Raw genomic sequence first — 144,179 nt, 5'->3', positions numbered from 1 at the left:
ATTTATTTTGGATTTGTGTACCACACTCAGCGTTACTCATTACTTATTATTGGCTATGCACCCAGAGATAATTCTTGACTAGTTTGGGGATTATAGGAGTTGCTGGGGATCAAACCTGGGTCAGCCATATAAAAGGTAAGTGCCCTCCCCACTGTAATATCACTCTGACACTTAGGGTCTACCTTAATCATGAAAATGACAGCTTCTCACTGACCCACTGTTCAGTGTACTTCCCTTTCAGTTGCTTTTTGCTGTTGTTTGAATTTTATTTAATTGCACTCAGGGATTACTCCTGGCTGTGTGCTTAGAAATTCTGCCTGGCAGGCTCGGGGGACCATATGGGATGCTTAGAATTGAACCACATGTCGGCCACATGCAAGACAATTCCCTACCACTATGCTATCTCTCAGGCCTTAAACTAATCATTTTTAATATCTGTAGGGTCACAGACATTTTTTTCACCTCAAGTCAGAGGGAGGGAGGAAGGAATACATATATCCAAATGCATATATACTTACAATTTGACTTAAAATTTTATGTAGAGGGGCAAGAAAGATAGGACCGCTGAAGGTAGGGCACTTGCCTTGCATGCAGATGAGCTGGGTTCTATTCCCAGCACCTCATATGTTCTCCTGAGCACCACCAGGAGTGTATCCCTGAGTGTAGAGCCAAGAATTAGCCCTGATCACATCTTGAGGTGGTCACTAAATAAAAATAAATAAATTTAATTAAATAAAATAATTTAGGTAACTTATGGAACCCTATAAATTTTACTACTATAATTTTTCTGTAAAGGAATATTGTTTTACTCTCTTCTGTACCTTCAACACCTAGCAGGAAATTAATTAATTAATTAATTAGATAAATCTCATCTGGCCCCCACTGCAGTTCCCAACACCACACTGTCTCCCATGGGACCTAGAAACCTTCCCCTCACCTTCTGTAGTCCTAGTCTCTGCCATGTTGGGTACTAGTGAAGAGTTTTCCTCTCTGCTCATAGTATGTTAACTGGGAGAGATAAACCCCAGCATTTACAGAAATTGATTAGAAGCACCCACTGATTTCTGGGCAATCTGGTAGCTACCTATAAAACAGCATGCCTCATGGGAATAGATAGGATAAAACCAGAAATTCTCCCCTTTATTTAAACCTATAATGAATGGCTTTCTACCCCCATTACAGCAAGGTACAAATCCCCAACTGTTATTTTTCCCTTTTCATAAGAGAATTCAACACTTCAAGGTTTAAAATACCTTTCCAAAGAAAACAACTCAAGGGTTTGCCTGCACCACAAGAGTATCAGGGAAATAAGTTAACCCTGCTTCTCAATTCTCTAATCAAGCAGCCGAGGAAAAATTTGGGTAAAGGCCAAACATTCCTTCTTTGAAGGAAACACAAAGATGGTTCAGAACACACTCTGTGAGCAACTCAGCCCTCTGGAAGAAATCATTGTACCTGCAAGTACAAACACTTCTGTGATTATCATTTGCAGTTCATTGGACTCATGCCACCAAGGAGATTATTAAGAATAAGGAGGGCAAACAAAGCAGATACAGCTAAGAGATCCTAAGAAATAATAATGCCACTTTCTGCACTCCATTTCCCCTTTCTTTCCCTCCCCTTTGAAATGGAGTGGTTTATCCTTTTTATTCCTTCCATCAACATCCACTAGTCCTTTGATCATTATTTTTCCTTGTGATCTATACTTGCGATCAAATTCTAGGATCCTCACTTTGTTCATGGATTACAGCTTCATGAGAAAATCATCTTCATTTCTTTTGTTGCTGTGTGTTAAAAGTTGTGCAGAGTTGTAGTGCTCACACACCTGGAGTGCTGAGGATCACCCAGGGTGATGCATGCAAAGTGCTGAGGATAGAGCTGATGGCATTTTACAAACCTCAGGTTAACACACTATCACTGAGCTTGACCCCCAGAATCCCCATTTTGTTTCTCATTAGTGACCTCTGTGTCTTTGTATGAAAGCATATAGTATGAAAGCATACAATAACTATTCAATACAAGTCCCCATTGTAAGTATAGTAACAGACCTATAAATCACATATATGTAAAATAGTACTAATGCAGGCCAAAAGGATATCTCAAGTGGTAAACCACATGCCTAGTATGCCTAAGGCCCTGGTTTTCATTCATGGCATGTCACAACCTCAGAAAGTATAACCCTAGTGGTCCCCTAAAATGGTTAGGTCTGAGTTACACTGCATGACTGGGCCGACATATTAAACCATAAGTTTTCCCAACCACCTCTGAACCAAGTATCAGGCTGGGAGTGACACTTACATGGAAATATTCATTAATATGATCCATAGGTCAAAAATAAAATTAACATAAATCAAAAAAATGTGAAATGAGGAGTGAAAGGAATATTATGGCAGATAGGGCAACTTGCTTTACTTGTGATTGTTCTTCATTCAAACTCCAGCACCACATATGGTCCTTGAGGACCATCAGGAATGACCCCTGAGTGTAGAGCTAGGGAGCAACCCTGAGCACTGCTCTGTATAGCCTCCAAAATATATATAAGTAAATAAATTATTATAAATAGAATTATGATATTTTTACTCTTCCATAATAGATTGTCCACTCCCTTTGGGATTTAAGTATCCTGCTTTGAAACAAAGGCCTCATGTTATCAACAGTGAGCAAAAATATCAGAGCACAATCTTCCAACAAATTTTAAACCAGCAGCAATGATCTCATTCATGATTTGTCATTTTTTCCTTAATATCCCCATCTATATTGCTTATGAATTCTTAAGTAAATATGATTTCATAGGTGGAATGTTCCCTAGATTCATAGATTAAATTTAACCTCCCGAGTGACTACATTGGGACTTTTAAGGTTAAGTGGTTGGTTATAAGGGTAAGGTTCTCATCCAATTAATATTCTTTAGTTTAAATTCTGAAACCCAAAGAACTATTCTGTTTGCTATCTTTTTCTTCCTATCATCTCACCCTAATCCCATATAGTCATACAGAGGAAAGAACACAAAACATGGAAAGATAGTGGCAGTCTCCAAACCAGAGAGCTTTCACCAGGAACAAACCCTGAAGGAGCTTCCAATCTCTAAAACTTTGAGAAAATAAAAGTTTACTGTTTAAGTTCATTTTAGTTTTTGGGTCACATCCAATGATGCTCAGGGGCTACTCCCGATTATGCACTCAGAAATTACTCCTGGCTCGGGGGACCATATGGGAAGCCAGGGGATTGAACTGTGGTCTATCCTGGGTCAGACATTTGCAAGGCAAACTACTGTGCTATCGCCCAGGCCACATTTTAAGCTCATTTTAAATGACAGCACACAGGTGTTAAAGGAGACCAAAACCGTTGATTTAAATCGCCCAATCTTCAGTATTTTATTATGGCTATGCAAATCATCTAAGAAGACTCAGCAGATAATCTATGTATCCTGAGCTCTGCAAAGAGATCACCCCATTCTTTCAGTTTAATACTGACTTCAAAATTAGTCATAAAATTTATATAAGGTCATCATTTCCAACAGTGGCAGAAATGTTTAAAGACAGAAGAATGCATACAACATTCTAATTTGGGCAGCAGAGGTACAAGTCCTTCCCCACTGTGTAGTGACTGCTGTGTCGTTCCTAATATTCTGACTCTAGTATGTGCCTTGGAGGTAACATTAATGTAGGAAATAATTAGAAACTGAAGCTAATCTCCTGAAAATTGTATGGGCTGCTATTTCTTGACATAATTTTAAAAAGGTAGCTTAATCTTCTCTTTCATTGAAAAAAACAAAGGTGCTACTTTTATTATTGCTTTTAAATAAGCTTTTTTCCAAATGTGTTCATGAACAAACAAGACAGGAAAAAAATCAATGAGGGATGAAAGTCAATTAAGAAATACTTAGTGGCAACAAAGCTCTTGAACTGTCTCTGAGAGGAGGATGCACTAGAACTTGATGAGCTTGAGGTCCTGGAACAACTGTGTTATATACTAACCGTAAGGACCAATCAAAGAGAAAACTGAGAAAGCAAAGCTCATGAATAAAATGTTTTTGTTTGATTGGTTTGGGTTTGGGCCACAGCCAGCAGTGCTTACTGCTTACTCAAGACTCTGCACTCGGAAATTAGTCTTACACTTCTAGTAAGCTTTGGGGAACCAGGTGGGGCATCAGGGATCAAACCTGTTTTGAAGAAAAATTCCAAATTCATAAATAACTGAAGAATATCACACAAAGCAAATAACCCACAATTGGAACTATTGCTTCTCTCAATCTTGGAGTTGGTTTGAAGGGAAAAATATATCTTTACAATTTTCATTAGATACAATTTTCATTAGATTTGTAAGTCTAACTTCATACCACTTCTAATCAATGATCGATTTTAAAGTAATCACTGATTGAGTATACCTTGTTGATGACAAATAAAAATATATGCATATTTTTTTCTGAAGAAATTTCTGCCTAACTGACTGCAGGGTCCCAATAAACAAGAATATAATGTCAATAACACAAGCACATAAGTAAAACACTCATGAATGTGTGTTTTTAACCAGAAAAGATGAAAAAAAGTCCCCAAAATATCAAAAAATAAAAGATAACAATTAAGTCAAGCCCTATATTCAAATTATACAGCAGACACAGTTTCAAACAAGGACCAAGAGAGAATACAGAGGTTTAGACATCTGCCTTGCACGCAACTAATCCTGGTTCAGTTCCTGGCACTGCATCTGATCACCTGAGCACCGCCACAAGTGACTTCTAAACACATAACCAGAAAAGATTATTGAGCACCTTGGTTGTGGCCCAACCTACCACTCTTCCTTAAAAGAGAGATCATTAGAATGAAGTGAAAATGGCTCCATTAAAATTGACCTTAAAGAAGCAAAGAGTAAATATAAATTTAACAATGAGTTTAAAGACACTAAGAATTTTATCCTATTTAGTGAGTTTTATCTTTACAAAATCAATGTTTCAGATACAATTATGAGAATTAAGAAGAGAATAATTAAACATTAAAATGGATATTCATTTACTGCTGAAATTCCAGATCTCATATTGTCAAAATAAACCTTCAAAGAAAATTAAATGTTTTCAAATTTACAAAGCTGCAAATAAGCTACAGAAGAAAACTAATATGAAGAATCATAAAAGCTACCAGAAATAAAAGAAATATCATCTGTAAAAGAGGAACAATCACACTGGTGGTTGATTTCTTGTTAGCATCAATAAAAGCAGCAGACAATTAAATAATATTTCCTACATGCCAAGAAGAAGATAATTAAAAAAATTTAAAAATTGATTCTTACAGAGTTATCATTATAAACAAAACAGAAAAGTTAGAGGTGAAATACAACAATGGTACATAAGAGGTGATTGGGGTTAAGTAATTTAAAGACTGGATTTGGGAGGGTGGTAAAGACAAACTAAAATTCATATTAAAAACTTTCAGGGTAACAATTAAAAGAATATGATGCACATATTCAACAGTCTTTTTTTTTTTTTTAGTTTTTAGTTTTTGGTTTGGGGCCACACCTGGCAGTGCTCAGGAGTTCCTCTTGGCTCTCTGCTCAGAAATTGCTCCTGGCAAGCACAGGGGACCATATGGGATGCTGGGATTTGAACCATCATTGGTCATGGGTCAGCCGTTTGCTAAGTAAGCGCCATACCACTGTGCTGTCTCTCCAGCCCTAACAGTCTTACTTTTAAGAATTTACAAAAATTGCAAAAATGAAAAGTGTTTTTTAAAGGCAAGTAGCATATATGTACTTCTTAAAATTATCTCCACAGTAAATAAAAGATGCTTGATATCATCTGCTACTATATCTTTTTTGAAAAGGAACAAAATAGAACATGCACATACAATTTGCTTGTATTTTCATATGATGTGCTGAAATCTGCATAAAAAAATGACAATGATTGCCTCTTAGTAATCTGGAAAATTCGGAAATTTCTATTGTATGTATATTTCAGAAGTCAATTTCTTTTAAAGTATAAAAGCAAAATCAGAAGACAAAATATATAGAAACATATACCCAGAGACAGGTAATACACATACATACCAGAGCAAGTAAGCGATAGCAAAATGTAACATCTTTAAATAGCGTACCTTACATCTCTGTAGGAGTAAACAATTTTTTTACTTCAAAAATATTTTATTTATTTATTTATTTTGGTTTTTGGGGCAGCCACACCTGGCAGTGCTCAGGGGTTACTCCTGGCTGTCTGCTTAGAAATAGCTCCTGGCAGGCACGGGGGACCATATGGGACACCAGGATTTTAACCAATCACCTTAAGTCCTGGATCGGCTGCTTGCAAGGCAAACACCGCTGTGCTATCTCTCCGGGCCCTATTTTTTTTTAATTTTTTTAATTTTTTTTAATTCAAAAAATAATTCTAGTGATAGTAGCATAGGTAATATACTTGTTTTGAATGTGGCCAATGCTGTTTGATCTCTAGCATTCCACATGGTTCCTGAGCTTGCCAGAAGTGCTCCCTGAGTGGGGTGAAGAATAAATTCAGGTATGAGAGCAAAGGTGAAGAATGAGGAGGAGGAAGAGAAGAAAAAAAGAAAAGAGAAAGGAAGGAAGGAAGGAAGGAAGGAAGGAAGGAAGGAAGGAAGGAAGGAAGGAAGGAAGGAAGGAAGGAAGGAAGGAAGGAAGGAAGGAAGGAAGGAAGGAAGGAAGGAAGGAAGGAAGGAAGGAAGGAAGGAAGGAAGGAAGGAAGGAAGGAAGGAAGGAAGGAAAGAAGAAAAGAAAGGAAGGAAGGAAAGAAAGGAAGGAAGGAAAGAAAGGAAGGAAGGAAAGAAAGGAAGGAAGGAAAGAAAGGAAGGAAGGAAAGAAAGGAAGAAAAGAAAGCAAGCTAGCTCTCTGGTATAAGGATTACTTTTTTTTTTTTTTTGATACACTGTTCAATTGTGCATTTATTTGAAGACTCCTTAAAAATATTATGTCTTGGCCTGCAAGGTGGCGCTAGAGGTACAGTGTCTGCCTCGCAAGCGCTAGCCAAGGAACGGATTGCGGTTCGATCCCCTGGCGTCCCATATGGTCCCCCCAAGCCAGGTGCGATTTCTGAGCGTTTAGCCAGGAGTAACCCCTGAGCAGCCAACGGGTATGGCCCAAAACACCAAAAAAAAAAAAAAAAAAAAAAAAAGGAAGAAGAAGAAAAAATACATATTATGTCTTTTATAGTTCTCACAAAATATAGTCTATAGAATTTTGTATATAGATGCTTAAGAAACAAATAGCATACCAGTTACTACTATATTTTATGGTTTTAAAATCTTTAATCTATTAAAATGGTCTGAGTTATATTAATGAGGTTTTTATAGTATATGAAACCCAAATGAAGGCTTTATTAATTTTAGATGGTTTTAAAATTTGAAAGTACTCCAGCTTCTTCTATCTTCTATATTGTTCACTGCATTTGACACAATAGGAAGGCTTACTTAAGAGTCTAAAGTTTAGACATATAAAAAGGCAAAAATCACAAAAACAAATTGTCTTACAAACAACCATATTAACATGTTTTTAAAGTCTTCATTCTGTTTGACCAAAAGCCAGCATCTGGATTGCATTCGGTAATCATGTTTGTGTATGTCACATTCTTAAACTTTGCCTGAAATGTGGAACTCTTGGGCTGAAGGCCAGAAATGAGTCTTGGATAGGGGTAGGTTCTTGGGTACACAACTGGAGGTAGATCATTAATCCCAGCTACTCAAGCCAACACTCATGGAGGTCTTCAGGGGCCCCTGAGTTCTACAAATCAATTGCAGCTGGGGAGGCAGGCTGTGTCTTTGAGGTCGTTGAAGTAAGTCACTGTTTGCTCTTGTAGTTATCTGAGCAAAATCCCTCTCATGTCTTCTAACAAGAAAAAAAAATCATCAGTAAGATAAGTATTAAAAAGTCTCTTCCACATGTTTATGCCTAAGTAGTTGTTTCTAATTTTGAGCAAAAGGAAGATTAGAAAAGGTTGGAAGAAGTTTTTGATAAAAAAAAAAAAATGGAAAGGAAGATTCCAACACGTAAAAACAAATGATAGCATGATAATAGTGGGAATAGCTCAGAAGCCCTTTGTCCAGCTCTTCACTGTATAATCCCTAGTCCCTAGACCCCCTCATTGTATAAACCTAGGTGTTATCAAGCTTTAGTGTGAGAACCACCAGGGAGTTCATAAAATGTGCAGATTATGGGTCTAACTCATGAAGAGTCTGATCCAAAGATAGGAGCACGGTCAGGAAGGCTAAACAAGGGGTTTAAGACTGTGGTTGTTCCACACACTTGCACTTGATGATCCCATTAGTGATGCTCAGCAAGATCAAGTAGGAGCTCCAAAATCAGCATCACTCTTGCATGACTTATAGAGTGGTAGAAGCCCGAGATTCTTAACCCACTTGATTGATTTTCTGATCATTCTCAAATCTCCTAAATCTGGAAAGGCAACTAGATTTTATCAGGCTTATGGAAAGAATCCTAAGAACTTGCTTATTTTAAAATAACAATAGTGGGAGTTGCAGAGTCTAAAATCCCAGCTCATATTCATTTCCCAAATTATCTCAATAGCAGGACACAGAGCGACTTCTGGATGGCAAGCACACCAACTGGAACCCTAAAAATAGCTGGCTCACGTTCCAAGCCCAATTAGGGAATTCCTTCCCCACAATTGTCTTCAGTGGCTTGCTATGAATGCACAGTTGCTCTGGGTTGCAAAGCAACCACATGCCAACATTTTTTCTTTTGAGAAAATGAATCTTCAATGACGCCAATGGTCTGGCTCTTTGCTTGGTGAAGAAGCTGAACACTGGTGAAACCTATCTAACAGAAGGAAGTTTTTTTTTTTTATGCAGGAAATATTTGTTTCCATATTTTTGTATGTTTTTAAGTAACACTCTTCGGTCCATGACTGTAGAAACTCTACAGGACAGAAACCAGCATCAGTGTCTTTCTGTATCCATAATCTATCACTCTTTTTAAATTGTAGTTGATAACAACAGGTGATTCACTCTGGGCAATTTTTTTGTACATCTCCTGAGCTGTAAAAACTATGAGAAGGTGGATCCATTTTTATTTTTAAGGAATCATGAACACCCTGAGAAAGGTTGACAAAAAGTTGCAAGGTCACAGTTTTATGCAAGGAACTGAAAAACATGCTAAACTGGGCGATTTCAAATAGTGACTTTCAAATTTCTAATACATGAAATTTCAAGAAACCATATAAAGAGATATTATACAACTCTGTTCATAATGGAAATTTTAGTCTCAAATGGAAAATTTTAGTCTCAAATCTTCATAACTCTTCAACTTTCAGAAAAAAATTTATAGTAGGATAATAAATACAGTTATTCATTATTAATCTAATTTTGAAATGAACATACTGGACCTTTTATGTGGACATGAACATTAATAGATGACTTTGAGAAGCATTCTAAAAGATTTTATCAGTATTCCAATGCAGATGTTATTTATCAAAATATATCTGAAGTCTTATTTGTGAATTGCCTTTAAAGTCAGGGAAGGAACCACTAAAGAAAAACAATCTTACTGTAGCAGTGCTTTTACACTTTTTTTTTTTTTTTTTGGTTTTTGGGCCACACCTGGTGGTGCACAGGGGTTACTCCTGGCTGTCTGCTCAGAAATAGTTCCTGGCAGGCACTGGGGACCATATGGGGCACCGGGATTCGAACCAACCACCTTAGGTCCTGGATCAGCTGCTTGCAAGGCAAACACCGCTGTGCTATCTCTCCGGGCCCAAGAAAAACAATCTTACTGTAACAGTACTTTTACACATTTTTAAAACTATACATTATTTTGAAAAGTAAAAACTAGTTTCAAAACCTTCAACTATTATCTTTCCTCAAACCAATACTGATTGTATCATCTTAGAAAGTTTAACATTAAAAGTGCATTTTCAAAATATATTAGCAATAAACTATTTCCAGAAATTTCATTTTCTATGAAAATTCCCCATATCATAGACTCATAAAATCTTATTTACTTGCTTTTTATTTTCCTGAATTTTTTAAACCAACAATATCCAAGAAAATCATACCAGTTTAATAGCTTTATTTTTATTTTTCCTTAATATTCTGCTTTGAGTGGGACTTTTGCCAAAATGAAATGTAATTTTAAACAAAAACGTAGCTTTAACTATAATATAAAAGACATAAAATTTGAAGGTAATTTTAAATTTTAATATGTTGATACTCTGGAAAAACATCATTTTAAGTACTCAATACATAATAGGCTTGCTAAGAAAAATTATTCTGAACTGTTGTATTTAAGAGCTACAGTTTTTACTTTTTTCCTGTCTTTTCTCTATTTTCTGGTTTTGGGGTCATACTTGGCTGTGTTCAGGGCTAACTTCTGACTCTTCAAGAATCACTCCTGGCAGGGCTCAGGGGACTATCTGTGGTGCCAGGAATAAAACCTGGGTCAGGAACATTCAAGATAAGGATCTTACCAGCTATACTATCTCTCTGTGTCCCCAAGAGTTTTTACACTTGGGGATTTTCTCAATCTAGGTTATTAGATGTTAGAGACTAGAATGTGGAGCACAAAGTTCAATTTATAGTTTATGAATAATACCATGTGTTAATCTACAGCTTTGAGAGGTGGACAATGAGAACAAACATTTATATTTATATAACCCAACCCCCCAAGCAAAAGCTAAATGTTATAAAAATTGAGCGTGTGTGTGTGTGTGTGTGTGTGTGTGTGTGTGTGTGTGTGTGTGTGTGTGTGTGTGTGAATGCTTTGGGAGGGGAATGAGTCAGGAAAAACATATTCAAAGTAACTTCAAAGACATTTTTGAAGGTTGGACACTTAAAAATAAACAATGAGAAGAATTTGAGTGATCAAAGAGGAAAGTTAGTAAACTACTTTTGCTATTAGTGCAGTATGGGTATTTGTTTATACTTACTGAAGGTTTGTATCCTGTCAGAGTCATGTTCAAAATGCTTGAAGCTTAAATAGAATGTATAATTTATAGGATATAACACTTTGTGGGGGGAAGAAAATCATAAAGGTGATCCTCATGTAAGGAAGAGAACGCAATTGTATCTTTTCACCTCAAAAAAACCTGATGATGGTATTGCTAATACAGAAGACTTTGATGAAGATGATTGTGATGTGCGGAAGTGGTCTACAGGAGGAAATTTTTTTGTTAATGATTAGTGTTAATAATTCTCTTTCTATTGTACTTCTCTTCCAGTTGATTCCAGTTGATGTGATTATTATATGAAACCAAAGTTTCATATTTCAGAAGAAAAATAAAAAAGTTTGCTTATGTTTTGAAAGAGTGGGGAATTAATTAGCCATAGTAAGAGAGAATAAAGCATACATTTTATGGAAGAGCTGAACCTGAGATTGGGAACATTTTTTTCAGACAAGTACCCCAGTGATAAAAACACACTGTGATCTGCAAGGGAGTATTTATGATTTTTCATTTTCAAAGGTTTACAAAATGTTCATTTTCAAGTACTAGGTTTTACGTTTCTCTCTTTTCCTTTTGTCAACTTCAGGAATTAAACAGGTAAATAAAAGAGGACTGTAATATGTTATTACAGATTTAAAATCTGAAGAATTAGGTTTAAACCCCAGCTGTCTACTTGCATACTGTATAGTTAGATAAGTCAACCTCTCAGAGCCTCTCTAAACTAGATTGACTCATAACTCTAGAAAACACCAAACAAGAGTTTTCCACACCAAGAAATTCTTCAATTCTTAGATTCCACATAGGTATCCAGGAACTCAATTGAATTCTGACATTAGCAAATGTGTCAGTTTTCATAAGTTAAAGGTCTTAGTCCCACAGAACTGCTCCTGCTTCAAAAGCCAAATACAAGTTTTAGGTCTTCCATATTCAGTCTAATAACCCTCCTGACCTACCACCACCCCCATCTTTATCCCCAGCTTTAGAGTAGAGATCTCTTTAGGTCTTTCCTCGGGTCAGTAATTGGCTACGTGGTTCACCAACTTACTTTTCATACTATGACTAGTTTATCATATAGGAACAGTCATGTGGAAGAGGTATTTAATAAGGCTTGGAATACATGGATGGGAATAAATGGTTCATACCTTGTCTGGGTGACCTTTCCACTCCAGCACCTCCATATTCCCACCAACCCAAAAGTCACTGAACCTCATTGTCTAGGAGCTGGAAATTCTATGACGTAGATTCTATTGATGAATAGCCTAGTTTCTATGGCATCCCAGAAACCTCATTAGCATACATCATAACAGCAAACTCATAACTCCTTAGGCTCCAAGCATTTTCAAAACTTTTGCATCAAGAACTAAAGTCTAAAGCCAAACAAGAAAAAGGAAAATGTGTCATTCAGAAACTAGCAGGTGCTCTAGAAGCCAGGAATGAGGACAAATACCAAGTATAGGTATTTATTTATGACCTGAGTTCCTTGTATGCAGAGACAAAGACCAGGCAATTTACAGTCATTTGTGTGGTCCTCTTAAGGGAAATTTTTCTGCCAGTAGAAACTCAGCACAAGAGTCAGGCACTTATTGTTTCCATGTATCAAGTAGTAGAGTGTCTCAAATGTCAATGATTAGATGACTTTCACTCAGAGTTTCAAGACTCACTTGATGCATTTATTTGGAGTTCAAGGCCTGTGAGAGCCATAGGAAGGAAACGGAGCATAGTTCTGTCCTTGTGAAAACCCTAGAAAGAGACTCTAGAACTCACTTCACCCTAGACTTTTCAAATGATCCATGAAATGCCTCTTTGATGGAAAAAATAAATAAATAAATAAATAAATAAATAAATAAATAAATAAATAAATAAAGCAGGAAGAAACCCCTAGAGTGACACTGGCAGGAAAGTGTTACTCAAATGTGATTAGATATTTTTGTAGAGTTGGATAAATTACTCAATATTCAACATGTATTTGGTAAGTCTCCACCTGCACAGTTTCCTACCTTTATTCTTGAACTTTGAGTTAAAATCAAAGGTATTAGGAGTAGGAACATAAGTACTCCACCTGCATGAAGTAGGGGTGAGAGAACTGAGAGAGTGCAGACTCATGGACATGTACCTGCCAGAGGCAATGCAGAGAAAAAAAGGGCCAGCATGACTCCTGGATGCTGTCAGCAGCTTCTGATGTTAAAAACATAACTTCTTTCCAAATTAGACACTGCATTTGTTAGTGGGGTATGTCTCCCTTTCATGACAGAAAACTTCTTGAAAAGCAGTATTCAGGAGCTGAAGAAAATTAAGCATAACATCTCTGTCCCTGTCCATGAACTTGACCTGAAATAAAGTTGCTGTCCTTCTGCCTCCTAAGAATGAAGGCAGAATCCCCTCCTGATTTATAACTTAAATGTGGCCCCTGTTCCCCAATACTCACATTACCCTTCATCCTGTGACTCCCAGATAATCTGAAATGTTATGATGCCATAATATTTGTCTTAAGAGCAAGTGTTTATTTGAGTTTTGGTCTTTAGTCCGTACTTAATAGTGCTCCAGGGACCCTGTGGTAGTATCTGAGATTAAATGAGGATCAGACACATGCAAAACAAGTGTCATAACGTTACTCCTGTACTATCTCTCTGACCCTAAGATCAAGGACACAGTTTAAGGTTTAATTTTTGCTTCTGAATCTGTGGCCTTTTATTACTGCCCCTCTACTAAGATTGCAGTTCTTCTGGGCTAATCATCTCTGGCATCATATACACCCCTTTCTCCAACTTCCAGGAGAGACCTTCTCTTGAATTCCCCAGTAGAGTGTCTCTGAGATCAGGCTGTAAGGAGAAATTTACAGAAAACTTTGACTGGGGTTAAATCAAATTCCCAACTGCCTCTAGAATTGTTTACCCTAAAATGAAATTTAAAACCAACCTCTGAGTTCTAGCTTCAGGTGAGGGAGCTTCCTGAGGCCTTCTATACCTCAGAGTCCATGACCAACTTTGTTCCCAGTAAAAGTAACCCTTCCCTTCTCTTCTTTTTATTTTTTTAATTTTTATTTTGATCATATTGGCTTACATATCTTTCACAGTAGTATTTTAGGTACATATTAACATTGAATCAGGGGAATACCCATCACCAAATTTGTCCTCCCCCCATCCCCGTTCCCTTCCTGCAACCCATATCCCCCACCATCACCCCCCCGGGCTGCTAGAGTAGGTGTTTCCCTCTTTGTCTAGTTTACTTTTAGTGATCATATATCTGTTTGGTCCTGATACCCTCCCTTGTTTCCCCCTCTATTTGAGAGGTGGAGCTCAATAATTCGAGTTATGTGGTTTTGTTCTTGATTCCATCTCCAACTTCCTTTCAGTATAGTTTTTTTCAGTTGAAAGACAACTGTTCTCTTCAATAGGTATAGTCTGATCTCAAGGCTTGGGCCTGGCAACTTTGAGAATCAAGATAACCTCATGTTTGCCTGCTTTGCCTTAAATAATTTTTTCAAGGGCAAGGACAGGAAGTGGTAGAGGATTTCAGCCTTGCAGTCCCTTGTTCCCCAGCTTGAAGTCAATAAGAATTTAACAAAGCTTGTACTTCCGGAGTCAGCTGGTGCTTGCTGTCAATTTTTCAAAAAGCAAATGATTGGTGGGCCCGAGGAATAGCACAGTGGGTAGGGCATTAACCTTGCATGCAGCTGACTTAGGTTCGATTCCCCGGCATCCTCTATGCTCCCCTGAGCATAGAGCATTTATTCCTAAGTGCAGGGCCAGAAGTAACCCCTGAGCACTGTAGGTGTGAATCAAACATCCAAAAAAAAAGTTATTGAACCACACAATGTAAATCTACCTCCCGAGAACAAAATAATATTCTGAACAATTTAGAGAGAGAGCCCATTTCCCAGCAACTCAGACCCTGAATTATTATAACTAATTAAAATTGTCATTCACCAAATAAAATTTCATCCTGAAGCTTTCACTGCTGGAATGCATCTTTAAGTTCTATGATTCCTTGTGTACAAGAGACAATTGCTTGCTTTATAGCTAACATGCTGGAAGGTCATTATCAGTCTTTTCTACCAGAGAAAAGCTGCCCCAAAGAAGCTTTTGTTATATCCACAATGTGGTATTATTTATACATCAAAATATATAATTCAGTGTCTCATTACAGAAATGTTAAGATTTTATCAAACTTTTCTTAAGCAATCATTCAAACCCAGGGCCTTGGTCTAATCATGTCCTCGACCATATTGAAGACCTATTATGACAGTGCTAGAAATATTCTGCCATAATCCCCACCTATAGCTGGGTAGGTGATCAATCTGGGTTAGGCAAGATAAAGTTAGAAAGAATACAAAGCATTAAGTTCTTTAAAGAGGATCATTTATTTGTTAATTTGTTCTGGACACTTTCCCCAGTCTACCCTCCAAAATAAAAGAAACACATCAGAATTGCCTTCAGTTTCTTTTACTTGCAAGCTTTGCCACATGCTGCTTCATTAGCTACTTAGATAATGTGGTTGGTGCAGCAAATAAAGCACATTTAAAAGGGAGAAAAACAGTATAGTCAATCACTAGCAAGTGTGAAGTAACTTAATTGTTGTTTTCAGCAAACCCAGATTGACAAAGGGGATTATAATTTAAATTGTGCTGATGGCATTTGTATTAGACAAAGCCAGTATTGACTTTAGCATTTATTCTCCCATGCAGTTTAAATTACTTTTTCACTAAGAGCAGAAAAGGAGTAAAGGGTGGAGGAGTAATTCCAACCTTATATAAGCATATTCCTCCAAATAAAGTTTAGTTTTGCATATCCTGAAACTATGAAGGAGAGAATGGTACCTGGTAACTTAGAGTTTAAAAATGCTAAAAGTTGTGAAATATGGTCATAGATAACAGACTCATTTCCCCAGTTACTTCTTCCTAAAAAGGGATGTGGGACTCTGATCATACAAGAACATGCCAGGGATAGTCCAGGCCTAAAGACTATAAGATAAAATCTTACAGAATGACATCGTTGCAGGGCCTGAAGGCAGACATTCAGGAATTAACTGCTGAATGCACGAATTCCAATGCTCTATCAGATCTATGAATATTCACTAATTTAACATTCTTTTAATACTAAAGCAAGTCTAGTTAAGCATGAAACTTAACAAAATGCAAATTTTAAAAATAATCATCTAAATTCCAGGGATGAAATAAAGAATGTAAAAAAGCAACACAACTATATTGTAAATATGTAAAACAATTTTGCTGAGGGAATGAGTAGAAATGATGCCCTTTTGAGTTTCCTTAAAAATTATTGGCATCTGCAAGACCAAAGAAAAAAAGAAACTCTAAGTAAGCATCTTGATATCTTTGATAAAATTGCTTCTCATAGGGATAAAAGTTAACAAGTCAGATGCTGCTGAACATCTGTAATGGAAATGAACCATTAAGGAAATGGATGACAAGTAGTGAAAGATTTCTCATACTTGGAATGAGCACTTATGCATAAGTGATTAATGACCCAAGTATCAATAGACTCATATTGAGACTCTGTACAAACCTATAAGGTAAAGATCTATTTGCTTGTAATTTGGTGACATTTATATTTATTTATGGTACCTGTATATATATATATATATTATATATATATATATATATATATATATATATATATATATACACACACACCAGGAGTCATATAACTATTACATTCTAAGCTCCGAAGAGCATGAATTAAGGAGACCAAACATCCCAGTATCTAGAAACAGGTTTCTCATCTTATTTCCCAATAAAAGAAATCAAGTCTCCTTGGAGAAGTGGCTGTTTCTAGATCTACTGCTAGAAAAAATTACCAGATGTGCCTGGATCATATTACAGAACCAGAAATTAAGAAAATGCTAAAAAAACAAAAAAATCAAACAAGCCCCAGAAGTATAGAAGGACACTTGAGTCACTAAAATAACTCTAACATTGGGATAATTTAGTATCAAAATAAATAACATATAATTGAATTATACCATAAGAAAAATGAATATTAATATTCAAATAAGTGAATATATTAATATAAATAAAAGACTGAATAAGTAACTGGGAAGAAGAGAAAAATCTTCTATGCAGAACAGTCTCAAACAATCTTTTTTTTGTTTGTTTTTTTTTGTTTTTGGATCACACCCAGCAACACTCAGGGGTTCTTCCTGGCTTTACGCTCAGAAATCGCTCCTGGCAAGCTCGGGGGACCATATGGGATGCCAGGTTTTGAACCACCATCCTTCTGCATGCAAGGCAAATGCACTACCTCCATGCTATCTCTCCGGCCCCCTGTCTCAAACAATCTTTAGACACTGTCCTGAAGCAGATGGACATAAATATCCTCTTGTATAAGTGTAGATTTTGCTTAGTAATACCCATCCAACAATGTAGAAAAAGAAAAAGATTTTTTTTTAAGTTAGTTTCCAGTGGAGAGAAACTAGCAAAAACAGTCTCAATCAGGAGATTGATTGGGTCAGTACCAACAAGTGAAGATGCACACATTGATAGTATGCTCAGTGTGAAATAAATGTCCTCTATTGGTGCTCTTTCTTTCATAAACCCCATCACTCCAGTCTAATTATCTGAAAAACATCCAGCAAGTTTGAATTGAGAGATAATCTTCAAAATACCTGACCACCAGTTTTGAAAATTGTCTAAATCATCATCAAAACAAAGTAAATGCTGCTTAAATGTGTTAGCCATGTTGGAATCTAAGAAAATCTGATAACAATAAAATAATGAGGTATCTAGAATAGTACCCTGGAACAGAAAATGAACAGTAGGTTCAAAAAACTGGTAGGCTCAACTGAACTTTGCTTAATAATGGATCAGTACTGGTGAGTTAATTATAGCAGTAGTAATGGAAAAAGATCTACTATTAAGGAAAATGGGAACATATAAGAACTTTCTGTACAATTGTTACAATTTTTCTATAAATCTAAAATAAAAAGTTGAATTTCCTTTTAATGTGGACAGTCATGGGGTGAATGGCCAAGTGCATGAGTCTTTAAAGAAATCGCTTCAGGTAGGTTAAATAAGGACCATCTCTGAACATCAGGGAATCCTTTGTCTCTCTGCCAGTAAGAATTCTTAAGTGGCAAGATTTATGGTTTATGAAACACTATCTTAAACTTTGGACTTTGCCTAAGATAACTCCAAGGATTTACAATCCTCTAGATTAAAGAGCAAAACAAAGAAGAAAAGTGGGACTCTCTAATGATTAACTATATATTTACATTATACAGGTTTAAAAAAAGAAGTTCATTTATAACATACAAAGAATTTAATCAAATACTTATCGTTGGATTTAATACAAAAATTTGTTCTTATAACATGTAAAAATGATAAATAAGTGGCTTTATTTTAGCACCACTTCCTTGTTCATTTTTAAAATCCTTTGGAAGTAATTAGCAACTAAAGATGTTTATAAAAATAATTTATTTGACCACAGTTCAGCAATTTTCTTTTTTTCAGCTTTTCCTCTTTGTAAAACTAATATCTCAAGTAACACTTGAGAATTAAAAAAGATTGCATCAGTTGAGTTTCTATTTAAGACTTGAACCCTTTTAAAATGTACCACACTTATTGTTCATTATGCAAGACCCACGATACCTGTTAAATTATAACTGTTTTAATCTAAATAAAACATACTTGATTATTAACAAAATGACTCATACAACTAAATACATGTTTTAATTTGTCCAATGCCTTTGTGAACAGTGTTAGACAAGTTTGCCTCCACTTTCCTTTTTTTCTTCCCACCGTCTTCCTTTATTTTCTTTTTTCCTTCTTTTTCTTTCTTACAAAATGCTTATAAGCATCTACTCTTGCCAGGCTTCTGAAAACTAACAAAGATAACATATAGTTAATATCAAGAAGTTACAAATACTTTAGGTTATGTCCACGAATGGGCAAATATATAATGTTTATTATGATGAATATCAGATCAAAGATGTACCAAGAATGGTTAATGGAAACATTTAAAAGAATCACTCATCCATGGGAAGCCCTATCAGTGAAAGCCTTTCCCTTACCTCACCCTTGACTATTGCTGTCAGAAGAATGCAACCTCTGTCCTAGGATTTATTCTGAAATCTGATCATTTCCATTAACTGTCAAAAGCATCAGATGTAATGAAATCACTCAAACCTTCTTTCTTATCATGCCCAACCTCCTTTAAGTAAGAAACAGGTATTTGTGATCAATCCTGGAAGGAGCAATACAATTCTGTCCTCTAGCCATCTCCATATAAAATACATACAGAGGGGTTTGAAGACGTGATCAGATTTAACTGCTTTGTGTATTATTTAGCCAAGCCTGGGAGAGAATGTGGAAAGTCAAGTTTCTTTAAGGATTAAGAAAGTGAAATGGATTTTAAGATGTTTCTTTAAGATATTTTTTTTCTCTGATAACATGGTAGCGTTGTTAGAGTTGTAAATAAATGATGGGGAAAGACTGTATTTTACATCAACCAAAAGTGTTAAAATAGTTATCAACTCATAATTAGATAAGACCAGTCTCCCTGATGGTCTTGGAAAAAAAAATGTTCCCATTATGATGCCCTAAGAGGCAAATTGGAAGTCTGGCAGAAGGAGTTTTTCTTCCATTCGTGCTTTTCCTCCAAAATGCATTATCCGGGGCTCATGTCACATTATTGTATGAAGAAAAGTTCCTGGTGCTACCCAAAACTGAGACTATAGGGCCAGAGTAAATATGAACTCTGCCTAAGGAATTGGTGAGTCATTAATCAGCTTTGTCTAATAGAATTTAGAAGTAGACCTTTCAAAGTTTTTATTTAGAAAATGCTTTATTAAACCAATTCTTTTTTATTTATTAATTTTGCTTTTGGGGCCACACCCAGTGGTACTCAGGGGTTACTTCTGGCTCTGTGCTCAGAAATCGCCCCTGGCTTTGAGGGACCATATGGGATGCCGGGGATCCAACTGAGGTCAGCAGCATGCAAGGCAACCAACTACTTTACCGCTGCACCACCACTTCACCCCTATTAAATCAATTCTTTAATTAAAGAAAAATATCTGAATCTGTGAAAATCAGAAAAAAACATGCATATATACATTATATAAACATAAATTATATGTGCCCACTGTGCACATTATATAAATACAAAAATTATACATGCCTCAATGTGTGTTGTCACAAGTTTAAATTGCATTCTGCAAATATTTGGGTAACACTAAGTACTTTGTTTCTTGGCAGAAAATAGGTGGTTGTTGAACCATAAACGGCATGTTCAGGGCTTACTCCTGACTCTGTGCTGCAAAGTAATTCCTGGCATTGTACACAGGACAGTAAAAAGAACAAACAAGTGTCTTAACCCCTGTTGTATCTTTCTGGCCTCTCACACTGAATTTTAATGGCATATGTTTATGCAATTCCCAGGCTGACATCTGAACTCTTAAGAAACTATTGCTTGCACATCATGCTGAGTATCTATCAGACTTCCAGAAGCTGGGGGTGTTAGCCTGGCTGTGGTTTTGGTTTGTCAACAATAGTTTGCTAAATAAGGAAAGTCCTGAAGCCAGTTCTTTGATTAAAGGGCACTCCTGGCAGATCACACCTCTAGTCTAGTCCAGATAAAGAGAGTTCTAGGCAACAGTTTAAGCTGGCACCACCCATAGTGAACCAACCTGCAAAGCATTAGTAGCAAAAAGCTGAAAGATGTGTTTCCTACCTGAGTTAAAGTATCTCACTTGGCAACCAAATGCAGTCAATCTCAGACTGGAAGCAAAAAGAAAATGAGAACTTACAGAGGTCAGAGGTCAGAGGCACTTCCTTAATTACAGCAAGCTCTTTCTTTAGCTTTCCCATCAAAATCTGCTGTGTGGCCATGTGAGAACTTCATCAGAAAGAAGACAAGCTAGAACCAGTAGCCAAGAGTACCTGCCAAGAACTCCTGAGCATTTTTCCTCTCCTTCTCCCACTCTTTCTCTTCACTTTCTTGAGATTTATCATCACTCAACCTTTACAGTTCTAATCAGATCCCACCTTTACCAGGAAATATCCCTTGTGCCAAGATAACTAGGTATCACCCTCTCAGTCAATGCTTCCATTCCATCTTCAAGCAGTAAACCACTATAGTTCAATGAGATCCCTCCTTCTATCCCCACCACCATCCTCCTTCTGGGGTCATCTCTCAGGCATTATAGAGGTGTTCCAGAACAATGCTTGAACATTCCTTTGCCCAGGAAGCAACTTTAAAGAGAAGTGAGAATGGTGATTATAAAGAGTGATGGGAAATTGTCAAGGAAGAGAATTACTTGTAAGAAACCTACTCTGAAATCACCACTGTGGATGTCAGCAAAAGATGATAAAGATCAAGATAGACTAAGCTTAGACTGGAAGAAAAGAGCAACAGAAAAAAGACAGCCCAAATTGAACTTCTGGCAGCAATAGAAAAATTGTAATAAATTAAATGTCCATAAGAGAAAATAAAGTAGTTATACCGCAAATGTGTATGCACATTTATGTATGCACATGTTTGGATATTTATGTGGATGGCAGACACTTTGTTCTGTAAGTTAGTCTACCATCTACTTGAGACATGTTTCCTTTCGCTTTTGAAAGAAATTTTCTTGGCATGCTGCAACTGGCACTAATTCAAATGAGATAATGCCAGCAGAATCACTTACCTTGTCACTCCCAACCCCAGATTATGTTCCAAGTTTTAAAGTAATTATTTCTGTCCTTTTCTCAAAGGTGGTTAGGCCATTTTACTTACCAAATTAATTACCAAACTAATCAGCAGTGAGATCTTTAAGAAGTCTGTTACTCATGATATTGGCACTTTTAACAGATTCAGCAGGAGCCAGCTCAAGAAGATAGGAGCAGACATAATTTCTGTTCAAACATGATAAACTGGGTCACAGAGACCTAGTAAAATATTCTGATGCCTCTAACATCTTTTAAATCTAATGCATGAAAATGAACTTCAAAACCGCTCTAGAGAAATGCGGCTCCTGACTAAAGAATACTATCTAATCAAATTATTTGTAAAGTATTGCTATCATCATTCAGAAGTTGGCCATTTATTTTTCTACAGAAAGCTATTTTGTAAATATTTTTACCTTTGCAGAACCCTACTGTTTCTGTCAAAATAACCCTATCCAGTCACATAAGGGTGAAAATTTCTATATATAGAAAATATATAAACAAATAGTATCTTTTTATGTAAGTGATTTTTTTTTTCAATAAAACTTTATTTACAAAAAAATCCAATATGTTCCACTGTCCTTTCTGGCCATGGATGATCATCATACATACAGAACTGAGAGTATTGTGCCTGATTGCTCTTGATATTTATTCACCTTTTTTTTTCTCTTTGGGCCACACCCAGTGATGCTCAGGGGTTACTCCTGGCTATGTGTTCAGAAATCCCTCCTGGCTTGAGGCCCATATGAGATACTGGGGGAACAAATTGCTGTCCGTCCTAGGTTAGCGCATTCAAGGCAAACATCCTACTGCTTGAGCCACCACTCCAGCCCCTTGACATTTATTTTCCAAGCAGCTCTCTCTGTCTTGATCTTCCTTCAGGACTTCAGAATGGACTCTGTGTCCTGTGCTCTTCCGTCTTCGCTTTCCTTAGATAGTAGGCAAGAAAGTCCTAGGTGGCTTATAGAGGAAGGATCAGGAATACTTTGGAAATAATCCAAAAAAAAAAAAAAAAAAAAGGAGCTGAAGAGAAAGTACAGAAATAAGATGTTCACCTTACACTCAACTAACACTAGTTCAAACCCTAGTATCACTTATGGTTCTGTGAACTCTGCCAGAAGTAACCCCTGAGTGTGGCAGGTATAGCCCATAAATGAAAAAGAAAAGAAACACACACAAACAAAACTGGATAGGATTTTCGACATTGTTCTAGTATACAGATCATTGAATTGAATAAGAGAATATTAGCCTGTGTTCACAGAATCTGCATTACTATTATTAAGGACAGGTTGGGCTAAAAGGTAGAAGGCCTTGAAGAAAAAAAGTAATAAAGACAATGAAGTGTGAAGCAATTAGAGATAAGGAAAAATGACTGTTTCTGTGGCCAATGGTTTCCTTTGTAGATAATATTCAGCTTAAAAAAGGAGGATCTCCATTCATGTTTTCTTGGGGGAAGTGACTGTTCATCTCCTTGTCTTATTTATGAACAGTCATTGGATATTTTGTTGCTCATGATCTCTTATAAGGAAAACAGTGACTCTTTATGGCCCCTGGCCAGCCATAAGTGAGCTACTGTTCTTTAAAGGTAAAGCCATTCCGCCTATTGTAACTGCTTTTAGAGGACAGTTGGCCCAGAGGTATAACAACCTGGGGGCTGAAGTGCTAGGGGTGCGAGGGGGGAGCTAGGAGACTTTGTCTCTGTTGCCTTTGCAGGACTGATCCTGCTGGATCAGATCTCTGCTAAATTGCAGGATAAACTGTTTACCAGACTCCTGACTCCTGCCACCTTTTGCTGAACCTCTCCTACTGCACTAGACCTAACAATCTCTCATAATTAGGGAAATAGAAATCAAAACAACAATGAGATATCATCTCGTGTTTGTGAGAATGGCACGTATCAAAAAGTATGGAACTAGTGTTGGTGGGATTATGGTGAGAAAGTAGCTTTCATCCACTATTGGGAATGTCATCTGGTTCAATCTTCCATATGACCCAAGATATCCCCAAACACAAAAACAGTTATTGAATTTTCATCACTGCACTTAGTACAATAGCTAAGATATGACAACAGCCCAAATGCCCAACTACTGACAAATGGATCAAGAAGTTGTGGTGTATATACACACAATGGAATACTATGTAACTTTAAGAAAGAACAAAATCATGCAATTTGCAACAACATGGTGGAATTAGAGGACATCATGCTGAATGAAATCAGTAAGAAGAAAAGGGACAAGTACAAAATGATCTTTCTCCTATTGTAGGACTTACAGATATACAGTAAAGTAGCAACAAAGGTCAAAGGCAACATAATAGGAGAATTGAGCCACACAATTGAGTTAGGGGGATAAGAAAGGTACACTGGTAATAGATATGGCACTGGAATTATGTGCATGAGAAATCACTATTCTTAGGCTGGATTGATGGCACAGCAGTTGAGTGTTTGCCTTGCACTCGGCTGACCCAGGACGGACTGCGGTTCGATTCCCTGAGCTAGGAGCAATTTTTGAGCTCATAGCCAGGAGTAACCCTGAGCATCACAGGGTGTGGCCAAAAATAAAAAAAAAAATGCACGTGTACAAAAAAAGTGTGGTGTGGAGTTTCAGGTGGTATTTGGTTGAGATTCAATGTTTGTTGAACAAAATGCTAGGTAAGATTTAGAATGAATTGTTTGGGGTATTTTCTAAAATGCAGAAGGTCTGCCATTCTTTAAGGTATGTGTGTGTTGGGAGGGGATTCAGTTTAACATTATAATGACTAAAGTTCAGACTGATACTACATGGTTTAGGGCTCTTGTTTTATATGCCTCAGATAGCAATTTGAACCCATGTACCTTTCTGTGTATGGTTCCCTGGCGACCCCCGGAGTGACTTCTGAGCACAAAGCTAGGAGTAAGACTTGAGCACCCTCCAAATAATAAATAAAATTAAAAATCAAAAAGTCTGAAGTTGTCAAGTCCTATAAGTTCTATTGACCATGTAAAATTAGATGTAGTGCTTTGCTGGCCTGGTCTGTTTCTTCCCCCATCCAAATGGGATAATAAATTTCACCTTTTGCTGACAGATTAAATTCGGTGTAAGATTTAAAGTGTTGGTTGTAGTATGTTATCATAACAAACAGATAAATTTTTGTTTTAATTTTTTATTTTGTAATTATTTTTGAATAATATCTTTATTTAAGCACCATGATTACAAACATGATTGTATTTGGATTTCAGTCATAAAAAAAGAACACCCCCCCTTCACCAGTGCAACATGCTCACCATGTATGTCCCCGTGTTTCCCTTCTCTACCACCCCCTGTCTGTATTTGGGACAGGCATTCTACTTCTCTCACTTATTAACATTCTCATGATAGTTGTTAGTGTAATTATTTCTCTAACTGCACTCACCGCTCTTTGTGGCAAGCTTCATATCATGGGCTGGTCCTTCTAGCCCTCATCTCTATTGTCTCTGGGCATTATTACAATAATGTCTTTTTTTTCTTAAAACCCATAGATTAGTGAGACTATCCCATGTCTCTTTCTCTCCCTCTGACTTATTTTACTCAGCATAATAGATTCCGCGTCCATCGATGTATAGAAAAATTTTATGACTCCTGACAGCTGCATAATATTCCATTGTGTATATGTACCACAGTTTCTTTAGCCATTCATCTGTTGAAGGGCATCTTGGTTTCCAGAGTCTGTCTATTGTAAATAGTGCTGCAACGAATCTAAATGTGCAGAAGATATTTTTGTATTACATTATTGTGTTCCTAGGATATATCCCTAGAAGTGGTATAGCTAGATCATCTAAGAACTCAATTTCCAATTTATTGAGAAATATTTATATTATTTTTCATAAAGGCTAGACTAGATGGCATTCCCACCAGCAGTGAGAGTTTCTTTCTCCCCACATCCCCACCAGTGCTGATTGTTCTTGTTCTTTGTGATGTGTGTCAGTCTCTGTGGCTTGAGATAGTACCTCATTGTTGTTTTGATTTGCATCTCCCTGATGATTAGTGATGTGGAGCATTTTTTTCACGTGTCTTTTAGCCATTTATATGTCTTCTTTGAGAAAGTGTCTATTCCTTTCTTCTCCCCATTTTTTGATGGGGTTAGAATTTTTTCTTGTTAAGTACTTTGTATATTTTCTATATTAGTCCCTTATCTGATGGGTATTGGACAAATAGTTTCTCCCATTCTATGGGTGGCTTTTGTATCCTTGTCACTATTTCCTTTGAGGTGAAGAAGCTTCTCAGCTTAACATAGTGCCATTTGAGCAAACAGATAACTCTTTTGCTGTAGAAAAAGCTGTTTGGACCTCTCCAAACAATTTTTGGTCAACTGGACTAAAGACTCAATAGGTGGTCCTGAGGATGCACTATTTTTCTAACCCTGTGGTACTGAGAATTGCCTGGGTCATACCTAAGTTATTCAAGGGCCTCTAGGGTCGCATGTCCTTAGAAACCATGGAACAAGGTCAATGGAATGAGGTCAGAAACATGAAAGGCATATGTTTTTAAGTCCTGTATTATATCTCTAACTCCAAATAGAAGTATCTTAGTAAGATATGCTTACCTGGATACAACTGTCCCAAAATGCTTGAATGGTGCCATTTTCAAGGTTTCTGAAAAAAACATGTTTCTTTGATAATGTGGGCCAATTCTAGGAAGTGTCACTAGGATTTGGGTAGTCATTATGATAATAATTCCTACAGAAGCTCCTTCATGCTTTCAGAGATGAGTAGAATTGGCCACCAGAAAAAACCAAACATTGTTGATGATTGCAAAGCTTTCCTTGGGCTCCAGGTCCCATGGTCGAAGAACTATAATAACCCACTGAAATTCCTACTGCTGGATAGTCAAGAATCAAAGACAGAACCAACAGAACATGAGTGGATATGTGTAAGGGGAATGTGTGTGAGGGTGGGAGACAGGGTGGGAGATGTGAGGGAAGAATAGAAATGGATATGTAGAGAGAAACAAAACTAAGGGAGAGAATAACTAATGAAGAGATTGGAGAAGCCATTACAGAGGTTTAGCACTTACTTTGCACCCTGCCAACACTGGTTCAGTCCCCAGCAATGCATATGATCCCCCAGTATAGTCACAAGTGATCCCTGAATCTAGAGCCAGGAGTAAGCCCTGGGCTTAGCTGGGTGTGGCCCTGAAACAAACTAAAACATTTTTTAATATTGAATTATGGGACTGCGCAGACTTGACAAATCCATAATCTTCGGTGTGTGTGTATGGGTAGGCTGAGACCCAGAAAAGAGAGGTAGTTCAAGTCCCAGGTCAATTACTGGCAGAACTGCCACTTATCTCAATAGTTGAGTCTTAATAGGACAAGTCCCAGACCCATGGCCGAAGGTCATATGTTTTATTCCAAGCCCAACCATGTCAACTGAAATCTGATCCCTTATTCACAGAAATACCTAGAATCATGTTTCAACAAATATCTGGGCACTCCATGGCTTGCCACATAAAATTTACCATCTCCTGTGGTTCTCCCCAGAAATTCATTCCAGAGTCTCCCTATTTTCCCATGCCTGAAAATCAGGGAATATCAAGCTGATTGAGTCTGAAAACAACTTCTAAGATTCTGGGATAAAGGGTGCCATTAGCCAGGCTTTCTACTTCCTTCTTCTTGACTTCCTCACCCCTTTATTTCTCTTTTATCCACCCCCTCCACTCACCCACCCTCACATTTTTCTGGGAAAAAGAGATTGGAGAGAGAGAAGTTTTAACAGTAATAGTTTTGCAACTTGATACCACAGCATGTTGCAACACTATTGTGCCTGAGGCAAATGTGTCTCCTAGACAAATTCCATTTTAAGTGCATACACTATATAATAAATCAGCACTTACATACTTATCTGAGAACTTTGATGTCTTTATATGTACTTTTCTTCTTACTTCTCAGGCAGGTAATTTTCTAAATGAAACAGTTTGAAGAATTAAGACTGGCTCCCAATTTCCTCTGAGTTAAGTGAAACTCCAATTATTTGCATCTGTGTCTTATCGCAGTCAGACTGCTGGGTCTGCCCACCACTACCTTTATGCTCACTTGAGCCTCCCTTGCTTTCTTCTGTGTATATATATATATATATATATATATATATATATATATATATATATAATGTGTTTCAGTTTTTTCAGGCCACAAAGGACAAATGCAAAAAAAAAAATAATAACCCACCAAAACATCTAGGATATGTTCCCATAACCAGGATAGTCTGATTATTCTCATATTTACAAAGAAAAAGCTCACAATTAAAAGGCAAAAAGATAATTCCTTAATTATCAAAGCAAATTAAATGCATGATTGCAAATGGTACATAGTAAGCTATTATGGTAGGTTAGGAATTAAACAAACAAAAAAAAGTTGATATAAATGACCAAAACAAACAAAACCCCAGCACTTTTAAATGCTTTTCTCTTCTAATTTAACATCAAGAAATAACTCAAATGGCCATCAAGTGGTGATTGGGAAACCCAAAACATATAATGACATAATGCTCACACAGTACCTTGCAGTGCTATTGATTGCTATGGAATAAGAGATAATATGGGACATAGAAGATAGTAAGACTTAAGAGCTAAATAGATCATTACTTATCAATAGAAAGAACAAATAGGACTGGAGAGATAGCATGGAGGTAAGGCATTTGCCTTTCATGCAGAAGGTCATCGGTTCGAATCCCGGCGTCCCAGATGGTGTCCCGTGCCTGCCAGGAGCAATTTCTGAGCATGGAGCCAGGAGTAACCCCTGAGCACTGCCGGGTGTGACCCAAAAACCAAAAAAAAAAAAAGAAAAAGAAAAGAAAACAAAGAAAAAAAAGAACAAATATAGAAAACAAATAAAGAATAAAGGAACAAACCCTGCTACATAGGATAACAGGAACAAATCCAAAAAGCATAATGCTAAGTGAAAGAAGCCAAGACCCAGATCTCATTCACTGTGTAATTCTGCTCCTCTGATTTCCTGAAAAACCAAGAAGTACAGGGACAGAAATCACATTAACAACTAGCAGGGAGTAGAGGTGGCAAGAATGGATGACCATATGGATGAGAGTGATGAAATTATGCTACATCTTGATTGTTTGATTAGATGACTGCAAATGCTTGTCAAAATTTATAAAACTGTAACATCTCAAAATGGTGACAGCTAGAGAAACGAAGAGTCACATTTTATATTTGCTTTACAGAGCTGAAGAGAAAAGAAAGAGTCATATTAAGGGGGCAATAGTTTGGGCCATGGGACTATCAGAATAATATAGCAAAAGAGACCCAGAGATAGTGAAGTGCCCTCTAAACATACCTTGGACTCACAAGCAAGATGTCATGTGAGAGTAATGGTAGAGAAATATGAGGCTTGACAATGATGAAAGAGAGATTGAAAGAAAAAAAGACTATTTCAGCTTTTATAGATGAAAGAAGGGAAATACTTCAGAATATATCCACCATAACTTGGACAAATGACCACCCTTCTTCCAAAATATAATTTAAACAACTATTTTTTTTGTGGTTTTTGGGTCACACCCGGCAGTTCTCAGGGGTTATTCCTGGCGCCAGGCTCAGAAATTGCTCCTGGCAGGCACGGGGGACCATATGGGACCCCGGGATTCGAACCGATAACCTCCTGCATGAAAAGCAAACACCTTACCTCCATGCTATCTCTCTGGCCCCACAACTATTTTTCAATGCCAATCATCTACCTGGTTTGCTACCTGCCTCCATCTTTGCAAAAAAAAAAAAAAAAAGGGTCATTAATCTATGTTGTGCTTTCTCCCCACAGATGAATGTGTGCAGAGCTCTAACATACTGCTGCTTGCATTAAGATTGTAATCTCTGCTTTGAAATCTTGGGGAAAATACAGCACATCATTATCGCTGAAGTTATTCATCAATGTGGTCTTCATCTTGGATGAGTTTTCCTGTCCCCTCCAGCTAATACCATTTATTATGGTGTATCAGGCTTTGGGCATTTGAGCCTGGTCCATTCTTTAAAAACTTAGGGTAAATGGATATTTAAAAGTAAAACATCATACATGGTCAAAACATCATACATTGTTCATGATCCCACAAACTCACCTGTTTCAGAAATCAGTTGGTTGTGTCTGGAAAAGAATGGTCCCACATAGTTAGTTAGAACCTGTATTTGTTTAAGGGTAAATTGCAAACATAATAAACTTCCATATGAAAATTGGTAAAAACCAATGAGACTATTGAATGAGTTTGGCTTCTAAGAGATAATATGTTAGGTTGGTCTGCCTCTGTCTCCTATGGCATACCTCTATCACTTGACTTTTATCACTGATGTTTCTTAACTTCCACTTGCCACCTCCATAGGGAGAAATGGCTTTTTTTTTATTATAAATTACTTTATTTGAAGATCATGTTTTATATAATTGCTCATAATACGATTGTTCTGTTACTCCATGTTCTAACAATAATATATAATATTATATATTATTTCAATGAAATAATTTATTTTATAATGTTATTTATAGGTAAGTGGTGATAAAATTATTTTTTAAGTACAGCAAAAAAAGATTTTTCAAAATTATTGTATCTTTCAGTGAGGTCATTAAATCATTATAAAAAGTTTACTAATCTTTCTATTATTTGCCTTGCTTCTGAACATTATGTGAATTTGAATCAATATTGACATCTAAAATGATGTGTTTTTTTCTGGAATGACAATATTGAAAAAATTGAAGTTGTCCAGAAGTGCCAAACTTTGTGGCTAATATTGCATTGTTTGTGGGCATGGTATTGACTGCCAGGTCTTCTGGAAGTAAGAGAAGTTTAGGGAAGGGTACATGCAATCACTTTGATCAAAACTCCAAGTATGCAGGTATTTGGGCTACCATCTGCAGGACTTTATCAGAGGTTTTTTTACAGAGGCTACAACTCATTAAAATAAACATTAATATTATTAAGAAGCACATATTTTAGTTAACTGCAATGTAGAAATCTCATTCCATATATCTTTTTGGGGGGGGAGGGGTTTTTTGGGGGGCACACCCAACGGTGCTCAGGAGTTACTCCTGGCTATCTGCTCAGAAATAGCTCCTGGCAGGCACGGGGGACCAGATGGGACGCTGGGATTTGAACCAACCACCTTAGGTCCTGGATTGGTTGCTTGCAACACAAACACTGCTGTGCTATCTCTCCGGCCCCGCGTTCCATATATCTTAATTAATTATTTGAACTAAGTCCTTGGAGCTTATGAGTGTCGGACACTTGTTGACCACATTACAGTGCAACAGCTTCCTTTTGTTTGTTTGTTTGCTTGTTTTGGGTCACACCCGGTCTCAGGCTTTGCGCTCAGAAATCTCTCCTGGCAGGCACGGGGGACCACATGGGATGCCGGCATTTGAACCACCATCCATCTTGAATCAGCTGCATGTAAGGCAAATACCATACCACTGTGCTATCTCTCTGGACCCAACTGCTTCCTTTTTTAAGCTTTCTGAGTCTCTATGTACATTTATCCTAACATGATTCTCATAAATCAAATCCTACCTTCACATACCTTTCAATATGTATAAATAAAAATATAGCCCTTTCCCTGCACTGAATCTTCTTTTCTGAGTAATACAGCTTTCAGCCTTTCATTTATTTTACCAACTGCATGCAGAATCTTTTTTGGGGGGGAGGTTTGGATTTTTGGGTTTTTAAGTCACACCTGGCAGTGCTCAGGGGTTAGTCCTGGCTTTATGCTCAGAAATTGCTCTGGGCAGGCTCAGGGGACCATATGGGATGCCAGGAATGGAACCACTGACCTTCTGCATGCAAGACAAATGCCTTACCTCCGTGCTATCTCTCTGGCCCCTGCACGCGGACTCTTGACTCTACTAAGTCTTCTCCTCTGCCAAAAAATCCTATTGCCTAAAACAGCATTATATATAATTATATAATATATATAATATACTGTTGACTTTTGGGAGCTAGCGCATTACAATTGTTGACTGTATACTGAAATATAATGATAGAAATTTCATGAGGGAAATATGAGGACCCTGGTTTGGAAAAGTGGTGAAAAAAGACTGGTGTATGCAATGGGTTCACCAAGGCAAAGGAACCCAGACAGTGTCAGCAACCTGAAGCTCATTCAAGCATTTGTTCATAAATGACAAACTACTACTTGTTCTGAGAATGATACAGTATATAAAGTTCCTGAAGATATATGGATCAATTTAGAATGAATAATAACTGCAACTGAACCATAAATGATAAGGATTTGGGACTGGAGAGATAGCACAGCGGCGTTTGCCTTGCAAGCAGCCGATCCAGGACCAAAGGTGGTTGGTTCGAATCCTGGTGTCCCATATGGTGCCTGCCAGGAGCTATTTCTGAGCAGACAGCCAGGAGTAACCCCTGAGCACCGCCAGGTGTGGCCCAAAAACCAAACCAAACCAAACCAAACAAAACAAAACAAAAATGATAAGGATTCAACATGGCATCCCTCTTTTTATATACACAAAAGAAATAAAATTCTTAGTCAAATGCCTCCATTTAACCTATAGATACTCTATAGGCTTCAAGAATATCATCTACCAAAAAACAACATCGTGAATTTTATTTCTACCTTATATTGAAATAATCACCTTGCCTATTTCTCTCATGCCTTGTATGCATAGAAAGTATCAAACATGATTCAGGTGGGGAATCATGTTATTAGAAGAATGAATTTAGACTCGGTATTCTGTAGAAAAAGAATATCAGAGGGTGAACCCTAGATTTAAATACAGCAGTTGGCTCCTTTTATGTGCAAAGCTTACCACTATAGATTAAAGGATGTAACAAGTATTAGCAAGGACTTCTGACCTTTGAGCTTTTCATATCTAGGCCAGGGCAAAAGAAAAAATTGTGGGGGATGGAGAGATGGTAATGCAGGTAGGACATTTGCCTTGTAGTGACTGACATGAGTTCTATCTTTGGAATCCCATATGGTCCCCTGAGCCTGCCATCAGTGATTTCTGATCACAGAGCCAGGAGTGACCCCCAAGAGCCTCCAAGTATAGTCCAAAATACATACACAAAAGGAAAAATTGTGACATGGTTAAGAACAATGAAAATAAGTGTGGAAATAACATGGCAAAGGATCATTATAAATAATATAAAATTTCAGAGTATATTAGATTAAGAGGGAAAGGGCTTAGTCAAGGGATTACAAAAGTGTGGCCTATGGATGAACTTTGAATTTTAACTAAAATAGGAAGGTTAGAAAAGAAGAGAAGTGCTTTATAAGAACAACTAATTAAAATAAAAAATAGAAGGAAAATTTATTGGTAGGGTAAATGTATTCAGTCAATGTCAGCAGCTTTCAAAAGGTGTGTTCACATAAAATTGTATACAGAAACTTGGGGGAAGACCTGAAAAAATTTGATGGATTCCTTCAGAAGTTGTAAGAAAATATGAACAGTTTCTCCACAAGCAAAATTACCCTTCTTTAAAACAAAAGTTGGAGCAGGAAAATAAGATATTCATTGCAAGGTAGAAGGTAGAAATCTTTTTTACAATCTTAAAATCTCTTACAATCATGCAACTATATATTTACAATATAATCACCTAACTTGTACCTATTTGATGGGTAATTAAAAGAAACTAAGGGGGTTTGTACTCTAACCTAAACATTGATCTTAGATTCAAAGAATGCAAATGTGGAAAGAGCTTGTCTGCATCACACTAGTTCAATTCCTTCCAACTCCCTATCTTATACAGCATTGCTGCTAACACTGCTTCTGTGATCCCCAGAATCATAAGTGTTTCTTTCTTCTTTTTGTCTCTGCCTTTGTCTCTGTCTATCTGTCTCTGTCTCTTTGTCACACATACTCCCCACCCCCACATTCAATCCAGGGAACAAGGCAACTAAGTATGTGAGCACTACAACTGAATTTGATTTCTGGATATCACAAGAACAAAAGGAAGAGAATAAGCAAATAAGTTTGTTTGGGCTTTTTTGGGTTTTTTGTTTGTTTGTTTGTTTTGTTTTGTTTTTTTTTTGTTTTGGTTTTTGGGTCACACCCAGCAGCACTCAGGGGTTACTCTTGGCTCTACGCTCAGAAATTGCTCCTGGTAGGCTCTGGGGACCATATGGGATACTGGGATTCGAACTACAGTCCTTCTGCATGCAAGGCAAAAGCCCTATCGCTGTGCTATCTCTCCAGCCCTAAGCAAATAAGTTAAAAGGGAAAATTATATCTTTTCTAGATATAATGAGGCTACTACCCAAAGAGAAAATACACAGTCTGATTATTTATCTTAGATGGGGGATTCCATGACACACAGATGACATTTTTGAACAGAAATATTTCTTTTTTTTTTTTTTGAACAGAAATATTTCTAAGACCCTAGTCCTCAAAATAGGTTCTCTTGTTTCTTCAAAGGGATCCCATTTCCTTTGAAGTAGTGTATGTGTGCTCTTAAGAACTGACCTGATCATCTCTCTGGATAACCTTGTAAATCCAGAACTCTTTCTCTCTGTACATTTCTATAGTGTCTTTGGCACTTGGGAAGTCTTAAATGGTGGAATTTAAGATAAAGATTAAGAAGATCTTTCTATTTAATTAAAAATAACTATTTTAGGCCAGAGAAATAGCTTCTAGGATTAAATGCATGTAGGAGGTAGGGTTTGATTCATCTATGGGGGGAGGGGGGGGACTCTAAGCACAAAACCAGGAGTAGCTCCTGGGTATTTCTGCCATGTATGCCTCCCCCAAACAAAATCAAAAGGGAAAACTGATTATTAATATACCATTTATTGTGATGGTGAAGGATGAGGGAATTTAGTGGTGTATGGTACATTTTGCAGTGCTTGAGATGGACCCCAAACTGGTGTTCCCTCATACAAGCATGAGACCCATGACCCATATCCTAGCCCTAGTAGGACCTTTTTCTAGATTTGTTTTTGTCTGTAGTATAACATTAGAATTTCTCAATTTTACTTAGCTTAATTTTATTTTACTTAACTTTCATTCACGTTCCATAGTCTAGAAGTTGTTGCTATATATTACTAATTACAAGTTTCAATGTTGCTCCTGGGTTTTCACTCCACAGAAAAAGTAGACTTTTCCCTTTTAAAATATTTGTCTTGGGGCCGGGTAGGTGGCGCTGGAGGTAAGGTGTCTGCCTTGCAAGCGCTAGCCAAGGAAGGACCTCCGTTCGATCCCCCGGCGTCCCATATGGTCCACCCAAGCCAGGGGCGATTTCTGAGCACATAGCCAGGAGTAACCCCTGAGCGTCAAACGGGTGTGGCCCAAAAACCAAAAAAAAAAAATATTTGTCTTACATAAAGAAAGAGGGTTTTGCGATACAAAGGGATACATGTTTCTGAGCAACATTCTATTTTAAAACTATTAAAATTACATTCAATAGAAACAGTGTTTGTTTTTTTAAATCACATTTCTTCTTCTAAAAGAAATAGCAATGAATACCTTGGAGTCTATGATATTGTGTTGAACTGGCAACATTAAATCATTTTAACCTAAATCATTTACTAAGTATAAATTGGAAAATATTGTGTGTGTGTGTGTGTGTGTGTGTGTGTGTGTGTGTGTGTGTGTGTGTGTGTGTGTGTGTGTGTATGTGTGTTATGTGGGTATGTGTTAGGGAGAACCACTGAAGTAGAAATTGGCAATGAGAAAAGGTCTTCAGTCACTGGAACTTCTTGAACAAGAAAATGCCAAAGGTCTTCAAAGAAATATATTTGCCTTATTTCTAAACAACTGAAAGCAACTCTGTTGGTCATAAAAGGATAAGACAGGCTCTTGAAAGGTGGCACAATAGATGAGAATTCAGGCATTGCATGCAGAAATCCCAGTTTAAATCCATAGCACTTCATAGTCCCAAGAGCACTGCCAGGAGTTGCTCCAAAGCATACAGCAGGGAACAGTGCCTGAAAATCATTGGATGTGGCACCAAAACCAAACAAAAAATGAACAAAGGCAATGCATTGCCTAGATTTGGAACTCGAATTTCAGCAGTGATTTAACTTGATGTCTGTTCCTTGTGTTTTTGTTTGTGCTATCTCTACTATTTTATTTGTTTGAGGAGTCACACTTGTCAGTACACAGAAACTACTCCTAGAAAAGTACCTGATGGTGTTCTGAGGATCACGAAGTGTCAAAGAACAAACCCAGCATGTGCACTAGCCCTTTGAGCCACATTCCTCGCTGCCTAATTTTAATTTCTTAAGCTTTTTTTTAATTATTATTAATACATTTATTTATACAATTTGATTACAAACATGGCTATAGTTGGGCTTCAGTCATATAAAAAACACCCCCCTTCACCAAGTGCAACATTCCCATCACCAATGTCACAAATCTCCCACCTCCCCACCCCACCCCACCCCATCCCTGCCTGTATTTGAGACAGTTAAGCTTCTTATTGGCTCTTAACAATTGCATGGCTGTGATAAGGGAAGCTCAGCAGAAACCTCCAGGTGGATTGCTTTTGGAGCTGAGTCTATTGGAGCTAATGACTCTCAAAGCGGTTCATGTCTCCAAGGTTCACTCTGCATTTGGCACAGATTAGGAAGCATTGACTGAAATAACCATTATAATAATATGGTGAAGTCCCACGTCTCTCCTCTTGCTTGCCCTTGCATTGCAACTGAGACAGAGTCCTCAACTGGAAATCGTCCTGTGCAGATGTCAGTGGTTCACAAATGATTAAATTGGGCTTAGTCCAAAGGGAAAAGAAAATTCATGGGTAGAATTAAGTTTTTAATCCATCCTACTATTCTCTCTTCCATTATTTTTGACCCTTTCCCTTGTGAATGTGATGTGGGGAAACAGGGTAGACCACAGCCAGCTATGTTCAGAGATTACTCCTGGCTCTGTGCTCAAAGAATCATTCCTAGCTAGGATCTTCTGCTATGCAGAGTTGGTCACATGCAAGGCAGGTGTGTAAACCCTGCACTATCTATCTAGCTATTTAACTTACTCTTTTTTATTTAAATTTTTTCTTCATTTCACTGTTTGAAATTGAACCTAGACCACACCCATACAAGGTGGCTGACCCTTATGTCCAGTCTCCTCCTTTTTAAAAAGGATTGAAGAAGCACCACAGGGATCTTCTATAACACTGAATTAAAACCTGAAGATACCTTAGCCATCATTTTCTCAAATATTCCCTTTGTACACTAGTCAAGAAAATAAGAAAAGCTTAGATTCAAGTCTGGTGCCTCCTCCTAGCAGGTGTGTGTTCTAAGGAGCTATTTCTTTGAAAACCTCTTTGGTTTTTTCTTCTATTTTTTTTCCAAGAGAAGTTGTGTTCTACCTTGGTTGTATACTTAAGGGGAAAAAATGAGCAACCCCCTCCCCCAAAAAAGGTTTCTATCAACCACCCTTCCTTTCCTTGTTTTCAGAAAACCCGCATCTGCCTTAAAATTAAAGAGAGTTTCTCTGGGAACCTAGGGAAAGGTGCTTTTAAGAGTGAGGCCCGGCCTGCTGCCCTCTACTCTGGGCACCCATGCACACATGGTGCCTGAGCGGGGCTCTCAGGCTCCTCAGCCTGTCCCACATCCCCATCCTAGCTCTGGGATGACTTGATTCTCCCACCTGCGCTTGCTTGTTTTCTAGTTCATTTAGACAAAAGACAGGAAGAATGTTGGAGGCAGAGCAGGGTTGATGGGGAGAAGCTATGTGGCAGTAGTTTTGATTAACGATAATGCATCCTTGGCCAATCCCTTTTCCTCTCCCTGAATTCCATAATTTCTTTCTCTTTTTTATTTTTAGGCCACACCTAGTGGTGCTCAGGGGTTACTCCTGGCTCTGCACTCAGAAGTCGCTCCTGGCAGGCCCAGGGGATCAGATGGGATGCTGGGGATCGAACCCGAGTCTGTCCCAGCTCAACAAAATGCAAGGCAAATGCTCTACCACTGTGATGTCACTCCAGCCACTGAATTCCATTAATTTCTAAAAACAAAACAAAACAAAACATTTTCTCGTTTGTATAGGTCTCATTTGTATAGGTCTGTGAGCCAGGAGGATTTGGCTTTCTAGATTTTCTGAGCTCAGTGCTTCTGAAGTTTATCTCTGGATTCATTTAGCGACTTCATTACTGCTTCTGATTTTCCCCCAGGCATCTTCTCTGAGTGCCTCATCAACAAAAGGGTGGGAATGAAGGAATTTTACTTTCTGCTCAATGCACTGCATTGACAATGACCATCATTTAGCAAGAACTATAGAATGCACCAGACTACTAGACTATTGGAGCAATAGATTATTGGTGCACTAAACTATCAGCAGATTCATAGACTCATCCCCAAAGTGGTAGTATTTGGAAGTGGGATCTTTGGGAGGTAATTCAGTCACGTGATCAGTGCTTTTATGAGTGACATTTATAAAGAATCCCAGCTCCTTGCCACCTGGAAAGGACAGTGCAGACACAATGGACATCCTGGAACCAGTTCTCAACCTGCAGACATCTTGATCTGTGACTTTCCAGTGGCTAGAACAATGAGAAATAGGTTGATTTTTCTAAGTTGCTCCATTTGGGGAACAGTATCCCAAATGAATGGAGACTCTAGATTCTGAGCTAAGCTTTTAATATAATTGAATTACTTATTTATAAATCATTTGAGTCTGGGGTCACTATGTTTTATGGATAAGAAAGCCAGAGGCACTGAAATCACCAAAAAGGGATTCAACTTAGCTTTCATGATCAGAGAGGCTTTTCAAAAGAAGGGACAATGAGAATTTCCCATTAATTTCTTCCAATTCTTGTTCAAACTTAATTTAAGTGGCTGACCTTATCTGGCAATTTAGTATCACAATAGAAAGGTGATGATAGATAAATAGATAGATAGATAGATAGATAGATAGATAGATAGATAGATAGATAGATAGATAGATAGATAGATAGATAGATAGGTAGGTAGGTAGGTAGGTAGGTAGGTAGGTAGGTAGGTAGGTAGGTAGGTAGGTAGGTTGGTCGGTAGAGAGATAGGTAGAGAGATAAAGACAGAGACATGGATAGTTGGATGGATAGATGGATAGTTGGATAGAGACATAGATAAATAAGGAGAGATGATGCATTCACATACATGTTCATAGAATTGATATTTAGAAGCTCTATTAGCTATGAATAATATCAATAAATGTGATACATAGCCATCTGAAGTTGATCTGGATTAAGCTGGTTTACCAGATACGGGAATATATATTTTCTTTTACTCTCCTGGCTCCCCCCTCCACATCCAAGTATAGTTCCTTAGAAACCAAAAAATTGTTCCCTGCTGTCTCCTTAGGAGATGGCTGGGATCTGTCAAGCACAGATTTGGCTGTAGTGAAGCCCAAAAGATGGATATGAAACCTTTCTTCTCTCCTGTCATACAATAACGTTGTGATGTCTCTCCTTTAATTGGATTGCAAACAAAGCAACACTATGTCCTGATGTGAAAAGTCACATTTATTTTCCCTCTGGACAAGCTCTGTGGGATCGTGCAAGTGAATGCTGCTGTCATCTCCATTTGCACTGAGTCAGCTGAGTTGGAAGAGATTTAATGTTTGTTTTATTTTATTTTTTTTCCCAAAGAGAAAAGAGGAGTGAATATGTGCCTGTCTGAAAGCAAATTCTTTTTTGATCAAAACATGCACATTGTGTCCTGATCCTACAACCCCTGCCATTGTTTTGTGAGTCTTGAGCTAAAGGATTGTGGGGCTAGAATATGAGATAATAAAAGGTTAATTTAAAGAAGAACCCAAGATAAAAGTTGTTGATTCCCTCATTTCACAAATGCACATTTTTCTTTACCTTTTATGCTCCTGTGGGCCATCTCTTTGGAAGCTGTTTTCTCATTCAAATGTCCCCCACTGGGCTAGCCTTGCTAGAAAAGCTGCAGGTGTCCCCATGGCCACAGCCAACAAAGCCTACTTGTTAATCAGCCCCATCACATGTCTTTTGACCCTTTCCCACCCTACTCTCACCACAGCTTCTTCCAGCCAACCAACTGCTTCTAAAAAGGGGGGGGGGGGACCGAACAGCCAGTCAAAAGAGCTATTATCCTAAAGACTCCTTAACAAGGCTCAGGACTTTCCAGTAAATTAGTTCAAGCTTGGACTCCTTTCCCTCCCCCTTCCTAGAAGTGCTGCCCTAGGCCCCAATTCACTGGTCACTACAAAACATTCTGCCAGAGTCTGAGACCACTGGGCATCTTCCCTCGAGATCTTCCCAGTCACCATTATTCATGACAGTTTAAAATGTGAATCCACAAACACATGATTTCTGATAACCCCCAGAGAGGAGCACTGCTGACCTTGTGCACAAAGCCACCTGGGAGTTTAAACAGGGGGAGGCTGAAAGACAAATAAATCTTTTCTTTCTCTCCCATCCTCTCTACTTGACTATTGACCAGTCTGACTGTGTAAGTCCTCCCTGGGCCATGTTATTGAGATGCAAAAGGAGATTTAAGTCTCTGGCTTATGACTTGGGGAGAAGTTATTTGCTAATCAGAATCAATGTTTGCAGAAGGCTCTGGGATTGCCAGAGATGGGTTATTAGAACCCAAGTCAATTACATAGCATGAGCCTGAAATGGGAGAAAAGCTGTGCAATGTGTCTGCAGGTCATGGCTGCCTAATGCTACACCACCCATCCCACACAGGAACCAGGCAACATGTATTTAGCAACTGAATTCTAAGAAGCTTGAAAGGAGGAAGTAGGTTAAAGGTTTTTGTTTTTATCCTGTGGTATATACCATGGAGTAAAATCAGGCCTTTCCCTACTTATTTGTATTGTATCAAAAAGGGATTATAGGGCACACAGGGAAGTATACTAGGGGTTAGGCACTGCCTTGCAAACACATGGTAATAAGTTTAAATCCTTAGCCTCTGCTATGCATGAAGCATGATTCTGGCATCTCTGCTGTTTAGTTCTCTCATCTCTGCTCTCTTTTATCCTGTGTTGCAAATCATGTCCAGGTGTGTGTGAGCACCATAAAAATAGCTGCAAACCCCAATGAGTACCACCATCAGCACAACAAAAGATGGGCAAGCCCCACAGACAAAAAAATGCCATCTGGCAAGCAAGTAAGGGCACCACAGTAACCTCCAGAGAGTACCACAGCCATCATTTGTGTGCTCAACTAAGCGTGTGGCATGTGCAAGCACGCTCTTGGAGGAGCACAAACCTCGGGGAGCATAGTCACCCAGTGAGTGACTATGCAATCTGCAATCTGATACGAAATCTCTGAAAATATGGAACACCAATGCCTCACCTGTGAGTACCACAGCCCAGTCATCACAATAACAACAACAGTAATTACAAAGGAAAGGGCAGAGTTTGGAGAATAAAACAATAACAATAATATTAATAAATACATGGAGGGAGATCAAAATTGGTAGTGGGATTGACCCTGAAACATTGTATGTCTGAAACTCAACTATGAACAACTTTCCTTCACAATGTCTTCACTTAAAAATTAAAAAAAAAACATGTAGAAATATATATATATGTATGTATATATATATAAATGAAATTTTAATTCTAGAAAATTCCATTGTTGGCTTAGTGAAATGCTTTATAGGTCCAAAAGATGGTCTTCGATCATTTCATATCATATTTATTAAGAAAATTATTTAAAAAAGTAAGGGGCCGGGGAGATAGCATGGAGGTAAGGCGTTTACCTTTTATGCAGAAGGATGGTGGTTCAAATCCCAGCATCCCATATGGTCCCCTGTGCCTGCCAGGGATGATTTCTGAGCATGGAGCTAGGGAGTAACCCCGGAGCACTGCCAGGTGTGACCCAAAACCCAAAACCTAAAAAAAAAAAAAGTAAAAGAGATCAATTCTTTCAAGGGTAAAAAAGCAAAAAGCATATACTTTGACTTATAAGATTTAGTAACAAATGGTAAATGGTGCATTGTTTTATGACAGAAATATTATATTAAACAGAAACTTTTTGTTTTTTGTTTTTGGATCACACCTGGTGATGGTCAGGGGTTACTCCTAGATCTGCGCTCAGAAATCGCTCCTGGCAGGCACAGGGAACCATATGGGATGCTGGGTTCGAGCACCATCCATCCTGGATTGGCTGCATGCAAGGCAAACACCCTACTGCTGTGCTATCTCTCCAGCCCACAGAAACACTTTTGACGATCACTATTCAATTCTTTTGTAAACTTGATTTAGAGTTTGGACATTTCTTCACTACTCAAAAGTCTAAGATATAGTTTGTGATGGCTGTATTTTGGCAAATGATAACAAGTCTCCATGATAGAAGTTAGGAAAAGCAACTCAGAGCCAATGAGGCAGAACAAAAGCTAAGACACTTGTAACATAGGTCAAAATCCTGCAAATATATACAGTCCCCAAAACAATGCACCTGGGGTCCTTGAGTACCTCTAGGTATAGCCCAACCATCAAAAATAATAGTAATACAGACCATTTTAATGTTTTTTAAATAAACACAAGCAAACTGAAAATCAAGTCATTCAGAAGCCATGAGATCCATAAGTAAAACCAAAGCTGTCCTGGGAAAGAGGGGGAAGTGGCACTAGACATGGGACTGTGGAACAGAATAAAACCAGTACCAGGACAAGTTGGTAGCAATATTTCTGTTTCTATGATGTTTACATATTTGGATCAATCTACTTCCTACAGTGTTATGCAACTGATGGCTTTCTGATTCGTTAAGGCTCATTAAGCTAAACATGTCATGAAATTTCTTAGGTTTGCTTCAGCTTTTATAAACAGGTCATGCACATGTAAAAGCATATATATATTATTATATTGTATTAATTATATTAATTATATTATATTATATTATATTATATATTATATTATTATATTATACATATAATTTGGAAGGATACTCCAGTGATCCTTGAAACATTCCCAAATACTGGAATGTGGAACTCTGTGGTAATGAGGCTTAAAGCTTGGCCAGTCTTTTGTGTCATTTCCCCAGCTCAAGACTTCCTTTTGAGGGCTGAGTGTTAGCATAGTGGGTAGATAGCTTGCCTTGCACACAACTAAGTAGGGTTCAATCCCCAGCACTGTGTTTACTCCTCTGAGCATCTCCAGGAATGATAAAATAAGTCTTGAGCATCATTGGGCATGGCTCCAAGAGTCCAAAACAAAACAAACAACAAAAATTAAACCAAGGGGGCCGGGCGGTGGCGCTAAAGGTAAGGTGCCTGCCTTGCCTGCGCTATCCTTGGACGGACCGCGGTTCGATCCCCCGGTGTCCCATATGGTCCCCCAAGCCAGGAGCAACTTCTGAGCGCATAGCCAGGAGTAACCCCTGAGCGTTACCGGGTGTGGCCCAAAAACCAAAAAAAAAAAAAAAAAATTAAACCAAGATTTCCTCTTTTATTTTTCCATTTTTTTACTTTCAATGTGCCACTAATAGAACCTAGGTTTCTGCCTTTAAATTATGTGCTTTATTGCTGAGCCACATCCTCAGCCCCTTAACACCTTGATCAGGTTTTAGGACATGAAGTACATTTACATTACTGTACATCCATCTCTAAAAATTCATCTCATCAAACATATACACTAGAGAGTAATTCCTCATATACCCTAATCTCCCAAATCCAGCAATCTTCATAATTCTTTCTGTCTCTATAAATGTGATTACACCAGATAATTCATAGAGAAGAATACTATGACATGAGTCCTTTATGACTTTCTTATTTCACTTGATATTTTCTCAAGCCACCATCCATATTGTAACATGGGTCAGAATGTCTTACCTTTTTAAGACATAAGATTTCATTCTTTCTCCTTACTTAGCTTTATATATATATAATATATATACACACATATATATATGTATATATATATATATATATATGTATATATATATATATATTTGTTTGTAGACAAAAACTGGTAGAGCTGGGGGACTACTTTCAACCCCATACTCAGGGGTTACTCCTGGAGAACCATGTGGTATGCCAACATTGGATGGTTATCTATTGATATCTATGGGATGCCCTTTAGGCCTATATTTTTTTGGAGGGCACCCACACATAGCTATGCTCAGGGGTTACTCCTAGTTTTGCACTCAGAAATTATTCAGGGTGAGCTTAGGGATACTAGGTATTGAATTTAGGTTGGCCATTTACAAAGCAAGCACCTTACCCACTGTATCATTTCCCTAGCCCCCTTAGACCTAACTTATCCACTTCATTCCTTCCTTTATTTGAGGTAGCTTAAATACAATATAATTCACTCACTCCCAAGTTTGACGATTTTAATGTGCAATACTATATATACAATGGGTTTTTTGGACTACACCTGGTGGTGCTCTGGTGTTACTCCTGGCTTTGCACTCAGCAGTCACTCTTGGTTAGCTTGGAGGGACCATATGGAATTCTGGGTATCAAATCCATATTTCTAAGACAAACAGTCCCCCTGCTGTGCTACTACTCTGGTCCTCATAATTTCAAGTATTTTATAAATGTGTCCAGTTGTTAAAAGATTGTACTATCCCATATTTTTACACTTGCAACTTCTTGGTAAGATTGCTCAAGCCATCAACAATGAATCCAGCTTCTACTGTCTTTTCTTTCTAGTCCTATGCAATCACTCACCTATAAATTTGCTCTAGATTTACTTTTACTGTACATTTCGTATAAATATACTTATTTCATATAAATATAAACACCATGGTCTTTTTTGGTTATATTTTTGCTTAGTATAATGTATGCTCATGTTGGACATATGTATTTCATTTTTTATTACTAAATGCATTTTATTGCATAATTAGATTGGGTCTTGCTTCATTTACCTGTTGATTGCCATTTGAGTCTTTACTAATCTTTAGTTTCCATGAAAGATGGCAATTGAACATTGCCTTGGTGGATATATATTTTTATTTATAATAGAATGATATCTAGGGGTGAAATTGCTGAGCCACAAGATAAAAGTCTTGCTCACAAAGATATGATCAAGCTACCTTCCAAAGTAGCTGATCACTAAAAATATATTTATTTATTTATTTATTTATTTATTTATTTATTTATTTATTTATTTAGGTTTTGAGGTCACACCCAGTGATGCTCAGGAGTTACTCCTGGCTATGCACTCAGAAATCGCTCCTGGCTTGGGGGACCATATAGATATACCAGGGATTGAACTACGGTCTGTCCTGGATCAGCCACATGGAAGGCAAACATCCTACTGCTGCACCACCACTCTGGCCCTATTTTTTTTTCTTTTCCTTTTAAACATATTTTTAAAATTATAAATTTGAGGTACCAGAGAGATAGCCCATGGGCCAAAGCACTCAGCTTGTATACAAAAGACTCAAGATCAATCCCCAACAACACATAGTCACCCCAGAACACCATCAGAGATGATCCCAGAGCACAGGTCCAGGAATAGTTCCTGAGCAATTCTAGGAGTGGTCTCCAAATAAATAAATTTTAATTGAGAATCACAGATTTTCATATTACCATTCATACTGCTTGAGAATATTTTCTCCCTTCACTTTGTTGTACTTGCTGTTGCTGCTGCCATGACTAGAAGTGACACATACCTGTGATGTCTAGGAGAAAAGATAGTATGCTTCACTGTGGTGTAGGAGTTTACAAAAAGCAAGCCATAAGGATCAGAATCAGAAATGGAGCAGTACCAAGAAAAGACTTTGAGATTTCATAGTATATGGCAAGTCTTCTATTACTGAACAATTCTTAGGCCCTAGAAAGTTTTCTTTTCTATATCCTATTTATTTGGGGGAATATTTCAAGAAGGTTTTTCTAAGCCACACCTGATGGTGCTCAGGGATTACTCCTGTAGTAGTATTCAGGGACCATATGTGGTACCAAGGATAGAATTAGAAAGGGCCACATGTAAGGCAAACACCTTAATCTTTGTACTATCTCTCCAACCCTAGAAACTTTCCTTATGGTAATTAAGAAATTACTTCCTATGGGTTTGTGCTGCCATTTTTAACCTTGCTAATGCCAAATATTCTACTTTTTTCCAACTCTGACCCCAGTTCAGTCAAAAGCCATAGGAGTCATAAATTAATTCTTAAAATTGTTCTCACTTTCATGTCTTTAATTCATAGCTGTGTTCAAAGTAAAACCAGACAATGTTAAAGCTCAGGAAAGTGTTATGACTAGTACTAGGAGACCTTTGGCTAGTCACCACCATGGTCATCCATTTGTCATCTAAGAATTAAACTTATATGATAGCCAATGTGTTCACCTTTTATGGAAGTATATGGGCTAGGGACAAACTCTTGATAAGCTTAGAGATGAAGTTTCATACACACTTCCTGAAAGGCAAGATCAAGGTTTATAAGCCTCATGCAAACCAGTTTAGTTAAAGAAATGCTGACCCTCTTTCTATGATGTGTGGCTTCACATTCCCATCCAAATTAATATATTACCTCTATGTCAGGTTCTATTGAGTCAATTGTTGAAAAAATCTTTCCCTTAGGGATGGAGAGATAGTTTAAGGGGACAAGCACTTGTCATTCATGTAGTTGATGCCAGCTCAATCCCATGTACCTCTTATGGTCTTCTGGGCACAGAGCAAGGAATAAGCCATGAGTATCTGCAGATACACCCCCAAAACAAAACAATTTTATGCCAAGAAATTATAGGATATCATTGATGCCTTTAAAGTCATATAATTTTATAGTGCAATGTTGCTTCAAAAAATTAATAATGGACAGATATTAAAATGGAGGAGACACTGATATATATCAATTATTGGAAAAAATATTTTTTGGTTTTTGGCTTTTGGGTCACCTGGTAGTTCCCAAGGGCTACTCCTGACTCTACGCTCAGAAATCACGCCTGGCAGGCTCAGGGGACCACATGGGATGCCATGTGGACGAACCACCATCCTTCTGCATGCAAGGCAAACGCCCTACCACTGTGCTATCTCTCCGGTCCCAATTATTGGGATATTTTTATTTTAGTAATTACACAAGCATTTTAGGGCTGCTCTAACATCAAAAGCTGGATGACTTAAAACAACAAAGATTTACTTTAAAATTTCTGAAAGCCAGAGTCTGAAATCAAAGTGTCAATACAGACAAACTCTAAAAATTTCTGCTTATCCCTCCTGCTTCCTGCTGTTCCTTGGCTCGAGGTGATCTAACTCGTAGTCATCTGGCCTGGCCTCCCAGTGTGCCTACATGTTTTCCTTGTGTGTTTCTATCTCTGTGACCAAATACTGCAATTACTTTGGTGTGTGTGGGTCTCCCAGGTGGTGCTCAGGAGTCCTGGGGATCCTCCCAGCAATTCTGTGCCAACTGGACTGAATGTGATGCTGCTTAGATCCTGAGCTGTAAGGAATATCTGGGTCACCTTGAGGTGCTGGAGGCCCCCAGGGCTGTATCTGGTATGTTCAGGGACCATGTGATACCAGGATTAAAACTTGGTTAGGCACATCTAGCCATAAGACCTAGCTGCAGTACTATTTCCCAGCCCTCAAATTTTATCCTTTATAAGGACACCAGTTGTATTGACTTAGGAATCAGCAAATGAATTTACTTCAATTTCATTATCTCTAGGGCAAAAAAAGCACCAAAAAACTACTTCTAGATTAGACTACCATAAATTCCTGGGAGATAGTGCTAGATATATATGTTTTAGACCTTGGGTATTTGGGGGCAGGGGAAGAGGTGGGCAACAATTAAACTCATACCAGTAACATTCTAGGAAAAAGATGAGATTTACTTACTAAGAGATATTTGTCACAATACACATCAGAGTGTGATTATGCTATAAAGGGGAAATAAGAGTTTCACTTCTTCAGCACCTGGCATCTGAGTTCTGTGCAGCAGAGCATAAAGACAGAACATAAAAGTCTTGAACACACTTGGTTTGAGATTCTGACACATTGTAGTTACTTAAATAATTACATTCATTTTGGGAAACAATCAATTCAGTGCATGAATTATGTAGAATGTTTGATCTTATGGAGTAATAGGACTCAACTCAGGAAAGAATGGGATTTTGAAGAAGGCAAAAGAAAAAAAAAGTAGTTTGAAAGAGACACATGGATTGCCTCAATCCTAGGACAGAGATTGAGTGATCACTTGAATTTCCACACGTTGGTGAGTCAGAAGATAACTTTGGGTTGATAACTAAAAGTGTCATCACACAGCAGGCAGAAAGGAAGGAGGGCACTGGGATGGCTGGGTCAGGTCAGACCAACCCTTCATAGGCAGCTGACACATTCTTCTTCATCTCCTCCTCATCCTCCTTCTTCTCCCTTTATTTGGACCTCACCCAGCAGTGTTCAGGACTTACTCATGGATCTGTGATCAGGCAATACTCCTGGCAGGAACTGTGGCACCATATGTCATACTTGGGATTAAATCTAGGTCAGTAGCTTGCAAGGCAAATGCCTTGAGAGATAGTACACTATCTCTACAAAATCGTATGAGATACCATCTTCAAGTAGGAACCTGGAATGCTTACCCTACAAATATTTAGGTTTCTTTTCATCCCCTCTGCTAGCTCCCAAGCTCTCCAGTGTACTTTCAACAGATCGAACAGGTCTGCCATAATCCATGGCTTTTTGGGGCCCAGCCTCATTCATGTGTGTGTGACTCGTTCCTTTGTTAAAACTTTTTCCTGACCTGCATCTTTATTAAGTTCACTTTTCCTACCCATTTGTTCTTCCAGTGGTCCACTCCTCCACCCTGCCCCCGCCCCCAAACGCCCCCCTCCCCTCTGTTATATACAAAACAACTGAGCTGATTTCACACATTCTTCAGCATCAAAACTTGAAATCTCTTGACAGCTAGCACCTCCTTCTAGGTTATCTTCTTCAAAAATCTTGTGCTGGCTCTGGAGTTTCAAAGGTCTGAAGGAGATGGAGCCACACTTCTACTTACTGGTCTTTCCTAGATTGTGACGGCCCTTGACCTTTCCCTTCTTTCATCATCTGTGCCTTCAACTTCTCTCATGACTCATTTTGCTCCAAACATCCATTGACAGGCCAGCTTTTTTCACCAGAGGGGCAGCATACATATCACACTTGAGAACACCAGCTAAAGCCTTTTGTTTCCCTCTTTGTACTAATGTACCTCCATTCTGCAATATCCTCTCTCTCTCTCTCTCCTCTCCTCTCTCTCTCTCTCTCTCTCTCTCTCTCTCTCTCTCTCTCTCTCTCTCTCTCTCTCTCTCTCTCTCTCTCTCTCTCTCTCTCTTTCTCTCTCTGACTTGGGGCCACACCCAATGAATGACACACAAAGGTTTCTCCTAGCTCTGTGGTCAGAAATCGCTCCTGGCAGGCTCTGGGACCATATGGGCTGCCAGGGATCGAACCTAAGTAGGTCACAGGTCAGGTGCAGGTCAGGTGCATAAAAAGCAAAAGACCTACCGCAGACTCCCAATCTTAAAGTTAAAGTTACTTTAGTCATCTTTGATGTCTTCCCTTCTGTAAGGTTAAGTGCCTACTTTAGAGTTTGTGTGAGGTTTGAGTGAGTAGATGCAGGACATTCAAACAGCAAGCCAGACATGACCACCGGTAAGTACTCTGTCATGTAGGCAACTATTAGTTAACAATCTACTGTTGGCAGTGAATCAGAGAATAGCCAGTTCCCATGCTTCCCTCTTTATACCTTTAAAAGCCATCCATATATCATCTACCTTTTCTGCCTGCTGCCATCAAGTCCTTTCCCTTCCATTTGGACCAGAAAGAGAACTCTAAGTCTCCTTGTCTCTAACCTTTTTGCCTACTTACTAGTGCATCTAAGATATAAGGATGTAGAGTGAAAAATGCAATTGGATGTTATTCAGCTGCTTGGGATAGCCAGTGTCACACAGGAATGGAATCTTTCCTACCCTGTGCTTCCTACCCTGTGTTTTCACACTTGTCTGTAACACCCATGCTTTTCCCAGAATGGCGAAGAAATCTCTGCAAAAAACACCTTGAACCTCCCCCAAATCCATTCCTTTGTAGATCCCAGAATTTTAGCCTAGAGAGTATTTAACCTCCAAAACCTCTCCTTCAATGAAACTAGAAGTGTTTGTTTCCTTCTTTGAACCACCACTGCCCCTGGCTTCCCTCTCATAGAAGGAATCTTAACCATATTTTATGTCTTAATCACCTTTCTTACATTATTTTCCCACTTTAATATTTCAACCAATGTTTCATAGGTAGAAAAGACTTAATAATCATTAGTAGAAAAAAATTGAATACTTTTCTTCCTTGAAGATGAGAGAAACCTTTTCATTATCTTGTGATCTAGTCTCCAACTGGGGAGATATGATGCATGTAATGAATTGGGTCTGATCTTTATATTCTCCACCCCACATCCCCAAATACCCTAGCTAACCTTTTTCTCCAAATAATTTACTGATGTGAAAGCATCTTCCTAAATATATGTGTTTGCTTTTCTAATTACAAACTATTTTCCTTAGTGCCCCCAAACATTATATGTTCAGCATATACTAATTTTTCCAAATTTAACAGCATCCATTTACAGAATAGTGCACATAGATTCCCTAAAGGGACTCTTCTGCTTCTGCATCTGATCTGTATCAGAGACTCAAGTACTTCAGTTAAAAGTCTCGTGAAAGTGGACTGATAATTAGTTAGAGGCAGAGCTAATGTGTCTACCCAACCACACTGCAATGCAGTCAGGAAGTTTAAGCCAGAAGTTTGTATGAAAATGCATGAACTTATTATGGCTTTACTGGGGAGATAGTATGCCTACTCGCCATTGGTGAAGAGGGGTACTATATGTGGATCAAAGAGACTTGACTGAAGTATCTTTTAATTCTTTTCATTAGGTAAGATGGATCCATTTTTTAGGCCATAAAAAGCTGTACATTATATGTCAGAACTACATAGAATGCATTTTTTGAGAGCACAGTGAAACCTTGGAGGACAAACCTATTTTGTAGAAAGAAAGGAATTGAGCGTTTTAATGTTTGTCCTATACTATAGAACAGCCCATCTTATTCTATAATGACTTCTTATAATTACCTTCTTTAGCCTATTTATTCATTAAGGATAGATTAGGTAGAGATGAAAATGAAGAGGGGAAATAAGTGCCTCCTAGGGCTCATCTCTGGAGATGAAATTTCCCTCCTCTGGGACTTCACAGAGGAAGAATTGAAATGAAATGGGAGTTGAGAACTGGTGGAGGTTGGAAGGTGCCCTCTCCTATGCTAATAGACGTTCACCTCTCTCTGGATACTCTCAGCAATTCTCCTGCACAAATTATTATACACCTTTCTGTTGACAACCTCCTTGGGTAAATTCGCTTTTGCGATGAAATCCCAGCAGAGGTTTTCCTTGCATATTTGTTCAAATGACTTCCCCTCACCATGGAAAGTGTGTGAAATAGAGCTCAATTTTCAACCAGCTTGTGGGAAGTGCAGTGAGGGAATCGGAATGGCATCATGGAGCAGCCAGTTTGCACTTGGCCCTTGGTTGTCTTCTCTGTAAAACGGGCATAATGTCCATTTTAAAGGGCTCCTATGCCTTCTGGAGAAATGTCAGGAGACACTGGTGACATTGACTCATGAGAAAGTATTCCTTTTCTGTACAAAAGTCAACCTGCAGTTGTATATCATCTCTCTTCTCCTCACCCTCACCCCTATAACATCAGTTCCCGGCCCTCTCTGTTCTGGTATGACACCCCAAATTACAAGGAGGAGTATACAGGAATGTCCAGAAGAACCAACCAGCCTTTCTCCTCACTGCCTTGGGCAAGCCCTCCTTGTCTTTGTGGTGAGCTGAGGGGCAGAGGTCCCCTATGGAATATAGGCAAATTGCCTGGGGATGGGGACAGAGAGGGTCTGGCGTTTTTTTCCCCAGTTTCCTGAACTCAGGTAGGCACTGGTGCAGGTTCTTTGGCTCTTGAATGGAGCTCTGGGTCAAAGTGCAATCAGGTCTGGGAAACAGGTGGATGGGAGACTGGGTCATAGGTTGTCATATTCTCAATTAAAGGATTTTTAGCCTGAGGACTATCTCGAACACTCTGTTCCAATGAATGAGTCACCCATACACACAGGTGTAATATGGGTCTGCAGAAGGTCTGGATGTCCCAGCATACCAGAAGCCCCACTCCCTCCAGTTCAACCCTTGCATTCCACATCTAGAAAACTAAAGTTCAAAGAGGTATAGCAATTGTCTGGAAGCCTGAGTCCAGGAACTGAGTTGCCGCTGTCGCCAGTAGGCAGGGTAGAGATCTCATTCTTCTCTCGGGCGCCACCCTCCTTCCACCAGTCACCGCAAAAGCCCTCACGGGTGCCCACGCCGCTTTCAAAAATCACCGATTTCCGAGCCCAGATTCAACTCCCAACCAGCACCTCTTCTCTCATTCCAGTACCCCACCCACACCCCCCAGTCCCAGACTGTGAGCTCTCCTAAAAGGGCTAAGGATATGTAGAATACCTTTACATGCATTGTAGTAAAAAAAAAAAAAAATCAGTCTACCGAAACTCGCTTTTGTGCAGAGGCTGCGGGCTGCAAACACCAAAACTCGCCGGCTGGAGAGCCATCCTTGCTTGGGGAAGGGGTGCAAATAGGGGTGCAATTGACCTGGGGGTCCGGGAGGCGCCGAGTCTTGGGCTAGAGGCGGAGCTTTGCAAGGTGCGGCAGGGGGAGTGGTGGGGGGAAAGGAGAGGACCCCGCACCCGGAGTTTGCTAGACTCCGCTGGGGGAAGGAAGGCGCTTGGAGGGGGGCGAGCCGAGAGCGGGGACTCGCAGGTTGGAGGGTGCGGGGCGGCTGCGGGGCTGCGGAGTTGCGGCGGGAGCGGGGCGGGCGGCGTAACCGGAGGCGGAGGGGGCGGAGCCGGGTTCGCAGCTGCCACCCTGCCGCGGGGCCCCGGCAGACGACACCCGCCCGCGGCGGGGCACGCACCGCGCGCACTCACTCGCCAAACAATGCTCCGAGGCGCCCGGCGGGGCGGCTGGAGGCTCGGCGACCGACGGCGAAACCCAGCCACCGCAGCCCCGAGGTGAGCCCGCCACGCTTCTTTGGCCCGATCGGCCTTTATTATGTTTGGTCTGGCACCAGAGGCCGCAGAGCGCGAGAGCTTTGGAGGGGCGCCCCGATCTCCCAGCGGGCGACCCCCGGTCGCTGATCGCCCGGGTGACAGGCGGCCGATCCGGGGAGGTGGAGCGAAGGGACCGCGTGCGCCGGAGGTTGCGGGCGCCCAACCTGGAGGGACTGACTACGGGGAGCCCGGGGTTGGAGGGTGTATTTCGAATTCTTTGGAGAATCACGCTCTTTGGAGCCTGGGGGGAAACTTTCCTTCGAGTTTCGGGAGGGGAAGGCGGCTGTTGGGCTGGGCTTTTCGGGGTTCGCTTGCTCAATGGGGGCCGAAGACAGCGCCGGTGGGTGCTAGCGTGGAGGTTTCCTTTCCACCCACCTGGGAATACTGTCAAAGGAGCCGAAGCCTCCGGGCAGCTTGGACCCGTCGGCTCGTGAGCCATGGTGTCTCGCATCTGTGCAGCCTGGCTTAGATGCCAGCTCCTCTCCTGCGCACCGAATCTCCGGAGAGAATGAGGTGATGCCTTTTTCCAAGCCCTGGCCGAACCCTCAGAAATGCGTTCTGTGAGCACGTTCTGAACCTAGGCGCGCGCGCACACACACACACACACACACACACACACACACACACACACACACACACACGAAGTACCCCCTGAGTTGGAACCTTTCTACTTTCCCAGTCCCATGCCTGAGACCCAAGGCTGGACCAGGCAGTGCTCAGCGGCTGCTCCTCCCAGGTAAAACCCAGCTCTTTCTTGGCAAAGCCCAGAGCAGCGGGTCTGGAGGAGGTGGAGGGGGCCCTTCCCGGTGCCTGCAGCTCTGTGCCAGGTTCTTGACACCTTCGACTGGCCTGAATATTAACCTCTTCTGGTTTTGAGGTGGCAATTTGACAGTCTGCCCTGGGGCTCTTAGCTGTTCCCCTGCCCTCTCCCCCTCTCCCCCCAGTCCTGTGGAATTTGAGTGTCTTCTTCCTTGTTGGCTGTTTCAGATTGTAGTAAAGCTAGCCTGTGGCTGCTTGAGATTGGATTACAGTGTATTAAAGAAGAAAAAATAAAGAGAAGTTGGTTGACTGTATATTGTACTCTTGTGTGATGGGCTGGTGACCAGGTTGAGGTTCTGGGCCACCTCTATTAGTAGAGCTTTGAAATCACTTCAGACTTATCTGAAGTCCTACATAGTTCTTGATTTCTGGGGCTGCATTAATTTATATGAAGTTTTAGGTGGCCTGTCTCTGGAATTCAGACTCTTTGGGGGTAAAGCATAAGCAATATTTGAAGTGCCCGAGGGTGTGGTCTTTGGAGCCTGACATTGAATGCATGGACTCAGCCAACCTCTTGCAGATGCTTTCTGAACAAGGCTGCGAGTGACAGAGCTGACAGCTCCTGTCTGGCGCACACGGTCGTCTGCAAATCTAGTGCAGAAGTTTGCAGAGGCAAAGCGATTTGATCATGACTGGGATCTGACAACAAAAAGGCTGCGATCCTTTTTTAATCTTCCATCTCAGCCTCCCACTGGAGGGGAATTTTGCATAATTCTGGGGGCTGGCTCCCCTCTGAGGTAAGGCATGCAGGCAGGGAAGTTGGCATTCTCAGGCTGGGGTGAGTGGGCACTGGTAAGCACAGCACAGTGGGCACCTCTTGAGTTCCCCCTCACCTTTTCCGACAGTACATCCTTGTCTTTCCAGGCACAGAACAGTTCTAGAATGGGATAGTCTTTTCTGATCTGACCAGTGGGAATGTCCTTGCTGCTACTGAGAAAGCAGTTTCCACAGGATGCCTTGAGTCCAGAGACAGAAGCTGAGGACTTCATTCCACTTTGGTGTTCAGGACCCTCACACTCATCCCTGAAAAGCCCTTGAAGCAGCCTGGGGGGAAATCTCTGTCAGAGCTGAGGAAGTGATAACTCAGAAACCTGCTTAAAGGAGTTCTGAAGGAGGCTTCTAGCATATTAGTAACTCAGAACCTGTAGTAATCCAGGGCTAACCCAAAGTCCCAGCTTTAGTGGATTCATCAGTCATAATGGAGGAGAGTGGACCTTGTATTGTGTGGAGGGGAAGAAATGCCTGGATGCCATCCAGGACTGTCTCTGTGACTGTGACAGTCCAAGGAAGTGGTTAGCTGCCCAGCTCCTCTGATAGCCCAGCCTTATAAGGCGCTTCAGTTGGCGAGGAATCCACTCAGAACTGCTTACAAGCTGTAGGAGTCCCTAGCTTTTTGCTGTGGCCAGGAAGGTGGGAGAGACTCCTGCAATGCCATCTCTACCGGAGAAAAGACCTACTTCTAATCTCAGGGCAGGAATATGCCACTTGCACTATTGATTTCCCAAATGCCTATACTTTTCTTTCCCTTCTGATATTTAGCAGTATAACCTAGAGCACTGTGGGGTCTGAGATAGGAAAACACGTGCGTGTGTGTGTGTGTGTGTGTGTGTGTGTGTGTGTGTGTGTGTGTGTGTGTGTGTGTGTGTAGTTTAACTGGCAATAATCTTCAAGTAGGGAGGCTCAAGTCTGACAATGGTTGGTGAAGGACAATTACTTGTCTTTTATTTTAGGGTTCATTTAGCTTTACAGTGAGGGACCAGGGAGATAATTCAAACAGTAGGACACATGCCTAAACTGTAAAAGGTTCTGAGTTTGATCCCATACACCTCATGTCTCCCCACCCCCACCCTAAGTACCACAGGATGTCCCTTGTTGAGCCTAAACACTGAATTTTCAGGTTTGCCACTAGAGTGCCTCAAATTAAAAAAAAAAAAAAAAAAAAACAGAAACAAAAACAATAACAAGATGTATTGGAACTTTTGGCTCACTTTGGAGGGAAAATCTGTGCCCCCCCACCCCGGATGCACATGCAGGGAGATTCTAGCTTCAGCTGTACCCCTGGTGGAGAATGTGGGAGAAAGAAAGAGAACATTTCTTACAAATGTTCTGGAATAATCTTTGGGACTGCTGGCACCTTTCTGGTTAGTCCTGTTGTTAGAGTGAGCAGTAGCTTTTAACCACCACTGTGCTGGTTAGCAGATGGAGAAAGGTTGCATGCAGAGTGCTGGATGAGAGACCAACAGCCTCAAAATAAATTCTCATGGGCGTAAAATGAAGTGCAAACCTTAAGGTAGAATATTCTCTTTTTCACAATGACTCCAATTTTTGTTAATTAAGCCACATGCAAGTGTTAGCCACCAGCGGTATATGCTGGGTCAACTTAATTGAAATATGTTCACCTTAGATTCTCAACAAGGATTTTCTGAACTCTCTCCTTGGAAGAGTTTAAATGAGGAAAGGGAGCACTGGGCTGCTAGCAAGTCTGAGCTTTGTGGTATGGTGCAATACTTTTGTAAAGCTGGTTTCTTTCTGTAGATTTATCACAATCTTTTATGGATGGCTCTTAGTTTCTATCACTATCATTGCTTGGGCATTTGGAAAATGAGAATGACAATGTCTTGAGGTGGGGCCTATCTTGTTCAGGTGAATAATGTTTACAGCTCTGTGAGCTCCTCTCAGTGATGACTAAACTAGGTTACATCTTCCATTTTGCTTTTGGATGCAACTAACTCAGCAAGTGGATCCACTTACCTCCAAGATGTCTCTTCTCTTCCTCACTTCTCTCCAGCCTTCTTCTCTCCTCTTAGCTCCTCTCTCCGTTCTGTCCCATATCTCAGCTCTGTGGACCTAAGTACTGGATTGAGTAACATATATTAAGTAAGGGGAGGGGGCAGATTCCTGAGATGCCATCCAAATTATGCCAAGGTGAGGGAGAGCAGGCTCTCCTGTTTCTCCTGTTTGATCTGAGGTATGGACCATGGTGCTGATTTTAGGGACCAAGCTTGTCTCTTCATACACAGTTCATGGTTAAAAATGATAGCTCAGGACAGGAGCAATAGTACAATGGGCAGGGTATTTGCCTTGCATATGGCCCACACAGGTTCAATTTCTGACATCCATTATGGTCTCTGTAATCTGCCAGGAGTGATCCCTGAGCTCAGAGCCAGGAATAATATCTGATTACTACTCTCCCTCCATCATCAAAAACTAGTGATAGCCCAGGTCCAGAGAGATAATACAGTGGGTAAACACTTTCCTTGCCAGCCATCAATGGGGTTTCTATTCCAGATACCCCAGAGGGCCACCAAGTACCATCAAGAGTGTTTCCTGAGCACAGAACAAAGAGTAAGACATGAGCAATTTGGGGGGGGGATGAAGGGGCTTGGGGGCCACACCCTGCAGTGCTCACAGAGGTCACTCCTGACTCTGCAATTAGAAATTATTCCTGGCAGGCTTGGGGGACTGTAGGGGACCCAAGGATCAAACCTAAGTCGCCATGTACAAGGCAAATGCCTTACCCACTGTGCTATCACTCTGCCTCCCCAGTAGCATCATTTTTGACTCCCAAAACAAACAAACAAACAAACACACACAGATAGCTTTTCTTCTGAAACCCACTCTTTTTATCTGTTGTGCTTCCTACCTCTCAGATCTTGTTTTGCATGCACCATGTCCAGCTTCTAGACCCTTTACATCTAGCAGTGCATGAGGGACAAGCTTCTCATTATGATCTTGGGGTTTTTTTTTTTGTTTTTTTGTTTTTTGTTTTTGCAACTGCCCCAAACCTTAAAACACTAGACAATACGGGAAGGAGATATCATTTTCATTCTTAACTCACATCACAGAAATTCTCTTTTGTTTCTTTTGCCACTAACAAAGCCATACCACTAGAAAATAAGAACTGTATGTCAAGTCGGAATGAATGGGATGCTGATCTTTACCTGTTGTTGGATCCTTTCTTCCTTCCTTCTTCTCTTACTGGATTTGCCCTACCTCATTCCCAGGCCAAAGAGCTCTCTAACTAGCCCAACATTCTGCTTTTCAGGAAGTATCTCTGTGATCCCCTCCTGCTCGCCACCAGATCACTCCAGAGAACCAGGCCCAAGATGAACCAGGACACCATTGGCTCAAGATGCAGCAGGCCATCCGACTGAACCCTGAGAGCATGAAAATGTCTGCGTGCAGTGACTTTGTGGAGCATATCTGGAAGCCTGGGTCCTGCAAGAACTGCTTCTGCCTGAGGAGTGACCATCAGCCAGCACCTGGCCTGCCCCAGGCCCGAGCTGGCAGCCTGCCCCTGCCCCCTCACCTGCCCCCCAGGCCTGAGCTTTGCCGCCTGGAAGATGAAGGCGTGAACAGCTCACCCTACTCCAAGCCCACCATTGCTGTGAAACCCACCATGATGAGCTCTGAGGCCTCCGATGTATGGACAGATGCAAGCATGAGCACCGACGTCTCGCAGGTATGGCTGACTAAGCCTTTTGGTATTTTTACAGGGCTTGCTCCTGTTGTAACACTTGGGTACTGGCTAGTGGCCAGGAGGGCTGTTAGAGCAAGACTCCTCCCACCAGAGTCTATGCCATCTGCTTGCCCCAAAGTTGCTCCTTCCTTGAGGTTATATAAAGGCACACAATACTGAGGATTTGGGGGAAAGAAAAGCTTAAAACCATTTTTATCTATTCTTATAAATATCCACACAAGTTGGTGGTTGTTGCACAATGAATTACTCCCGATACCATGACCTCATCTCTTCCCTGCACCCATCCTTGCCACTTTTCTTAGTTGATTTTTTTTTTTTTGGGTCACACCCGGCAGCACTCAGGAGTTACTCCTGACTCTATGCTCAGAAATCAGTCCTGGCAGACTCAGGGGACCATATGGGATGTCGGGTTTCGAACCACCGACCTGCATGAAAGGCAAATGCCTTACCTCCATGCTATCTCTCTAGCTCCCTTAGTTGATTTTAAAGCAAGTCTAGGCATCATTTCATTTCAGTGTATCTTTAAGATATAAAGTCTTTATAAAAATTCTAATCACAATATCTTTATTTTAAGCAGATATTCTACCATATAGTTCCCTGCTAATGTCCATATTTTCACTGTGTATGTGTGATGAGGAGGTGTTGGCCATATCTGGGCTACTCTCTGCACCAGACTTGAGGTACTCTTAAGCACTGCTTTGAGGACCAGGTAATGCCAGGAATGAAATCCAGGGCTCCCACATGTTCCAGCTTTTAGAGAAATCTCCCAGACCTTGATTTTATTTTTATTTCTTAAAATGTTTGTTTGTTTGTTTGTTTTGGACCACAACTGGCAATGTTCAGGGCTTTTTACTATATCTGCACTGAGAGATCACTCCTAGCAAGGCTCAGGGCCCCATATATAATGTGGAGAGTTGAACCAACATTCTTTGCATATAAGGCAAGTACTTTCCCTGCTGTATTGTTTCAGGTCCAATATTATCCATCTTGAAATGTGAATTTTACTAGTTTTGATGAAACACTAACAACATCTATTTCTATGGGTCAAGACATTCTGCACAACCTTTGAATCTCCATTTAAAAGGCATGATTTTGAGAGTTTTTGGGTCAGGCTTCCAGAGCAGCTATCTCGTGGCATGTCCAGAAAAATAACCTCCCTAAGATATAGACATGGTCTAAGAACTTCTGGCTGCCTTTGGGCCTTTATGCCTGTTTTTGTTTAACTACACTGGTATGGAATAACTGAGGAATAGTGTGTAAACTCAGATGAATTCAGAAGTCAGTTTTCAATCTGAGGAGAAGCCATAGTGGGAGGCTTTATCTCGTTATCTGTGATTTTATACTTTGCACCGAGCTCCTGTCCCTTTCTAAGGCCCTTTGTTACCTTCAGTGGTCACTCCCAGACCCCAGAAGTTATTGCTCAGAGACATCTCAGAAATGCTGTTGTAACCTAGATATATCTTCTAGGAATAAGAGGTGGGAGAGACATGGCAAAGAAGAGAAAGGGCCATCGCTTCAGTGATGAGAGAGACCAGTGCACCTCTCTGTCATGGTTTAACCAATATGCGCTGGGTCTGAGGCCCTGCTGGGAGCAATAGCACTTTTCTGGCTCAGAGAGAAAGAAGGGAGTCAGGCCCAGCTCAGAGCCCACCCTCCAGTCCTGCTCATAGCAATCAATCAGAGTATTTGACAAAACAAAAGCCTTATAGGAATTCAATTAAATGAAAAGCCCTCTGAGGGACCAAAGAGCTAATACAGGGGAAGGTGGGTGGGGTGGTGAAAGTCCTGGGGTGCTGTGTCTGCAGCACAGTGGACCTACCCCAGCTTCACTCTCTCCCTTTCTTCTCTGGCAAGGCCTAATGTGAATTTTGTTTTTTTTTTCTCCTGGTGGGGACTCTGTGCAGGTCATCTGGAGACGTGCCCCTGGCAAGCATCCGCTCCCCAAGACTCAGGAGGACTTGCCCATCGTGTACCTGGGCAGCTTCCGGGGCATGCAGAAGTCTCCTGGGTCCCCCACCACCGCAGATGGCCACTCCCGCTGTCCCCCTGCCTACACCATGGTGGGCCTGCACAGCCTGGAGGCACGGGGGAACCCCGCTTTCCACCCAGTGGGGTACCCCGCCGAGAAGGCTAACCGGGAGGAGAAGGCTGTAGGCTCCTACCCAGAGGTGCCCCTTGCGCAGGAGAGTTTCCGCCAGAAACTGGCAGCTTTTGCCGGCCGCACGTCCATCTGCCCCAAGGGTCCTGGGCCCGAGTCGCTGCCCTCGGAAGATGACAGCGACCAAAGATGCTCCCCGTCTGGAGACAGCGAGGGGGGAGAGTATTGTTCCATCATGGACTGTTGCCCCGGGAACCCTGCCACAAACGCCACCCCGGCTCAGGGTTCTCAGCCCAGTGCAGGCTCTGGGGACTGCCCTGCTCACCACTGGAAGCAGACGCCCCCCGAGAAGGAAGCAGCACACTGGGGAACGTGCCCCCAGGAGACCTCACTGCGCCTGGACACGCAGAAGGCGCCCCTGACCTCCGAGGGGACCGCTTCTTCCGATGGCAGGTCTTGTGGGAGCCGCAGCAGCGGCACCAGCAGCCCCTTTGCCCTCCACCTCGAGAGCGATTATTGCTCCCTAATGAAGGAACCTGCGCCCCCCGGGATGCACATGCAAGGAGATTCGGGCTGCCACGCGCTGGGGACCTCGGGCCTGGACCTGGGTGCAGAGTCCTCGCCTCCAGCCCAGGCTGAGCCCATTTACGCTGAGAGCACCAAGAGGAAGAAAGCCGCTCCTGCACCATCCAGGCTGCAGGCCAAGGCGGAGGTGGCTAGTGCGCCCCAAACCCAAGTGCGGACCCCTAACACCTGGACTCAGAAAACTGCATCCAGCTGGGGCCGGGAGCGGGAAGGTCCAGATCCGATCCCCCAGGTGGCAGCCACCATCACGGTCATGGCGGCCCACCCAGAAGAGGACCACCGGACCATCTACCTGAGTAGCCCCGACTCTGCAGTGGGGGTGCAGTGGCCCCGAGAGCCGCTGAGCCGGGTCACAGACGCCAGTGTCCCAGACGCTTCAGCAGGGCCGGCGCTGAATTCCAGGGAAAGCCGCCGCCAAGATCCTGCCAACGAGAACACACACAAGGGGAGGCCTGCCATCCCCCCAAAACTGTCTAAAAGTAGTCCTGGGGGCTCCCCAGTGTCGCCTTCTGCTTTCCCTCTAGCCGATCTCAGTGAGGGGAACTCCGGGACTGGACCTGGACCCCAGCTCTCATCCAGGCCTCCTGCTGACCCCGCTGCTCCATGCCGGCCCAATGGTGTAGCCAGCATCGACACTGCCAAGGGCCCCCCACCTGCCACATCTTCGGCAGCCTTCGACCAAAGGCGGCCCCGCTTCCAGACCGGGGCCTGGAGCCGCCAGTGTCGGATCGAGGAAGAGGAGGAGGTGGAACAGGACCTGTTGAGTCAAGGTTGGGCTAGAGAGAAGGAAAATGGTGCCAGGGACCTCTCAAGCTCCTCAACCTGGCATCGCCTTCATCCTCCAGACAGCTCTTCTGAACCCAACAATAAAGTTGGGGTGGGCATGAGCAAGTCCGCCTCTTTCGCCTTCGAGTTCCCCAAAGACAGAAGTGGGATGGAGACCTTCTCACCTCCACCTCCGCCTCCGAAGTCAAGGTGAGTCTGGTGGTCAAGTTTGATCGCTGGGAATTTGACAGGATTTAGAGTTCATCCAGAAATAAAAATTCCTTGTGTTTGCTGCCTCTAGCCAAGGTCTTCAGGCCCTGGCCTGGCATGGCCCTGAGTCTGTAGTATCTGTGGACCAGGGTGTGCCCACAGGCCCGTGCCCTTGGGTCTGTTTTCTTGCGTAGTTGCTCATGTTTCTGTTCAGCAAACAAACGGACAAGCAATGTCCTGTTTGGGACAAGAGACCTAGAGTGGATCTTTGCATAGAAGCAACGTCAAACTGGCACTCTTTCTCGATGCTCCTATTTGTATACTTCTAGAACTCTTCCAGCGTTCCCCAGGAAACTGTGAAGTTCTCCATTTATATAAACAGGCTAGAGGCAAAAGGAGACAATGCTACAGAATTTGGAGAGGTTAAAAGATGGGGAGATGAATGGGCTGAGCCAGTATGTGTTTGAAACTTTGACCCTGAACTCTCGAATAAATGAAGGTCTCAGCAGTGAAAAGAATAAGTCACTAGACTATGGACCAGTAGTTAAGGCAGATTAGGCATTTAGGCCTTGGGGGTCAAAGACAGATGAACTGGAGGTTGTGATCCCTTGTGGATTTTCAAAGGAAAAACAATATCATTTCGTTGGAGATACCGAATCTCTCATAGCTTTCTTCACTGCTTTACTGCTGTTTAGTGCCAGTTTAAAGTACCTTTTAAAGGTGCAAGACAAATCATGTTTTATTATTTTTTAAAGACACTGAATTGTGCTTAGAACTTAAATTTTAGGGAGGAGGGTTTAACTTAATGAAAGGATGTTTTTCTTCACTTTGAGCAAAACAGATTTCTTTTAGGGAAAGGAGAAACTGCTGGTCTTTACAAAATTCAGCCTTTCCCAACAAATTAGAGTCAGGAGCAGGGAACTGACCCAAGAGAGAAGTAGCCCTCTACTTGGTTTTGAGCATGAAGTCCTCTCAGACACTTTGCTCTGATGTTGGCTTTTCCCATGAGCAATCCTTTATTCTGGACTGGCGCTGGCCAGATGCCAATGTAATGCAGAGTAGATATCTCTAGTCCTTAGGGAATTACAAACATTTTGGCTACAGTTTGGATTTTTAGGGGGCAGGCACAGACGTAGGATGGGCCTTCAAATGACACTCAGGAGGATTGAGGTCTCCTGGTTATTGTCAGCAGTTTAAGTTGGGTCTTTGAATATGCTAAGATGATTTGGGCCATCCTGAAGGTGACTAGGGACCTCCAAGGCCACATAGGTGATGTGCCTCTAAAAACCATGTGGTACCAGGGTATGAACTGGGCTCAGCCACAAGCAAAGCATGTGCCTTTGACCCTGAACTCTGGAATAAATGAAGGTCTCAGCAGTAAAAAGAATAAGTCACTAGACTGTGGACCAGTAGTTAAGGAAGATTAATTCATTCATTCGTCAAAACTGTGCTGCCCAGGAGAGAGGAATTATAATCCCTAACTTCCTCCCAGATTACAAAATAGAAGGAACTGAGTCATCTGCCAAGGTGACCCAACCATACCTAGAATGAGGAGCCAGAGTCTGCCTGGAGACACCTAGGCACATCTGCTGGCATAAGTAGATGTGAAAAGGCAGGTCTGGTTATCCAGCATGGGCGTGGGAGCTGTCTGCCTTGAACTTGGGATATTAGTGGAAAGCTCAGATTTTCTGATTTCTGATTTAGAAAATCAAGCTATTGCATCGTTGTCACTTCTAGGCCAAGTGATCTTGTGTAAGCCACTTCCTCTCTCTCTTGTGGAACAGTCATAATTCAATGTAATAGCAAGTTGTTAGCACAATCTAGTGCAAAGGTTAGTTCTAAGGGAGTCAAAGGCCCTTGAGGTTTTGACTGACAGTCACTCCTCACCCTCTAGGAATAGATCTGGCCCAACTTCAGGAGCCATGGTGAGCCTTGGAGAAGGAACTCAAAGCTTCTTTGAGAACCTTGGGGCTTGGAGAAAGGACTGTCACCATGGCAACGTGACTCAGATTTTCATTAGTATCTAGGAAAGGACCAGAATCTTTAGAGTAAGTTTGCTGTAATAAAATCATAGGCAGCTCAAACCAGGCATTCTGGACTTCAAATGTTTTAAGGTAATAATAATAAAAAGGGAAAGACAAAAAGTCTTCATTTTCAAGACTTTTAAAAGAAACACATAGCAATACTTCCAAATAAAGTAAACAAGTGGGCTTTTTGCCTTTCATGCAGCTGGCCTGGGTTTGATCCCTGACATCATTTAACCCTGTCCCCCAGGAGTGATCACTGAACCCAAAGCAAGAGCAAGCCTTCAGTACTGCAAGTGTGGCCCCAAAACAAACCAAAGAAAACTAAAAGAAAGATATAGAAAATACTAGCTTAAGGAAACAAATAAAAAGAGAACATAGATACTATTTAAAAATACTCAGAATATTGTTCATATTGGAAGAAGCTGTTGCTAGTATCACTGACATAATCTCTTAAATCATTGATCATCTCCTCCATGAGGAGATAAAGGGTCTGCTGGGGAATGACCCTCAACTGACTTTTCTTTCTGGAACTCAGAAGCCACTCAATGGATCTGATGCCAATTCCTGGACCACCCTGAGGAAGGTGGGAGGCTGATGTGGATTTTCCAACATGAAAACATGGCTTGTTCTCAGCCATTCAAGGCTCTTGCCATTTCTTCACCTGGTAAATGGATCCCATGGCTGAGGACTGACCACTGTAAGAGCAGAGATAGCACATGGCAGGATGTGTATTGTGTCTACTCCAGACTCAAGAAAGGGTTTCTTTATGAGGGCATTGATTCTCTTCATGCTCACATCCTTGGAGCCCTCTGCTTTCCAAGGCCTTCATGGAAGACTAGAGAATTATTTTCTGTTTAACTGATGCACCTATTTTACAAAATGGACTCTGACTTGCAGGCAAAAATGAGATACCAAGAAGTAATTTAGACTTCCTGATTCCCTCTGGAAGACTTTGGAAGTAGCTTATGTCAATTTGGTAAACTACCATTACACTTCCTGAGATGCCTCTTGCTGTAATTCCTTCAAAACAAAGGCTCTTCAAGATCATTTCATGTTCTGAACAGTTTTTAGGAAGAGTGTAAGTGTGTACCCCACCTTCCTCTGGAGCAGGTGAGGCAGATGTAGCTGCATGACTGCTGCTTGCATTAACCATCTCATATCTCTTTAGGAGACCACTGAGCCTGAATTTCCTCTGCTTCAATTTGAGAGATAGAAGGTGGTTGAAAAATGCTGCTGATTAGCAAACCAAACCTGTTAACAAACTGGAAAGTGCAGGAAAGGAATGTGGTCTTCTTTGCTTAAATGTCACATTTAAGATTTAAGGCAGTTTATGGGCCAGAGTGATAACACAACAACAGGGCATTTGCCTGCACACGACCAACCTGGGTTTGATCCTTAGTATTCCATACGGTCCCCTGAGCCTGCCAAGAGTAATTTCTGAACTCAGAGCCAGGAGTAAACCCTGACCACTATCTGGTGTGACCTCACCCTGCCCCTACCCACCCCCCAAATAAAAAGATTTAAGACAGTTTAATGAGATCAGCAGTTCCAGTGGGGGTGGGGCATACATTTAATTTTGCTTGTTAACTTCTCTGCACATTCAAATCTGCTATCAAATGACTTGACTTTGGGGAAGAAGGGGAACAATGTCAGTTGAGGGAGAGACATCTGTGTAAGGGCAGACCAGCATTTGACCAGGAACTCCCAAATTAGAATGATAGGCTTGAACTCAGAGGTAGAATGTGTGGACAGGTGAATAAGTAAGACAAGGGTCAGAGGGGTTTAGCCTCAAAATATAATGTGAACCAGCTACATACCTATCTCTTTACTCTCCTGTGTGAATTTTAGGGAGCGGAGACCCACTCTGCTTTTGGAAGATTTACTTAGTTGAAATTGTTTTCCCACCTTGCTTCTCAGCAAATGATGAGTTGCCACAGTGTCACAGGCCAAGCTTAGTTCTCAAACACCTCTATCTACCCATTCGGTATGTGGACTTTCTGAAGCCCTATCTCAGCATGAGCTCGAGGAGGGGAATCTTATAAGATAGGCACTTGACTCAAAATTTTATCTACTCTTAATCAGTCAAGCTCCCAGTGCTTTTGTTCTGGAGGCATTTTGGACAGTCATAGGTGACAGAGGGCTGGAGTGCATTTTCACATTCATAAGTGATGAGAGGGTGACAAGTTTCCTGGGGCACCCCATTATCATGGTTCATCTTGGGTTTTCCCATGTGGCATTTTGAAAAATCACAATTTGTATTAAAAAATAGGATTGTGTGCCTAGACTCTTCACTGTGTTTTAACTTCTTGGATAAAACTGAAATAAGACAGCTGGAGGTCAGGTGGGTGGAGTGAGCACTGAGCATACTTCAGGGTGAAAACTTGCCCCCCCCCACATACTTAGAGCTTGGCAAATAGAACAAAGCCCATGTATTTACAATGGAGGTTTATATTTTTGCTCCATTCCAGGGCAATTAAATCATTGGCCTCTTTTCATGAGTGTCTGGATAGAGCTTAGAATACTGGATATCAGTGATTCCATATCAGGGAAGTTAAAATTGGTTCCTAGCTTTGTGTTCTATAATTTGAAAATATACCTCTAAGTTGAATATATAAGGTCTTTAGGGCCTTTCCTCCCTCTCTGAACATGTTTCCAGGGCTAAAATTAAAAAGTAGAGCTGATTTCCTTCATTCTTCCAGTATCAACTCATCTTTCTAGAGGGTTTTATGCACAGAGTGGGAAAACCAGTGCTCCGGTTTCTGCTTCTCCAGGGCCCTAAGGGATGTGCTGAAGTAAACCAGCAGGTGTTCATTACTATCCCCAATAGCTCTCTCAGACTGATTCCCTTTGATGAGAGTGTTTGCATAGCAATGGGATTCTCCATTCAGCTCAGTAGTACAAATGCATCAGCATGATATCCTACAGTACTGCATAAATTGCCATTCCTTTACCTGCCTTTTGCCTTATCCAAGATCAAGGTTAGCACACGCATGTAAAAACCTTTTCAAAAGACCAAGTACCAGAGATAACTCAGTGGTTTGAATGCATATTTTGCTTCTTGAAGATTCAGGTTTGATCCCGCAGCACTTCCAGGAATGACCCTTGAGCACTACCAGGTATAATCTCACAAACAAAAACAAGCAAACAAGCAAAAACAGAACAAAAAATGACCTGCTGCTCCTTGCAAGAAAGGAGTCTGCATAGCCATCTTTAATTTCATAATGTCTTACTCAGTGCATAGTTTATACTTGACGCTCAAAATTCCATCCTTCTATTCTCCCCTCCCTCCCTCCTGCCCTCCTTCCCTCCCTCCTTCCATTCCTTCCCTCCCTCCTTCCCTCCCTCCCTCCCTCCCTCTCTCCAGGTATCTCACCTCGTGGGCTTGGGGGATTATATAGGGTGCCAGAAATAAACCTGGTGCCATAGTACAGCTCTCTACCCACTATACTATCACTCTAGCCAAGAAATATTTCCTAAATAATTAGCTGTAAGAAGAGAATGTGCACTGTTGATCTCAGATCCAAAAGGGCCTAACTCTACGATTTTTACATCAAAAGATTTTGAAGAAAGAATTCTCTTTAAACTTTTGCACCAAAGTATTTTTCTGAAATTGGGTTGTCCAGGACTATTCTGGCCCTTGTTGGGAGTTAAAACAGTGTTTCCTGAGACATATTAAATCAATCTCTGTGTGTAGTGCCTGGCAGTATAAGGGCCATGTTTATAACATGCACTTTTCTTTGACTTTCCCATTAGATATCTTAGCACAGTATCTGGCACCTGGTAGGCATTAAGTAAAGGATTATTAATGAGGATAATCAATAATCCCCATTGAGGATTATTGTGAGGTAGGGAGGCCAGAATAAACTACAAATTTTGTCCTGATTTTTCACTCAACACCCCTTTGTAATTCTGCAGCTAATCTTGCTCAATAAAACATTGTCACCTTGAGTTTAGAAGTGGAGGTTAATAATTATTAATGCTTCAAGGTGGGCAAACACCAGATCGGCACAATGCATCCTTTCACAGATTAATTATGCTACAATGATTATAAGTTTCACATTTGGAACCAAACTTTAACTCTCTCTTTCTCTGCTTTTCTCTCTTTTAAACTTAAAGCTGAGCAGGTGTGTTGAGCGAGCCCTCTCTTGCCACAAGAATGTTCCTTTCATGTAGGAATCACCTAAGGACTTTTTTTTTTTCTCTACCAGCAAGTTGCAAGGAATTCTAGGGTGTGGTTTTACTTCTCTGAGGATAGATTTTTTCCAGCCTTCTGAAGTGAGTTAAAAAATACAAACATCGGCCATATGATCAAGGTCCATCAAGACATTAGAGGAATGTACCTTCCAGAATGATAGCCTACTCTTTTGTTCTGAACTCAGTGAAGGAAACATTTTCTTGACTTGTAGTGCAACTAACCCGTGGTTATTATTTGGAAACCATTATTATATTTATTAAGGGACTTTGATTTTCTTCCATTGGGGTTGATGAACCTTCTTTCTATATAGTCATTGTCTTTTCTTTCTACAGCTAGAGACTTGCAGGTGTTAAGGTCCTAGCCTCCACATGCAGAAATGGCTCAAATTTTCTTTCCATTTGCTTTTGAATAGATCTTTAAAGAGATGGGCATGCTGTCCCCAAGCAACTTTGTAGATCACCTATTTCAAGCAACTTTTGCCTAAAGCCCTGTATGGCTTATCTCATGTGCTTATCTCACAGGCAGACTTGGGAGAACAACTATATATTGTAGAGGGAAAGGAAAATCTCTGGAGAAAATATTCCTTAAAAAAGTTTATTTTGGGAAGTTAAAGAGGTAGTGCAGTAGGTAGGGTATTTACTTTAATTGCAGCTGACCCTGGTTTGATCCCCATGTCCCATAAGGTCCCCTGAGTCCTGACAGAAGTGATCCCTGAACACTGCCATGTGTGTCTTCAAATAATACCAAATTAAAAATATTATTACCTAAGTATGTTACTCTTTAGTAAATTTCCATTTAGAATACTGTCAAATGAGTTTGAGTTCTGAGTTCTTGGTAGTCTTTTTGATGCCCATTTATAAATGCAGGTGCTGTGAAAGTTTCTAAATCTAAAATCAAGGGAAATAGTTGTCAGTGTTATCACTATGTCTTCTGATTTGTAGAAAAACCTCAAATGTCCCCTAGAACAAGAAATCCATATGACAGAGTCCGGTAGAAATATGGCTCCACTGGAGAAATACTAGAGGAGTTGAAATACTTTGACATATTATTAAGTAATAATATGACCTTGAAGAGAAAGAAGGAAGGGAACAAGAGTCTGTAATTTAAAAATTCATCATAGTGGGCTGGATAGTACAGTGGATAGAACTTGCCATGCACATGACTGATCCAAGTTTGATCCCCTCAGTACCACTCAGAGTAATTCCTGAATTTAGAGCCAAGAGTAACTTACTGAGTGCTATCAGGTATGACCATAAAACAAAGAAAAAATTCTTATGAGGTTGTGATGTCACTCAGCAGTAGATAGTATGCCTTACGTGTGTGTGAGGTCTGGGGTTTGACTCTAGTAACAACGATCACAATAATAATGATAATGATAATAATAATAATAATAATAGCAGTAGTAATCTGTGCAGATTAAGAGGAAGATAGCAGTTAAGAAAATGATGACTTTGAGACACCTGCTTTGGGGAATGGGAGTTCAAGAGCAAGGAATACTACATGCTCCAGAATCAGGTGAAGTCAGCAAATAAAAATGATTAAGCAGAGAACATTGGGATCTCTTGTGCAATAGTGAAAAGTGTGAACATTTTTGTCTAATTCCTGGCATAAGTCTCCTAAAATACTTGGAATTTCTGAACAAGCTGAGAACCAAAGATGTGTCTTTCACATTATTGTGTTTTTTAAATAAATATCTTTATTTAAGCACCATGATTATAAACATGTTTGTAGTCAGGTTTCAGTCATAAAAAGAACACCTCCCCTTCACCAGTCCTACATTTCCACCATCAATGCCCCCATCCCTTATCCCCCACCATTTGCCTGTATTTGAGATAGGCATTTTACTTCTTTCATTTATTAACATTGTCATGATATTTGTTAGTATAGTTATTTCTCTAACTGCACTCACCACTCTTTGTGGTGAGCTTCACATTGTGAGCCTTCATCTCTATAGTCTCTGGGCATTATTACAATGATGTCTTTTATTTATTTTTCTTAAAACCTATAGATGAGGGAGACTTTTCTGTGTCTCTGACTATTCTCTCCCTCTGACTTATTTCACTCAGCATAATAGTTTCCATGTCCATCCATGTATAGGAAAATTTCATGACTACATCTCTCCTGATGGCTATATAATATTGCATTATGTATATGTACCACAGTTTCTTTTTTTTTTTTTTTTTTTTTTTTTTGGTTTTTGGGACACACCCGTTTGACGCTCAGGGGTTACTCCTGACTATGTGCTCAGAAATCGCCCCTGGCTTGGGGGGACCATATGGGACGCCGGGGGATCGAACCGCGGTCCGTTCCTTGGCTAGCGCTTGTAAGGCAGACACCTTACCTCTAGCGCCACCTTCCCGGCCCCATACCACAGTTTCTTTAGCTATTCAACTGCTAAAGATATCCTGGTTGTTTCTAAAGTCTGGATATCGTAAATAGTGCTACAATAAATATAGGTTTGCAGAAGGCATTTTTGAACTGCATTTTTGTGAATTTTTGAGTGGTATAGCTGGATCATATGAGAACGCAATTTCCAGGGTTTTTTTTTTTTTTTGAGGAATCTCCATTGTAATAATACACAGAGACAATAGACTTGGAGGCTGGAAAAACTGGCCCACAGTATGAAACTTACCCGAAGAGTGGTGAGTGCAGTTAGAGAATTAACTACACTGACAACTATCATGACAATGGTAGTGAGTGAGAGAAATAGAATGCCTGTCTCAAATACAGGCAAGGGGTAGGGAAGAAGGGAGATGGAGGGAATATAGCACTGGTGAAGGGGAGTGTTCTTTTTTTTATAAATAAAACTCAACTACAAACATGTTTGCCATCATGGTGCTTTAATAAAGATAAACTAAATATAAAAAAAAAAGAAAGTAAAAAAATGTGTCTTTTATTTCAAGAAAAATTTACTTCTGGACCCCACCCAGGTTTGATGCTGGCTGCCATCCTTAGGGAATTGGAAGGTTTGTTTGTTTTTAAATTATTTTTATTGAATCATTTCACTGTGAATTATAACATTGCTAACTTTTTGTTCTTCTGGATTTTGTACATATTTTTTAAAAATAATTTCTTATTTAAGCACCGTGGCTACAAAAATGTTTGTAGTTGGATTTCAGTCATTTGGATTAGTTCATCAAATGTATACCACCCTTCACCAGTGTAACTTTTTCCCACCACTAAGGTTAGAAGTTAAATCTGACCCTCATTCCCCAACCCTGTAGAAAGATGGATGAATGTAGAGGATGAATCAGTAGCCATTGACTACAGGAAGCCAAATACTGTGTGGAGTGAGGATCACTCTGAATGGTTAGAAATGACCCAACCTTTTAGGGCAGAAGGTAGAAATGAGGAACCATATTTTACACAGACTTCCTCAGCAGAATAGTTGCCCTTTGAAACTGGGTCAGTCAGTGGTGTTGACTTCATGCTCTTGCTGAGGGAGGGAGTGGTTTGAACTTGCCAAAACCAATTGTCCAAAAACTAGAGAGTTCTGATCAGGTGCAGAGCAATGTGGTGACTGGACTTGAACAGTCAGCAGAGCCACAAGGTGTTCCAACTTGAATGGTTAGCACTAGAACCATGATATCACCCAAGATAATGAGGAACAGTTTACTATTGTTTGGGGTTAGTCAGTGGTCTGCTTCCTTTGTGTGCTGGGGAGCCGGTTGGAAAGGGAAAGGAAGGGAGTGAGACTGATGATGTTTGGTGGGGGGTGCAGGCAGACTAATAGGAGAGTCTTCTTTTCCTTGTTATTGAAGGGATTGGGGGAGGGTCACAACCCACAGTGCCCAAAAAGCTATTCCTGGCTCAGTGCTTGAGAGTGACACTTGAAAATGCTACAGAAATTGCATGTGGTGTAAAGGATGTAACCAGGATTGGCCACATGCAAGCAATAAGCTTGCATCCCATACTCTAGCACGTATTTCTACATTTTTGCATTGAGCCAGATAGAGTTCACTTGGCTTAGTGCATGCCTTTCCTGTGGGTAGCATGAGCTTGATCCCAGCAGCACATAGTTCCCCAAACACTACCAAGTGTAATCCCCAAACAAAAACAATAAAAATCTAAATAATTGAACTAAGCAACCTGGACAGCTAAGAGGCCTGAACATCTATCTACATAGATTCAGACTGAGTTTTGCTGGTGGACAAGCCATATCTTCCCAAGCATCTAAGAAAAATGGCATGACCTCAAAATATAGCTCTGATTAAGTATCTTCTTCTGGATCTCTTCCAAGTACAATGCTTAAGTAGAGGTAACAAGGAAGAGTGAAAGCAAAATCTTGCAATTTCAGAATTTCTATGTTTATTCCACATTGCTCAGAGTTCTCCCCAACTCCCTTACTATCCTCTGGGCTCTTTAACTAGAACTTTCTCTATGCATACATGCCTCATTTCAGCACATATCACTTTATTGTGCTTTGTATACTGTCAGAGGTTTCTTTTATTTTACAGTGCCAGAGACTAGGGCTTCTACTCTACCACTTTACCACATTCAGTGCCTCAAATATTATACATTGTATAAAACCCACCAGCAACAAGATTAGTATTTGTTAAAGGTTCACATGATACTATTTTTCAGCAAATATTTTAAGTTGTTTTTGTTGTTGTTGGTGGTGTTTAAGGGCCAAACCAGCGGTGCTCAGGGCTGAATCCTAGCTCTGTTTTTAGAAGTAACTCTTTGCAAGGCTTAGGGACCATACAGAGTATTGGAGATCAAACCAAAGTTGGCCAAGTGCAAGGCAAGCACCCTACCTGCTGTACTATCTCTCCAAACCCTTTAGTAGATATTTGAACTAAGGTATATACATTATTTCTAAAACACAATACTATTGTACACTTAAAAAAGTACATCTTAGTGCAAACCTCAATTTTATATGCACCAGAAGACCCAACATTGTATGACTTGCTTTATTGTGATATTCACTCTAGGGCCATGGTTTAGAACCAAATACTCTGGAAGGTGTGCCTATTCTTGGTGCCATTTTTAGCACCTAGTAAATATTGACTTGTTGAATCTTCCACCCCAAGTCCATGTCATTGCTAACCCATTTGACAGATGATACCCTGAAGTTCAAAAAAACTGATTGTTTGAAGGCCACAGTCAGTGGCAGCAGAATCCAAACCCAGGTGGTAAAGCGCTTCATCTGGGGGATGCTGAGGTCCAGTTGGACATACTTAGTCTGCTGTTTTTCAGAAAGTTGCTAAGCTTGTTCTTATAACTTCCTACCAGGAGCCAGAAGAGATGGTGGAGGAGGTCTTTCTGGGTTGGTGGCTCCAGTCTTTTAATTTATTTTCTCATCTTTTCATCTGCCCACCTTGTGTGGACACATCTAAAAATTTCTCCATGACTATCCAGACAAAGAGGAAGAGTCTTACTATTCACGACAGATTGCTTTGGAGGAAGAGCTGTGTGGTCTGGGGATGGAGTCACACTTGTAAATGCTTCAGTGTTGTAGACCTTTAGCTGTGGCCTCTCAGCAGCCCACTTGCCAGTATACCTGTGTGCAGATTTGGCTGAGACCTCCCACAATAGAAATGCCACCATCCACAACTGCCCTCTGGCTCCCAGCAGTCCAGAGCTCTGAGTGTCCAAGCAAACAACCTCACATGCTGGGGCCACAGATAAAGGACTTTTATTTCCAGACCCCTAAAATATCATTTTTCAAAAATAGTCAGAAGTTTCCTTGCCAAAAATCATCAATCTATCTATCTATCTTACCTATCTATCTATCTATCTATCTATCTATCTATCTATCTATCTATCTATCTATCTATCTAATCAAGGCAAATGCTTAGACATTGTTTGAATAATTTAAGCTATTTAATCCTTGACTAAAACTAATTAGCCTAAATATTTTGGTGGTTGACCCCATCTTTAAAAATAAGTATGATTTCTTTATTCATGTCATTAAATTCTTTCCACTAAATGTAAAATGCTTTCAACTTAAATTTGAACCAAAGGGCTTTGGGGCTCAGTTCTACCCCCATCTTCTGACCCCCTGCAGTCGCAAGTATATGATCTACAAATGCATATTAACAAGCTTGCTTTCTGGGGACCATGGAGGTGTGGAGGTCCCCTGGTCTAACCCAAAATGAATATAATGTCCTACTTTTGTTTGTCTTCCTAAGTTTGTGGGAAACATCTAATAAGTCTGTTTGTCTCAGTGCACACCGGTGGTTTTTTCAGGCAGTGCTTGCAGAAAAAAAGTAACTCTCTTAGCATCTTCATCCAAGACTATCACAGTTTAAAAAATTTTACAATAAAGCCAATGTGTCTTCTTGGTTATATCTTGCCCCTTTTTTTTCTTTTTTTTTTTTTTTATAAAAATAATAATTCAGTGTAGAAACCCAGTAAGAAGGATATTGCAATATTTCAGACAAGAAACATGAAGACTAGTAATTATTCTAAAGTACAAAATATGAAATAAAATTTGAGCAAATTGTGGAGTAAAGATTGAGCACAAAGGTGAATTTTGCAGTTTTTTTTTTTTAAATTTTTTTTTTATTTAAACACCTTGATTACATACATGATTGTGTTTGGGTTTCAGTCATAAAAGGAACACCACCCATCACCAGTGCAACATTCCCATCACCCAAGTCCCAAATCTCCCTCCTCCCCACCCAACCCCCGCCTGTACCCTAAACAGGCTCTACATTTCCCTCATACATTCTCAATATTAGGACAGTTCAAAATGTAGTTATTTCTCTAACTAAACTCATCACTCTTTGTGGTGAGCTTCTGAGGTGAGCTGGAACTTCCAGCTCTTTTCTCTTTTTCATCATATCTTCTAAAACAAACAACTGAAAACAAACAAACAAAACACCCCAAGAATTGTATAAACTTAAGTTTGGGACTGTTGGATTTTGCAGACATAAGAAGATTCTGCTATTTAGTCCATCTTTCCTGCAAGTTTCTTGCTCAGCATCCCTGCCTTTTGCAAGTGTTGCTGGGCAAGTATTATTCTTTCTTAAAAGAAACATTCATCTCCTGAGATGCCCCCGAGTTATTGAAACAACTTAATCAAGAAGGATTGAATAATCACTCCATGTTCCAGCCTCTGACTGTGCTCCCACTCCCTCAACAGTTTATAATCTGAGGGTAGCAACATGAAAAGAGGAGAATAAGCTCTAGGATAATAACGAAATGCTCCGTGATAGGACTCAGACTTAGTTCAGTATGAATTTCAGAGAGAAACAAAGGATCAGAGCAGATGGGAAAGATTTGGCACGGATTTGCAGATAAGTGATGCTGACACTGGGGGCTCCTAAGGATGTAAAGTTTTGAAAAAGAAAGACTATTGAAGTGGTAAAGGAAGGGCAGTTGAAGGTACTTTAGAGTCAGTAAGCAACTTGTCCCAGCAAAGGATATATGAAAGGAAGTTCACAATGTATTAATCAAAATGTGGCTCATCTATTTGCTAAGTAAAAATATAGGCATGTACTCCAAATTATAGACACAGAGAGGGAAATATTTGAAATTGAGGTTGTCATGAAAAATCTGTGTCTCTTTCCTACGAATGAGTGAACTGATTCAATATGGTGGCCATGATGTCTCTGTAGCAGTGCTCCATGGAGAACTGTTCAGGATCAGCCATCCTACTGAGAAGTCTTCTGGACATATTTTGAGCTAGGATGCTCAAAATACCTCAAGGCTGTAATTCTTTTCAGAATTATGAGACTTAAAGCCTAGATGTACTTATGAGAGGAGCTTCATAAAATTTTATCTAACAGGTTGCAAGTTTGGTTTGTGACAACATAGTGGGCATTATATCAACTCCACACACTATTGTGTCCCCCACACCTCAAATCATGCTCTGTGTGGGCTGTTTGTTTGGCCTGGAAAAATCCCAGGAATGGTATTCAAGATAGATAAGTAGAAGTGGGTGTCCTTCAGGTACAGAAGCATGAGATACATTAAAAACCAGAGTATTCTTACTCACAAAGGGAACCCTATGTTTCAGCTTGAATGGAGTCAGAATTTGGAATCAAGGCTATATAACTGAAGGGTAGTAAATACTGGAATGAAGATTTAGGGAGGGTAGGGCATGTTTGAATCGCCTCTCAGGATGGAGTTCCACAGACAATTGAAGATTTGAAAGCTGCAGGTCACAGAGGCCAAGCCGTCCCATTTTCCTGCTTTTGCAGGAAGTGATTTTGTAGAAGTCAGAGAGGAACTGAGGGGACCCAGCTCTGAGCTAGTGATTTTGCAGCTGGCTGCAACACAATCGCATGTTTCCGAAGTGGCTCTTTATTCTCTGAGTGGCTCCTCAGGACCCCACCGACACCCTTCCACTGGCCATGGGGCTCTCGGAAGCCCTAAAAGTAAGTTTGGCACCTCAAGCTGGAGTCTAGCATGGTAAGACAGTCTCAATTCTTTGATTTCTGCATGACTTGGTTTGTCTCTGTTTGTCACTCCTTGGCAACTGTAAAAAAAAACAAAAGTCTAGAATTTTGGGGTGTTGTAGAGCTACCACAAAATTCAGGTATTCACTGAATTTCAGAGGAAATTTGACTGATCTGAGGTCTTGGAGTTTGACTGAGGTTCTGGGGTTAGGGACCGCATCTAAAGTTGTATAGCGTTCTCATTTTCTGTTCTAAAGGCACAAAGCTCTCCAGCAAGTGTATGTGAGCGCCAAAGCTAGAACACTGTAGATGAAAAGATGGTCCAGCCACACTTTCAGCCATGCTGGCGTGTGTGAAGCTGGAGATAGTTTCTGTCCCACACGGGTCTATCCTGCATCTGTGGAGCTTTTTGGCTGTTGAAAAGCTTGAGAGTATTTTTAGAGGAGGCTTGTTCCTACAAATGAGGAAGTCTGGCAGATGGCCCTTCCGGCTGGATATTTTTTTTCCAGGTTTCTTACAGCTCTAGTAGGGAGAAAACTCTGGCAAGGTTTCTTTTTTGTCAGGACAACGGGTGAAAAGGCATTTTGAAAGTACAGGGCGGCAGCTGTGGGCGCCGAGTCTCTCAGGACACTGTGGTTCTGGCCCTGCATTTCACCTTACTCGCTTGTGACTGTGTCTAATCAATGGGGGAGGCAGGAAAGGAAGTCTGAGCAAGAACAAGTCATTTATCACCCTGCCTGAGCAAAGCCATCTGTGTGGGCCCAGCTCTCCTGCAGCTGATAAGAGTGTTATTCACCACCCAGCAAGGAAAAGACCAGCGTCTGTGGTTTGGGCCATTGAAGCCACTTCCTTACATTTCATGACACCGGTTTTTATCCTAGAGACATGCATACCAGCTTTATAACACACAAATCAATTGATCATTAATGAAAGAAAGCTCTCTCTCTGTCTCTGTCTCTGTCTGTCCACAACTGCACAACTGGCAGAGCTAAGTTTTTACTCCTACTCTGTGCTCAGGGATCACTTCTGTGATGTTTGGGGGGATCATTTGCAGTGCTGGGGAATCCAACTTGCATCTGACCTGTGCCAGGCTAGGACCCATGTCTCCAGCTGGAGAAAAATGTCTTTTGTTAAAATAAGTGGAATCTTGTTCTACCTTGATGAGCAGATCCAGATTGTCATTTGTCCTTGCCTCTGGCAAAACAAACCATGAAGGTGCAGAAAAGTCAGTCAGTGATCTCACTAACCCTTCATCCACAACATATAGAATAAGAATATTACCAAAAAGTAAAGTTATGGGTAAACATTTTTATATAAATATAATCACTACTAAAATGAATCCTGTATTGAGTGATACAATATACATTGCAAAGTGTGTAAGTTGAGTCAATTTAAGGAAAGTTAGTGGAACTCATCCCAGTGACAAAGGAGGAAATGGAATTTTTTTACAAGAGAAATAGAAAAAGCATTTAATAACATGCAAGGCCTAAAAATTATTATAAAACAGAAGACTTGTAACAGTGTGCCTGATCCCAAGTTTTTGTACTCTACAATCTTCTTTTCCATTTAAAACTTGTCAAGCAGGACCCACAGCAAATTCATACTCAACATTGAAACAACCTTTGTACTGCTCAGAACTTGAGAGCTATATATTTGTATATCTGGTCCTTGTGAATTCTTCTTTAAATACTTAGTTTTTACTTTTATCCTTTTTTTTCTATTTTAGGTCACAACATTGGTGCTCCTGGTATTGTGCTTAGGGATCACAACTAGCTTTGTGAGGAGTGGAGAGAGAAGGGACACCATATTTAATTCTACTGTTAAAATTAGGAATATCCACATGCAGGGCAAACTCCAGCCCCCTTAACATCTCCAGCTCTTTACCTTAAGTGTGTGTGTGTGTTTGTGTGTGTGCGTGTGTGTGCTCATGAGAGAGAGAGAACATGCCGAAAGTGCGCGTGCATAAGTTCTTTAGTATTTTGTAGCTTTATCTACTTCCATGAATTTCATCTCATGTGTTTTTAGAAGCTTATGGACCCAAGAGTTGGGCCTGTTCAGTAGCTGAATTGTTAGTATTTGTCCCAAGGCAACTTTCTGGACCTGAAGACCAAAAGTCTCTAGATTGGATTTTGTAGAATCCAGGGTTGTTGAGTTGATGCAACTGACTATTTTGCTAGACAGAGAGCTATCCCCACTCCCACCCACTCCCCCACTTCATACCCCGAATTCATCTGAGTAAGCAAGTCATTCTTTTTTTTTTTTTTTGGTGTTTGGGTCACACCCGTCAGTGCTCAGGGGTTACTTTTGGCTCTGCGCTCAGAAATCGCCCCTGGCAGGCATGGGGGACCAGATGGGATGCGGGGATTCGAACCACCATCCTTCTGCATGCAAGGCAAACACCTTTCCTCCAGCTATCTCTCCAGCCCCAGGCAAGTCATTCTTGATGGGCTCAATGAGAATAAAAAATGTTATGATACTTCCTATGATTTTATTTTGCCAGAGGGCAAAATAAAGACAATCTATGGCCATAGCACTTCCTAAAGATTTGATATTTGCAAGCTCCCTGCAGTGTCATTGAAGTATAAAGAGCACTATTATTGGTAACATTGCCACCCCTGCTGATTTTAGATTTGACAATTTTAAAACATTGCCTAAAGTGGTCCTCAGGGTTGAAGTGGGGAAAGGGACATGTTTCTAGAGAACACTTTTCATGGCAACAAACTTCCTTCTAACTTTTGTGTTAATAAACCAAGAATTTCAGTGAATGTGAGCACCAATAACCAATCTCTCAATGTTGAACACAAAGAACAATCAATTTTTTCTTGACTGTAAGGTCATGAGAATTGAATAGGGCAGTTTTGATGCCAAATCGATACTGCATTGTATATTTCCTACCCAGATACAGAACAATAGATCTACCGCAATGGGAACAAGAATGTCATCAGGATATATCAGTTCAGACAAATCTGGGTTACCACCAATAGAGCCAGATCTGGATTGACTGTGGTCTGTTTCACTTAGTGCTGAAAATGTCAGGTCACAGTGAATATTTATGTAGCCCTTGGAAAAGGTGAAGAGGAAAATCAATAAGCTAAATGTTCTACCTAATAATGGAACTCTTTTCTCCTAGGCTAGTTTCCTTTTTTTCCTTGAATTGGAATTCCTCTGCCTGATAGATCAGTGACACTGTCTTAGTGAAGAAACTAAAGATTTCATAGAAAGCTTAAGGGCAGATGACCTACCTAGATGTGGAATAAGAGTTTTGGTCTCATGATTAATCTCAGAATTATAAGAGATGAATGATTCAAATTTAAGTAAAATTCCCCTTAATTTTAAAGAATAATCTAGGTCTTTTGAAGGTAAGAAAATATCAGGTGAAAAAATTCCACATTTTCAGACCTAGCTTATAATACAGTTATATTGTGATTTTGAAAAGCAACCCAGTTTCTGCATATCTCTATACCCTTACATGGTGACAATGTTCAAAACTTCTTTGTAGAAACGTTATACAGGATATACTAGAGGACATAAATGTTTCAGCAGAAAACTTCATAATTTTTTTATGGTTTTTCAGGCCACACCCATTTGATGCTCAGGGGTTACTCCTGGATAAGAGCTCAGAAATTGCCCCTGGCTTGGGAGGACCATATGGGATGCTGGAGGATTAAACGGAGGTCCTTCCTTGGCTAGCACTTGCAAGGCAGACACCTTACCTTTAGCACCACCTCGCTGGCCCCGAAAAGTTCATAATTTAAAGACAGTTCTCTCAAACCCTGATCTGAATGCTTGTCTACATTTAATATACTCATTTCCCTTAGCCACACTCAGATCTCCAGCCACTCATGTACCTAAAGTTTAAAACAGGCCACTGTTGTTCTCAGAATTATTTGTTTTGCTACATTACTTCAAGAACATTATTGGCCCTTGGACTTATAGACGAGTTATTTCAACGGAAACCAAATTTTAATGCCTCATTTTATATGTGTTTACACTTCCCAGGCACCTTTTAAAAATGAACAAGAGCAGCTCTGATTTGGAGAAAGTGAGCCAGGGTTCTACGGAGAGCCTCAGCACATCCTTCCGGGGTGGCCACGTCAGTTTCACCACTGGCTCCACAGACAGCCTGGCCTCCAACTCCAGGACCTGCAGTGATGGAGGTAACATTTGCCCTTGATTAGGAGGCTTTGGTTTTCTGGGGTCCAAAATATCAAGCCTGAAGGACTGAGCTAGCTCCACTCTTCGAATCCAATATCCCCCTTGAAATTGATTGTCTGTAGGAGCAGTGAAACTCTTTTCTGGATGAATCTAAGACAAGGTACTTCATCCCACAAGGCCTTTTCCAGTTGTGTGTGCATCTACATCATTGTGGTAAGGTGGGAGGAAGTTGTGTTTGAAAGCATTTTGATTACTATATTCCTTTAGTCTTCTCTCAGACTATTTCCATTGGATTAGTTTTTAGAACTTGACTATGTGCCAAAGACAAGTTTTACTCTATGTGTCTGTCTCTGGTGTCCATTATGAACACAGACATGCACACACTTCGGTGGATACAGCAGGTGCTTGCCTGAATGTTTGTTGAGTTCAACCGTGGTGGCTTCATGTCTAACCCACATTCTGGATGAAGCTGTAATGATCCCGTGTGCATATGTCCTGGCTGAAATTAGCCCCAGAAGGGAACTCTTGTTTTTGTTTAGCTGGGAGAAGAGAATTAAGATCTTTCATCTTTTTTTCTCAACTTTGTGAATCCTCTCTTGCCTATTCTTGGATCTATTTTTGCACAGATCAGCCTGGGCTCCTGTGACTTTCTTTCTCATACCTTCAGGGACATTCTTCTCTAAATAATTTTGAAGCAGGGAGTTCCCTTGTCAATTTACTATCACCCACATTTTTTCTCTCTGTATGATGAGTAAAATGTGAGGGAAACGGGCCTATGTTATGAGTCAGCCTATGGTGCATTCTGATGGTAACCTTCTGCTCATTTTGATGGGGAAAAAAAAACAGGAAACATTTGGCTTGATATGGATGTGATGTGGCAAAGAGGAGATGCTTTTTTTTTTTTTTTTTTTTTTTTTGGGCAGGTTTTTTTGGTATTCTTTCTTTTCCCAGCCTATTGTGCAAAACTTCTACAAAGCATATTATTCTGTAGAGGGCTGGGCTGGGCACAATAAACCTTCTAACCCTGGACTGATATGCCTTTCCTGCCCTCCACAATTATGACCAATTCTGAGAGAGTCATCATCTACCATGGACAGTCCCCCTACCCCTGGCTAGCTGGTGGTGAAGATGGCAAATAGAACAGAATTTTATCACCTCAGCACTTTGCTTGGCAGAATAGTGAACTGAAAAGTTTGCACTCTGGATTCTTTAGGACTGGTTAAGAGATAAAATTGAGGCTCAGGTGGGGCCGGAGAGATAGCATGGAGGTAAGGCGTTTGCCTTTCATGCAGGAGGTCATCGGTTTGAATCCCGGCGCCCCATATGGTCCCCTGTGCCTGCCAGGAGCAATTTCTGAGCCTGGAGCCAGGAATAACCCCTGAGCACTGCCAGGTGTGACCCAAAAACCAAAAAAAAAAAAAAAAAAAATTGAGGCTCAGGAGAGGGATTGGATCAGCTAGGAAATCCGGCTGCCTGGAACATGTATGTTTCTAACGACTTCCAAAAGACAGGGAAATCAGTGAGCACTGATAAAGGGTTTAGGGGAAACCTCTCAGTAGGTGGGACTCCAGTTCCTGGCTGCAGTGTGGGTAGAACTAAGTAGATGGAGAGAAGGAAAGGGCTTTGCTTTGCCAGTTAATGAAAAAATAGTGGGGTAAGCAGTGGGAGTCTGACACAGGGAGGGGACCCAGGACCCAACCCCCCCCCCCCACATCTGCCCTTCAGTGGAAGCAGGGGAGGGTAACTGGGGTGTGAAGCTTGGGAAAAAAGGAAGTTCGATTGGTTAGATTCTCAAAGCCAATTTGTAGAGTGTGATTTCTTTATCATCCGTCAGTTAGTCAATGGAAGTGCACAGCAAAATTTGAATTCTTTTTTTGTTTGTTTTTTGGGTCACACATAGCAGCGCTCAAAGGGTTCCTTCTGGCTCTGCATTCAGAAATTGCTCCTGGCAGGCTTGGGGGACCATATGGGATGCTGGGATTCGAACCACCTTCTGTCCTGGGTCTGCTAAGTGTAAGGCAAATGGTCTACTGCTGTGCTATCTCTCTGGCCCCGAATGCTTAAATTCTATTTTTTTGTTGTTGTTATTGCTTTTTTGAGCCATACCCAGTGACACTCAGGCGTTACTCCTGGCTAATCGCACAGAAATCACTCCCAGCTCGGGAGGCCACATAAGATGCCAGGGATCAAACCAAGGTCTGTCCTGGATCAGCCACATGCAAGGCAAATGCCCTACCACTGTGCTATCGCTCTGCCTACCCCCATTGTTTGAATTCTTAAGATCAAAAGTATAGACTCTCTCTTTCTCTCTCTCACACACATACTCATACTCACACACTCTCACTCTCTCCTTCCCTCTCTTATTCTTCTCTCTCTCTCCCTTCCTGCTCTCTCTCTCCTTCTAAACATTTCTTAAGCAGTAATCTGCTAGCTACCTGAAACCTCCTGTCTTGAAATATAAGAAATCTGACATTTATCATATCATGAACCAAGATTGTTTGCTTTAGATCTGCTCTTCAACAGCTGTCTGTCATTCCCAGGAGTCCCTACTCACTTGCATTTACCTCATAACTAGAAATAACTTGCCTAGTCACCTGTCATGTCTTTCAGACTTTGAGACATTGGAACAGATTGGGATAGATTTAGTTTACACCAAAGTTTCCTGGGACCAAATTCCTATCACCCCAGTACCCCATTTAAGTCACAAGTCATCAGTGGATCATGATTACATCAGCAAAAATTTACTCCTGAGAGTTACCCACTTTTGTTGACTTTCTACATCCTCAGTATAAGCTGACCTGAGTGATTTGAAGACAGCACATCAGAGTATCATAATAGCTGTCAGTGTAAACTTTTTGGAAGTTCATCCAGGTCAATGATTAAAGTTAGTTTTTGACCAATCAGGTGTTGTGGCAAAAAAGTAAAGTTTTAAACTTGTTTTATTTTTGTTTCCTGGGAGGAATTCTGGAGGTTCTGCAGTCTTTCCTGGAGATTCTAAGCCAACTGGGCTGGTGGTTCAGTGTAAGGGCCTGAGGTTGCACTACTGCTTGGGTTCTATTGTGTTAGGAATTGCTGAGGTGCCTGCAGTGCCAGAGGTCTCCAGGGCTATATCCAGTGATTCTCAAGGACCTCTAGGGTCATATTCTACAGTGCTTATGGGGTGATGCGAGCTTGAACCAGACATGAATCTTAACCCATATACTCTGACTCCAGCCCCGAGTTTTAAAGTTTTGAAAGGAAAATACGAACATAATTGAAACCTATGACTTTTGCTGTTGTTTTTGTTTTTATTTTGTTTTAGACTCACACTTAACAATGCTTAGGGATTACTCCTAGCTATGTGCTCAGGGGATCATAGGGGAAGCCGGGGATCATATGGTATGCCGGGGATCAAACCCTGATTGGCCACATACAAGACAATTGCCCTACTCACTATACTATCACTCCAGTCTCTATAACTATTGTGTTTTTAAAGTGAGTTTTTCTAAATTTTGTGCTCACTGGCTATCATCTTTGAATATTTATCTTCTTCACCTATTTTTGTTTATTTATCTTTTTTTTTTTTACTAACCCCCCAATTTGTTAGCCTCTGTGAGCAATTGTCTCTGTGAGCAATTCAGATGGCACATGAGTCAGCTCTGGGAAGGAATGAATCTGTCTAAGTAGTTGTTTATTTTGCACTTGGTTTAGGGGGACTGACTATAGGGTTCAAACAGATTTATGAATGACACCAAAAGGAATACTACTTGTGTGAGTGGACAGATGGATTTGAAGGGAAGTGATTGTCTCAATCTGTGGTTTTCACCTGACCAGTGCCAATCTAGAAGAAGAGGACCAGTGCCAGGCCACAGGAATTTCCTCTAAATCATTCTTGTAGCTACTATACAGTCCAGGAGTACTTTGTATTAAAGGACACAAGCTTTTGATGAACTGGTTGGAAAGATCTTCTGATCAGTGCTGGGCATGACAGTTGAAAACAGCTGGTTTAGATAATTATTAGAAATGGTCACAAAAGGGCCTAGAGAGATAGCACAGCGGCGTTTGCCTTGCAAGCAGCTGATCCAGGATCAAAGGTGGTTGGTTCAAATCCCAGTGTCCCATATTGTCCCTCGTGCCTGCCAGGAGCTATTTCTGAGCAGACAGCCAGGAGTAACCCCTAAGCACTGCTGGGTGTGGCCCAAAAAACAAAAACAAAAAAACAAAACAAAACAAAAAAAAAGAAATGGTCACAAAAGAAATGACCAAGAAAATGCTTGTGCTTAAAGTGATGTTTTTGTATGGCCATAGCCAAAGGTGTTCAGAGGATCATATGGTGATTGAACCTTGGGCTCCTACATTCATAGCATAGGCTCTATTCTGAACAATTTCTCCATCCTAAATGGATACTTTTAAATGTACATTAAGGTTGCTTACTTTTTTTTGATTGTTGTTGCTGCTGCAGTTATTGTTGTTGCTGAGATTTTTGAGCTATACCAGGTGGTGTTTGGGCTACTACTGGATCTGTGCCCATTCCTGGGCACAAATGCTTAGCAGACCATATTCAGTACTAGGAATCAAATCAGAGTTGGTCATCTGCAAGGCAAGTGCATCTATATACTTCTGTACCATATCAGGTCCCCATTTTTCTTTTTAATTTAAAACAACATTAAAATTCTGTACCATAGTCGATCAAGCACCTTTGGGTATCAAGATTTCATTGTAGATTAGCAAATGCTCTGTTAGCAGAATAATAAATGAGAGATTCAGCTATATAGTGAATATAGGTATATGCTTACATGAAAGTATAAACTAGGGAATATTTTTCTTATTTAACTACACATTATTTGAAATCAGAATATATAATTTTAAAGTCCTGATTGTAACTAGTCAGGTTGTCTTTCTAATAGTTGTGCCATGTAAGTATTTATAATACAGTGTGAATTCAATCATAAATTGTTATATATCTACAGCATGCAAACTCTAGGTTACATTAGTTGCTCAAAAATTCCCACAAACTCTAGTGCCTTCTTTCATGAAATTTATTTTCTGGTGAAGAGAGATGATTATAGAAAGAAAAAGGAGTAAAGTGGTAGCATGTCACATGCTTTGGGGAGAAATCCAGCCAGGAAAGGGTCAGGGAGGAGAGAAAGGATCTGTCAGGGGAGAGACAGTTAGTCTATGAAGATGAGATGTGAGTCGGCCTGAGTAACAGCCTGACCTTCACTGAGCATTTACTCCTCCATGAAGAATGTTACCTGAGACTCTGCAGAAATAAATCATGTTTTCTAATATACAAACACTGGAAAAGGAATCTGAAATCTTTTGCCTCAAGAGTGTTTGCTGACAGTGTTTCCTAACTTGATCCTGAATTGATGGACACAGTCTAATCTAGTACATTGAAATTTGGTGCAAACTATATTATGTTCTACCTCACCACTCCACCCCAAACTCTACATGTAAAAGATAGCCTTGGAGTCTGTCCAAGAAGATCTGTTACTGGAAAGTGGACAACCTTCTCCAAAGGCAAAGACATTGTGATGGGGCAAGGGCAGTACAGTGTGGTGTACTGATGCTACATGACATGATTGGACTCTCTATGACTCTCCTGTGCTACATGAATGGAAGAGGACCCCCAGCAACTGAGGCCCTCACTCCTCCTCTAGTCCTTTTGCTGAAGCTGGTGGTCCTGGGCAGGCTTACTTTTTAGATCAGGCCCACAACTCAACTCTGTTGCTGTAGCCAACCTTAACTTTAACAATGATGCCAGTGATGCACACTTACAGCTTTACTACTGGGACTGGCATTGCTCTAACAACGATACTATCAAGGCAGTGATATTGTTTTCAACAATGCCTATGACATGAGACTTCACACTAGATGAAAAGTAAGTGCATCCTCTTCAACAATTCCCTGAAAACTAAATCTTAAACCATTACTTCAGTAATGTGCAATGACAATTCTTATCTATGATAAAACTTCAAACAGTGGAGAAATATAAGAAATAAGAAGGGTACCCTCACCTCAGCTTCCACTACCACTTTGGACATTTTTTATTATAATCTCACAATTATTTATTAATATTTTATATACTATGATTTTATTTTCTGGGGTTGGATAGATAGTACAAAGGTTAAGGCATAAGCCTTGCATGCAGCCAACCCTGGCTAGATATTCAGAACCATGTGGTCCCCCTCAGCTTTACCAGGTGCTGAGGACCCCCAAGCACCACTAGTTATAGCTTTTGAGACCCTTTGATGTCTGGGAAATCCTCATGAACAGCATTTTGAACTGTTTTCCCAGTTGACTAAAGATTGAGGAGATGCATGCTCCCCACCAAAAAAGGTTTTTTGTATTGCTATACAATTTTATACTTAGCCTACCTTAAAGTCTTTAAAATCAGAACCTCTAGATCTGTCTCATTTTTAACACCGCATATTTCTTCACTATATAATGAAACCCTTATTTTTCCAATGCATGTTTAAGTTATTTTTATTATATGACTACAGTAAGATCCTGAAAATGATTTAAGCATTTCTGAAAGTTAAATTCTTAGAAGCAGCAAATTGTGTCAAAACATATATGCTTTTAAAAATAGATGCTACCAAATTATTCTTAAATCAACCTATACCACCATCAACAGAGTATGGAAGGGTTTAGAACTAACTTATAATTTGACTGTTAATCTGGAAGAAAAGCTTTAATGATTATGTTTCAAGAGGAAAGGCAAAGATCATGATTTCAGAACCACATGTGGGCTGTAGACAAGGAATATTTTCCATGAGGTGATTTTACACAAACACAAACAGTATTTTTTTTCTTCATGTAAATTGCATTCATTTTGATTATTGTTTTCAGAGATGAAGTGATCCAGAGAGAACCTTCACAAATGCTACGTTTTCCATCTAGTCGTGCAATACTAATAGTATCCTTATATTTTTGGATCATACAAACTTCTTGTAAAAGCAAGGCTTTATTTTGAAGGCTGCCCTGCTTGTTTTGGTTTGTTTTATTTTATAAAGACGTTTAGAGTTAAGTCTGTTTAACAGTGGAACCAAACAAGAGATCACAGTTTCCCTTTGGAAGAAAAAAAAATTCTACTTTTACAGAAACATGTAAGATCACCTGCTCTAATGTGATACTAGCAAGAAATTGGTACACATGCCTTCAGTTTTCTTACCTTACCATGAGCACATTGCACCTGTGAAGAGGGGACATTTTTGACTCTGTGCCTCTTCATAAGCCTCCATATAGAAGAACCTCAAGAAATGCTAATGAGTAAATGAAACTAGTCAGTCCCTGGCAACTATACAAATATGTCATTCTCATGATGTGTCTATAATTTGGGACATGTCATACCTAGCTTTTTGGGAAAGGTGGGTGGGAGTTTTATCATACCCAGCAGAGCTCAGAGATTATTCCTGTCTTTGTGCTTGGGGATCCTTCCTTGCTATGCTTTGTGGACCATTATTCTGTGCTGCAGATAAGTTTGATGACTTTTTTATTTTGTTCTGGGTTTTTGACCACACCTAGAGATTCCCAGGGCCTACTTTAGAGTCCATGCTCAGAGGTCACTTCTGCCAGTTTTGGAGACCATGCAGTGCCAGAAATTTTTTCTTGGTTCTTTTTGTTTGTTTGTTTGTTTGCTTAATTTGGTTTGGGGGCCTCACCTGTAGTCACTCCTGGTTTTGTGCTCAAGACTGACTGATTTAGGGGGTGAGGCCACATGGGATGCCACAGATTAAACTTGGTTCAGCCACATGCAAGGCTCTATCTGCTGTACAGTTGCTCTGGCAACTTCCTAAATTGCCAGGAATCGAACATAGGGCTGCACACATGCAAAGCAAATGCTCTGCTCCTGAGTCACATTTCTGGCATTGAAGTTTGGTGACTAGTCTAACCCATGACTCTGCCCTTTGCCCCCATATTTGCCCTGGGCCAGCAGCTGTCAGGAGGAGGAGCCCTGTCCTCTGGGAGCCAGAGGGCTTTCATTCATTCAGCTAACTGAACTGACCACTTCCTCCATAACCTCAGTACTCATTTTGGCCATACGAACAATGAAGGTATCTATTAAAGCCCAGCAGAACTCTATAATAAGAACAACCTCACTATACTAAGTTTGAACTTTTGGCCTGCATTCTTGCATACAGCTGAAGCTTGAGATCCTGCCACTTGAGATCCTGATTTCTATTCTCTGCTTTCTAAATATAATGATGCCAACCTGTCCTACCTTGTTTCCCTCCATCCAGTACACTCTATGTAAGGTGTAGTTTACTTCTAATTCACTATCTTGAAACTCTTTGACATGTGCACCCCGAGAGACATAGAGGTTCTGTTTCAAAGTCAATAACTGATTCACTATGAAAAAATGAGAAAACTGTTTTTGTTTGTTTGTTTTTTGTTTTTGCTTTGTGAGGGCTAAAGATCTTGGTGCGCAGGAGCTACTGCTGATTCTGCTCAGGGCTTGCTCCTGTCAGCATTAAGTGTTAGAGATAAAACACAAGCTAGCTGCATGCAAGGCAGTATATTCCCTGGTACTATTTCTCTAGGCCCAATATTGGAAATTGGAATGAAAATTTAGGACCTAAGGTTTGGACCCAATTAGTGTGCAAAATCACATAAAAGCCATGAGATGTAGGCAAAGTTCCCAGAAAAGCATTTTCCACTCTCACCCTTTTATACCCTTAATTGTAAGCCAGAATTTGGAAATAGGATGATCCAATGCCAGAAAAGGGAAAAAAAAAACAACCCAGGTTATATTTGAGCTTGGCTCGTGCCATTGGCTCTGAATCCTGAAAATATGGGCAGTGGGCCAGGTTTTGGTTGTTGGTTGTTTAGGGTGTTTTTTTTTTTCTCAAGTTTTTCAAGGCACTTTTTCTTAACCACTGTTTGGTCTGTGGGTTTTGAATCTATTTATGGTGTCAAGGCATAATTGTTTGCTCTCCTTCATGGCTTTTCTAAATGCAGAGTAAGGCAACTGCTGCCAATAGTTTTGCACTGCTGTTCTGTTGGGAGTTTATAGGACCCTTGTTCCCTAAAATAAGAATCAGGACAATGACTAGAGAGGCCAAGAAGATAGGACAAAGGGCTGGAGCATGTGCTTTGCATTTGGGGGGCTCATATTTCATAGCCAGCACTAGATGGTCCCTGAGATCCACCAGGAACTGCACACAGAGTTAAGGGTAGCACTGTGCCCTCTGTGGTGTGATTCTAAAGACAAAAAAAAAAGAAACTGATGTATCCAGTAAGTCTTTGAGGATCCATCTGAGTTCATCCAAGACCAGACTACTTGACTTACATAGAGGAGAAATTTTCATTTCATTAGCAAGGGCCACCACCCATATTATGTTCTTACCTATCTCAAGGAGCCCTGAAAACAAGCAGTGGAGATGGACAATGTGCTGTGGAGACTCAGAGGGGTCAATATCTTCTCAGCAGCTGTGAGTTCTCATCCACAGTTCAGCCTTGAAGACCCCCATCACAGCCCTTTTTTTGTTTGTTTGTTTTTTGGTTTTGTTGTTGTTGGTAATTATTTTTTGAAACAAAAATTGTGATCAGCCTCAGCAATAACCAGTTATGGAAAAAAGGCTCCATGTCACATGAGCTTTTACTCCATGAGGTCTCTCTGCAGCTCCTGTGTTCTGCTTCGAAGATACTCTGGAAGCTTCTTCTTTTTCTTGCTATCATCTCTGATCAGTTTGGCCCTAAATAGCAGTTGGTTTTTGGGTAACAGCATACACAGGATATGTCAGAAACAAAATTAACTCACTCACACACTGCTCCTTAAACTTTTGCTTCCTTTTACTGTCCAGGACTCCCTGTCACATTTACCCAAGTCATTATGGACCTGGGTCTGATCAAAGCCCCTCACAGATTAACCCAGTTCCCATCAGAACACTGTAGAATGCTTGTACACATACAAGTGCGTACATGCAATCACCCAAGAAAATGCCTTTCCCACTCAGGCTGCTGTGTGCTGGGCCTGATTGAAAGTTGGACCTCTCGATTCTCTTTAGTCATTCCGTAACTTCTTAAATTCTAGGTCACAAACCCCTTATTGAGGAGGTCATAAAATATGAGGCAATGACGAATGACTTCTGAAATGATCAAAAATTAATCCAAAAGCAGATGCATCATGAATTCATATTATCCATGTTGTATATATATATCTCTAGTGAAAATGGGTTGTGAGTAATAAAAGTTGAAGAAGCCTGAATCCTGGCATTAGGGATTGTTACATTATTTTTTCTCTTTTGAGGCCACATCCAGTATGGTAAACTCAGGATGTCTCTCTGGGTGCACATGTCAAAGAGTTTCAAGATACCGAATTAGAAGGAAACTATACTTGACATAGAGAACACTGAATAGAGGGGAAGAAGGTAGGCCAGGTTGGCATCATTATATTTAGAAATCAGAGAATAGAAATCAGGATACCAAGTAGCAGGATAAACAGCTTCAGAACCATATAAAAAGCAGGGATGGAACCCAGGTCAGCTTCGAGCACAGCAATCTCCCATCCTGTATACTATTATAGTGGACACTTGATTTGTTTTAAAAAAGGTTCCTGGCTGAAGGATAATAAAGCAGGTAAGACACTTGCCTTGCATGTGGTTGACCTGGGTTAGAACCCACCACTGAATGTGGCCCTTGAGCACTAAGCCAGTAAGTAGGCAACTAAGCCTAGCACTGTTGTGTCTAACCCCCAAAATGAAAAAAAAAAAAAAAAAAAAAAAAAGCTCCTGTTCTCCTGAGTCAGCAATCTAGAAGAATGATTAAGGCAAGAGAAACAGGTGTGTTAGGAGAGGCTGAATGGAGGCAGCAGCAGCTGAGATAATCAAAGGCATGCTGGGGAGTGGGAGGGACTCCACCACACCCATGTGCCTGATCTGGGCTTTCTGACATGAGGACACTGGATGGGGGCAGGTGACTGTGGGCTCATTAGCTCTGCTCCTACAGATCAGAATCAAGGTAGAAAAAGATAATGTTCAAGACATTGAAAAGAGATGAGAAATGCAAGCCAATAAAGTGTAGTGTGGTGAGTGAGTGAGGTGTGTGTGTGTGTGTGTGTGTGTGTGTGTGTGTGTGTGTGTGTGTGTGTGTGTGTGTGTTGGGAGTTGGAGAATGACTAGACAGAAAACTAATTTTTAGTGTGCTCTATGGCACACAGCCTGTCTCTGTCATCAGTGAAGGGACATCAGTCAGGAATTCCGGCCTCTTTCCACTCCACAGCCCCGTCACCCACTTGCTGGTCATGATCTGATAGCAGCAAGCTTCTATTCAAATGCTCCTGTTCACCTCATACCCTCACCACTATCCCTCCTAACAGCCTGTGAGGGCACATCTATGAGGGATTTTGATCCCCCTTGATTTCTTCTCCTTTTTTTATTCTGCTCCTCTTCCTTCCTGCTCCTCCCCCTGCTACGGGGATGAGGAAGAGCCTGTGTATATGTTTTGCTGCTAATCAGGCTTCTTCCTGTGGTGTGTGGGATAGGGAGACCTCTGGACTCTGCATCCTGCCCCAGTCTGGCTATTAAAAGAGACCGTTCCTAACCACTGCACAGCTGCTTGGTTCATGATTAACCTGGGCCTCCTGCAGAGGACCCAAGTCACTTATAGGTCTTGGCCTCCAGTCTGTGAGGATCCATGTAGGGTGAAGCAAAACAATTTGCAGGGATCTTGACAAAGCTCTGGGGAGTTAAGGGGTCAGGAGTGAAGAAGCACCATGTTCCCACTGGCTTAGTGGAGTTGTAGAGGGTCTCACAGTCAGCCCTAGGAGGGTCGTCCCTGCCATAACTCTCTGGTTTCCCTATTCTGGGCTTCCACAGCTGCACACACTAACAATATCCTCCAGTGAGCTTTGCCTCTATGGGTGCAGGGTGGGACCCTGTATGCCTCTCGCTTTGGCATTGTCCCAATAAGTTACCCTGTCTGCTTTCATGCCTTGGCATTATTCAAGAGTGAAACTGGAGCATGGTTGGCAGTGCCTGTCTGCCCAGGGCAAGGTGAATGTGGAATCCAACTTGCTCTGGTGAAGGGCCCCCCCCCCTTTTTTTTTTCCAAAAACAGACTCCCAGGAGCTTTTTTTTTATTTCTTTCTAGTTTTATGGGAGGCATCCAGAAATACTCAGGGACTATTCCAATCTCAGTACTTGGGGGTCATTCCCAGCAGTGTTCTGGGAAAGCTGAGGCACCAGGGATTGAACCCAGAACATGTGTTCAACATGGAGTTCTCCAGACTGGGGACCCAGTCTTGAACTGAGGGATTGGAGTCCATGTGTGCACTGTGGGTTCATTCTGTGCCCCGGTTGATGGGGCCAGTAGCACAAGTGAGAAGCTCGTCCAGAGCAAGAAGGAAGGTTGTGCCCTTCTGAGCCAAGAGCTGTAGAAAAGACAGGCACTTTGCTTTCTTGAGAGCCTTTGCCCACTGACCTCAGGTTTGCCTAGTTTCTGTTTTTTCCCCCCTATCATCCTGCATCAGTTCAAAGAGGGCCCAGGAGGCCTCCTGGAGACATAACACAGAGGGTGAGGGGTGCTCACAGCAAATTCTATCTCACACTCTCATTGCTTTCACATTTCATCTTTCGGGATAATAGGGACCACTTGACAGCTCACAAGAATGGTCAGTGTTCCTTTTCTCCTCTAAAAGCTGTAATTAAGATAGTGCCACAATTAGAGTCAGGCATTGGACCAGACAAGGACGTGGCATTCCACCTGGCTCTCAACTCTCTCAGATGCCCAGGCAGTTTTTCTTTTTAAGTTATTGTTTGATCTGAACTCTGGTCTCCCAGTGAAACCTTTACCACACCCACTGCTGCACAGAATCTAGCCTAGCCTTTGCTCCATCTTGATTGACATGCCATCTTGCCACCTGTGTGCAGCTGGACAGTTTGTGTGAAGGTCCCCAGAGATAGGTGGCATGTTTAAGGCATCTCCAAATTCAGTTCCGCCTCAACGTATTGCAGTATAGGAACCACTGTCAGGAAATACTTGTTTTCCCTTAAGATCTGTTTCATGAATGGGACAGTAACTCAAGTGTTAAGAGCACAGAGCTCTACCATGAGACCTTGATTTTGATTCCTCAAGCACTGCATGTTCCCCACCCTAACTCTGTTAAGCATCACTGGAGATAGTTCTGTTTTTAAAATATATAACATATTAAACCATTCTCTATAGATTTATAGATCTATGTTATATATTTTGAAATATGATCTTATGTAATTCTTACAAATGTGTGTATATATATATATATAATTGATCAAGTCACTTGAGATGTGTTCCCTGGTCCTGCCTCACATGCCACCAGGGTGTTTATCAACATAGAAGCACAGATGAAAAGAAGGTGAGAGTGAGGTGATTTTTACATTACTTAAACCTGTCCTCTCAAAGCCTACATTTTAATAAAATAAATATAAAATTTAAGTTTACAAAGCTTGTTTACATTTGTGATTGCTATTTTGACATCATTTGTAGAAATGGGAGAAATACAGGAGTTTTTCTCGAGGACTAAGAAAATCAAGTCTGTTTGCCTGTGACAATTTATCAGGAGATTGGTGACTACATCTGATGTGAAAATATCTCCAAAATGTAGTGTCAAGAAAAGAAAAACAATACTGGATGGGAGGGTGATCTGTTTGCAATGTCATTTTGTTTGTTTGCTTGTTTGTTTTTTTTTAATTTGATTTTTTTGTTGCCCAGAAATACTGAGGGTATCTGAGTATTCTGGCTCTATATTCAGAGGTCACTCCTGGCAGGGCTCAAGGGATCACATGGGGTGTAGGGGATTGAGCCAGAATCAGGCACATGTAAGGCCTTACCAGCTGTACTATTTCTTCAATCTCTGAAAACACTGGCATTGTAGTGTCCCCTGCATCCCTGGCATACACATGTGTCCCTCCCAAAACTGCAGAATCTTCCTTGTTCTAGTGAAGGATGATGAGTAGCTGTTCCCCTTTACTAAAACTTGTAAACAAGTGCACAAGGGAAGCAATATTTCAAGCAGCAGCACCATTGTCATGCCCTTGTGTGAATGTGTGCATGTGTGTTTGCATGGTTTGCCTGACATATTCTAGAAGGATGCAGAGACTTGACAGTGGGGCTCTCTTCTGCTTGGAGGGGTTCTGTGCTGAGGGACAGGCTAAGAATATGGCATTTCACCTAGTGCCTTTGGATGAAAAGGCAGGAACAAAATGAGATTTTTTTTAATTTTCTGTTGAATCGTCATGAATTACAAATTTATAGCATTTTCGTAATTAAATTTCAGGTCTACAATGTGCCAATACTAATCCCTTCACCAGTGTCCACTTTACTCCAGAAATGTCCCATTCCCTAGTTGCTTCTATAGCAGATATCTTTTTCTTTATTCCTCCCTGCTTCTCCCTATTATAGGTTATGTGGTTTAAAATAATGTTTGTCAATGAGATATCATCTCACACCACAGAAACAGGCACAAAGAACAAGAACAACCAGCGCTAGTATTTATGCAGGGAGAAAGGGAGAAAGAGACTTTCACTGCTGGTGGGACTATTGACTGATTTGGCTTTTGGGGGAAAACAATATGGATATCCCTCAAAAAAATTAAACTTCTATATGATCCAGCAATGCCACTCTTAGGAATATACCCTAGGAACCCAAAAACACAATGCAGATAAGCCCTCTGCATTCCTATGTTCATTGCAGCACTATTTATAATAGTCAGAATCTGGAAACAACCCAAGTGCTTAAAAACAGATAAGTGGCTAAAGAAACAGTGGTACATCTACACAATGAAATACTGTGCAGCTGTTAGGAAAATAATTGCATATCTATGAAATTTACGTATACATGGATATATATGGAGATTATTATGTTGAGTTAAATGAATCAGTTGGAGAGGGATAGATATAGAATAATCTTAGTCATTTGTGGGGTATAAGACAAATAAAAGATAACATGGTACCGTATTTTCAGGCTTATGACGACAAACTGGCGTATAAGATGACCCCCTAATTTTACAGTTAAAACATAGGTTTAGGCCTATATTTGCTGTATAAGACAGAATATTCCTGTGCTGCAACTGTATCTTCCACAGTGAGCCAATCACAACAAGCAAAGGTCCAAAAGTTATACTGTAATAGACATCCTCTCTGACTCTGGCCAATCTGAACAGGCTTTTTACAGTGTAGATTTGGGTACAGAACACTGTATAATTTGCATGCATAAAAATCCTGCTTGAATTGGCTGAGTTAGAGAGGCGATCTGAGCAGCCTTGCAGTGATTGGTGTAGGATCGAGTTGGAAAATACGTTTTGTGGCAATATTCAGACAATTTTCGTTTAACGGCATATTGAAACATTTTTCGGGATATGCTCAGCGTATAAGACGACCCCCAATTTTCGGTTGACTTTTTTTTTTTGTTTCAAAAGTCATCTTATACACCAGAAAATACAGTAATAATATCCAGAGGTAATAGAGATGAGGGCCTGTCCACGCTAGGAACTTTGCCACAAGCAGTGCAGTTATGATAAAGAAGGGTCCATTGTGACAATGGATCAGTTGAAACTGATCACTCTGGAATGGGAGCTGAAAAGGAATAAAGTGATATTCATGGTACCACTTTCATTAACTGTAGTGCAAACCACAGTGCCAGAAATGGAAAAAGGAAAAAAAAAAAAGGTGGAGAGAGAGATGTAAAATACCTGTCTTAGAGGCAGGCAGGTGAGAGGGTGGGAGGGAAACTGGGAACATTGATGGTAGGAAATATGGACTAGTGAAGGGTATTTTATATTGTATGACCGAAACTCAATCACAATTTTTTAACCATGGTGCTTAAATGACTAATTAATTAAAAATAAAATAAAAAGGGGATGGAGAGATAGCCCAGCAGTAGGTTGTTTGCCTTACAAGCAGCCGATCTGTGGTTCAAATCCTGGCATCTCATATGGTCCCCCCGAGTCTGCCAGAAGCAATTTCTGAGCATAGAGCCATGAGTAACCCCTAAGTGCTGCCGACTGTGAGCACCCCCCCCCCAAATAAAACAAAAAAGAATAAATAAAACACTGTCCATGATAGGGTATAGTGCATGCCACTTTACCTCCATTCAGTACTTAATCCTGGTCTGGAGTGACCACTTCTTTTATGTTATCATTGTGTTTTCTTCTCTGCCCAATTTCATCTCTTCCTCCACCCCAGTGGCAAGCTTCCTAGTAAGGACCAGTTTTTCTGTTCTTCATTTCTACAGTCTTTAGGCTTTAGCTATCCCCCTACTAAGTTTCATTATTTCCTGCATGTGAGTGCGTTCATTCTATGTCTGTCCCTCTTCCTCTGATTCATTCTACTCATGAATGCCTTTTGTTTTGAACTTGGCTTTAGTTGGTTATGTGGCTATTGTCTTTCAAAAAATACATAAAAGTTTGGAAACTCGGGAGATAATACAAAATATAGCTCATTTTTATTTTTATTTTTATTTTTTTGCATGAGGTACATCCTGTTTCCATTCCTCCAATGTTTATGGTTCTCTGGCCCTTCCCCAGGGGTCACCTCTTAGCGAAATTAGAAATAGTTCCTGAGCACCCCCTGGGTATGCTTCAAACCCTCTCCCAACCCCAAGTGCACTAGATAAAAGTAGAATCAAATAAATAGTTTTACCTGCCATCATATGGAAAGATACCCTGGAGCTGGGTCAACTCGCACTAACCATTTGTCCTTCTCTTCCAGGCCCCTCATCCGAGCCCACCCACTCACCCACCAACAGCGGGAAGAAGTTGTTCGCTCCTGTTCCATTCCCTTCGGGCTCCACTGAGGATGTGTCCTCCAGCAGCGCCCTGCAGCCCCCTCCACTCCCCCAGAAAAAGTTAGTGAGCAGAGCTGCCAGTTCCCCAGATGGCTTCTTCTGGACTCACGGGTCCCCCAAACCAAGAACTGCGAGTCCCAAACTGAACCTCAGCCACTCGGAAACCAATGTCAGTGCCCATGAAGAGCCCCCCTTCAGCTACTCCTGCAGCCCTGGGAACTTCCACAACCCTCTCTTCTCTTCTGAGCCTCTGGAGAAAACTTTTAAAGGGAACGGCCACTGGGGCCCAGCCCCAGGCCTGGCGGGCAGCCCAGGCAGTGCTGGAAGCCCTGGCCCCCAGTGCAGAGGGGTCCCTTCGGCCTCCTCCTCGCAGCTGAGTGTGTCCAGCCAGGCCTCATCCAGTAGCACACAGCTCCAGCTCCACAGCCTCCTGAGCAGCATCAGCAGCAAGGAAGGGACCTATGCCAAGCTAGGGGCGCTCTATGCCCAGTCCCTGGTGCGCCTCGGGGCCAAGTGTGAGGACCTATTCCTGGGCGGCCAGAAGAAGGAGCTGCACTTCAATGAGAACAACTGGTCACTCTTCAAGCTGACCTGTAACAAGCCTTGCTGTGATTCAGGGGACGCCATCTACTACTGTGCTACCTGCTCTGAAGACCCTGGCAGCACCTACGCTGTGAAAGTAGGTATCATTTCTCCTTAACTGCTTTCCCTTTCTGTGATTTCTCTCTCAGATTGATCCCCAAGCTCTAGTATGCTGAGGTTACAAGCCTGGGTGGAAGATTTATGCTGAGCTTGAAGGAATGAGTTTGGGAACCTAATGGGGTTAAGGAAATACTTCAATGTGTAGTTTGCTTGTGTACTCCATAAAGTTCTACAGGTGTGCGCTATGGGCTGCGTTTTTGACAAAGATCTGAGTGTAGACTGGTGACTTCAGAGTCCTCTCAGACTCGTTTGTTTGGTTGGTTTTGGGGGAGTCATACCCGGAGGCACTCAAGGTTTACTCCTGGCTCTGTGCTCAGAACTCACTCCTGGCGGGCTTGGGGGATCTTATAGGATGCCGGGATTAGAACAGGGTCCATCCTGTGTTGGCTGCTTGCAAGGCAAAGGCCTTACTGCTGTGCTATTGCTCTGGCCCCTTTTCTCAGACTCTTTGTGAGCAAGTAAAACAATTAAGACAACGCATTTCAGCTCATGGAGCCAACAGAAGATAGACCCAGGCAGCATCTTGGCTAGCAGGAGAGGAGCGATAATGCTGACTGGATATTCATTCTTTCTTTAACTCCTAGCCATATGAAGCACTTGCCCCCCCTTCTCCCCACTCAGTAAGTAGTTTTACAAGTGAGGGAATTGAGACTAAATAATTAGCAAGTTGGTGGCTAATAGGGATTCGGAAATCAACTTTGTATCTCCAAAGCCTATCCTAAGTGTTACCATGTGACAAAAATGAACTTCAGAAATGTTAAGTGACTTGCTGCTGAAGGTCCCACAGCATTTCCCTCTTTGAGGTTGGACCATCACACATTGCTGCTCTCTGCATAGTTCTGAGCCAACCTGCATCATTCCTGGTCTCTACCTCTGACTTTCCCTTTTGTGTGGCCTCTTTTCTTATCTTCTTTGGGGTTACTTTGTGAGTGCAGGCTTTGAGGGCATGGAGTGGGGAGCTCCAGCTCCCTTCTTAAGTTGCTCATTCATGTCCAGTAAGAAAAGGTGCAGGAGGGGCCTGAGAGATAGCACAGAAGTAGGGTGTTTACCTTGCTCACAGCTGATCCAGGGCAGATGGTGGTTCCAATCTTGGCATCTCATATAGTCCCTGCCAGGAGTGATTTCTGAGCACAGAGCCAGGAGTGGCCCTTGAGCGCTGACAAGTGTAACCTCCCCCCCACCAAAGTGCAGGAGTGTGTTCATGTAGCAACGGCCTTCATGGGGTCACTTCCTGCTCATCATCAAGATTGATTTTGGGAGGAGAGGGGCTTTTGGGCCACACCTGGTTTACTCCTGCCTCTGCTCAGACATCATACCTGGTTGGATTCTGGAGATCATATGTAGTAGTTCTGGAGACAAAACTAGGGGCAAATTTCTGCAATGCAAGCACCTTCACCCCCATACTATCACTCTGTGCTACCACCACTAAGAACATTTTTTAAAATTTTGAGTAGGCATTGCAGTGGGTTTTACTTTCAAAGGGTTTGGGGATTTTGTTTGCTTGTTTGTTTGGGTTGTTGGGCCACAGCCACTTATGCTCAGTGGTTACTGTTGGCTATACACTCAGGGAACACTCCTGAAGGTACTCAGAGGACCATTTGGAATGTCAGGGGTTAAACCCAGGTTTGCCACCTGCAAGGCAAATGCTCTACACGCTGTACTATTGCTCCAGCCTCCATTTAACATTATTCTTAGAAAAAGTTAGACACCGCCATAATCTGAAGGCTCAGCATATTATAATTATTTGTAAAATGTCTGGGAAGTGGGTGTATGCCAGGAGGATCCCACCTATGTCAAGAGTTGCACTGGAAGGGAGGGCCAAGCTAGTAGACACTGGCTGGAAGAACACATACTAGAGTCAAAGTCAGTGGGTGTGACTTGAACTTCATCACCTCCTGGTAGCTCAACCCAGAAGCCACTTTATTGGAAAGCCAAACTTCCCTGCTATACTTTCTTTCATAATTGAAAGAGAAGATCTAAAATCCCAGCATTCCCCTACAAATCAAGCAGTGCTATATCCTCTACTGGAGGAAAGTGAATAGATGATCCAGTGAATGTAATATGATTTTAGTTGTTCCCGTAGGCAGAGAGCAAGGATCTACCCCATTCCCTGAAAGCCAGGCAGCCGTGAGGTACCTTTTGCTCATTGCTCATACCAGGGAACTATAAAAGATGTGTGAATCACCTCTCACTTCCTCCTGTATCTGCCTTCAAGTACTTCCTTCATGCTTCTGAGCTTAAAGCTGCAGACTCATTCTGACTTGAACTCAGGGACTAACCTCAGAGGAAGTGCATATGCAAGAGCCTTGCAAGTCTGAGGCTCCGGGTGCCCTTCCCAGCACTGTAAAAGAGAACTGATTTATTCTCATGAACCTACGAGAAGAGCTTTATCCCTCTGGCCTGCATTGTAGAAGGTGATGGTAACCATTACAAGAACTACAAGAATGAGGGCCCCTAGCATGGGATCTGTCATTGGCTGGATCAGCACCGGGGCTAATCAGGTTGGTTTTGATACCTATAAATGATAGCTGTGCTGCAAAGAATGTGTAGGCTTCTATAATGATGTCACATTCACCACCTTCTCCTTAGAACAGTGGTTCTCAAATAGTGGGGCACGCCCCCAGGGGGGGCACGAGGTTCCGTAAAAGGGGGTGCATTAGACCTTGGCAAACACTGTTATAACAAGCTAAGCCCCCTGTTTATGTCTCTGTATGTCTCTGGAGCTGAGAGTTGCTGTGTCCTGCTTCAAACCCCACTTTGAAAAGCTATGCATTGCAAAACGTGCTCATTGTAGCCATTAATCAGACATCACCTCTGATTAAAAAATCAGCTCAAATTATTTTATATACTTTTGTTTTGCAGGTTAAAGTTTTTTTTTTGTTTTGTTTTATTTTTGTTTTTGTTTTTGGGCCACACCCATTTGACGCTCAGAGGTTATTCGTGGCTATGTGCTCAGAAATAGCTCCTGGCTTGGGAGGACCATATGGGATGCAGGGGGATCGAACCGTGGTCCGTCCTACGCTAGCGCTTGTAAGGCAAAGACATACCTCTAGTGCCACCTTTCTTCTTCCTAGGGGGGGGGGGCATAACAGAAAATAATTGAGAAGCACTACCTTAGAACAACATGGGGGTTCTGCTTTCCCAGAGGATGTTAGAAACCAGCCTTAGAAAAGGGAACAGTGCCAAGGGAACCAGAAGGTGGGTCTGGCATCTGATGAAAAGCTGAGGGGTGGGAGAGTGTGGGGTACAGAGGAGGAGGGAAGATGAGAATGAGATGAAGTCTCCCCGACACTACTACTCTCATGTCCCTCATGCTGAATAGTCTGGGTGCCCCCTCAGGCCTTTTTTCCTGCTCATCCTCCCCACCCCTTCTCTCTGATGGGGGTGGTGAGGAAGCCCTGGCTGGCCCCTGATTTTGAACTGAGTCCAGTAACCATTGATTCTGCTCCTTCATTTGCATCTCTACAGACTGTCAGCCGCTGGGCTGGAACTCTGGCCCCTGCCCAAGTCTGCCTGTCCCAGGTCTTTGATAGCCTTGAGCCCCTTTTGGAAAGGTTTCCCCCAGCCCCAGGAGCAGCTGCACAATGGCTGGCGTGACTGATAATGACTCACTCACCACTCTGGTTGGCAGCAAAAGCTGGAGCCATCGCCATAGCGACCTTTCTGGCTTCCCTCACTCCCTCTGACCAGGCCCAGCAGAAAGCTCACTAGTTTGATCTCTTCCAGTGATTGCTGTCAACCCAGCCTCTCTGAAAAGAGGCCAAGTCCCCAAATTTACAGGAGGGGCACACAGCCCATACCTTCAATGTGGGAAGTCTGCACTTGTAAATTTGCTATTCACATTGCTTTGGGGAGTTGTTTGTTGTTGTTCTTGTTGTTGTTGAGTCAAACCTGGCAGTGCTCAGGAGTTATTCCCAGGTCTTCATTCAGAAATTGCTCCTGGTAGGCTCAGGGACCATATGGGTTGCCAGGGATCAAACCTGAGCTGGCTGCTTGCAATCTATATTATGGCTAGACCAGGCCTCTCACAGTGCTTTGTAATTCTACAGTCAGTGTTTTTTGTGGCGTTTAGTTGGGCATTCCTGGCGGTGGGGGGCAGGGTGGGATTTGAGTCTTTCACATTCATGCAAATTCCCAGCTGAGATGGAATGAGGTGGCCATCTGCCTTCTGGTTCATGCTTTTCTATGTAAACAAGTGTCCTTTTTTTCTTATTCAGTTTGTCTATTCAGTGCCTCATTCTTCACATTTTTGTGCTTTTTGTTGGTGATGCCACTGACTGAAATTGCCAAACAGTGCTTAGGAGTGGTACAAACACCTCTGAGGAGCAAAAGATAAGCTTCTTTCAGACATGACTTAGGATGCTGTGAGTCACCAGTGCTGAGAAACCTTCTCAGGTGTGAGGTCCTGTTACCTAGTGAAACCTCATTTTTCCTCCTTCTCAAGGCATGTGCTGGTCGAGTGATTAACAACACCTCTCCATAAAAATGCTTAGTAGGCACAATGCCACACTGTCAGTAGAGCTGAGTGGGTGTCTTTGGGGGAGGGAGTCCCTCCCTGGAGGGACATGACCCTTCATCACAAACCCACAGATGGTTGGCAGCCAGCCTCATACGCAGTGGCTTTGCTTCTGCAAGATTATGCTTCTTAATTGGGGTCACACCTGACTGAACTCAAGGACCACCCCACCATCACCTCTCTTTCACTCCCAGAGAGGTGGGAGTGGTGGGCCTCTTGCCAGTACTGCTTGGATCCTACCTTCCTGGGGACTTCCAAAGTTACACTCAGTGGTATTCAGTGGGCTATGGGGTTTAGAGGTTCAGTTCAGTATCTCATACATAGTATGCATAGACTCGACCACTTGATATTGCTATAGTCCAGACTCAAAGGATGAGATCGCACAACTGGAATAAAGCTTAATACTTTAATCTATCTGCCAAAAAAAGCTCCCATACTGGCCAGCCAGGGCCATCTCCAGAAGGAAATGAGGACCACCTAAGGTCATGAGGAAGATTATATAGGGAAAGGTTATAGGGAAGTTCCAGCTTTCTGATGATTTTTAAAATAATTGGCTATTGTCTAGGGCTATCTTCCTACTGCTCCCTGTCATTCCCTGATAGGCTACCTGATATGGTTAAGTAACTTGGGGTGGTGTTAATGGAAATAGGCTTGTGGAGACCTAGAATGTGGCTTATACCATGTGGTTCTTACAAAATGGTGTTTCTTCCTGCTCAGAACCTGAGAAAAAACATGCCACGTGGCCTTTACAAAATGGTATCCCTCCTTATTCAGAACCCAGGTCCCAACAATATCTCTCTCTCTAGTCCTGCAAAAACTACTTTTTTGTTTGTTTGGGGCTACAATTACCAGTGTTCAGGGATTATTCCTGACTCGCAATGGTCACTCTTGTCAGTGCTCAAGAAACTGCCAGAAACTGTAGTCTGTTGACTGTGTATGTTGCCAGGGATTGAAGAGAGGTCAGATGCCTGCAAGATAAACACCATATCTACTGTACTATCTCTCTGGCCCCTGAAAAATTATTTCCAAATCATGCTATCCCCAATTTCCCTAAGTTTTATATTTCTCAACTGGATGGAGTTGGCCTATAGAATCAGTGCCTGCTGCTGAGAACTTCGGACAGCTATTGCCAACTCATTGTTGTACCTATCCTAGAGAGCATCATCTGGTTTCGAATGTACTTACTTTCATTTTTTGTTCTGTGATAGATTTCTCCATGAGCACATCATCTTCTGCCTTCCTTCCAACAAGGATCATTGTATTTAACAGTTTCTCAAGAAGCTGGTTTCATCTGGGTCTTATGCCCCAGAGATTTTTTGCATGACTGTAATAGAAGTTGGATTGTTGCAAAGGTGCTAGGGGTGGTAGGAGGGCAGGATTCTAAATATTTCAGATATAAACCCTGTAGTTGCTGAAGTGGTTCATGATTGCAGCCCAAAGGGTTATTTGGGAGATTGTTTGCAGGAAGGTATTTTACTGGGAGAAGCAAACTCTGAGCTGCCTGAACTGCCTTTCTTCTCTGGATTCCAGAGCTTTGTCTGCTATAAAGCACTGCTGAGTTTACACAATGGCCTTAGGAGAGAGGAGACCATGCACCATGTCACAGGAAAATGAGGCCTTCTGTAGGGCACTTCTACCTGACCCAGGCCTCTCGACCTACAGGAAGCAGCTTAGCTCGGGCTCACACAGAGTTGTGAGTGCTGTCATTAGGACAAGAAGGGAAGGAAGAGGCAGAAAGGCAGTTGTGGGGATTCCCCAGAGAAGGGGGAGATCATCTGCTTGTTTTCCTTTTCCCCTTGGAGCATAGGATGCTTGTGGGGACTTTGGACTTGCCCTCCCTGGAGAACCTTCTGTTTGATTTCAGTAGCTGTGACTCATCCCTGAAGGCAAAGTGCTTCCTCATGGCTTGTGCGCTAAAATCAGCCCCTGCTTGCCGGCATCTCTACTACAGCCAGGAACTGAGGCAGCCCAGCAGAACTTGGGCCAACAACTGAGGTTTAGGTCCTAAGAGCTGGTAGCTATGTGTTTAGGTTCCAGGACTTGAGGAGTAAGGCTGCCTGCTTTTATAAACTCTTCTCTGACTTGCAGTGCCTTTGTCCAGCCAGCCCTCCTCACAAGAATGCCCTTCTGGAAGTTGTTCCACTAGGACCTCTCTCTGGATGATTGGGGGGGGGGGGGTTTAAAGTGGTGGCACCACCTTTTATATTTCCATCATTCTGTGTGAGTTCTCATTTTTCCGTGCTCATGGTTCTTATAATTGCCATTTTTATGATTCCCTCTTAATGGATGTCAGCTGGTATCTCCCTTGTGCTTTTGATTTGTATTTCCCTAATGACTCATGAGACTGACCATTGCTTTAATGTGCTAATAGGCCTTCCTATTATTTTTTGATGAAATATTTATTAATATATATTTTTTCATTTTTAGGATGGAATTATATTTGTGACTAAATTGTAAGCTTTTTTTAAAAAAAATAAATTTTGTATTTATAGTACTCAGAAGATTTGTGCTTTGCCAGTACTTACTCTCAGTCTATTATTTGTTTTCTTTAATATTGTTATTTTTCTTGAATTGGTGGGGGTAGCAGTCTCCCAAAGGGTGCTTGAGAGTCCCAGGACCCAGTGGTTCAATAAAAGAGCCTACTCTGGTCCTTGGTGCTAGGGATTCCCCCAGGTTACTCTGGCTGATTTGGGACCCTCCATGGGACCCTCAGAAGTGCTCAGGGAATGATATTACACTGGGGATTAAACTGCAGTTAGCCACATGTGAGGCATTCCCTTTGATCTCTGTATGCTGTCTGCTAGGCCCTAACATTGTCTTTTGAAGCACAAAAGATGTTTTGAATGATTTGTCTGTGGGAGGAGAGATTGGATCATAGGACAGGGGTTAAATCTCTCAGATCCCTTGTTTTGTTTAGATTTGGGCCAGTGCCAGGTCTTGAACCTAAGGCCTCATGCATGCAAAGCAGGTACTTTACTACTGAGCTATAGTCCCTATCATAAAGGTCCAAAGGTTTTCATTCTGATCACTATTAAATTTTGCTTTATGGACTTTTTTTTTTTTTTTTTTTTGGGTGAGGGGTAGTTTCAAAGATGCTCTCTAAATTTTTTTTTTTTCGGTCCACACCCGTTTGATGCTCAGGGGTTACTCCTGGCTAAGTGCTCAGAAATTGCTCCTGGCTTGGGGGGACCATATGGGTTATATTTTTGGCAAATGTGTATGTATGTGGGGTCTTTCCCTCCCGAGTCTGTGATCCATTTTCAGTCCATTGTGTCAAGGGGATGAATTCTCCTTTTATGTACAGTGTTCCCATACTGTTTGTGCATGGATAGATGCTGACCACACTTCTCTGCTTCTCTGCAGATCTGCAAAACCCCTGAGCCCAAGTCTGCCGCCTACTGCAGCCCGTCTGTGCCCGTGCACTTCAACATCCAGCAGGACTGCGGCCACTTTGTGGCCTCCGTGCCCTCCAGCATGCTCACCTCTCCGGATGCGCCCAAGGCCCCTATGCCCGCCCAGACCTCACACCCCCCAGCTCAGGAGCAGGACTGCGTGGTGGTCATCACCCGCGAGGTGCCCCACCAGACTGCCTCGGACTTTGTGAGGGACTCTGTGGCCAGTCACCAGGCTGAACCTGAGGTGTACGAGCGGCGCGTGTGCTTCCTGCTGCTGCAACTCTGCAACGGGCTGGAACACCTAAAGGAGCATGGAGTCATCCACCGGGACCTGTGCCTAGAGAACCTGCTGCTGGTGCACTGCACCCCGCAAGCCTCCCCCTGCTCCCCGGGGCCCTCCCACACCGCTCCCTCCTCTTCCTCCTCTTCCACTTCCACCTCCACTGCTGCAACCACTGCCCCTACTGCCCACCCCAACCCCAGCCCTCCTTCTGCCTCCATCCCAGCCTCTGTCACCCCCAGTCCAGCCTGCGGGGGCTCACCCGGAGATAAGCATTTACCCCGCCTGATTATCAGCAACTTCCTAAAAGCCAAGCAGAAGCCGGGGAGCACCACCAACCAGCAGCAGAAGAAGAGCCAGGCCCGGATGGCCCCCGAGATCGTGTCTGCCTCCCAGTACCGCAAGTTTGATGAGTTCCAGACTGGCATCCTCATCTACGAGCTGCTCCACCAGCCCAACCCCTTTGAGGTGCGGGCCCAGCTGCGGGAGCAAGACTACCGGCAGGAGGACCTGCCGGCGCTGCCAGCTCTGTCCCTCTACTCTCCGGGCCTGCAGCAGCTGGCGCACCTGCTACTAGAGGCCGATCCCATTAAGCGGATCCGCATCGGCGAGGCCAAACGCGTGCTGCAGTGTCTGCTCTGGGGACCCCGGCGGGACCTGGTGGAGCAGCCCGGAGGCTCGGAGGAGGTGCTCCGGAGCACGCTGCATAACTGGATCGACATGAAGCGGGCCTTGATGATGATGAAGTTTGCCGAGAAGGCGGTGGACCGCCGGCGCGGAGTGGAACTAGAGGACTGGCTCTGCTGCCAGTATCTGGCGACCGCGGAGCCCGGAGCCCTCCTGCAGTCGTTGAAGCTCCTGCAGCTTCTGTGAGCATCGCTGCAGCCCTGCACTTTAGTTCTTCACCCCTCACTCCTGCGGGCCCAACCCCATGCTCTTGCTTTGCCTTGGAAACCTCGGTCTCCCTGGGAAATGGTACAGATGACTCTCTGATTTGGATGTAATATATATGTATAAAATATATAAATATGAAAGACTGGCCTGTTGTCCAGCCGTCTTTGCCTCTTTCTTGCCCTCCTGGTTTCCTATCGATTGGGGGGGCTGTACTTTTAGCTCAGTGCAGGGATCCTCAGGACCATATCCTCACAAAAGGAAACCACTCTGGACTCACTGCTCCATCTGGAATCTTTCACCTCACTGTCAGTGATTATTAAAAACATACCCCAAAAATGTTCTGTTTTTAAAATGTTTGCTCCTGTTTTAAACTCAGGAGCAAAGCCTCCAAGACACTCTGTGTTCATTAGTTAACCTGTTGCCCATCAGGACCAGTACCGGCCTCTGCTTCTCTCTAGGCTCCCAGCTCCCATGAAGGAAGGCAGCAGCAGGCCTCAGGGGCTTAGCTGGTCCACAGCAGTGACACATCCCTGCATTTTTCCCCACCAGCCCTCTCTAGAAAGACTCCAGACACAGCTGATGTGATCCCAGAGGTTTGGAATTCCACCCTGCTAGTGGTGCCACCTCATTTCAAATCTTCTCAAGCTGGTCCCAATGTGTATCAGAATGGGCTGAGAATAGAGTCCACTCCAGATGGTTCAAATGAAAAGGGCATCTCCCTCTAGAGAGGTGTGAGTTAAGAATAAAAGCAACAGTCAAGACATCTCAAACAGCTGAAGCAGAACACCCACCTCCCACCAATCATCAAGATAGGAGTAACCCCTAAGCATGGCAAAAAGGAAATAAAAGCTAAGGATGATAAAAGGCAAAAGCATGTATATGGAGGATGGTAGGCAAGAATAGCTAGGCATGCTCTTCACATCTGTGTCTTCAGCAGAAGCTCTAGCCACAAGAGAACTTGGGCAATCCATGATTAACTTAGAAAGGAGAAGAACAGGAGGTGTGCCATCGGGGAGCTCAGCAGCAGCCTTGAGTTTATGCAGTTCTAATACCTTCACATTTCTGTTTTTCCAACGTGCATAGCATGGGGCCAGGGTGCAGCCCAGTTCAAGAGCTCAGAAACTGTATGTTTGAGACCCTGGTTTTGATCTCCAGCATACACACACACACACACACACACACACACACACACACACACACACACACACACGGCACTGAGGGACCATTATTTAGTGGGAGTCTTTTCTGTGGTTTACAGTACTATTAATAATGGTTTCTTCTTTTTTTTTTTTAAATAATGATTTCTTGTACACAAAATTCAATACTACACCCATCACCAGTGCTAAGAACCTGAACAACCCTTTCTTCTCTACAAACACCCAGTCTGGTCAATTGTGTGGATGTGTGTATCAATGTTTAGTGGGAGATTATTAAACATATTGATTGTGCCAGCATGTACTCAGTAGTAGAACACTTGCCATGTATCAAGGCTCTGGATTCCATCCCCAGTGTAGCAAAATCAATCTTTCACTTACCACATGTTTTCACACCTGATGTTTACTGTGGTGTTACCAGGCCCTTAGCAATGCAGAGTATTAGGAAGCTCTCAGTCTTTCTTCCTCAAAATTACAGAAGCCCTAAAGTTCAGTAATGACTCGTTTGAAGGAGAAAAATCCCAAACCCTTGCAATTGTATCTATATCTCCTAATTTGTGAATTAATTTTTAAAACCTTGTTAGTGTGTCTGGACAGTTTAAAACAAATGTAAAGACCTTTGTGGAGATCCTGGAAACCTCCAGATGCTTTTTTATAGCAAGGAGGAGGGGAAACCTGGTTCCCTGCTGCATGCTAATTTCATTCCTTCAGCATAAAAGCTTTGTCTTCCAGCCTGGCTGCAGGGAAACCCACGTGTCAGCCACATTGCCACATTCCCATGCATTGGCAATGAAGACAGCACCTGCAAGTCCCATTTGTCATGTGCATTGTTGCTTAAGCACTGAGGAAAGAATTGGCTGGAACCAGGATCCAATTATGTTCATAGAGAGAAAAAGTCTTTGCACATGGAAATCATAATTCATTGCAGGATCTATCTATTGCAGAGGGTATTATTTTGCCAGTTGTTTGTTCCTGGGGATTTTCCAGGCAAACCCTCCACCCTCCGTGTGCTGTCTTTGGCTTTCTTGTTCTATCTCACTTCAAGTAAATAAACAATGGAGAGGGAGGAAACACTTTCAGCTAGGGAAAACAATGCCACTTGGAAGCAGGTCTTAAGAGGCACAATTAAAATGTGAATTAATTATACCTTTCTAGTGTGCCACTCACTTCAGGAAAGGGGGAGAGGGGTGTAAAAAATAAAGATGAAATGAACCAAAGGTAAAATAAAAAAAAGAAGATATGATAGCAAGAAATGCTGACTGACGGAATTGATAGCAACCACATATCAAAATTACTTCTGAGCTGCCTCTAATATAGAAGCAGAAAGCAGCTGCTCAGAGAATTCTGGGGGCGATTTTAGGAAACAACTCTGTTCATCATTGAGAGAAAAAAGCCTTTTCCCCAGTGTTTCTTTCTGAGGGAGTATCTTAATTAAAAGCACTTCTATAAAGGAAGTCTTTCTAGATAGAACAATTTCTTACATCCACTCTAAAATACAGGCGTGTGGCTTTCAAACCTAGCTTATTTTAAAGATAGTTCTTTGAAGTACTTGTCTTTCCTCCATTGCCATAGTGCAGTTTTCTCGCTAAAGGGTAAGACATATGACTACCAAAATGTGATTTGGCAAACAAATTTAGTCACTAAATTTAAAGTTTAGTTTCTGTAACTACTTTTATTTCTGTAATTTGATGCACCTATTTTTAAGTAATACTGGCAAAATTTTTTCCTTAAAAAAATAAGTCATAAAATCTGCAACTCTAGGGCTTAAAGGCTTAAGGCTTTGCAGTCATCTCAGTCTCCCAACATTGTTGTTTCCCCTGAATATACCTAGGAGTGACCTCTAAGCACTGCCAGTCATAAACCCTGAGCAGCACCCCAAATCTGAAATGATTATATGGTGAAGTGCATTACCTCAAAATATACCTTTGATACACAGCCATTTATATTACAGATGTCTCAGCACTAAATAGATCCAGCCCAGAAACAATAGTTTCTGCAGCATTAGGCTTTCGAGAATAAAAACCTCCTCTGATCTGCTTCCCAGTGTCTGGCCATTTTATTAGTCCAATATCAGTGAGTTCATCTCTCCTTTTTTTCCTTAGCTTTAACCCAAATGCTGGAATTTAAAACTTTAGGTTTCTTCTCTCCCACTTAGAGTCAAGTAACCCCCAGATCCTTTTCACATCTGTCACTTTTTGTTAACAGTCCTTTCCCTTTTTCATGCTAAGATGCGACATTTTTTCTCCTGAATTCTTTCCTGTAGGTGTAACATATGAATTGTTCTACCCAACTTGCCAAGAGCAAGTTAAACACTTGATGATTATATATATTTTGTATGCCATGACACAGGGATCAGATCTAAAAGTCAGGCTTTGGTTCTCTGTACTAACCGCTCAGCTGTGCTTCTGGTTTGGCCATGAGGGCTGGAGAAAGCTTTTGGTAATGTGCACAGGTATGCAAAACAACTATTAGGCAAACATTGCTTTCATAAAGTCACTGGAACTGAATCTTTAAATCTAGAGCAATAGAGCCCTTTTTTGCTCTGCTGAATATCTACAGACTTAGACTATTTCAGCTAAGCATATTAAATTTAATTTTATGTGATTGGTGCTGTAAAATCTTCTCAACATATCTAATAAAGGGAGATGGGAATGGAAATGACTCACTAGACACCAAAATTTAAACCCAAAATTGTCATTGCTAAAAGAAAGGGGGGGGGGGGCAAGAGGAAAATGTTTGAGGCAAGTCACATGGGGCAAATATCTTGACAAATTACTTTTCCAGAAAAAATTCTAGTGAGTCAAGAGACAGTCCTAGCCCTGGCAATTGATTCCCAAGGAGTATCAGTGCTTTCAAAAGTAGATAACCTAGTTATGGATTTCAAACCCCAGGGGAAGAGTCCAAAAGCAATGTCTGGTTGAGGGCACCTTGGTTGGGCTGGAAATTTCATGATCCATTTGGATTCTTTCTGGATCCTGGATGAAGACATCAGTCTGTGACTCTCACTTCCCAGGATTTATTTGCCAGAATCCAATCTAACATTCTGGAGCAGGAAATACAAAATTTGCTCTGAATTGTTTTTCTATCCTTTAAACTCACTCGATACTAAACTATCTCACAGGGAATTTAAACATATACATGATCACCTCTCAAAATGCTGAAGTCATATCTTTTTAGTTCGTAATAAGAAGTAATGTCTAAAGGACTCAGTTATTTTCTAAATTTATTTATTAACTTATTTTTGTGATGCAAGACAGTTTTTACTGATTGAAACTTCCTTGAAAGATGTGAGAGGAGAGAAAGAGGGGCTATTTGTGATCAAGAGAAAACACAGATTGCTTTCAAGTGAAAATAAGAAAAGAAGCTTAGAGACCAGCAAGTGAGATATGTGTTCAAAGGAGAAAATGGACTTAAAGAGCAAGCCGTTATTTCCTTAGTTTATATAAACAAGAAACCACTCTCTTGCTACCAGATATACTTGGATGATCAAAACTTTCATATATACAGTATTAAGATTCAAGTTTCTTCTCCAGACTCCTGCCTTAACGGTGTAATTGGGTATAATCAAGCAAGGAGACAGGTGGCTGAACTTGAAAGAGAATAGAGGAACAGGAAATGAGAAAGTAAGACTTAGAAATAACTATGGGAGAGGTGTTGTTTGTTTTAACCACTTGCTGTATCCACAGTCCCTCACAATTCCCAAAGCCACAGTAAAAGAATATGACAGGCAGAGTAGCCAAGAATCTACAGGATTTTGTTTCTCACTCTAAAGTCTGGAATCTCTAGTTGAAGTTTCAGAACATTACTTGCCTGATCACATAAAATTCCAATCAGATTCCCAAGCCATCATATTTTTGTTATGTCCGCATGGGGTGGAAAGGACAAGAAGGTGGTCAAAGACACTTGTAAAAGAGCACTAACCTGTTTCAGAAGGGTTCTACCTCCATGACCTTGACTCTGTCCAAAGTCCCATCTATCTACTCATACCACATTTGATAACTGGGTTTCAGAATGAGTTTGTAGGGATACAGACATTCTGTCTACAGCCGCATTCTTGAGAGTCCTTTTCTGGGGTCAGACATTGGAATGCCTGTTTATTCTCAAAGGCTTTCAGGGAAGGAGAATACAATCGAGCATTCCATGGTTAGAGTTCAATTTCAGAGTGGTTAGCATAATCCTGACAGCCAGAAAGACATGAAAAGATGTAGTGTGATCTTCATGGATGTCCAGCCTATACTATCTCTTCCTGTTCCCATGGTGATGGAGAGAATTTTTCTAAAGGAGAGCAGAAATGTTCTCTCTTTTGCTCCCCAGTCTTGTGGGCTCAATTTATGTGGGGTATGTAAAACATGGCATGGCACTTAGTCGAGACAGTTTAAAACCTCAATAGAAACTAAGCCTATCCACATTTCTCCTTTGGTTCCTTCCTGCCCTACTCCCATCCTACCTTAACCAGACTCACTGGATTCTGTTTTCTGCTTTCTCTGTTTCTTTTGCATAAAGAGAAGATACCAATAGGTTTGTTGTTTTTTTTTTTTTTTTACACTAAAGGGAACACCCTAGAGAGGGTCAGTACTTGGCTTTACTCAGCAGGAGTCTCTTTAAAAGAGGAGGTGACTGGGTCTCCCTTTAGATACAAAGAATTGTCTTTGTTTCCTGTGGCATTCAAAGACTCATTTGTGGGCAGGATAGATAGTATAGTAGGTAGGACACCTGTCTTGCATATGGTCTATCCTGTTCTACCTCCGGAGTTAGCCCTGAACACTGCTCAGTGTGGCCCCAAAGCAAAGCCTCATTTACACTGTTGGAAGAATATTGGCTGCTGTTCCTTGGCTCTTAGGAAACTCTCTCCTCTGTGTGTGTCTCTCTGTCTCCCCTTCTCCCCCATTGAGAGATAAGGATGTTTACCTTTCAACTGAAAGTCCTGAGCTGCCTCACTGAGCAGACTCCTGACTTAAAGGATGCAATTCATCCCAAAGCACTTTCATGGCAGGCTCATCTTGGGAATCCAACCTTGTCACATTCCTTTCCTTTCCCTATGCTGTTCTGAAGCTGCAAGTGTGCAGAACTGCACACTTGGTTGTGGAGCCTGTGGAGACTGCCCTGGGCTGCACCAGCTGCCTTTGGTTTGACACTTGGTCACTGGGGAATGGTGCTTGCCATGGGGGTGGTGTTGTCAGGGCTCAAGCTCACCTCCATTCACATGAAAGGCCACAGTTCTCCATGTACCATCATTCGCCATGCCCCAACTCTTCTCTGATAAACACAGCCTAGATGAGCTCTCAGTGCTGGAGGAAGGAAGGATTATGCTCCTCTGCAGCTTCTGGCTGAGGTTCCTGTTTAATTCATTCTCTCCCTGACTTTAGAGAATTGCAATGTAAGCAACAAGGATTCAACTCTTTGAAATTGTTTATGAAACTCGGAATTGACTCTTCAAGCAAAGAAGCCTGATGCTGTTGTTCTCGGCTGACTCCAATATGAGTCATCCATTGTACCTGGTGGAACATGGTTAGGAAAATAGAAGCTGCCAGCTGCTAAGCCCGCTGACCGAGTCCCAGGAGCTGGTCTGGGGAGGGAATAGGATGTGGGGGTATATTCCTTCTATAGAAGCCACACAAGAGCAAAGCAGAGAATGCATCCTCACGACCTGTGCCAAGTGAGCTGGCAATCTCCTTCTAACTCTGAATCACAGTCTGATCACAGCCTTCTACTCACAGACTGCCCTAGGCTGCATCAGCTACTGGGCACTTGCCTCTCCCTGGACAGCTGTCTTTATTTACACACTGAAAAGTTAGCAGCACATTGGAGAAAGCTCTGAAGGAGCTTGGTCAGGAAGTGTGAACTCCAGCAAAGAAGTTCAAAGGGGATTGAATCTCTGCTATCCTCTTGATGGGCTCATCCTTTCTAAAAATCAGGCTCCTGCAGAAAGGCTTGATCAGAGCTTTTCACTGGGCAGCTGTTCTCGGGCAACAGTTTGCTGCAGGAGGGGGTATCATCTTCCAACTGACTGACCATGGGAGGTCTGGGAGTTGTCTGGGTGGTGCCTGTTAAGTTACCAGAAAGGGAAGGAAAGTTTTAAGAAGAAAGGCATTGTGTGCCTTCCATGGAGCTGTGAAGAGCAGCTGAGTGTGGCTGTCAGAAGTTTACTTAACACTGAAGATGGACGCCATGCCCTTCATGAAACAGATCTTCAGTCTGCTTCCGTTCACATACATATCCTCATGGTCTGAGCATGCAGAAAGGAAGGAATTCTCCTTCACGCAGGCCTCCTCTCATTAAGAGATTCAGAGTTTCATTTAAGGGAAATACTGGAAAGCTGTGAATGATCTCATAATAGTTGCTATGGTTACCCCAGATTTCTCTGTTCTGGGTTAGGAAAACATACCACATAGTGCTCAGGACTTACTCCTAGCCCTGTGCTCTGTAAGCACTCCTGTGAATGTAGTCTCAGGCTCCAAAGCTAGAATCTAAAAAAACATGAGCCTGGAAGCAAATGTCAATGCAGGAAGTAATCTACACTGTGAAAGGAGGCAGGAAATCCAACATGCAGCCTTCCACTTCTAAAAAACAGGATGGTTAGTGAAGGAAGACCAGAGAATGAATGTACTGCCTTCCTGAGACCTGGGCCTTTTATTAGCTAGAACCAGACCACGCCCTAGGATGGAGAATGAATACTAAGTAGGGAAGAACCCAGTAATCCAACACCAGATCACAAGCGAGGGTGGAAAACAAATGCTGAGTAGTGTAGGATCCAGTAATCCAACACACACCCTGGTGGTGCTGGTGATTCTGGGGAACCTCATGCTATGTCAGCACTTAAACTTCAGTCATCTAGGCAAGTACTCCTGTACTACCTGTGGGTCTCACTTTTTCTTTTTTTGACTCCTCCTTACTTTCCCTTTATAGTTGCTATGGTGCTGATAGGGAGCTACAAACACCATTTCTGGCAGGACAGATTTTTAGCTGTGGTGCTCACTGGAGGATTTTATCAGGTTGCAGTGCTCACATGTGGTCATACTGCTTACCGAGATTTGTGCTCCTTCAGGGATGGTGCTCGCACATGTGCCTGCGAGAGTTTATATTTTCTGGTCCTGATTCTCGTCTTTTCCCTTTCAGTGCTTGCTGTGGCTGAATCCCTTTTAGGAGTGTGGACAGAAATTAGATCCTGTTTTCTGGCTAGCAGAGTTCTCAGGATTGTGTCTGGTACATGCAGGACATCAAACAATCGAACTCTCTATCCCTTATTTTGTGGGGGCACACCCAGTGGCCCGTGGGGGTTACTCCTGGCTCTGTGCTCAGAAATTGCTCCTGGCAGGTTCAGGAGACCATATGGGACACCAGGAATCAAATTCAGGTCTGTTTTGTGTTGGCCTCTTTCAAGACAAATTCCCCACCGCTATACTATCTCTCCAGCCCCACAATCAAACTCTTGACCATAATTAGTTTGTAGACTAGGTGCTCCAAGCCCTGCACTATTATTCCTCCAGGCCAGGATCACTTGACTCAGAACTCTTTTTTTTTTTTTTTTTTTGGTGTTTTTTGGGTCACACCCGGCAGCGCTCAGGAGCTACTCCTAGCTCCATGCTCAGAAATCGCTCCTGGCAGGCTCGGGGGACAATATGGGATGCTGGATTCAAACCATCAACCTTCTGCATGAAAGGTAAATGCCTTACCTCCATGCTATCTCTCCGGCCCTGACTCAGAACTCTTGATCCCAAACTCTGGATTCCTTTAAGGGAAGGCAGACAATATTGTTTTATCCTACGAAATTGCAAAATTGTCTATTCTTCTCTAAGAGATAAGCCTCTGGGAGGTGCAGGGGGGAGGGCAGAGAGCATGTTGCTTTCCCAATTCCCTTCTCTTGTACCATATTCAGTAGGTGCTTAACGAGTGTACTGATGTCACTTGGGAAGAGGCATGGTTTCCACCATGACAACCATGAGTAGCACTCAGGCAGCAGTTGGGAACATCTGTCCACTAGCACCCATGTGAAATTATGGGGTCACAGATGGTTCCTGCCCACTATCCACAGCCCATCTGTCTGTATTATGTATTCCTCAAGTTATGTGATATATAGCCAATGTATCACATTTTCTGACTTCTGGCAAAAATGTCCCCACTCTCGACTTAGTATCATGCTCCAGAATTACATGGGGACTTACAGTTGGCAAAGCAACATCAGATGTTTTCTATTACATCAACCCTTTTAAGGTTGCCTCCAACTCAAGTACAAAAATGATGAGTCTTAGACACAGAGTGACTTACCAGCCAATCCTTAGGATAGATAGGGGACAAGGCACAGATTGGAGCCAGGTCATCTGTATTCACACAAACCTTGTCTCCATCACACACAGCCTCTGTTGTGGCTACTGACAGGCACATACCTGCATGTACTCTTAATTCTTTACCAAGACTACAAATTTTCTTATGCTGCACCTTTTCCTGCAATAGAGACTGCATTTTGCCCATTGCTCATATCCAAAGTAAAGCCAAAGGAGTTTTTTGTTTTGTTTTGTTTTGTTTTATTTTGTTTTTTGTTTTTTTAAAAAACATTTATGTCCTGGATGAAATGTGTAATAATAAGGTACGAGTCTGTGGTTCTGAGATGAGGCATGAATTTTGTTTTTTGTTTGTTTGTTTGTTTGTTTGTTTGTTTGTTTTAGTGAAACATCTGGTAGTATTCCAGAGTCACTCCTGTGGTTCTTTGGTTTGGGGGGAACTGCATGAGGCTGGAGATCAAACCCAGAGTTCCTACATGCAAAGCATGCCCTTCAGCCCTAGGTATTCTAAGAAGCCAACTTGTTGGGAAACCTCCCCTTTTTACATTATCTCTATATTTTCAAGCCACTTTACGGTGACTCAGGACAGTGGACTTGGGGCTGACAACAAGCTGGGTCCTTGTTCCTTTAGTTCTGTACCCACTAAATTACTGCAATACTGATTCTTTGAGATCCTATTTATAGAATTCACACTTTTTTAATACTCCAGTGAAAATGAAGTTGAGATTCTATGAGACTACCTGACTCCATAAAATGGACAGGGTCCTTGCTTATCAGTGAATTTTTTTTTTTTGGAACTAGGACTTGCAGCAAAATGTATAAAGCAAATAGGTCCTTAAATCATGCCAATTTCATATACCATTGGCTGAGATTTTGATGGGAGCCAGTGCTTCCTTGCAGAAGCTTGACATGAGCACAGCCATTTTAAACTACAGCAGCCATTATGCTGCAAGCCTGTCTTCTAGTTGAACTGTAACTTGAATACAGGTCAGATGACCATGAAACAATGGAGACCACTAATTGCTAGGCTGAGAAATTCGTTGATGGCATCTAGGTACTCCCTAATGGGATGTTCTGGACAACTTCAACACAGGAGCTGTTAAGGTTGTGCTAGGTACGGGCTAACGTGGAATGCTTGGAAAGAATGTAAAGCATTGCACACATGACCCTCCCTTTGTGATTTCTTACTATATAAGCTTTGTTAGTTCTGAAAATAAATGCCACTTGATCAGAATTTTTGCCGTGGTGGTCCCCCTTTCTCTCCCATTCTCTTCACAGGTGAAGGGCATTTCCACGACCCGTGAATAAACTTGGCGCCCAACACTGGGAATGGAAAATGAACCTCCACTGGACACCGAAAGTATCCCGAGAACCTCACCACACATCGGAGGAGGTAAGATCTCTCTCCTTTCATTGTGCTCAATAGAATGGGACAAGAATTGTCCAAGGAAGTGCGGTTCATCAGGGACCTCAAGAAAAATCTCAGAGAAAGAGGTATAAGAGTTAAGAAAAAGAATTTGTTAGAGTTTTTCCTTTTTATTCATAAGAAATGCCCTTGGTTCTCCATTGGCAGCCCTATCGGGGCAAAAACCTTTTATTAGCTGCCAAACTTGGCAAAAGGTAGAACGTGAAATTAATATGATTCTCCTGGAGGAAGGCATTCAAGATGAAACCACCTCCAGAATTATTTTTTCCTATCGGGGACTTATTAAAGATATTATTGAGGCAGCTGACACTAACCCCAGTTGCAAGCATCTTCTTTCTGTTGCCAATCAAGATCTTGAATCTCATTCCTCCTCCCCTGTTCCCCCTGTTCCTGGAGTGGACTGTGCTTGCCAGGTCTCTCCGTGTTCCGTTCTTCCTTCGTTAACTCCTCCTGCAAAAATTTACCCTGTCCTGCAGAATCCTCCTTCTGAGGAGCCCCTAGACCCTGACAAAGCCGCTTCCCTTGAGGGCAAGGCTGCGTGATATGATCACCGCCGGTATTCCCCAGTTAATATAGCTGCAAAGCTGACTGCCCCCTCCGTTTTTGACTCCTCCTGCATACTCAAATCCTGAGCCTTTTCTTGAACACGAGAAAGCAATCAGCGATCATGTTTCATGCCTTCGACGACTGGCGGAATTGCAGGCTGAGGCTAAAACCCTCAGCCAGTCAGCACTTGGCACTCCCCCTACCTGCTTTTGCTTTTCCTATTATTACTCACTCCCCTGGAGCAGTCCCTGAAGGAACACAGCCCGGCATGGCCCGGCATGGCCCGGCACTCTCAGACTGTGGCTCCCACAGGCCGGACTCCCTTCCCTTGAGAATAGCAAGGAAGGGGATGGAGAGGCAGAAGGGGAAGATACTGCTCCTGCTCCGCCCCGGCAACAGCAGGCTAGCGACTTGCTGGCCAACTCCTTAGGGAGTACCCTGCTCTTCAGCACAAAACTTTGCTGGCCTCTCCCCGCATTATCAGTGGAAGGTTCTGCCTTACTTTGTCAGCCCTACACTTTGTCAAATATATGTAGCACAGGTAATGAATTTTGAAGAATTATTTTGGAAAGAAACCTAATTATCTTATTCAACCTTATAATAAAAGAGCATATTAATTGGCTAATGCAAAATACAAATAACTGGCCTTTGGCGTGTGCCTCCTTTAAGAAAAAATTGATATTCATTATCCAGCAAATAAGTTTATACAGTTTTTTAAAAGATGCATGTTTGTATTTTCCCCATTATAACATAATCCTCTCCTATTACTAATGCAAATATCATATTTATGAATGGGTATTCTAATGAACACACTGCCTATAATAAATAATGTGTTCACCATAATATCCACTGATCACACTTCTGCACAGTTCGTAAAATTATGAGGTTTTAAAAGTGTTTAAAAATGTCATAATGAGCCCTTTAATCTATGCAGAGGTAGTATATATGTGGCAATTCTCTACCTGTATTGGAAACAGTAAGTTCTGTGTAGTTCAAATGCAGACAAAAATTTAGGATACAATATCACCTCCCCTTTAAAGTCGGTAAAATTTGGCTTAAGCTCAGTAGAAATAGTCTGTGTGTCTCTTTGTAGTCGCAAGTTTGATCACTCTGCTAAAAATGTCAGATAGTTGCGGACATTAAAAAAAATCAGCAACTCTGTTTATATGGAATTTATAATAAAAATTATTGTCAGATTTTTGATGTGAGTGATAAGAGGCCTCAAATAATTGTGAAGTTTGTGAAATGAATGATGCGGCATGAGTGTGCCTTTTCTGAAAGCATATGTGTAATTAAGCTTAGTGCATTGGGTGATGTAAAGTAATGATTAAGACATTGGAAGTTAGGGAACTTTCTAAATTCAGGTCTGTAAAGGTTAAATTCAGGTCTGCAAAGGTTAAATTCAGATCTGTAAGGGTTAAAAGATTCTCCAGGGAGAAAGAGCAACAGGGAGATAAGAGCACTAAGATAAGAGCACATTGTCCATGCCTCTCAGGAATCTTAGAGCAAGGTCATTATTCTGTCACTTGTAATAACAGATTATTGGTAAAAAGAAAAACTTTTTGGCGTTTTAAATCCAAATGGACACAAAAGTGTTAAAATTTGGGTCTTTTATATTTCTATTAGAAAATTTATTTTGATTTTCAAAGTACTTGAAAAAAATTATTTGGATAATGCTGTGGTTAGCCTTTTTAAATAATAGTGTTAATTTTATTGCACAGTGAATACCCAAGTGTGCTTTATAGTACCCTTGGTTTTAATTCTGTGCTACAGTACTGTTTGTTCTTTACTCTGCATTGAAAGGACTATCCTTTTAAGTGTATTCAGAAAGTCAGCACATTATACAAAACTGTATATTTCTGTCAAAGTGAAGAAATCTAGTATTGATGAAAAAAATATTGTTAATTTTATGAGTAATTAATATTATGAAAGTAACTAAATTTTATAAGCAGGTTGACAACATGTATCAAATATAATTTCAGTCTTAAGCTCTAGGTGTGGAAATGCATCAAGTGTCTTTAACTATATTTTATAATGATCTAAATATTTTGTTAATTTGGTATAAAATATTTTTTACAAATTATTCACTTGAAGTCTTCAAAGTAGGAACAGTTGTTTTTAAAGTCAGTTTTTTCATACCTCTAATGGTCATAGTTTATGCTCTTGTGTTTAATCATTGAAATTTTAACACTTTATTGCAGCTGTCCTACTGTTCTATTGTGAAACTAATTTGAAGGAAAGCTGTTCATTTACAGCAGATGATATCATACTTCAGAGTGGAGACTCCTTCTACAGTGCTCATTAACAATTTTACTTAAAATTTTTTAACTGCTTACTAACCATTTTACTTAATGTTTTAAACTTCAAATTAGGATTGTTTTGTGCTAAATCTAAACCTTAAAGCTTTTATTTTCAGCAAAGCTCCACTCCATCTACGTTAAGTACTTCTAAAAACTGAAAAAGTTTTTCTACAAAAAAAAATTTTTTACAAACATGCTGGCTGAATATTTAAAAGTGCTTCTCCAATTTTACCCGGGTCAATTTTTCTAACAAAAGTTTTGGATCGATCCTTTTGTCTGTCCATGTGTGTTTTGTACTGAATGAAAGTGGCCACGAGTGTAAAATGTTGTGTTTAATGTTATTTTGTTTTGTCTGTTTATTTGTTATCTCTACATTTCATGATAAATACAATTTTTAAAGCCTTATCCATTTTTGAGATTTCAATTAATTTTTTCACAATTTGGTCTGTCTGGTCACATAGCAGCTGACAGACTGTGGCATCCTGCAACTAAAAATCATGTGTTAAAAATTATGGTTTAAGCTGGCTTTGTCCTTCTGAGAACATGGCAGAGGGTGTAGGGGATGGTAAACCCCAGATTTCTCAATGGCCATCGGGGATAAGTTTTCCCTGGAGAAATTCTGGACTTTGCAATCACCCAGCTTTCCTGCCATATGTAAGTTAAGGCCAGAAAAAAAAAGGATATGTGGCTAGAAAGAGAAGGAAGCATCTAGCTTTAAGATAATAACTAGGAAGTTTAAGAAAAATCATTAAGGTTCAGTTTAAAAGTTTTTGAGGGCCAGAGAGATAGCATGGAGGTAAGGCGTTTACCTTTCATGCAGAAGGTCATCAGTTTGAATCCCGGTGTCCCATATGGTCCCCCATGCCTGCCAGGAGCAATTTCTGAGCACGGAGCCAGGAAAAACTCCTGAGCACTGCCAGGTGTGACACAAAAACCACAAAAAAAAAAGAAAAATTTTTGAAAAATTGGTGATTGTTAATTATAAAATTCTTTGAATGCCAAAGTCTGACAGAAGTAAGTAAGCATCCCATGGTATTCGAAAATAATTTGTGTAATGTAAATTGCTAATGTCTTCTGCCTGTAAACCAAGGCCAAAAGACTAAGTAAATTCCTATTTTTTATATGGAGAATTAAATTCATGAAAAATTTTATTGTAAAAAAAAAAAACCCAAATAACCATTTTGCCTCCTGCCAAGCAGTTTCCTTATAGACCTCCCGCAGCCTCCTGCAGTCCTGTCTTCATCCACCTCGAAAGAGCCTGCCATCCCTGTGTCACCCACCAGTCCAGTCCTTCAACCCACCATTCCTGCAGGACCTCTCTGCCTGGCAGCCCTTGAAGAAATTGCCACCTTTGGCAAGCCCACTTCCACCAACAACCCTGCTGAACCTCCGATGGGGTCACCACGGCTTAACTTTAAGACAGGTCATGGGCGTCAGACTTTGCTTACTCGGACCATATATGCGCCCCCCATCCAACTATCGGACATTTGCAATCAAAACATTGTGGTTAACAACTCTTCCATCTTTATTCAAGCCCCCAACTCCACTTATTTTGCTTGCTCCACTAAACTTTCTCCCCATATTGTTACTGAAAATGTTTCTTGCTCATCGTGATTACTGTGTTTTAGTTCTGTTAATGCTTAGATTAACTATTAGACCTGCTGATGATTTGCTTTGGGATAAGAAAATTATTATGTTTAAACAAAAGCATGAACGTATAATGGCCATTACACTTGCTGTTGTTTTAGGTTTGAGTTTTGCTGGAGCAGGAACTGGTATTGCTTCTTTAATCACTTCATAAAGTAATTTTAATCAGCTTACACGTGCTATTGATAGAGATGTCTAGGAACTGGAGTAAGGTTTAAAATATCTTACTGTAACTGTTGACTCTCTTGTTGAAGTTGTACAGCAAAACCGACGCGGTTTGCACTTAGTTTTTTTGAAAGAGGGGGAATTATGTACCACCCTTAAAGGAAGAATGTTGTTTCTATAAGGATAAAACTGGTATTGTACATGATAGAGTTAAAGAATTAGAAAAAAGCCTGCAAGGATGGAATAAGGTTACCATTCAAAGCAAATCCTGGTATAAAAATTGGTTTTCAACCTCTCCTTGGTTCCCAACACTGGTACCTACCATTGTAGGACCACTATTAGGTTTGCTCTGCCTTGTTTCATTCGACCCTTGGGCATTTAAAAAATTAACCAATCTTATTAAGACACAGGTGGACAGTGCTACCGGAAAACATGTTGCTGTGCATTATCAACAGCTCACTATCCATACCCCTGACTCCCTGGATTTCACTGAATTTCAGCATTTGGTGGATGAGACACCACCCTGGTGGTCTCAGCTGCGATATTGCTCTGACAGGATTAGCCTGAGTCCATAAGGGGAAGCCATATCTGTCCCTTTCTCAGGTGCCTTCTGTGGTGACAACTCAGACAGCCTAAGACAGGCGCATCGCCAAACCTCTCTCTCCGCCCTTTTCTGCTTTACTATACTAGAGAGGGGGAATTGTTGGGAGCCAGTGTTTCCTTGCAGAAGCTTGACATGAGCACAGCCATTTTAGACTACAGCAGCCATTATGCTGCAAGCCCGTCCTCTAGTTGAACTGTAACTTGAATATAGGTCAGATGGTCATGAAACAATGGAGACCACTAATTGCTAGGCTGAGAAATTCGTTGATGGCATCTAGGTACTCCCTAATGGGATGTTCTGGACAACTTCAACACAGGAGCTGTTAAGGTTGTGCTAGGTATGGGCTAATGTGGAATGTTTGGAAAGAATGTAAAGCATTGCACACGTGAACCTCTCTTTGTGATTTCTTACTATATAAGCTTTGTTAGTTCTGAAAATAAATGCCACCTTGATCAGAATTTTTGCCGTGGTGGTCCCCCTTTCTCTCCCATTCTCTTCACAGGTGAAGGCCCTTTCCACGACCTGCGAATAAACTGAGGCTGCGGGCCAGCTCAGGATTTCATTTTATTTTTTTCAAAATTATGTTGTTTGAAAAGGTAATGTTCTAGGATCTGCTGAATTTGGGATTATAAATCATGTATGATTGACTTATGACATTTTTATTTGCAGGCACACCCAGCGATGCTGGGGTCTACTTCCAGAACAATGGTTAATGATGACTCTGCCATGCTCAGGAAACTTTGTGATGCTGAGGATCAAACTTGGGGCTCCTACATCAAAGCATGTACTCACTCCAAACCCTTGAGCTACCTTTCTACCCTCTGATTATCAGTAATTTTAAGGAACTTCTATTGAGGGAAAAAATCATTTATTCTGTAGGGACCTGCTCTCTGGAATTCCCCAGTTCTGAATCCTTTTGAAGACACATTTTTCTTTCTTTGGCAGTGGTTCAAGGACACCTTTTTTGCAAACTAGTTCTCAGTGTTAAATATTACAGTGGGGATTCAATTTCCAAAATAATGTCTCAATCATTCTGGAGGAAAAAGATCTGCAAACCCCATGAAGCTCTTCCCACACCAACAGCTGCAGTTGGCAGGGTGCGGGCCTCTACTGGCGCATCTCTCCCTGGCAGAGCAAGCCCAATCCTCAGGCGATGATTTCATCAACCCTTATAAAGGCATGTCAGGGCCCTGCCAGAAAGAATCCGATTTCAGCAGCCACTTTCCTTTAAAGTGCCAGGTAATTGCTGCTACCCCAAGTCCCGCAGATTTCATAGGTGAGCACGGTATTATGGAGGGTAAGTTTCCTCTTTCTTATGACCCCATAGGGAGCTCAGGAGGGAGTTCTCTCTAGATCAAAAGCTGCTTGCCTATCCCCAATAAGCCTATTTACTTTATCTGAGAGCAACACAATCCTCTGTCTGCATCTTGCCTTCAGAACCAAGGGCTGACTGCACTGGACATGCTTTGGCTCTGGTAGGGCTATGTCCTCTCACACTCCACCATCTAGAAAGGTCTAAAGTAGTTGAGTATACCTATCAGAAGTGAAGATATCCAAAGCATGCAGCCATGGCTGGTGTGCCTAAAAGCTCCTTAAAGCTCTTCCTAAGCCTTGATATGAGTCAGGGAGGCTCTTAGTAAAATATGGAATTATAAGGATGACTAAAACTAGATTATCTTTCTTTGACATTTTTTCCCTTCCTTCATTTTAAAAAATAACACATAGAAGGTACAAATGCATGATATGCTGGGGATTGAACCTGGGTCAACCTTATACAAAACAGCACCTTAACCCCTGAACTATCTTTATGGCTCTGTGGGTCTTTTTAAAGTCATTCTTGCAACCATAGCTCTCCTTTAGAAATGCTCTTGCAATCAATAGTTAAAAAGTAACATGTCAGAATCTGGGGGTGAAAGGTCATGGGGTAAGGTATGTCAATTACAGAGCTGGTTATCATGCATTTACTGTTTAGGATCCTATGTTTCAAGCACTTTCTTCTGAGTGCTTTGTGATTGACAGAAACACATGCCATTTTTCAAACGCAACTAAGATATTTCAGAAAGTTTATGAGTCATGTGGACAACCTGGGACAGCCCTCATCCTCTGTTTGGGACACCTGTTGAGCATCCTTCATAAGCAAAATTTGGAAAAAACTAAAAAATAGAACTATGTCCATGATCTATGACTTTTATAGAAGAAGCTGATAGAAGTATTATTGTCTTAGCAACTACCAGGTCACAGACTATAAAGGCAACAGTCCACAGAAATTTCCTACTGGTCAATGAGAAAGTTCTGACAGTAGCTACATAAGCCAGGAATACTTTATGTTAAGCAGGGACAATGTTTGAGAACCACTGGCACAGATTCTGGATAATTAGAAAGCGATGGCTAGAATTAACTTTTGAGAAGTGACAGTCATTTTCTTAGATAATTCCAAATGCTGAACTTAGAAAATCCCCACAAAATTGTATAATTCTTACAATTTGCATGGACCAGAAATAGTACAGGAGTTGAAAGCACTTTCTCTGCACATGGTTGACCCTGATTCAAATCCCCACACCATATCTGGTCCCCTGAGCCTCTCTAGGACTGATCCCTGAGCACAGAATTAGGAATAGCCTTTGAGCACTGCGGGTGTGACCCACAAAAAGCAAACAAAAAATTTATAAATAGCACACATAAAACAAAAAAAATATTTAAAATCTTAAATATACCTTTTTAAACTACACTAATTATGTCTCTTCTCAACATTTTTTTCTTCTCAACAATTTTTCTGCAAATTCTTCAGGGGAAAAAAACTCTTATCATTCTTTTCTGTCTTCAAAATGCGACCACCAACCCACATCACCAACATTCTGTGATCTCCTTGGTTAAATGTAAGATCTCAGGCCACACCCAAATGCAATAAATCAAAATTTATGTTCAAAAAAATCCCCAGGGGATTTATATGCAGATAAGATTTTCAGAAGTACTACCCTGTATCTTTTTATCTCTGATCTTTAGGCTTAATATTCAATTAGCATATAAATGCTTTTAAATCCTTTATCAGGGTGTAATTCACATACCATACAATCCTCATGTTTATACTGTTTAATGCAATAGATCTATGTCAGTTCACAGTTTTACATCCACCACCACAATCACTCGGGAACATTTTTCTCTCTGTGAAGAAAACACGTAAGAGGTACAAGTATAGGTGTTAATCCATGTTCATCTCTTTGGGGTTGGCATCAGGGAGAAAAGTGCTATAGTCATTTTTTTTTTAAGTATTTTTACATTGTGATTCAGAAAGAGTAGATCCCACTGTCCTCTTTTAAATGAGAGAAAGCTGGAGAGGGCTCAAAGGCATGTGTGTGTTGAATACTAAGCATGCAAGAGACCCTCATTCAATCCCAAGTACTGCATGGTCCCCAAGTAGAGCCAGGTTAGGAATAACCCTCACCCAAGCACTAAGCCAGAAGTATCTCCCAAATAATACAAGAATAATAAATAAAACAGAAGCAGAAACCTGGATGTGGTTCAAGAATGAAGGCCCCTGATGTGATTCCTCTACCACATCAGCAGCAGCAGCAGCAGCAACATGATAATAATAATAATAATGAGGGGGTGGAGAGATAGCATGGAGGTAGGGTGTTTGCCTTTCATGCAGAAGAATGGTGGTTCGAATCCTGGCATCCCATATGGTTCCCTGTGCCTGCCAGGAGCGATTTTTGAGCATAGAGCAGGAGTAACCCCTGAGCACCACCGGGTGTGCCCCAATAATAATAATAATAATAATAATAATAATAATAATGAAAAAGAGGGGCCAGAGCTGTGGTACAGCAATAGGGTGTGTACCTTGCATGTGGCTGACCTAGTATGGACCAAGGTTTGATTCCGGTGTCCCATATGGTCCCCCAAGCCAGGAGCGATTTCTGAGCACATAGCCAGGAGTAACCCCTGAATGTCACTGGGTGTGGCCCAAAAACCAAAAAATAAAATAATAATGAAAAAAGAGGTACCTAAAGTCCAAGATCTTGGTTTAGGAGTGGAGGGGTAGATTTGACCAGATATATCTTTTGATTTTGTTCTTACTGTTGTTGTTTATAAAATTGGTATACAAAAAAAAAAGAGTGGTCAAAAGAGACTAGGTTAATTAGCTTTTCTACAATCATTTGAAAAATTCTGTATAATCAAGAAAAAGAGTAATCTCAACTTTACAACTTTCCTTTATCCAAGTTTTAGATAGCAACTAAAAACCCAATACCATTTCTCTAAGCTTTCAGACTGCTTGTTTGAAAAGTTAAAAATATAAGTGGTGTATAACTTTCCGTTCTGATCAATGCTCTTATTGTGTCAGAAGTCTGAATGAGAGGCATTTATCAAAATAATTACACAAAAAATAAGTGCAAGCTGTACCCAGATTTCCCTTTATTTTATTTACTATGATTGCTTTTGTCAGCCATTTTTAGCTTATATTCTGTTAAGTTGCTTGTCTTTATCTATATGATAACTTTATGCATTGCTTTATTCTTTATTTGGTTTCAGCAATAACTTCCCACTAAAATTCAAATGCTATCAGGTAAACCTTGGGATGTTTTTTTTAATTTTTGTTTTAACTTTTCTTACGTTTTATAGAAGACATACTCCTTGATCCTGGGCTATGAGCCAAGGTCATGCCCAGCAACTCTCAGTCTGAAGAATGGCATGAAAATTTATTGATCTGGATGACAGTGCTTGGGAGCTGCCAGGTCTACACCTAGAGGGATTCAGTGTCCATGGAGTGGTTGGAATCAAGTCAGAAACTCACACATGCTACACATGCATGCACTCTGCCTTTTTAATTAGTTCCCTCAGCCCTGGATATATTATGTTGTTTCATTTGGGGGCCATATTTAGCTGTTCTCCTATTTTCCAGTAAAGCTCACTCCTAGTGATATACAAGGGACCAAATGTGGTGACAAGGGTCAAACTGGGTCAGTTGAAGGATGGCAAGCACAATCCCTGCTGTATTTTCTCTAGACCTTGATACGATTTTTGTTATAAATATTTGTAAGCATCTGAATATTAGACGATCAAGGGGAATTGTTCTCAGTTTATCTAAAGCAAAAAGAACAAGGGAAAATTATTGCATGATCCCAGTAAGAATCATATGAATATAAATTGAATTATAATGAAAACAGGATTCAAGGTACCAGAAGTGACCGGGATGGAAAACTAAATTTGACTTATGAAGTGAGGGAGGAAAAATGTCACAGGAAATGACATTGCAGTTGAATTTTGAAGCATTAATTAGAAGGTTATAAGATCAATAAGTATAAAAAGCTTTGTTTAATGTTGGATTACTGGTCCCATCCTAACCAGTATTCATACCCCACCCTGGGGTGTGATCTGGTGATGAGATTATTAAATTATTCTCTACTTGGTATTTCTCTCTTACCTTAGGTGTGCCCTAGCTCTTGTGAATAAAAGCAGGGGTCTGAGGAAGGCAGGCACTCATTCTATGGTCTTTCTCCACTAAGCTGCTTTCTTTCTTAGGAGCATGAAGCTTGTGTGGTGGGATTCCTTGCTTAAGTGCTAGATTTCCTGAACCCGTACTTGTACCTTTTTACTGTGTGGATTATTTCCTGTGTCAACGTTAGCTTTCAGAGCCGCATCTCACCAGATCCTCATTTTGAAGCCTTGGGCTTCGGTTAGATATACTGACTCAGGGGGCCGGAGAGATAGCATGGAGGTAAGGTGTTTGCCTTGCAATCAGAAGGTTGGTGGTTTGAATCCCAGCACCCCATATGATCCCCCTAGCCTGCCAGGAGTGCTTTCTGAGTGTATAGCCAGGAGTAACCCCTGAGTGCTGCCAGGTATGACACCCCCCAAAAGAAAAGAAATACTGACTCAGGATAGCCTCAGCTATCTGTCCTTATTTCCCCACCCACCCAAGAGTGGTCTCTGTACTCAATAAAAATGGCAGTTTTGGCAGGCATTTTGGTGGAAATACAACATAGAAGGCTGCCAGACTATATGTGATTTACTCTCAACCTGGTCTGGATTATTTCATGCACAACCCTGCTTTAGACTCATTCACCTGGGGTTGGAGAAAGAGCACGTGGGCTTATTTTACAGTTTAATATCTAATTGAGGCTGAACTCTGCTGGAACTCAGATGCCAGCACCCCTATCTGCCTGTCTTCTGTGCTGTGCTCCATTTTTGGCCAGATTTCATCCTGTGTGTTGCTCATCTGCGCACGGCTAGCCTTCCCTGGAGGTGAGTCTACAAGCCCAGAGAGGGAGGAGCCAGAGGAGCATGGCCGCTCCACTTCGCTTCATGGCCATGCACATCATTTAGCCAATGAATACAACCACAACAAGTAGAAAAACCCACAATACAAGTGTGACAATGGGTAAACAACGCAGGCCAGCAGCAGACATAGAGAATGACGATGGTAACTCTGATGACTTGAACATGACCAACCAACTAGTCAGTATCTCAGATAAGGAGTTTAGAGTCGCAATATGGAAGATGTTCAAAGAACTCAAAGAAAGTATAAAAGAGAACACTAATAAGAATCAAGAGTACATGAAGATAGAAATCAGAAAACTCCAAACTGAAATTTCAAGTCAAATAACAGGTCTGAAAAACTCTAGATGAATTGAAAAAAAAACATGGTTGAGCTTTCCCACGGGTTAACAGCAGCTGAGGATTGAATTAGTACACTGGAAGATGAATAACAATTTCATACAGCAGAAGAAATTGGAAAAAAAGCCTTAAAGCAAATGATCAAACAATGGAAAAATTACTCAAAGAATGGGAACAGATAAAAATAGAAGTCTATGATAAGCTCAACAGAAACAACTTAAGAATCATTGGAGTCCCAGAGACCCAAGAAGAAAATCTCTAGGAAGAATCAACAATCAAGAACATCATTAAAGAGAAACTACCAGAGCTAAAGAATACATGTGATCAAATCCTGCATGCCTGAAGAGTACCAACTAAAAGAAACCCCAGAAAAAACACCCCAAGACACATCCTAGTCACAATGACAAATCCCACAGATAGAGACAGAATTTTGAAAGCAGCAAGATTGAAAAGAGAAATTACATTCAAGGAAACATCCTTGAGATTTACTGCAGACCTGTTACCAGAAACACTCAAGGCCAGAAGGCAGTGGTGGGACATAGTGACAAAACTCAATGAAATAAATGCTTCGCCTAGAATACTGCACCCAGCAAAACTCACTTTCAGGTTTGAAAGAAAAATACATGGTTTCACAGACAAAAGCTCAGAAACTTTACAGACCCAAACCATTCTTAACAGAAAAACTGAACGGCCTAATTTAAGACAAGACTGACCAACCAACACACCAAACTTCGATATAAAAAGGGCACTAACTCCCAGGACAATTCTTTCTCTCAATGTTAATGGACTAAATGCACCATTTAAGAGACACAGAGTGGCTAAAAACTCAATCAAACCTTCTGCTGCCTACAAGAAATGCACCTGAATAGTCAGAACAAACATAGACCCAAAATAAAAGGCTAGGGCCTGGAGAGATATCACAGCGGTGTTTGCCTTGGAAGCATCCTATCCAGGACCTAAGGTGGTTGGTTCAAATCCCGGTGTCCAATATGGTCCCCTGGGCCTGCCAGGAGCTATTTCTGAGCAGATAGCCAGGAGTAACCCCTGAGCACTGCTGGGTGTGGCCCCAAAACCATAAATAAATAAATAAATAAATAAATAAATAAATAAATAAGTAAATAAATAAATAAAAGGCTGGAGGAAAATCATCCAAGCAAACAACACCCATAAAAAAGCTGAGTGGCCATACTAATATCAGATGATGGCAAACCTTATGCTTCACAAAGTTGTAAGGGACAAAGATGGACACTTTGTATTAATCAAGGGGTATGTAGAGCAGGAAGAAATAACTCTCCTAAAAATATATGCACCAAATGAGGGGCCAGCAAAATATTTAATACAATTATTGACAAATCTGAAAAATAATATCAATAACAACACAATAATTGTGGGAGACCTCAACATGGCATTGTCAACATTTGACAGGTCAACCAGACTGAAACCCAACAAGAATATACTAGACCTGAACAGAGAAATGGAAGAAAGAGGCCTAGTAGATATATACAGGACACTCCACCCACAGAAGCCTGGATACACATTCTTCTCTAATGTACATGGGACATTCTCCAGGATAGACTACATGCTAGCACATAAAACATAACTCCATAATATCAAGAGGATAGAAATTTTGCAGGCTACCTTCCCTGACCACGAGGCCCTGAAATTATATGTGAACTACAAAGGGACACAGAAGAAAAACTTTAATACCTGGAAGTTAAACAGCCTAATACTGAATAACCAGTGGGTCCGAGATGAAATCAAAGAGGAAATAAAAACCTTCCTGAAAACAATGGAGACACAAACTATCAAAACCTATGGGAAACAGCAAAAGCAGTACAGAGAGGAAAATTTATAGCTTTGCAAGCACACATCAGGAAAGAAGAAGGAGCATACCTGAATAGCTTAATGACGCCGCTCATAGAATTAGAAAGTGCTTAACAAAAGGACCCAAAAATAGGGAGGCAAAAGGAAATAACAAAGCTGAGAGAAGAAATCAATGAAGTGGAAACCCGAAAAACAATCCGAAAGATCAACAAAAGCAGAATTTGGTTCTTTGAAAAAATAAACAAGATTGATAGACCACTGGCAAAACTAACAAAGAAAGAGAGAAAGAGAAACTTGATAACTCATATTAGGAATGAAAAAGGTGAGATCACTACTGATATGGTAGAGATTCAAAGGGTAATCAGAAACTACTTTGAGAAACTCTATGCCACTAAAAATGATAACCTGAAAAAAAATGGATAAATTCTTGGACTCTTATAATCTTCCATGGTTGAAGAAAGAGGATGTAGCATATCTGAACACACCCATCACTATTGAGGAAATTAAGACAGTAATCAAATGTCTGCCCAAAAACAAAAGCCCAGGCCCAGATGGATTTACTAATAAATTCTTTCAAACCTTTCAAGAGAAACTACTACCAATCCTAGCAAGAATCTTTCATGAAATCGAAAAAAACAGGAACACTTCCAAATAGCTTTTATGAAGCCAACATCACCTAGATACCTAAACCAGACAGAGATGCTACTAAAAAAGAAAATTAGAGACCAATATCGCTGATGAATACAGATGCAAAGATCCTCAACAAAATCCTGGCAAATAGGATTCAATGCCTCATTAAGAAGATCATCCACTACAATCAAGTAGATTTTATCCCAGGAATGCAAGAATGGTTTAACATCCGTAAATCTATCAACATAATACGCGACATTAACAACAAGAAAAATTAAAACCACATGATCATATCAACAGATGCAGAGAAAGCATTTGATAAGGTCCAACACCCATTCTTGATCAAAACTCTCAGCAAGATGGGAATGGAAGGAACCTCTCTCAATATAGTTAAGGTCATCTACCACAAGCCAGAGGCAAATATTGTCCTCAATGGAGAAAAACTGAAAGCCTTTCCTCTGAATTCTGGCACAAGACAAGGCTGTTCTCTCCCACCACTCCTATTCAACATAGCAATGAATTACTTGCTATAGCGATTAGGCAAGAAAAGGTTATCAACGGAATCCAGATAGGAAAGGAAGAAGTCAAGCTCTCATTGTTTGCAGATGACATGATATTCTACTTAGAAAACCCTAAAATCTCTACAAAAAAGCTTCTAGATACAATAGACTCATATAGCAAGGTGGCAGGCTACAAAATTAACACACAAAAATCAATGGCCTTTCTATACACCAATAGTAATAAGGAAGAAATGGACATTAATAATACAACTCCATTCACAATAGTGCCACACAAACTCAAATATCTTGGAATGAACCTGACTGAAAATGTGAAGGACCTATACAAAGAAAACTATAAAACTTTGCTGCAAGAAATAAGAGAGGACACGCAGAAATGGGAGCACATACCCTTCTCATGGATTGGCAGAATTAACATAATTAAAATCGCAACACTCCCCAAAGCATTGTACAGATTTAATGCGATCCCTCTAAAGATACCCATGACATTCTTCAAAAACGTGGATCAGGTACTTTTGAAATTCATTTGGAACAATAAACACCCTAGAATAGTTAAAGCAATCATTGGGAAAAAGAATATGGGAGAAATTACTTTCCCCAACTTTAAACTGTACTACAAAATAATAGTAATCAAAACAGCATGGTATTGGAATAAAGACAGGCCCACAGATCAGTGGAATAGGCTTGAATACTCAGAGAATGTTCCCCAGACATACAATCACCTAATTTTTGATAAAGGAGCAAGAAATCCTAAATGGAGCAAAGAGAGCCTCTACAACAAGTGGTGTTGGCACAAATGGCTAGCCTCTTGCAAAAATTTGAACTTACACCCCCAGCTAACATCATGTACGAAGGTAAAATCTAAATGGATTAAAGATCTTGATATCAGACTCGAAACCATAAGATATATAGTACAACACATAGGTAAAACACTCCAGGACATTGAGACTAAAGGTATCTTCAAGGAGGAAACTGCACTCTCCAAGCAAGCAGAGATTAACAGATGGGAATATATTAAACTGAGAAGCTTCTGCACCTCAAAAGAAATAGTGCTCAGGATGCAAAAGCCACCCACTGAGTGGGAGAAACTATTCACCCAATACCCATCAGATAAGGGACTAATCTCTAAAATATACAAGGCATTGACAGAACTTTACAAGAAAAAACATCTAATCCCATCAAAAACTGGGGAGAAGAAATGGACAGACACTTTGACAAAGAAAAAATACATATGGCCAAAAGACACATGAAAAAATGCTCCACATTACTAATCATCAGGGAGATGTAAATCAAAACAGAGATTGGCACACATCACAAAGAATGAGAACAAGCAGTGTTGGCAGGAATGTGGAGAGAAAGGAACTCTTATCCACTGCTGGTGGGAATGCCATCTACTTCAAGCTTTATGGAAAGCAATATGAAGATTCCTCCAAAAATTGGAAATCGAGCTCCCATATGATCCAGCTATACCACTCCATACCAAGAATCTGGAAACAGCCAAGATACCCTTCAACAGATGAATGGCTAAAGAAACTGTGGTACATTTACACAATGGAATATTATGCAGCTGTCGGGAGAGATGAAGTCATGAAATTTTCCTATACATGGATATACATGAAATCCATTATGCTGAGTGAAATAAGTCAGAGAGAGAGAGAGAGAAAAATGCAGAATGGTCTCACTCATTTATGGGTTTTAAGAAAAATTAAAGACATTCTTGCAATAATAATTTTCAGACACAAAAGAGAAAAGAGCTGGAAGTTACAGCTCACCTCATGAAGCTCACTGCAAACAGGGATGAGTTTAGTTAGAGAAATAACTACCTTTTGAACTATCCTAATAATGAGAATGTACAAGGGAAATAGAAAGCCTGTCTAGAGTCCGGGGGGGGGTGTTAGGTTGGGAGGAGGGAGATTTGGGACATTGGTGAGGGGAATGTTGCACTGGTGAATGGGTGGTGTTCTTTACATGACTGAAACTCAAACATAATCATGTATGTCATAAAATTGGTTAAATAAAAATTTTCTAATTGAGGTATAATTAAAAAAGCATTTAAAATTATATACATTTTGAAATAGCTCTATACCCATCAAAGCATGTTATAATCAAGAGCATAAGCAGATTCACCATTTCCCATACCTAGAGGGAAAGTACCAGAGTTAAGGTTTTTGCATTGCATCCTGCCAACTGTTCAAATTCCTGACACTGCATATGTTCACCTGAGCTCTGTTAAGAGATCATTTTAAAACATAACCACAAATAGTCCTTGAATACAGTTGGAAGTAAAAAAATATCAAAAACAATACTCCACCAGATGAGCATTTACCAACTTTTTCTGGGGTACATTGGAACACTCCTTTGGATCTCACTAGACCCATTCAACCCACACTCTTCATTAAGTTATCATTCTCTGCAATAATATTATGAAGAGAATGATAATTGATGTGCCCTTTTTGTCTGACTTCTTCTGTACTACATGAATCAATAGGTGATGAATGCATGTGGCTATGTATCATTAGGTTCATTTTATTTTTATTAGTGAGCAGTTTTCACTGGATGATGAAAGTCCAATTTGTGGTGTTTAATACCTTTAGGAGATATTTAAGTTCTTTATAAAACTGCTGCAATGAACAATCACATGTGTTTTTTTATGGACATGTGTTTTTTTTCTCTTAGTAAATACCTAGGAGTAGAATCAATGGTTAGCTTATCTTTTTCAAACCTGACAAGTAGATTTCCAAAGTGATTGTACATTATATGTACTCTCTCTAGCAGTGTATGGGATTTCTGTCCACACAGTGTGGTCAGCCTTTTAAAAGCCGACTTAATCCTTTGTGTGCCTGTGGAAATTGAGGGCCATGACTGCTAACTGAACCTACATGAACATTTTAAATCTCTAGTTTTGTGCACTACATCACTTTTCCTTGAAGTTCATCATGTATGTGGCCAGGGATTTAGACTCAGTAGTAGAGAACCTGCTTTGCAGGCAAAAGACTTGAGTTCAATTGCCCTACTCTGCCCCCCCCCCCCCATTATCAAGTACCATCCCTGGCACTGCACTTCTGATCTACAGTATTACAATTATTGTGTGATCCCTGAACATCACAGTAAAACAACAAAAAGAAGAAAATAAGTAAACATATAGTTATAGTTTCTAAGCTTATGGGCCATTCATTTACCCCCTTCACAAAGATTTTATCTTAGGACTCTCTTCCTCTCAAATGCCTCTCTCATTGTCACCAGATTTACTTGACTGAAAGGCATTGGGTACCAGCTTCTCCAGTGTCTGCCCAGAAGGGTCAATCATGGGAGGAATTCTTGGTCTCCACAGTGGTTAGGGCTCTGTCTGCATCTCTCCAAGGGATAAAGAGCCCTGACACCAGAGAGCAGTTGCTGGGAGGCAGAGAGCCAGGAAACAGCCAAGTGACTGGAGTGGACAGGAATCAGTGTGAGTATCCAAGACTGAATGGCCTAAGCCAAAACATAAGACTTGTCTGGCATACCTCAAACCTGGTGGAATTGACAGCTTGCATTTTCTGTGTCTTAGGCAGCACCTCCTAGTTCACAGTCTCTTATAAAGATGCTTAATTTTTTCCCTCTAATCAATCCATCTGACAGATTTTGGAGGAAAAACTTAGCCTAGTCTTGTCTACTTTTATGGTTCTCTGGAGGCAATTTCCCTGTCAATCCCACCTGTCTTGCTAGCAACAGAGCTTTCTGATTTTTCCAGATGTTCCAGGACTTTGCTGTGAACACAACCAGAGCACGTTGCCTTGATGTTGATCTTGGAGATGATTAGAGCTTTATTTTTTCATGTTAAGCTTGAACCCACTGTAATTCTTCATTTTGACAGCCTGACACCATGTTGAGTTTGTTTTTTGGACAGTTGGCTGCTGCAAACTGAAAAGGAATGAACATAATGGTCCATGAAAATACTCATCCTGCCTAGATGAGGCTTCTGTTAAAAGGACATAATCTTAGAGCTTGAGGGATAGTATAAGGTGAAGACACTTGCCTTGCAAGCTGTCAACTCTGGTTCCATCCAGCAATACATATGGTTCCCCAAGCAATACCAGGAGTGATCCTTGATCTCAGAGCCAAGAGTAAATCCTGAGCAGAGCTGGGCATAGTTCCAATTCTCCCTCCCAAATCAAACAAAACTAAGATCCTGGCTTTTCCAGGACTCTTGGCTCTAGGGACTCTGAGACCCTGCTTCTGTAGGAGCTGAGTCCTCCATGACTGTGTGTCATGGCATGGAAGCTGCTTATGTTTCCTGTGCTTGGAAGTGCTTGAGGGACTTTCCTTGGGCATTTCCCCCACATAGTATATGATACTCTGGGTTTTGCATTTGTTTTGGGTTTTTTATGCCACAGCCAACAGTGTTAGCAGAGCAACTGCAAAGAGCTTGGAATGGAACCTGGGGCTCTTGCATGCAAAACCTGTGTCTCAGCCATTTCATAATATCTTCCAGTTCCATCCATGTAGCTGCAAATTGCATGATTGCATCATTCCTTGAAGCTATGTAGTATTCCATCATATATATGTACCACATCTTTATGATCCACTCATCTGTTGAACATCTAGGTTGATTCCAAGTGTTTGCTATTGTACTAAGTGCTGCAATAAATAGCAATGTTCATACATTCTTTTATATGAATGTTTTTCTATCCTGGGAATAGATACCCCAAAGAGGGTGCCCTGAATAGAATCATGCAAGTGATGACAGGAGACAACACCAGGCACACTTTGGTGGGCAACCCCAGGGTATGCAGTACCTTTCTGGTTCTGTTCAGTACTTTCTGAGGCACAGCTCCAAACCTAAACCCTAAATCTACTGCTAAAAATTTTTTTACACCTGCCTGTCCTTGCCACTAACCAGCACACTCTATTCTTGCTTTGGCATCAATTGAATTTGTGATCTTTATTAAAATGCACCTCTCTTTCTGTATCCTATTGCATGAGGTCCAGAAGGAAAGTGGAAACACGGCAAACTCACATGGTAACACAGTGACTCAGACCCAGTCACAAACTTGGGGTTCAGCTGTCCTTGAAGATTCCTTTTGCTTTAGTAGCCTTCTTTATGACCTTTTAACCTAATCTGTCCATACTTTGCCCTGCTTGAGCTCTGGATTTCTGCACAGTGATTTCTGTGTGAACTCATAAAGATGGAGTGGAGCATCTCATCTTTCCCATAATTGCCTTTGGCCTCACTGGGGTTCTTTCAGACTGGCTGAAAGTTAAGGTCCCTTATCAAATTTTATCAGAACTTGGTGCCTGCAACAAAGTTCATGTCCTCTTTTGGGGAAATAATTCCACTTGTTGAACAAACCCTCCAGGGGTTATTCTATTACTTTTCTTTCCAGTGTTCATGCAATCCTATGAGAAAGGTAGAGGGGGGTTGTGCCCTCAGTGTGGCAGTTCAAAGACCTTTAAGAGTTCCAGGAAAGTTGTCATAGAAAGAGATGGAGAGAGAGGTCAGAAATTGCAGTGCTCGGAAACTCCTGCATGCAATATCTCTGCAGACTGGAATGAGACTGTGCTGCCTGCTGAGCTCAACCTAAGGAAATGCTCCCTGGAACCCCACCCTGGTAGTGGGGTGACTCAGAGTGTATGTGGAGTCTTGGTAAGACTTCAGAGAGCCTTTTCTGGCAGGGATCCAATTTTCTCATTGTTCTCCCATGTACCAGCACCAGGCAGGACTCCTGATCTATGGTTTCCTACCCACTTATAGGGAGGTGTTTGTGGTGCTTTGCATCAGAATGGTAATTACCTTCTTGGGTAATTTTTGTTTCTTGTTTTTGATTTTGGTCTTTGGGCCAGACTTAGGAAAGCTCAAGGGTTAGTCCTGGCTCTGTGCTCAGGAATCACTCCTAGTGAGGTTCAAGGTACTGGGGATTGAACTCAGGTCTTGATCTTATGCAAAACAAGTGTTTTATGGTCTCCTGCTTCTCAGGTGGACCTGTGCTTATCTTATTCCTGAGAGCCAGTGAGAGGAAGAAACCATATGCCTCCAGGGCCAACAGAAGAGTGTACCTAGTTTGGGTGCATGGTGGACAGTTGACAAACATTCACTCACTGGTCAGAAGAAAAAAGTCTGCACTTGCATCATGGTCAGACATCTCGACCTCTAGCCTTTACTGAGTCTGATGTTTCTCACTAGATTAGACTGGAATGCAGAACTATTCCATGTCCTGCCACTTTACTATCTGAGCACAGTTAAACAAATAGTACTACACTAAACTAAGTAACTTCTTAAAGGAAAAGTTATCTCAAAGGAAAAGCTTACTGCTCACAGATTGGGTGAAATTATTCACCCAATATCCATCTTATAAGGGGTAAATATCTAAGATGTATAAAGTACTGGTAGAGCTTAACATAAAAAAATCCAGGGGTCAGAGCAGTAGCACTAGAGGTAAGGCATCTGCCTTGCAAGCACTAGCCTAGAACAGACCTCTATTCAATTCCTCAGTGTCCCATATGGTCCCCCCAAACCAGGAGCGATTTCTGAGCGCAGAGCCAGGAGTAACCCCTGAGCATCACTGGGTGTGGCCCAAAACAAAAAAAAAATCCAATTCTATCAAAACACAGGGAAAAATGAACAGAAACTTCCTCAAAGAAATACAGATGGCCAAAAGGCACATGGATAATGCTCCACATCATTAATCATCAGGGCGATGCAAGTCAAAAAAAACTATGAGATATCATCTCATATTACAGAGACTGGTACACATCAAAAAGAACAAGAACAACCAGTGCTGGCATGATGCAGAGAGAAAAAGTCTCTCATTCACTGCTGGTAGAAATGTAGTTTTTTTGGAAAACAATAGAGATATTCCTCAAAAAACTAGAAACTGAGCTCTCATCTGACTCAAATATACTGCTTCTTGAAATATATCCAAGGGCCCCAAAACACAACATAAAAAAAGCATCTGCACTCTTCTTTCTATTGTAATACTATTCACAATAGCTAGAAACTGGAAATAATTCAAGTGACTAAAAACAGGTGAGTGGATAAAGAAAATGTGGTATATCTACACAGAGAAATACTATGCAGCTGTTAGGAAAAATGAAGTACATGAACTTTATTCATACATGATATTGAGAATATTATGCTGAGTAAAATGGGTCAGAGGGAGAGGAATAGGATAAAATGATCACACTTATTTGTAGGATATAAAAAGATAGCATGATAATAATACCCAAAGACAATAAAGACAAGGGCCAGTAGGACCAGTTCATGGTAGGAAGCTTGTTACAAATAGCAGCAGAGTACAGTTAGGGCAGAGAAGGAAACACTATGACAATGGTAGTTAGAAATGATCACTCTGGACAAGAATTGGGTACTAAAAAGATATAAAGTGATATGCATGATACTCCTTCAGTAATAATATTGCAAACCACAGAGTCTAAAAGGAAAAGAGAGAAGGATGGGGAAAAGAGAGAGGGAGAAAGAGAGAGAGAAGAAAGGAGAGAGAGAGAGAGAGAGAGAGAGAGAGAGAGAACTGCCATTGAGACAGGCTGGGTTGGGGGAGAAGGAAGGAAACTGGAATATTGGTGATAGGAATGTGCACTGGAGAAGAGATGGGTGGTAAAATATTGAATGACTGAAACTCAATCACAAACAACTCTGCAATTGTATATCTCATAGTGATTCCATTAAAAATTATTGAAAACAAATTTAAATAAAATAAAAACTATTTCATATCTTGGTGAGGCACAAAGGAGCCAAAGCCTCAAAGATGAGATCAGAGTTAGTGTTGGAGGCTACATCTTTAAAGAAAAGTCTGACTCTACCCTATTATCAGATGGTGTCTACTGACAGTAAGAGACTTTTTCATCTGATTAGGATTCAGTTTGATTCAAAGGGCTTTTGGGTCCCAACCCCCCCCCCCCACACACACACACATACACTCACATACACATGCCCAGTTCCTAGTATATCTGCAAATGCAAATGAACAATCCCACCCCTGGGCATCATTAAGGTTTCCTGACCCAAAATGAGACAAATATCCTATTTTTGTCTGTGCTTATAAGGCTCTGGAAAACACCAACCCTTAACACACTGTATGTCATGCCTTTTCAGGAGATGCTTGCATCTTCACTCAAGAGGACCATGCAAAAATTGGAACTGAAACTTGTTGAAATACTGAAACAAGTATTTTCTCCCATTCAATAGGGTATCTTTTATTAGAGTCTGAGTGTCTTTTGCTGTGCAGAAGTTTTAACTTGATGTAGTCCCATTTGTTTATTTTGATTTCTATTGTTTTTGCCACTGTGGTCATCTTGATGATTCTATTGCAGCTTATTTCTGTTTTATTCAATATGTTTTATAAATTCTGATTTAATCTTAAGATCATTAATCTATTTTGATTTACTTGTGTAAAAGGTGTGAGGTATGGTCCTAGTTTTATTTTTTACACATGGCTATCCAGTTTTCCACAGAGCCTATGTCCACTGCATGGATTAAGTGGTCTGGGTCCTTCCTATCCCCTATGTATATTTTCCCCCCACTGTCTCTCTCCTATAGTACATGGAGATACAAATTACTTTACTTTACTTAGAGGGGGCTTGTTCCTAATTCTTCTCTACCTTTCACATAGGAGTAGACAGCTCACTTCCTTTCTATATATCTCTTCATTCCACCCCCTACTTTTATACAACCTGAGGGTCACTTGTATAAACCTTCTGCAGTTCAGAATGACTAAGATTCAGCCTGCCCAGGTCTCACAGTCCCATTCAGGAAGTAATCCTTGCTAATAGGGCTGACCTTTGGTGTATTGAGGAAAAGAGCATGCAAGCCAACTAAATACAGGAGATGGGTGATAGGAAAGCTACTCTGAAGATGTGAGGTGTCCATTGAGCTGAATTTTGAACAGAGGTACCTATGGTTTTCTCAGAGAGAAGAGAAATTCATTCCAGAACAGGGAATGCAGGACAAGAGGCCCAGGATCTACTCTTTCAGACCCCATTCCTTCTTCCTTGAGAGCTAATTTATTATCACATGGCAACCCTTTCACCTAGACTCTGCCTTATTTCCCATAACAACAACGTTGTTTGATTTGATTTGACTACCCTTCCATTTTAGCAAGGGGTGCTGAGAGGAAAATAGAATGAGAATAGTAATGAAAGGAATATGAAATAAATCAGAAATCCTTATAAAAATCTTAAACAAGGGGCCGGAGAGATAGCATGGGGGTAGGGCATTTGCCTTGCATGCATAAGGTTGGTGGTTCAAATCCCGGCATCCCATATGGTCCCCTGAGCCTCTCAGGAGCAATTTCTGAGCTTAGAGCCAGGAGTAAACCCTGAGCGCTGCTGGATGTGACCCAAAAACCAAAACAACACAACAACAACAACAACCTAAACAAGAGCAGAAAGTGTTTTAAAAGGAAATCTTTATAGGAAGAAGAGAAACCAAAAAAAAAGAAAAAAGAAAAGAGGAAAAACAAACTTAGGTCACCTGTGTAAATCACTAACTTAGTATAAAAGATAAGATATATTAATATATGAGATATCCTATTTATTATATAATATATGAGATATCCTATTTATTATATATATCTTAATATATAAAAGATAAGATATATCTTAATATATGAGAGATATACAACCAGATGAGTTAGAAAGGACTAGAAAGGGTCCAGAGATAGCACAGTGGTAGGGCATTTGCCTTGTACGTGGCTGACTCAGGACGGGTCTGGGTTTGATCCTTATCCTCCCATATGGTCCCCAGAGCCAGGAGCAATTTCTGAGTGCATAGCCAGGAGTAAACCCTGAGCATCACTGAGTGTTTTCCCCCAAAACTAAACAAAACAAAAAATAAAAGAAAGGACTAGAAATAAAAGTAGAAAGGACTAAAAATATAAGTATAACACTTAAGTAGTTGTTATTTAAACTATTATTTAAATAATTTCATGCTTAAAATACTTTTCTTTCTTCTTTCTTTCTTCTTTCTTCTTTCTTTCTCCTTTCTTTTTCTTTCTTTTTGGTTTGTGGGCAGACTGTTATAACAGAAAAGCATGTTAACAGCTCATTATTTTTTCAAGAATAAAGAACATAAATAACAACGTCAGAGTATACATCTAAAAAGATGATTGGGCTTCTAAAAATAAGGGTTTCAGGAATTCATACTAATTTTTGATTCCTTGATGCTTTGCTAAGTGTTGGTAAATCTAACTTCCTACTGTTTAGACAATGTTCAAGTATGTTTGTGGATAAAATCTAATATCAAAGAAATGATAATTCTGCTGCTTAGTTCCAGAGTTGTTAGTTCACTGTTTTTTACCCCATGATTCTGATTCATTATGGACTGAGAGACATGACCTTATCAGCTAGTCTGAATGAGATTCTGGTTTCTGAAAAGGCAATACTCTGAATGGTGAGACAAAAGTATTCGTTCTCTTTAGTCTGTCAGTGCATGGAGATCACTTAAGTTTTAGGGGGTGTGTAGCTAGATAGTGTATTCAATGAACCCTTAAAGTAATCACCCTGGCTAGACCTTGTGCAACAAATACTATCCAACCTTAATAAAATAAGAATTCTATGCTGTCTGGTTTGTTTTTAATGCTTCCCTAAGGGCCTATTTGGTTTAGCATCAAATACAAGATTAAGAGACTCTAAACTTTAGCTGAACAGCCGCTCAAGGGATTTAGAGATGATCTCTTTATACAACACAGAGTAAGCATACATCAGACAACCCCTGAACAGAGAACACATTTATACATATAATAAACTTCCATTTCCTAATGATAATTATTTATCTGAAAGCAAAATAAAAAATGATTGTAGTCCCCTAAAAGCAATTTCAGTTGTATAATGTTTTGACAAAACTTTTGTAATGAAATCTTTATTAATTTACTCACTGAAACAGAAGAAAGTGAAATTATCAGGACCACATAATTACAGAAAAATAGACACATTTACATATGTACATATATTTATTTGTCTATTTGCCTACCTTACATTTGCATAGCACCAATGATATGGGTGAGCATAGAAGGCACACTCAGGAGGCTAAATGACTTGTCAAGCCTAATTATAATCAAGATGAATTGAACTTTGGTTTCTAAGACCAATTCTAATGCTTCTTGAATTCCTGTAACCAAACAGCAAAAGAAATTTACAATGGAGAAGAGGGAAAAAATGCAAGATAATATTGTTTTTCAATCCTACCATTTGGCAAATGTTTACATGTTTTGCATAAATAATAAACCATATACACTTTTGTCATGCATTTAGATTTAAGAAAATTATTTAAATAATTTAATATTTATCTACTTTTAAATTTGGGGCTACACCGGGCAATTGCTATGGTCTTACTCGTGGCTTTGTGCTCAGGGATCATTCCTGGTGATACTTGGGGATTGATCTGGGTCAGTTACATTCCAGGCAAATATTTTATTCACTATACTATCTCTCTGGTCCTAAATAATTTTAGAGATTTTTAAGAGTATGAACACAAAGAAAATTGATGATAATAAAGATTAAAACACTGCAGCATTGTCTCTCTAAACTCCCTTTTCAAGTAGCATTTGCCCAAATAAATTTTAGAACTAGGTAAAGAGCTGCAAAATTCCAAAATATATAGTTATGACATTACAATTTAGAGAAGCAGGCCTATGCAGGATCGGAATTAAGGAAGGACCATTTCAGGAAAACAGGGAAGTATTTAGCAGCACAGTTGCAGGTGGCCAGATGAAGAATATGGCAATATTTTTCTGTTCTTTGCTCTAGCAGTGCCAAATCGCTCCAGCTTATTTGCATGT

General features: G+C 41.0%; 1 protein-coding gene and 1 non-coding gene across 2 annotated transcripts; both read left to right on the top strand.

The window, feature by feature from the left end:
• Positions 1-52,331: 52,331 nt before the first annotated feature.
• Positions 52,332-106,716, top strand: PRAG1 (PEAK1 related, kinase-activating pseudokinase 1). Its single transcript, XM_049772325.1, has 6 exons — positions 52,332-52,456; positions 57,360-57,776; positions 59,699-61,452; positions 80,022-80,179; positions 96,845-97,599; positions 105,502-106,716. Exons 2-6 carry the CDS (start codon positions 57,447-57,449, stop codon positions 106,684-106,686), a joined length of 4,182 nt encoding a protein of 1,393 aa, XP_049628282.1. The 5' UTR covers positions 52,332-52,456; positions 57,360-57,446; the 3' UTR covers positions 106,687-106,716.
• Positions 106,717-119,825: 13,109 nt separating this feature from the next.
• LOC126007731 (small nucleolar RNA SNORA22) lies at positions 119,826-119,954 on the top strand. Its single transcript, XR_007495221.1, has one exon. It is a non-coding gene; the product is annotated as a small nucleolar RNA SNORA22 (small nucleolar RNA).
• Positions 119,955-144,179: the final 24,225 nt, after the last annotated feature.

The sequence above is a fragment of the Suncus etruscus genome, chromosome 4 (assembly GCF_024139225.1).
Source record: "Suncus etruscus isolate mSunEtr1 chromosome 4, mSunEtr1.pri.cur, whole genome shotgun sequence".
Taxonomy (NCBI): domain Eukaryota; kingdom Metazoa; phylum Chordata; class Mammalia; order Eulipotyphla; family Soricidae; genus Suncus; species Suncus etruscus.
The sequence above is the reverse complement of the archived record's forward strand: the minus strand, read 5'-3'. Positions and strand labels throughout refer to the sequence as shown.

What these genes read in the sequence shown, in the direction of transcription:
- PRAG1 (XM_049772325.1), top strand. Translation starts at nt 57,447, where the DNA reads ATGCAGCAGGCCATCCGACTGAACCCTGAGAGCATGAAAATGTCTGCG. An exon ending in CCTCCGCCTCCGAAGTCAAG is followed by an intron (nt 61,453 to 80,021) that starts GTGAGTCTGGTG and finishes TACACTTCCCAG; the next exon opens with GCACCTTTTAAAAATGAACA. An exon ending in CAGGACCTGCAGTGATGGAG is followed by an intron (nt 80,180 to 96,844) that starts GTAACATTTGCC and finishes CTTCTCTTCCAG; the next exon opens with GCCCCTCATCCGAGCCCACC.